At 46.8% G+C, this 144,179-nt stretch overlaps 1 protein-coding gene and 1 long non-coding RNA gene across 2 annotated transcripts; one reads left to right on the forward strand and one right to left on the reverse strand.

The window, feature by feature from the left end:
* Positions 1–8,744: 8,744 nt before the first annotated feature.
* On the reverse strand, positions 8,745–60,720 carry LOC116944114 (cysteine-rich secretory protein LCCL domain-containing 1-like). The gene is made up of 15 exons (XM_032957542.2): positions 60,576–60,720; positions 54,046–54,429; positions 50,157–50,275; positions 41,299–41,431; positions 33,434–33,549; positions 32,674–32,774; positions 30,396–30,542; positions 29,345–29,405; positions 28,140–28,206; positions 25,737–25,867; positions 24,789–24,832; positions 23,908–23,980; positions 19,068–19,134; positions 16,805–16,938; positions 8,745–10,685 (listed from the first exon to the last, which is right to left on the reverse strand). Exons 2-15 carry the CDS (start codon positions 54,328–54,330, stop codon positions 10,634–10,636), a joined length of 1,530 nt encoding a protein of 509 aa, XP_032813433.2. The 5' UTR covers positions 54,331–54,429; positions 60,576–60,720; the 3' UTR covers positions 8,745–10,633.
* Positions 55,613–92,729, forward strand: LOC142925376 (uncharacterized). The gene is made up of 2 exons (XR_012942358.1): positions 55,613–56,726; positions 91,351–92,729. It is a non-coding gene; the product is annotated as an uncharacterized LOC142925376 (long non-coding RNA).
* The last annotated feature ends 51,450 nt before the right edge of the window (positions 92,730–144,179 follow it).

Raw genomic sequence — 144,179 nt, forward strand, 5'->3', positions numbered from 1 at the left:
TTATTGACCTGAGTGAGTGTACTGGCAGTCTATAATGTAGACTTATTCTTGGTTCTTTCAGTAATAAAAATAAATAAAAACAAAAACCACGACGTTTCGATCGCAACACAAGCGGTCGTCATCAGGAAAAGGGGGATTAGCCTCCCAAGGCAAGCTGTTTATAAAGGTTTAGAGATGGGCGTAGCCCAAGTGTGTCAGCAGCATGGGCGGGGCAGCTAATGTTAATGTGGCCCAAGTGTGTCAGCAGCATGGGCGGGGCAGCTTATGTTAATGTCGGAGAAAACAACGCCAACGCAGCGGGTTTACACCAATCAAAGGGCCGCCAGGCAACCATTGCACCTCGCTCCACACACCCACTCTGCTGATGGTAGAGGTTGACAAGAAAACACAAATTAAGTCATGACCCAAAGTGGTTGGTGACATCTTTCCAATGATTGCTGAGTTTATCACCATCCTCTCGGTTGAAATTGTGTCTGTGTCTGTATATATGGATGACTTCATGAACGAATCTTTGTTGATAGCAAGTAGGCTTGCAAAGTACAATCGTCTTAGAGAAATCAATTTCGTGTGAGCCAGCTGCATTAAAATAATGATCAGCCATGGCAGAAGTATTGTTCCTGCCGTGTTTCAGATCTGCCTTATGTTCACGGACACGGTCCGAGACATGTCGCTTAGTTTCCCCAATGTAACTGCTGCCGCAGATACAGCTAAGTTTGTAGACGCCGGGATATTGCATGTCGTGAATCTTGTCCTTCACCGATGGGATCAGATCACTATTTTATGTTCTGTGTTCTGTGTTAAATCGGACCTGGATCTTTTTATGTTTTTTTTTTTAATTGTATTTTCATTACTGAAAGAACCAGAATAAGTCTACATTTTCGATTGCCAGTACTTTAACTCAGGTCAATAACCAGGCTGCAGTCTACATTATAGACTGCTAGTACACTCACCTAGGTTAAGAACCAGGCTACAGTCTACATTATAGACTGCCACTATGCTCACCGAGATTAAGAACCAGGCTACAGTCTACATTATAAACTGCCAGTACACTCACCAAACCGAATAACCAGGCTACAGTCTACATTATAGACTGTCAGTACAATCACGCCGATTAAGAACCAGGCTACAGTCTACATTAGTGTTTTTTTTATTTTTATTCACTTTATTTCTATGATAATTTTTCTTCTATCTACGTGACTTTACCGAAAGAACCAAAGAATAGGAATTACTGCAGTCACGAAAGTTTTAAGTAATTTTTTTTGCAAAAACATGTTTAAACACTTGTATTCTTGCCGGAAAAGCTAAAGCCTATCTTTTTTGTTATCATATTGATGTGGCAAAAAGTGTCCCATTCGTGCAGTGGTTCTTAACCTGGGGTGCACCCACTCTGTGGGGGTGCGAGATGCCCTTTCTGGCGGTGCGAGACATGGCCAATTTTTTTTAGAAGGTAAACAATTTAGCACGGGCACGTAAGTACAACTACTTTGGTTCATCAAACCTATGTATTAACATTACATAATGTTTAACCATTGAGAACCAAAACGGAGCAAGGCTGCAGTAAATGTTAAGAACCACTGCATTAGTGGTACAAGGGTTTGCACACTGCGCTCTAAAACCCTGGCAACGGCTAACATCAGTGACTGGTGAAATCTGAGAAGCCTTCACCATTCCCTACTGACCAGCGTGGTGGTGTCACAAAACCCACGACGTTGTCGTCATGGGAAGGTCTTCATTCAGCAGTCGATTGACACATGTCTGTAAACTATGGTTGTATTGAGATATATACGCCATATCATTTTAAATGAACACGTTCTAATATGCTGTGAATACATCGTGCTTCTTGGATGCAACAACGGGATTTCTGTTTGTTTAGGAACTCACAACTCGTACATTCTTGGCAATGCAGCGGTGTGTGTGTTGTGCTGGTAAGCACGCCCAATTTTTTAGTGCTCCGCTCGAGGTGCCTTACATCTCCCAGATGGTGATTCTCAGCCACGGGCACTGGCACAGAGTGACCAAGCCCAATTGGAGAGAGTGCCGTGTGAAGGCACAGGAACAATTCTTGATGGTGCTTATGTAGAATTTCATTACGGGGCCGATAAATCAGCAGTTCCATTAATCGTCACAATTCAGTGCCACAATTCGATTAAAGAAGCTATTGGGTTTAAAAAAAAATGTGATAAATGTATCAACCGCTCGTAGCTCATGATACTTGTTTTCTTTGGGTTAGATCGCGTAAATATATAAATGCGTCGTTTGACCAGATCATTACGTGGCCTAGCTTACGTAATATTGATTGATAAATATGCATTGTTACACAGCATTCTTACACAGCATTGTGTAACAATGCACCTCTGCTTTCTGCACCTCAGATTAGCACAGTTGGCTACGTACGGTGCAAAAAAAAGTTCACCGTGCATACATTGTTCTTATTGACAGCGGATGTTGTGAATCAACTGCGAGACGGACAATTGCCCTTTCCTCCACAACTTGTGCAGCCCTGATCCACTTTGCTTCTATGCATTCACCGATGCCACCGCTTCATCAGACGTGGGCCCTGCCCCTGTCTGAATTTGTGGGCGTGGTAGTGGTGGAGGAGGGGGTGGGTGTATCACACAAAGATGGAGCAATCAAGTGTTCGAGATACCCACTGGTAGGTAATGAGGCAGTCGAGAAAGTATATGTCAAATCTATTTGCGAAAGTTTTGGTTTTCTCTCCCCATAAGCCTGGGGGTTCTCTAGCTCAGGGGTTGGCAACTAAAATAACAAAAAGAGTAATCTTGTGTTGGAATTTGGGTGCAAAAAACTCAATGTTTCAAGATCCATTATGCACGTGAATATGAGACGGTGGCCCTTAATGAATGACCTCTCACGAAGCAGCAGTCCTTAAAGAGCCGCGGGCGACTCCGCGTATTTTAAAATAATGATTGGACAAACATAACAAAACAGGGCACTCTTCAAATTGAGTATTGCAAATCGATAATGCTTCTCTACATACAGAGAGAGCAATATATTGTTGTATATATTATTGCATTGTCACAGATCGCAACGTCTACCGATTGCAAACGTGAAGTTCAGATTTACAAAAGTGCTCTATTCCGCTTATGTCATGACACATTGTTCCCAATCACGGCCAGCTAACAAGGAAAACGGATCAACAGCTGAAAAGTGAACAAAGAATAGAGAAATACTTGTTTGGATTGGACTCAGAGACAGAAAGAAAAGAAAATTAGACGTGACATTTAAGAAACTTTGGCTTACGCAGGACATATCATTAGGAAAGGGTTATTTCTCAAGTTGTTTCTGATCCAATCCATGCTGTTCTGCTTTTGTTTTCTTTGCGCCAATTCTACTTTTAACGGGATGGTGCCAAGGCAATTCTGTGCGTCGAGTTTAGCTCGACAATGATGAATCCCATTAAAACGTTATCTGGTTCAACCTTGTGCTTGCTAAATGATCACACGTGGCAGGGAGAACATTACATATTTGACATAATAATAATAACGGTTAATACCTTGAAGGCCCAGGTTATTATTTGTAAAAATACACCCAACATACACCCCATGCTGAAATTGTGCTAGCTCAGTAAGAGCTGTTCCCTTCTTTAAAGTCTTAATTCATTTAATAGAAAATGATTCAGCTCCTTAAAAACACACTGCTGGATGCAGGCCACCCTCGCTGCGTCTGTCAAGGGGGTTGTTTGACCATACCTCACCATGCTGGTCAGTGCCGGTTGGTGAAGGCCATGAATAAGCTGTGGCCAGATATAAATCTCGGGTCAATGGGTTCATAGTGTGGTGTGCTAACCACTATGTCAGCACTCCTCCCAAGTTATAAACTCATCCTGGGTTAGATGTGCCTTTTTTTTCAATGAGAAATCTCCCACCCATTGCGTTGGGCTGCATGGAGCCCACACGGAGAGCCCAGGACTAACTCCAAACACGTAAATCCCTCCTGTTGCTTGTTCCGTGATACCTCACCAGGGTGTGCTCACCGATTCATCCCTCTCGCGAGCCGCAGGCCTCACTGACCTCGCCTTGCCTGCAGCGTGAGCAATGATAAATGACTCGAGGATCCCTAAGCCAACACTACAAAACATGTGATGCATTGCAGCGTATGCTCATTGTTTTAAGTTTCATTTGCAAAAAGTCATCTTCGGCATCGACAACAACAAAAGAAAGTTATTTTCACTGCCGGGTGGAAGACGTGAAAAATGCTACTTTGAATATGACACTGTTTATTATTTAATCGGCCTGGCAATGTCGTTAGTAGCATACTTACTCATCTACGCACAAAAGGAAGGTCGCCAATTCAAATTCCCTTCGTGGTTTATACAAATGTTTTTCTTCCTATTTAAATCAACAGTGATATATCATATTGATAGACTGGCTCTTGCTATTGGAATGTGGAATTCCCATCACTAGCTCAGGGCCACCAACACATTCAAACGTAAACACTTTGAATGTTTCGACTTATCTTTGGTATTTTACATGACCTTTAGGGGTATAATGGCAAGTCAATAGCTAGATATTAGGTTCGCATTGATGCCACTCTCAAGTTCTCTGCCCAAGATCAGGTACATAGCTCGAGATCCCTCCACACCATCTGGTCCCACTCCCTTTCTTCATCTCACAACATTGTTGAAGACCGAACTCAGAATTGTGACAATTCATCGAATCGCTGGTTGGTGGCAGCGGTGGGGGCGGGAAGGGAGTTTGGGTTAATTCTTATAATCCTGACTGGCATCACTATGATTGCCATCATTACAATCCCTGCCTCGCTCGGGTATAAATGCCCAGGGTAGTAATGTGCACCATCATCACAACCCCCGGTCGTCTGGAACGCTCTTCCTTTCGACATTAGGAAGCCATTGGGAGCTATGCACTTTAAATAATCGAGATTGAAAACTAATTTCTTTAGAATTGCTTTTGTGTTTAGTTGTCTTTCTCCCCGTACCTCCGATAAGCACGGTTAGCTACGTACGGTGCGTAAGAAGTTCAACATGTGTACAGCAGCACAGTCAGCATTAGAGTTCTTGAGCTATGTGTAAAAAAGAACGGTTGAAGAGGCTTCCCCTTGCCTACACAAACAGTGTTTCATAGACGGCACCATCACCAGATGCAGCTCAACATCATACCCAGATATTAAGGTTCGCATAGGTTAAGGTTCATTTATACTAGAGACTTGTACTATTTCTTGGTTACGCACCTTTGCCCATGGAAACGTGCAGTCACAATCCATTTTGACACCAAACGATGCAAATTAACTTGGCCAAAAATCTGTAACCATCCCCGAATTCCATCTGGGATGGTGGAGTTATAGTTTGCCTTTCGCGTAAGTCAGAACCCCTCCGCCCCCCCCCCCCCCCCCCAGTTTGTGTTAAAGATTAAGCAACTTGCCCCGTGGATTAACCTCAAACCAATATGGCATGTATGAGTAGCGAGCTCCTTTGAACATCACAGCAACATGCACACGCACAGAACGTGTGACGTTATTTGATACATTTGCGTGTGGTGCACAATCCGATGTCAAGCTCAGAGCTAAGCTCAGAGCAAGTGCAAGTTTAACCGGCAGTTGCCCACAACTGCCCTTTCCGCTGAAGGCGCTGACGCTAAGAGCACACGCTGAAGACGGCGGTCGACCAGAGCTTCAGCACGTGGGTCTGACATTGCAAAAATGTCTCTAAAGTGACATTCATCACTGCGCCGTGTTGATTCATCTCATGCTGAGGCACATAATGGAAACACATGAACGTGCTGAAAACCCTTTGTGCAAATGCAACTTTTTGTTCCTAAGTTCTCAAAATGTTGTAAGTTATTTTGGTGCGGTTGTTCTTTTAATAACGCTGTATTTCCATTGAAAACATGTCACTTGGTCCAGGTCACGTGTATATGCCCGGTCAATCAAAACACAGGATACTTTAGTAAGTGAATAAGTAAGTCTAAAACATTAGTTGTCGCACACTCTTATGAGTCCAGTCCATCGCGAAAGCTGATCGCACACAACAGAGTAAGCTCTTCGGGAATAACAACGCTGTCTCAAGCCTATCGCAAAACTGTCTCAGACTCGAGGATGGATCCCGAACATCTGCTGCCGGTGACTGGGTGCCGGTCTTGGGGCCGGAGGCCACTGTGGAACGGTGCCGGCTGCATTGCTGGCCAAGCTTCGCGCTGTGCGCTTAACAGCAAGAGGATCGCCATGGGATGTGCATCGTAGATGGCATTGATTGGGGACCGTTGAGGCTGATACCCACTTTAACTTTCATTTCATACATTTACGTTGCAAAATAATAAATTGCAGAAATAATTGCCCATATGTAACGTTGGTAAACCAAGTTTCCCCTCTGGAGAGATTATGAATCTCATTTGGGCCATTATTGCTTGGTTATATAAAGGAAAATTGATTTCATTGGCATTGTGAGGTTAAATAACACTGTAACAAAAAAAAGTTGTTCCTGGGTACTAAGTGTTATTTACTAATTTCTGAATGCCTCAAAAGTACAGAAAATGGCTATTATTCCTCACAAACTTTGCTTTTCTGGCCAGGACAGTGATATTTTGAAATTGACCTATTTTCAGTGAGAAAACGTATGCATTTGTGTCTTTCGTTCACATAACGTCCTGGTCATAAAATCAAAGTTTGTGGGGAATATTAGCCATTTTCTATACTTTTTAGGCATAAGCAATAACAAAAAATAACACTTAGTACCCATGAACAAATATTGTGTTACACAGTGTAATCCACATTGTATTCCAGATCCGAATATTTTAAAAGTTCGGCAAACACATCCTGAAATAACATTCACGCGTTTATAAAAATGCAAAACAAATATCCCAAAAGGTCTGAACGTTGCACAAGTCTCCCGTTGACACCATCAATAATAATAATAAAGTGGCAGTTAAGCTGGGGAGGAAGAAAAAAAACTGCCGACTGCTGACCCTCCTCCGGTCTGCCTGCAATGTGTCTTGGGTCACTGATTCTGGAGAAGTGATCGCGTGATCCCATCGAGTAATATTTCATCATCTTTCTCGGGGTGAGTGGCAGCTGCGGTTCACGGACATTTCCTACTCGTGTTGAGTGCCTGAGCGCAGCTGTGATCGATGCATGTGCCCGCATAATAATTATTATTGTTTTCTAGCCGTTATCTTAATGTTGTTCATTATCGCTGACTGATGGCACGCCTTACTTACTGTTCAAATGTTCTCATGTAGGGTTGTGAGAATGACGGAATTTTCATCGAGTTTATTTTGTTTAACCAGGTGAGAACTCTTGAGACCAATGATCTAGTCGCATTTTGCAAGATCGAGCTGGGACACCGAACTGACAACAATCAAAACAAACAAGTACAGCAATGAAGTAAAGCAATCGGAGCAAAATCAAAAAAATATTGCTAACGTAAATCAATGTTAAATCAAAGCCAAATATTAAATTCTGTGCAGTGCGCTGTGGTCAGAACACTCGGAGGAGAGTTTAAATCCTGGTCTGGTGGATAGATCCCCTCCCCCCATCATAGGAATGTGGAATTTCCACCACTTGCTCAGGGCCACCAATAGAAATGAGCCACTTAAACTTGACATGAACAAGTTCCTCACACACCATTCCGCATGCAAAATGTTATACTCTCAGTCCAAACTGTAATGTCCCAGCAGAAGGCTAGTTGTTCTCAACATCAAAATGCCTCCTCTTGAATTCTAAATTTAAGTTAATCGTTAATATAATTATTTAATTGAGTTACTATAATGTAAAATGTACACTATACAATCATTAATGGTGTCTTCAACCTCGATACGTCATCACGATAAGCAATGATGGCCAAACTATCAAAAATAATGACGCACAGGCACACAGATGATGATTATTTTACCAATCAGCACAGGGCTGTATATGTTCTGGTCTATAAAGCTCTGCATGGTCTTGGACCAATGTACCTACGGGCCCGACTGATCTCTCACACGACTGGGGTTTGCACGCCACGCTCTTCAGGGCAGGTCCTACGACAATCCCAGCCTCGGCTCTTGCGCTCGACGCTGGGTGGGGTCTGACCTTCTCGAGTGTTGCCCCAAGGATCTGGAATGCCTTGCCGGCAGTGATCCGGCACCCTGCGAGCCTCGGTGTGTTTAGGAGGGAGTGGAGAACTCACTATTTTCTCATGGCTTTTACTTAAACATTATTTCTCTATGGCTCTTACTTCAACATAATTTTATTGTTTTTGCATTTTATTTTAGTGTACAATGTTTTGATACCCCCTGGAGTGAAGGTGATATTACATTAAACATAAATACGATTTATATAGCCAGAAGCAATATCATCACTTAAAAATAAACTGCAACATATCAAGATGAAATAAGCTGTGAAGACACAGCAATTTTTATCTGAAAGCATTCATCACGAGGGTGATTGGCGGTCTCCTAGAATGGTAATTGGCCACTGTTTTACAGACTAGTAGGCTTTCGCGACCAATATCTAAAATAGAGGTTTTTGGGTGAGATCACGTAAACATGGATGTGTCATTAAACCCGCCACCACCTGACACAACCAATCAGTAAGGTTTGTCACGTAAAAAAACATGACAATTCCAGTACCGTGACGTTTCGCAAGTAATTACAACCAGCATCATCAGGCGGCAGCCAGAGTTGTTATAAGAGTTGCTTATTGCTTGCAAATAACCCCATCACTGACGTGATCTTTAGCACCCTAACGTTGCCATTGATGGGATCAGTGATACAACCACAAAACACTTTCCATTTCTTTTTCAATTTTAAAATTTGCATTCCTTTATTTTTCAAAAATATCATTAATATACATGCACGGTTTGTTAAATCCAATGGTTTACTTGAGACAGATGCTTACCAGTAAATCAAATGTCGTGGAGGTCCACGGTTTATATATTACAAACTTACAACAGAAACAAACAAAAAACATTCGGGTGGAGAAATGTTGTCTGACGATGTAACTGTACACTCGACAAAAGTTCTACGCTAAAAACTAAGCGAAAGCCAAGTCAAATACGTCTTGAGCATTCATCACAATAGCAGGAATATTGCATTAAAGAGCTTAACCCAGCACAGCTGTAAGTGATATAGTCATGTACATTCTGTTCCAGCATAAATATGATTCACTCGCGTGCATAAAGTATAAAATACAAAGTATAAAACACGTCGCTTGTTAAGCTCATGCTACCAACAACGTAATTTAAAACACAACCACTGTACAGTCAATCCAACGTGGGCACTTTAAATATAATTTTACAAAATGTTTCTAAAAAGGTACTCGGACCATGATAATGTATTATCATTTTACAGGGTGTCTTAAAAAAAATACCTTTGAACAAGGCAAGGCAAGCCATGGCATCAAAAAAAGGACAACACGTGTATATTCTGCAGGCTGTTTTACAAGCAGATGTTGCTTTGGGAACATTTAAAACCTAATGTTTACATAAAAAAAAAGCTGCTTTAGAATGCTGCACGCAACAGGCTCGCTCCGATCCAGGCTCTTCCAACTCTGGCCATCCATAACATTTGGACCCAGTCCGTGATGCGCGGAAGTGCGGGGTCGCGGGGGGGGGACAGCAGAGCCTCGTGTAGCGCAAAGCGGCACAGGCGACACACGCGCTGCGGCCATCGTGGTTGAATCCGAACACCGACGGGGGCCTCGGACAATAGACGGGAAATGTCGGGCAAGGGGTGTGCCACACCGATTACCGTGCACAGAAAGGAACTGCGCTTACCACCGTGGTGCTACCAACCGTTCGGGCCACGAGCGTCGGTAAAAAAAAAACTGGCCGGTCAAACGTGGGGTTCGTACGGGAGCGGTCAACACAAACCTTGCATGAGAATCAACACGCAGGGCTTCAAAAATACGCGGCAGCTAGACGTCACCACCAGGGCTATTCGACCGTGGAATTTAATAGCGTGATTAAATATTATGGCCGGATAGCCCGATGGCAAAATTAAAAGCGTTTAAATACAAACAAATGAAGTTTGACACTCAGATGTCCCTGTGTAGCTTGACGGTAAACCATATTGCAGCAAGACCACAGGGTTCGTGGTGGGAAGAGAAGAGCATTCTATTAAATGAGTTCATGAATGTTAAGGGTATTTTGTCAACAACGCTGTTCGTGTGCTGGACCACAGGTGAATGCGTGCTTGACTGTAGAGCCATGTGGCTTGGTAGCCATGTGGTTGAGTGGTTGTGCGTGTGGCTGTATGACTGGGTGCTTGTGTAGCTATGTGATTCGGTGACTGTACGGTTGTGTCTGTTTGGTTTAAATGAGTCGGTAGGTGGTTGTATAGCTATGCAGTTTGATATATCTATGGCTAAATTGCTGTGTGTGTGTGTGACGAGGTGGTTGTGTATCTACACGGTTTGTTATCTGTGTGGCTATGTGTCCGTGTGGCTGAATGATTGCTGTTGTGTAGCTAGGTAGTTTGGTAGCTGTATGGCTGGGTAGCTATATTGTTGTGTGGCTGGGTAAATGTGTGGCAGGATGGCTGTGCAGGTGTGTGACAGGGGCCCGCTCTCTGGCTTGACGTGGAGGCCCCGGGTCACATGATACTTTAGGCGCTCTCTTCGTCGTACCCTCAGCGGTCTGGAGGCCAGCCGATGATTTGGAATTGCACCTCCCGCTGAGCTCTCATCCGACCACAAATAGACGGAATGCCTTGCCTCCCGCAGGGTTCCGTGTCCTGAAATGGAAGGACACGTGGAAACGAGTCGATGTCATGTACAGAGTTTATCTCCCTTCCCCAGGGAACGATCGCTCTTTAGGTCGGCAATGAGTTATGGTTGCGTGGCTTGGTAGTACAAAATCTTAATAATAATCCCTCAAACCCAACACATTATAAAGTGCAAACAATTTGACACTTATTTTCGAGACAATTTCAGGCTGTGCAGGAAAATTGATTTATGGTGTTTAATAAACATGCATCCACGTTGCAATCGTAAACTATTGTCATAAACTTGTTGTAGATTCACTTTCTGGGTTAGTTATTAACTTGTTAATGTACTCAATAATCAATCTACATACTCTTTCATTTTTTACAAACTTATTGATTAATTTATTTTATTCGTTTTTAGATGTTTTTGGCAAAACTACTTATTTTATGCTTGTCTATTCATGTTCATATCCAACTGATTGGTGCAGTGGCTTGAGTCTCTAACTTGCAATCTTAAGATTGCAAGTTCAATTCCAGAAGGTGGCCAACTCAGCCTATCATTGCTCGCCCTCCCATGTCGACCATGGGGGTTGTTTGACCATACTTCACCACCCTGATCAGTGCAGGTTGGTGAAGGAGGGGCTCAGAGGGAACAAGACCGGTTCGGATATCACTCGCCACTGATGTTAACCCATGCCCGGGAATCAAACTTAGGTTGCTGGGCTCATCGTACAAAGGGCTAACCACTGCGCCACAGCTCCACCCATCATCACTCCTGGTGAGTATCACATTGTGGAAAGTCCATATAAATCGACCTCATAATTCTGGCGAATTGCCCGATGATGCTGGATGTAATTACCAGCGAAACGTCGTACTCAAACTGTAAATGTTGTGGATTCACTCTTCAACACACCGGTGGGCTAAAGTAGTGAACTAATTGTCTTTTGTCAACGTGACACTTTTTGCTGATTGGCCGTGTCGGGTGGTGGAGGGTTACGACACATTTATAAATAACGCGGTCTAACCCAAAAACCTTTATTATGAATAATATTGGTCGCGAAAGCCTACGTGTTAAACTGATAAATCGACCTATGTGGGGAACAGCCTTTGCCATTGAAATGTGGAGTTTCCACCACTAGCTGAGGGCCATGAGTAGAGATGAGTGCCGCCCTATGGTCATTAAAAAAAAAATATATGGCGCTGTCTTCGTTTGGCATCACACACGCATTCAGCCTTCGAGCCCTCGTGATGGCTAACCACGATTTCTGAATATTTCCACACAGATATCGCATTGCAAGAGAGTCACGCCCCGCCCAGCCTGGACCCCTAGACCGGGGGCTTTCCTTCATCAACCCCTCCTGCTGTGACAGAGTAAACACATCTCTGGTGTTTGGGCCACGTTTAAGAGCTTTTGGTTCTGAATATTGATCTTGCTGTGCTCTTCAGAGGATGGTGTAGATCAGGGGTCGGGAACCTTTTTGACTAAGAGAGCCATGAAAGCAAAAAATTTGGAAATTTATTTCAGTGAGAGCCATATAATATATTTTAAAAGTGAATTCAACTAAATGTCAGTATAATAAGCCTCTGAATTTATTCTTTTAAATAATGTTGTTATAACACTCACCATTAATGCGACTTCTGGTGCTGCATGGATTTGCTGATGTCTTTGTAGTCGGGTTGGTACTTGATGAGGTTAAGCTTCATGCAAGCGTTGAGGCTTTCATCCGTTAAACGTGATCGTAGGTTGGACTTGATGTTTTTAAGATGTGAGAATGACTGCTCACATGCATACGTAGATCCAAACATGGTCAATACAGCAATACTCACACGCTGCAGTGTGTGGTATGTGACAGGAAGCGCGTTCCAAGTTTTGAGAATCAGCTGGTCTTCGGGTTGGAGTTTTTTCATTTCTGTCCACATGTGCTTGCTCGCCAACTCCGCTTTCTGTCGTGTGATTCTTTCCAAATCTTCATTCAGTGACTTGAACTTATTCACCCACATGTCTGAGGCCTTCAGGTCAGCCACTTCTGCTTCAAAATCTCTGACGGAGACACCAGGGATGTAATTCAGGTCGGCTGTGTTCAGTGAACACTCGTTTGGATGGGTGATGGACTTAAAAAGACGAGTGTGCTCACGAAATTCTCCAAAGCATGCTTTGAAGGACTGTAGGAGACTGGATGTGCAGCCAGCTAGCTGGTGGAGATCAAGGTTTTGAATGGGCTCACTTGCTGTGCATGCATCTTTAAATTGGCTCAGTTTTTCAAAATGTAGTAAACGACCTGTTTCAAGATCCGTGATGAAAAGCTCCAGCTTGTTTTCAAAAGCAAATACAGCTTGTTGAAGGGATAACACTGTATTTCCAATGCCTTGCATTTTCACGTTGAGCTGGTTCAGATGTTCAGTCAGATCTACGAGATAGTAAAACTTGAGGAGCCACTCGGTGTCGGCTAGCTCAGGATGCCCGACGCCTTTCATTTCAAGGAAAGTCCGGATTTCGTTCAGGCAAGCCGCAAAACGGCTAAGCACCTTCCCTCTTGACAACCAACGCACATTGCTGTGCAAAAGCAGACCAGGATAGTTATTTACAACTTCATCCAGCAGTGTTTTAAACTGGCGATCATTTAAGGCTCGGGCAACAATAAAGTTGATCACACGAATGACCAGCGACATCACTTCGCCAAACTGCCTGTCACACATCTGAGCACAAAGTGCCTCCTGGTGTATAATGCAATGGAAACTTAGGATGGGTCTATTTTCATGTTCACGGAGAAGCGCCACAAATCCTTTGTTTTTCCCCACCATACACGGAGCACCATCAGTACACACTGAGAGAAGTTTATCCATAGGTAGACTTTTTTCTTGAGCAAACTCCATGAAAGACTTGAATAAATCCTCACCTCTTGTGGACCCTTTTAATGGCAGAACAGCAAGACTTTCTTCGCGCAGTGTGTCACCAACAGCATATCTTGCAATCACGCTGAACTGCGACAAATGGCTCACGTCTGTTGACTCATCCAAAGCCAGAGAAAAGAACGGCGCTGCATTTATGTCCTTCACTTGCGTTTCCTCCACTTTGTTTGCCATCACGATGGTACGATCATGAACAGTTCTTGCCGACAGAGGCATGTCTTGTATCCGTTTGATTATCTTGTCTTTGTTCGGAAGATCATCAAAAAGTTCATTGGCTACATCCAGCATGAACGTTTTAGCATACTCGCCATCTGTGAATGGTTTTCCGTTCCTCACTATTGCTAAAGAACCAGCAAAGCTAGCCGAATTATAGTCACCTTGCCGGGTCCATACGCGGAGTTGCTGCTGGCTAGCTTGCACCCTGCTCAGAAGCTCTTGGCACGCTTTCTTTCTGCTGTCTCCCGCAGGGTATTTTGATGCAAAGGCGCGTGTCGAAGTGCCGCTTTACATTCGACCGTTTCAACGATGTAATTTTGTCATTGCAAATTAGACACACCGCAGAACCCGCTCTCTCCACAAAGGCGAATTCTTCGGTCCATTCGTCCTGAAATGTACGATACTCGTCGTCTTTTTTTCTTTTCGCCATCTTCTTCGTCGAAGGGTTAGCTTTGAGCTAATGACCGAGCAGACACAGTCTCAGACTGATTCAAAAGGGGGCGTTTACCTGTTTTACCCAGCAACGGCAAACGTAGGCCAGTATCATCCAATTAAAATAATGGACAATTGCTCCTGCAGCCCTGAACAGGACATGCGCAGTGAAAAATCGATGGATGGATTAAAACAAGTGAGAATATTTTGTTTTATCTGCGAGCCATATGCAATCATCAAAAGAGCCACATCTGGCTCGCGAGCCATAGGTTCCCGACCCCTGGTGTAGATAAACTTTGTGGGCTGCATACGTCAGTTTACCGCACAGAGGGTGCGTGCTTCACCTAGCGCCCCGTTGCAGGACTCCAGCACGACAATCGAGGACATATGCAGCACAGGGCAACTTGGTGTAAACACTACGCGCGCGGTGGGGGAGGCTGGGTGGTGTCTGCACAGTCTAATGTGCCCAATCAAGGCATTGCTTGGCTGAGACTCCAAGTCACTGTCTGTTGATTATTGACCATTGTTTGTGCATTGGGGATTCTGCCATGGTGCACTGGTCACCGTGCCGAACTTCCAAGACAGAGGTCGCCGGCTCCGCTAGAGTGGCATTTGAAAGGACGGTGCAAGAGAATGTTAAATCCGCTGCCACCTCTGTCCAACTCATTGGTGCACATGGGCACGCAGCAGTTAGTCGATCGGCAGGTCGCGTGTGGTGGGGTAAAGTGTGGGTACTCCCACCTATTTCAAGGTGTAGGGCCCGCGTGGCGGAGTAGGCCTCGAGCTGCCTCTAGTGGAGCCTCGTCTGCCTGCAGTGCCGTGGCAACCCGAGGGCTGCCCCGTTCACACTTCCACCTTTTGTGCATCGAGGTGCCAGGCAGTGAGATTCATTTCCCTTTTCAAAAACAACCTTGGAGGAGCGCAGTTATGTAGCCAAAGAGTAAAACATTGTTTCCCACGCAAACAGGTGTAGAGTGGTGCCCGTCTCGATTTACAGTCCGAAACCATTGGTGGAAATTCCATGTCCCCATAGCGGGGATGAGTGCCTTCATAGGAAAACCACTGCTGACTTCCCATATAGTGACATTTACACTGCCATCAAGTGACATTTATAACGTGAAACTAATTTTTGTTCGATTTGAAGTGCTGCACTGAGAGAGATGAACTTGGTACGTTCCGACTGGCTGTGTGGGCAAGTGTCCTACTTTCCTGAGCATCTGCTTTAGAGCAAGTGAAACGACATGGTACGTTAATTCCGAATTGAAAATAACAACCGGCTGTGGGAATAAAGCCTTAGTAGACTCAATTCAAACTGGCTTGCTTGTAAACAGAGCATGCTAGCCACTGGGCTATGCTAGCCACTGTTTAACATTCACACTCTTCTGTGTGATATTGGACTCTAGTTTGAAATGTCACTGCCGCATTTGCCACTCCCTGAAAACAAAACTGCTCTTTAATACAAACGAGTTTCAAGTTAAGCTACTTTTTAAATGGTCAAATGAATGGATTACTGTAATGCCTGTAAAGCATGGTAGGTCTTCTGTTTAACTTTACTAATAAAGTACATTCATCAACTTTTCCTTGAACGTTGCACACAATTGCCACATTTCACTAACATGTATAAAGCCGACAAGGCTTTCCTGCAATTAAGCCGTATGAAGCGCTGAGGAACTCCACTCCTTAATTTTTTTTAAATGTAGCACCGTTTTGGATTTCATATTCATAAACAAAGTCAAAAAGTCAAAAGATCAACGTGCATTCCTGCTCCAATGAGGTTTGGGCACAGCTCAACGCCCTCGGCTTTGCTGAACCAGTGGTGGAAATTCCACATTCCTTTCGCAGAGAGGTGTCTCAGCCACTGCTGAATTTCCCAAAAGTGGTAATAATTTTATTGACCCCCAGGGGTACGATGTACAGAGTCGAATGCCAACTTGAATTAGATTTTCTGCTTGTGAGTCCGGCGATCTAAGCACAGCATAACTTTACCATATTCATGTTAGTAAGAATACAATAGTGCCCTTATTTACCCCGGAAAGCCTAACCGAGTCTCGAGTATTTTTCCCAACGGTCATATGAGCGGAAAACCTCCACACTGCCATCTCCTGGCCACCTTGCAGCCCCTTGTTTTACAACACTTGGCAAGCCTAGGCTATCACCCATCCAAGCTCAACCAAAATTAAAAATGCATTTCTTTATAACTGCTTTTATGTTTGATTGACCTTTCCCCAGAACCTCTGATTAGCACGGTTAGCTACGTACGGGTGCCAATGAAGTTCAACGTATGTACATACCACAATGCTTAACTTCTGAGATCCCCCGAAATCGAGCAAATTGGGGTGATTTGACCGGGGCTTAATTTCACCTGGGGTCTGTCCTGGTTGGTGACATTGGAAAATATTTTTGCACCCAGTCTACCACATCCAGAACATCTCTTCGTTACGGCTGCGGCTACCAGTTACTTGCCTGCTCCAGTCCATCAGCGATCCGAAAAAAACACATTCGATGAGAAATTGCTTTCTGGATTTTATCGTGGTCTGAACTAAAATGTCCACACCACCGGTGTCACCCGCCCACGTGCCCACCCCACATACCTCTTGGAGAGGATGCCGTTCTGGTGGGTGCTGCCGTAGTGATTCTTCTTATCGACGGGCATCACGTCCACGTAGCCGCCCTGCGCGTTGGTGATGACCCCGGCGTGGATGGCCGCTCGGCAAATGCTTGAATTCTGTGAAGATGTATATATTTTTATTCGTGTTGCAACACTCACTCAAGAGCTCGGATTAATCACGGGTTCCTCAAACCAGAAATTGAGCACAACATCGCAGCCGTGCCAGCTTGTTACTCTGATATGGTTAGTAGCTGGGTCTGAAAAAAATCCCCTTTCATGATTCTATGAATTGTGACAATTTGAGTTATATGTATGTACGTTGAACTTCTTTAGCGCAGTACATAGCCAACCGTGCTAATCGGAGGTGCGGGGAAAGGAGATCAAATAAAAAAAAATATATTTGTAGTGGCTACAGAGGTGATGTGACCAATATTACGTTGCATGCAATATATTTAACAGCATGCATCAAATCCCACGCTGTGGCAGCCAATGGGTTATTTGACCATATTTCACTACGCTGGTAACTGGATGGGTAAAGGCAAGCGGGTGGGGCCAGAACTGGTTCTAATAATCACTCGTTGAATTAGCTGTGCCCGGGAATCCAAATCCGGCCATGAAGTTCGTACGCACGATTCTATGTGTGACATAGGTGTTATACTCGGTTTTAATCGATTAGTTTTAGGCATCGTTATACCCCTATTCTTATACTGCTAAGCCACCAGATCACCTCATTTTTCCTCCCCGGTTAAAGCCATACCTGGCCACAACAAGGCAAACCGAGCAATCACATGGCCTTCATGCAGTGGTGAAAGTGGCACAACAGAGAGCTGAGGCTTATACCAAAAGGCTTGCTGCTGCTGCTGCACAGTCATTCAAGGCTTTTGCCCTCGCCCGGCCTTCAGCATTACGCGTAACTCTACCCCAGGCAGACTCGTGGAGAGATGTTTCCCAACAAAGGCAGCGGTGTATTAAAAAACTCACCCCATTTGAACAATCCCTTAATTGAACGTAAACAAATACTCGCGCGATAAGGCTCTTGGACTCGGGAAATAAGGGCTCAAACCCCCACACAGCACAAAACAGGCTCCTCATTCCAGCTGAGAAACAGGACCGTCCGTGCCGATAGCCCTCAGAATCACTTCCGTGCGTTTGTATTTTCATCCGAGCTGCATGACCCACAGGCCTTCTTCTGAGTATCGCCGCAGCCTCCCTTGGTGCTCGAGTTACGCTAATTACTGTAATGAGGGGGGAGGCATCGCCGCTGGCTTGGACAGGGCGGCCTTGCGATGGCGGTACGCCGCAGAAGCGTGCTTTCTTTCGGCGAGCCACGGAAAAGCGGAGAAATCGCAAGGGGCCTCATTAAGCCAGGCTGCACGGGGCACACAACGCTCCTCCTCCAGCAGCCACATTTCGCCAAGTTTGAGAGTCCTCCCGTAAACGTGTTTGTTGAGCTAAGTCAACAGTCGAGTCAACGTTTTCCTCTTTTCTCAAATAAGTTCCGGGCCAGTGATAATCTTCATTCGAGGCCCATAGCCAGTGGTCGAAATCCATTATTGCTTCTGTATCAAAAGTACAGAAAACGGCTATTATCATTCACCACAAACTTTGCTTTTGTGACCAGGACAAGTGATATTTTGAAATGTTCCTGTTTTCAATGAGAAAACGTGGTGTGCATTTGTGTCATTCCTTCACGTAAAGTCCTGGTCACAAAAGCAAAGTTTGTGGGGAATAATAATAGCCATGTTCTGTACTTTTGAGGCATAAACAATTAGAAAGTAACACTTACTACCCAGGAACAAAAATCGTGTTACATAGTGTTATTATCACCCTCGAGGCAAGTGTGCCCCTGAGTGCACAGTGGTACTCGTTTTATATAACTGGGAGAGGTTATTGGTTTGACTCCTCACCAGGAGCTGAACTCGCAAACCTCCCACTGTGAGCTGATCACTCTAACCACGCCGCAACTCCGGCGGCTGATTAAATGAACAGAGAAATAAAACATTTAACTTTTCATGGAGCGTGGACAACTGAGCTAGATGGTTGAGACCATAAGCCACAACTCAAGAATTAAGTTTAATCACAGGTGGCCGAAACCCACATTAAAATCCGTCTTCAGAGTCTACGGAACCCCGTCCATGCGAACTTCCCTCAGAATGTGAACTCCGGTGTTTTTATTCGTTGGCCCACGGCAGTTGACACCCCCTAAGGCTGGCGTCGAGTGCCCAGAGTGTCCGCGCGCGACTCACGTCAGCGTAGACCTTGGAGCCGTAGACGTCGCTATCCGCGTTCACGCAGCCGGGCCGGCAGTACATCCTGCCAGGCAGAAGGGGTCACGCACGGTCACCCTCTCGCGTGCCGTGCAGGCCAACATCATAGGCGCTCGCTAACAGCACTTGCCCCAACAGTCTGTTGAGGCTATAGATGGATATTTTTGTCCTTGTACTTGAATGTGGTGATTGTTTTTCTGAGCCACAATCATTAAATAAACTGCACAGCATGAGAGGCCTGAGGGCTAAATGGATTTGGTCCTCCAGCGCCCAGCCACTTCGTACATTGGGCAAAATACAGAAATGCGCACTATGCACTGAAATTAGCATTGTTAAAACATGTCTGTGGTTTTCTTGACCTAGGTCAAAGGTGATATAAATCGTACATAGTTCACCATGAATACCATACATTCGTGGTTCCTGTCCAAATGAGCTCTCTTGATGGCACAACAAAAAATTACTCAGGTATGTGCTGTCACTGACAAACGAAGTGTTTTTGTTTACATGCAACGATGGCTATATATATGTTTAAGGCGAACCAGGATTAAACAGTGAATTAAAGAGGCGAGCAAGAGAATTGGAAGAATCAGAAACAGAAGTGTGTTCCTGAGTGAGACTCGATGAGCCCCACAGCTCTTTGCCCAGAGTGACCTGGCCAGAAGACACGAGCAGCAGCCATAAGTGTCGTTATACATTGAGTTCGGAGTGTTTTCGCAAAACTTTATTTCGATAACGAATTAGCAACACCCTGAACATGCCTATAGAGGAAATCTTCCAATCAGTGCACATTACTTGAGAACCAGAATTAGAATATGTATTTATACTGGAGGAATCCAATGAGCTATACAATTATTTTTCTCAGATGTCAGGTTGAGACCATGGATTTGATACATTTGAAGTGACATGGAATGTGTCACCGTGGCGCGTAGCGCTGGTTGCTGGCACAGAAGGGGATCGGCAGTTGTAGTAGCCCTGTCTGCCAGCAGAATGTGATGAGCCGGAGAGAGGGACGTGAGGCAAGGGGGACGGAGGGGGTACGTGTGGTAAAGCCCGGGAACCTTCTAGTGGGTTCTAGAAGGGGGGCGTGGCCGAAGGCGGAGCTAAGCCACACTGGATGAATAAAAGGGGAACCCCAAGCGAGGGTTCGGGGCTGTTGTTGGAGTGGAACCGTCGTGCTGCTGGAGTCTTCGTCACCATCTTCACCTCCTCGGCGTTGTTGGTCAGGCAGCCTGTTAGTTGTCCTGACCATAGTGTAGTTATTCCTTGTACCTGTGTAGGCTATAATAAATATAGTGCCTCCTACTATTAGTGTATCTGAGTGACCTACTGCATTTGGTGTTAGAAGTGTTAAAGATTAAAAAAAAAATGTTAAATGATGTCAAAGTCGGCGAGGAAGAAGGCTCCTACTGTTGTGTCCTCGGGCGAAGTGATCCCCCAGACAGCCCCGGAATCCGGGACCCCGGAGACTGGTCCCGAAGAGGCGATCCCGGCGGAGCAGCGTGAGAGGGACGACGACTCCGTGCTGCCGCCGACCGGAGAAGGACGGCGTGCACGCAACGCACGCCTCGCGGACTTACTGTCCGCGGCGGTGGCGCTGGTTGCGCATCTTGAGGTGGACGACGACACCTTGGCGGCGTTCTATGCCATTCCCCCAGCGGACAGGGCGAAGCTGTCGCAAGCGTATGCCCAAATGGCGGAGATTTTCGATCCGCCATCCAATGTGCGCCAAAAGTTCGGGATGCGAAGACAGAGGGAGACCAAAACGCCCCTCGCGTTTCGCAGCGCGCTGCTGTCGCTGGCCCAAGCCGCATACCCAAAGATGGAGCAGGCGGGGCTGGACTCTCTGGTGCTGGAGAGGCTGTTGTCGCTGGCCCAGGAGATGAAGGTTTTTTTTGCCTGCCACGGAGGAAGACGACCTGACTTCATTCAAGAAAGCCTGATACATCCCGGCCCATTGTAACCTGCGACGGCTAGCCGAGGTGGCCGCCTGCGCAGGACTCTCGGGAAAAGAGGATGAACCGCTCAGGAGCCTCCTCAAGCCTGCGCTTCGCTCGCCTGGAGTCTGCGCGGGAGAGTTGACGCGGGACGGCGACGGGAGCGGGAACGACGGAGCGGGACCTCCCCTCCACTGTGGAGGGCCCCCGTAACTTGTTTTAAGAGCGGCCTGCGGGGCCACATCTCCAAGGGATGCCATGCTGACCCTGGACAGCGGCAATGTCCCTCGTGGTCCTCTGTGATGGGCTGCTGATGAGGTCGGACGAAGAGGTGCAGCGTTACTGCATTGTCGTGCCGACTGCTCCGCGGGGTAGAGTCACACGGGCTGTCCATGTGCGGTTGATGCACCTTGGGGTACAGAAAACCTTATCAACCCTAAAGCGTGACTTCTTTTGGCCCGGGATGTCGGAGGATGTCCATAATATGCTTAAGGGTTGTGTTGAGTGCACTTGCTGGAAGCCCCCGCCGAGACAGGCCCGGCTACCACTGCAGTCCATGGAGGTGCCCCGTGTTAACGAGCTCATTGCTCTCGACATCCGCGGACCATTTCCCACCACTCCGAGGGGAAACAAATTTTTGCTCGTTGGGGTGAAGTGCCTGTCCCGGTTGCCGGTGGCATGGCCTTTGCCAGATCAGTCGGCTGCGTCCATCACGGACGCATTCCTACATGGGTATGTTTTGGATAAGGGGGCCCCGGAACGTCTGCTTACGGACGAGGGTCAGAATTTTACTTCTAGATTATTAAAGGAGGTGTGCGACTCACTGGGTACTAAAAAGACCCGGACGTCGCCCTACCATCGCCAGATGGACGGGATGGTAGAGCACTTGCACAGGACTCTCACATCCATGCTGTGTCAACAGGTCAACGAGGCGCAGTTCGATTGGGATTTGCACGTTCCGGGTGTTCTCGCTGCATACAGAATGGCCCCTCATGCCTTAAACGGGTTCTCCCCCTTTTTCCTCATGTACGGGAGGGAAGGTGACCCCCCCATGGAGGCTCAGTTGAATATGGAGCCGGGCAAAAAGAAGGTCGCTGTGCCCATGCCCATGCACCTTACCCTCAAGCGACTGACGGAAGCACGGGAGGCTTCTCGGGGAAATTTGGACAAACGGCAACCCACCAATGAATGGCTTGTGGGGCTTCGGGGATCCAGAAACCCATGGAAACCTGGGGACAAGACATGGCTGCATTGCCCCCAGGTGCCTCTGGGCACGTCCGCTAAATTGCATAAGCCATGGCAGGGCCCGGTTGAGGTGATTGAGGTCAGGAGGCCACAGTGCATTTGAATCCATGTCGGTCGCAGACGTTGGTGTGTGCACCCGCCATGGCTGAAACCCTATTTCCCACCTTGCAAGGTCGTTTCATCCCTACTACCTGAAGGCCGGGTGTCTGATGTGTCTGACGAGCCCGGGCATACAGTCACGGAGGTTGCGCCTCAGCGGGATTCTATTCTTCCGCCCACAGGATCCCAGCGCCTGACACCCATGGAACCACCAGGGGTGCCGTCCACAGGCAGGCCAGGGAGAACGGAAGGACCACCACCCGCATCTTCTTCTTCTCGGGAGGGGCCGCGCACGTTTGGCCAATTACAAGTCATCCCTCGGGTCCCTAGGAAATCCATTCTTGTCCTGCCTGGGGGCCCGGCGATGAGAACCCATTCCAAAATTGTTCGGTTCAAATAACCCGCCCTTTCCCATTGTCCTATTTATTCCAACGCTGTCTGGCGGATAGTTGCAGAAGCGAGCCAGGCTGTGGCTGTTGGTCGAACTGAGGCCCTTCCTGTGCTCGTGCGCTGCGGCACGCTGACGGTCGTTGGGGGTTGTTATATTCCTGGGGGCCGGGTTTATTGCCGTGTGTTCGCGATTTTTTTTTAGTGTTCTGGTTATTTACTGTTCTTGTTATTTAGACTCACGAGTGGGATGACAGTTGCTATTGTTGTGTTCGTTGTCCCGCTATGTGAGGTATGGAGGTCAGCCAGGACGTCTGGTTTTTTTCACGGGGGGGGGGGGTCATGTAGTGACATCGAATGTTTCATTGTGGCGCATAGCACTGGTTGCTGGCACAGAAGCGGATTGACAGGTGTAGTAGCCCTGTCTGCCAGCAGGATGTGATGAGCCGGAGAGAGGGACGTGAGGCAAGGGGGACAGAGTGAGTACGTGTGGTAAAGCCCGGGAACCTTCTAGTGGGTTCTATAAGGGAGGCCTAGTGGGTTCTACAAGGGAGGCATGGCCGAAGGCGGAGCCAGGCCACACTGGATGAATAAAAGGGGAACCCCAAGCGAGGGTTCGGGGCTGTTGTTGGAGTGGAACCGTCGTGCTGCTGGAGTCTTCGTCACCATCTTCACCTCCTCGGCGTTGTTGGTCAGGCAGCCTGTTAGTTGTCCTGACCATAGTGTAGTTATTCCTTGTACCTGTGCATGCTATAATAAATATAGTGCCTCCTACGAGTAGTGTCTCTGAGTGACTCACTACACATTTACACTGACAAAAACATAACAGAAGCTGCAAAGAACAGAAAATGCATGATGGGAATTACAATGAGAGATAGGAAGACTAACAATTGGAACAGAGGGGAAACACATCAGAAACATGATGGCGACCGTTAGAAAACGCCGGTTTGGGCAGAGCACGTAGCTGGTATCATTCGCGACTGATGGACGAGACTGATGACAGGATGGCAGGCAGCCAAAGGAGGGAAATGCAGGAGCAAGATGGACGGTGGCATCAAGGGCTCATGAGGGATGGCAACAGTGTGGGGAGGCCTTCATCATGCAGTGGATAGAACATGGCTGTTGATGTGGCGATGGGAATAGGGAAGGCTTACCGTGGGCAGTGTGGGGAGGATTTCTTGTAAGGGCAGAGTTGAGCCACGGTGGCCGAACAATCTACGGATTTTACTGCACGCAACACGAGAGTGATAAGAACAACCACGCAACAGCTGTGAACTGCTGACCTATCGCCTCTGTAAAACATCACGGTATATATAATGAACGACAACCAATAAAATACAATGAGCAGTATGATGGTTGCTATATTGTCCTGGAAGTCATGTGATTGGCAAATAAAATATGATACGAAGGGCGATGGAAAAGTCCGTGGCTTCAGATAGACGGAGTGGTGCTACGATAAAGGGTGAATGTTCAGCTGGAATTTCATTAATTTTAAAGATTAACAACTTTAGTCGCAGTTGATTAACTCCGTCATTTTTTACAAGTGTTTGAAATATTCTTGTTGCTGTACCGACTGACAACTGTAGACTCATTAAATATGCAAAAGGATATGGAGAAAACCAGAAAATTATGAGAAAACCAGAGTAATCTGGTGAAAACCCCGTATTCGCCAGAGCTGGCTCCTAAAGACTGCGGCAACGCCTCCACAGTTAGAGAATCACGTGCAGGGAAACATGTATCCCATTGACAGCGATGCAATGTGTGCTTTGAAAGAGTGGTATGAAGGGCAAGACAAATAGTTATTCTGGACGGGGATTAAATCCTTGCAACAGCTGTGAATCAAGTGCATTGTGCTTGGGCACAGAAAAAATAACAGATTCTTCGCTTTCTTTGTCAGGCCACACACCTTTCCATCACCCTTGATATGAAACATGCACATATGCCGACCTATTTGACCTTGTTAGGGGTCATTTTGCTACCACGTCACATCTGCTCACATTGGATTGATGTACGATCAGCCGAGCTACGGTCTTACCGGAGACTGCGGAAAAGGAGAATGCGTTCGAAGCCTTGTGTTTGCTGGAAAGAGAAAAAAAAACACATTTTAAAGTCACGTTTTGCTTTTGCAATACCCACTTTGTGAATCCGGTCTCAGGTCCCTCTGCTAAAATAAACTGAGCTGTCACTAATACAAAAATACAAGTTATCAACATTGTAATGTATCATGCGGTTGCATTTACACATAAAATAGAAGACCAGATTGCATTATACTTATTCTTTGTTCATTATATGCATTGAAAATTTAGCAAGAATAATAGCATTCTTGACATTGAAGCAGGGAGGTAAAGAAGTGCTGCTGCTAGAATGACCCACAAACAGTAGGGGCCTGAGGGAAATTCCTGGAAGATGACGCCGCAGAACCATTTCTGAAGCCACTTCAAGTGGGTCTCTCTCACAAGACAGCGCTCCTTCACGATTGCAATGAGTGCGTGCCACGTGTCAGTCTTCTGGTACATCGGTAGACTTTAGCTTTCAGAGATGGGCCATGCCGAATTAAGTCAAAAGTCAAATGAATGAGTAACCGTGATGTTTTGCAATGCAGTCGTTGATCATCCGGCTGAGACAAACTCTGTACGTAGTAATCTCACATCGCCGCGACTTGTGAGATCAGTCTATCGGTCAAAGAAGAATAGTCCAATCCTGGATGTGCACGTATCTGTGCTGATAATATTTATTAAGCCGATTTAAACTCATGCGGCTGAGACGTGGATTCGAACCCAAGTTCTCAGAGGTTGTTAACATGATGTGTTTATGTTGAACTTCTTTTGCACCATACGTATCCAACCATGCTAATCGATGCTATGACACTGCCAACATGAGTTCCTTTTGAGACATCTGGCCACATACCCTCCGCAGGCCCAACACTCAAACTCACCCTCACGCTCACCCTCATGCTCACCCTCACGCTCACCCTCACCCCCACCTGAGCGCCTGCACGCCGTTGCGCTGGGACTTGATGAAGAAGGGCTTGCGGCCCTGGCGTGTGATGTCCACCCAGCCGCCCTCATCGTCCAGGATTCCATAGTGCAGTGCCGCTCGACAGATGCTTGAGCTCTGCGAGGGCCATTTCAAGCACAAAGAAAATCGCTCACTGAGGTGTCGGCATTGCAAACAGAATCGGCATCAGAATCTTTGTTTATTCTGGAGGAATCCAATGAGCTATGAAGCTCTTTTTCACAGATGTCCAGTAGGGGCGGGTCAGAAAGTTAAAACAACAACACTACCATAAAAAAGCGTATAGCAGTGCAAAGTATAGGATAGGTAAGAAAATCACTCAAATAAATAAATAAGCTGGCACTTAAGCTATTTTTATTTTACCAGGTAGAGCCTACTGAGCTATATCGTTATTTTTCAGAAGCGACCTGGCCACGTGATGAGCTCAACAAAGTGGCTTATCACGTGGAAATTGATCACAGCCAAATACTCTAAACACATGTTGATTCTAAGTGTGGAGGGAAAAACCAGAGGACCCATAGAAAAATCCATGCGAGCACGGGAGAACATGCAAACTCCAAATACACAGGTGTCAGAGTCCAGATATAACTTCACGACCTCTTGCATACCAGGCGAGGAAATTAACATCTCGCCATTGCGAGATGTTAAGTGGTACTCATTTAGTTGACCCTTGAGGGGACATAATGGGCTGAGTCAACTTTCGACCGGGATTTGAATTACAACCCTCCGACTGTGAGACGAGGCCTCTAACCACAGCATCACCCAGCCAGATCGTCGGGTAAACAAGCACGATATTATCATAGTCCAGAATTTAATACTATCCCACTGTGAATGAAATCAATTGCTCAACAGTGTTTTCCTGGTCAGCCCGAGAGTCCATTTCTGCAGCGGACTTCTATTAATGCATTACGGAGGGCGGCGGTTGTAGCAATGAAAGGAAAACTGTGCCCGAGATATAAATAGTGGGATCGTGGTGCTGCCAAACACATGATTTCATCTACAAACGTTATAGGAAAACTGTGTCGTCATCTCAGCCCGTCCAAATGCCATCGACAGCAGTCGCCTCACTTCCAACTTTGCGAACTTTCCTTTGTGCTCGCCACGTGTTAAAGAGTCTGGGGCCAAGCAATAAATGGAGCAGCCTCCCCGCTAGGCTGGTGTCTGTGTTGGAGGATCGCCACCTTTCATCATTGCCTAAATTATGTATATATAGGGTATAACCAAGGCATGAAGAGACATCAATGATGAAAACGTAATGGATTCCAAAAGCCTGACATTGTTTTGGAGGAAACTAATCCTAAAATAGACGGCATAGAATTACTAAAAGCATCTCTTCAATCGGCATCTTTAACTTCATTCACATGACAGTTCTTCTTCGCCTCTGGAGATGGTGGTTTTCTGTGTCTATCATCCTATACATACTGTATAAGTACTGTACTGTACATGTCTGGCCGGGAGCCATTTTGTGGCGCCATCTGCTACGCGGTTGATGTTACAGATCCCCTGACGGAATTCGCAAGACTAGGCCATTGTGTGCCAGTGGCAGGGTCTAAATTTGCCAAATTCTAAAATTACTGGCAAAATCCTCTACTTGGATTAGGCACAGCAATCAGTGCCCTCTACTAGCAGACTAAAACCTTAATAAAGATGGTCACTGCATCGCGTGCTTTCAGGTGCACTTCTGCGGCCGTTTGGAACACTCTTCCGATGAGCCACTGGAGCTATGCAATTTAAATCTATATTGAAAACTCAATTGTTTAGAACTGATAGGTGTGTTTAGTTTCTGACCAGATCATTACGTGGCCTAGCTCACGTACTATTGTTTGATAAATATGCATTGTTACACAGCACTGTGTAACAATGCACTTCTGATTCATGTACCTCTAATTAGCACGGTTGGCTACATACGGTGTGAAAGAAGTTCAACATATATATACACATAGGTCACTCTCGAAAATTACAATATCCTGGTCTCTTGAGTTATCATCTGGTTAAACAAATACACTTAAATGTACAGACACTCATATGCTTCGTGCTTCTCAACCAAACTTTTCTGTCTTGAGCGGTAATCCTAACGTTCATCAGTGTCTTATGCAAAACTACAATCTCAAATGCTTTGTTGTGTTATTTTTTGACGGTTCTGAGCCTGAGCCATGTGGATTTTTCGTTTTAATTAGGCCCCTGCTTGACAACGCTGTCAGCCACGGCTAACAAATCGAACTACAAATTATATAAACACTCATACCACGTAATGCACTTGCCTCTTGTTAAAACAAAAAAAAAGCACTGAGGGCATTGGGGCAGCTCAGCTGGAGGCAACGTTGACTTTCGCTGCCAACGGCTGGAAACGTGCACCAGGCGCACTACTTACCACCTCGTAAAACAGGGTCCCAAACACCTTGCCGCTGCCTTGCAGGCAGCTTGGAGGGCATTCGTACCTGGCAACAGAAAGGCAAAAATCCACCACAGTTTCTGGTGAACGCCTTTCAAGGTCACTCGGTGCCCATTCGATAAACACGAGGGGAGGGGGGTGGGTGGGGGAAATTCACACGAATGACTATTTCCATCTGTATCATCCACATCTTGGTGTACCAGGATCTTTCACATCAGTGTTCCAAAGTGCCTTTATATGTGAGCTGATTATGGCCTTTTTTAACGTGCTTTTAAATATCCTTTCGAATCCATCCTTATTCATGAGAATACTTTTCAACGTAGTTGACTTTCAAATTCTTCGATTAAAAGAGCTTGTGTCAAGAAGGCTGCGAAAACGCTTGTGTGGACTACAACTCCGCAGTCGAGACGTGCTGGGGAAAAGCCTTGAACATCTGACGCGGCTCCTCCTGTATATGTGTATGTATGTTGAAGTTTTTTCGCACTGTACGTAGCCAACCGTGCTAAATGAGGTGCATTATTGGCAGTTGATGTATTATTAACTGTTAAATTCATGTATTTACGTCTCGCTTGTATATGGCAATATGTTCAGGAGCTGAATGCCAATGTCAAGAATTGCTCACTACGAGAGAGGGCTTTAGGAGGGAGTTGTTGGAGTTTCACTCCTCCGTTGAAGGAGCGCAGACTTCAGTGGCTTACCATGTGGTCCACTGGTTTGGATTGCATGGCCACAGTCGCAGCATTGTGGCTTGTCTTTAATTAAAAAAAATATGAAAGAGATGTGCGCATTGGCCTGTTGATGTTCTGATGCGGTTGAATCAGAATGAAAAAGAGTATTTATACTGGAGGAATCTGATGAGCTATACCGTTTTTTTCCCACAGATGTCCAGTAGGGGCGAGTCAGTTATGTTACAACAATAAACAATACAAAAACACGATAGGAGTACGAGTCATTTGAAAGTTCTGCAAATCACAAAAAAAATATATACACGTAACACTAAACTATTTTATTTTACCAGGTAAAGCCCACCCGGTGTCTTGCAGTGTGCGACGGTGACGAAGCACTTTGGCCTTTGGTTGTGACGCACGGTCAAACGTGTGAGTCAGAGTGACCCCACGAAGCAGAAGGGGCCGCGAGGAGCTCTGCGCGTACGCGACGCTCGCCCTGCCATCGGTGGCACTCACCGGTTGCACGTGCTGCCCTTGCACTTGTCGCGGAACTTGGTGTCGCAGCTCACGAGCTGGGCTGCACGAGACACGGGGGGTCGTGCGGTGTTAATGAGCAGCTTCACCTTTACCCCTCCACCCGTTCCAGCTCAACATCGGCGTTAGCTTTCAATCAGTCGCAACGTGAAACTGTTTATTGCCACCGATGTGTTAAGCATCTTCAGGAAAAGACAAAGCCAATGTGTCTGCTGCTTAAAGGCCACACTGAGCAAAGATGATTTCCAGGGCTGGTCCCTGAGCAGCAGTGGAAATTACAGATTCCCATCGTGGGGCCACATTTGCGACTTCCCACAAAATGCTCCTCACATGATCAGTCCCAGAAGGATGATTGGTCTTGTTGACCCCTGACTGTGATATTAACTCACGGTTACAATCAAAGCTATTTACCAACGCTGGTATCATATATAATGTCATTACACCAGGCAATATTATAATATGGTCCAATGATGCTGTTACATGTGCTCAGCTAACGATCAAACTATAAACTAAAACTATAAACTATTTTTTATTTTACTAGGTAATGCTCACTGAGCTATGTAGCTCTTTTTCAGAAACGACCTGGCCACAAATGATAGCCCAACGAAGTGGCTTATCATGTGGAAATTTATAGCAGCCAAATACTCTAAACGCACGTTTCTAAATGTGGAGGGAAAAACCGGAGGACACGGATGAAAATCCACACGACCATGGGGAGAGATATATTTTATTGTTTCCCTTCTACGTAACTTTACCGAAAGAACCAATAATATGAATCCCTGCAGTCACGAAAGCATTAAATCAAAACATGGGGAGAGAGTCACGCAAAGTCCAAGTATACAGCAGGCATCAGGGTCGGATTCGAACCCACGAGCTCCTGCATACCAGGCGAGGTAGTTAACATCTCCTAGCCACCACGGCGCCCCAGAGGCCTGACGTCCAATCAACCCGCTATGCACTCCGGGTCGTTGTGGACATTGAGGCGGCCATGTGCCGGGACATTGCCCCTGGCGTGGGGCCCTGGGCGACTCACACATCTTGTCGTGGCTCGTGACCATGCGGCCGCGGCTGGGCGGGCGCGTGGGCCGGGGGCGTGGCCGCCGCCGTCGCTCGGGCCTCTGCACGTAGTCCACGCGGTTCGTCTCCTCCTCCTCGGGTTCCTCCGGGGAGTAGCTGCCGTCTGTGAACAGAAACGCGAGCGCGCGGCCGGCACAGAGCGGTGAGCGGGCGAGCGGGCGGGCGGGCGGGCGGGCACCGTGAGCATGCGCTCGCTGTTGCTCGCCGTCGCGGGTTATCGCCAAGCGGGGCACGGACTTTCCGGCGCGCTCACGCGTTGACGAATGGGCAGTTTTCCAAAAGTAGTCGGCGGATAAGCGGCCACATCGCTGTTATTTCAAACTGACTGAGCTGGGATAGCTGTCACCAAATATTGGTGGAGGCTGCCTTGCTGCTGACACTGTAAATTGGTCTCTCGGCAAAATGTCTCATTTGGTTTGAAGCTCAAGGGCAATCGTTTTTACTTGACAAAAACTAGTTTTTCCCTAAATTTAAAGTTGCACATTAGTTTTAACGAATGACGGGCCATCGCTTGAGCGAACGATACTTGGAATAGGAATAGGTTTTACCCTTTTAACTGGCACAAAAACTGACACCTTTATTCAAGGCATCATGTTTTTTTGTGCCAGTTAAAAGGGTAAAACCTATTCCTATATCTTGTTTCTGGCAAAGGAGGTCTCATAATGTTGATACTTGGAATGTTTTGTCATCGTCTTGTTGTGTTGTTTTTGATTATTTGTTTAAATAATGTTCAGTTGATCTGTTTTAACAATTTGGGTTACTTTTGCTGGAGAGAACGCCCGTCAGTGTGCCTTCACCTGAGTCTGCATTATGCATAAAGGAACTGAGTACATCCATTGCACTGATTAATTATCGACAGCTCTGTGAAGTGTGTGCGGTAGTGATAGTGTGGGAGATAGTCACTCCTCTGTGACCTGCGCATTTGTGACGGCATGGAGTAAATATAATCACAAGTTATTATTTTTACTTTTTATTTGCTGTAATATAAATCTTGTTTTTTGTGGCACAGCTTATTCGCTGTATCTGACAGCCCAAAAACCATTAGGTAAGCCGAACTCTCCCACCAACATTTGCCAACATCTATAATCGTTTCGGCCGTCAATGTTTTGACACTTGCAAAATTATTTCACAATTTATTAACTGTACAGCCGCGACCATTTTGCCTGACTCAACGCGGTAAGGTAAAACAAAAACACATAGAGACCTCGCCGAGGTCTGACTTTATTACTTATGTGAATGTGAGAAAAAAAGTGACGGGAGGTGCACAGTGTTTTTTGCGCACTTGTGTCCAATGTAGACATCGCTTAAATCCAGCACAAACAGTCGCACTTGTCAATTGAGCCTTGTGGCTAAAGGGGCCCAAGCTTTTACTGTGGGGTAGCTTCTGAGCGGTGATCTCCACTCGGCTGGCCCGCCTTGGCTCACTCGCACCAAAGCAACGTTGACTATAGGACGGGCGGGGGTGGGGAGTAGGAGGGTGGGGGCAGGTGGGGCAGTTTGCTTCAGGCCTCAAATCTGAGAGGGCCTAAACTCAGAAAGGGCTGGGGAAGGCCTCAGAGCAGGTCTCATCTGGTATTTTGCCCCGGACCTCCAAAAACCTTTCAGCAGCCCTGTTTGGCTATCATGAATATCATCACTTAACCCTTTCCCATTCTGAGACATCTGAAAGTTTCAGGGTGGGTCTGGTTCACCGCTGAATCTCAGGACACACAAGTGCTTCGCCTAAATTGTATTTAGAGAGGCATAGTGCCATTGTTTTTAAAGACATTGTACTCAGCGCAGAGAACCGTAGCGACATGACCGCCGCACTACTCTACGCATTGCCACGTGGGAGCCTCGGTACCGTTAAAGTTATTAAACATTTTCTTCCGGTTCCATTCCGATGACGTACATGTACGATTCCGGAACCGCAAGAAAAACTGATGGCATACACGCACGTCATCGGAATACGAAAGGGTTAATAGATAATAGATTTAAGATATGATAAGACACACTGTACCTGCCACACAGTATGTCTCAGTAGTATTCACAATTGTCGCGTCGAGTTTCTGCTGCGTCTTGTACAATGCTTTGAAATATTTGATGTTAAGGCGCTTTATAAACATAATTATCCCGAGTCTATGCTGGGGCCGGGTCAGGGGGCGGCCCGCTGCTGGGGCCAAGGATGAGGAGGGAAGGACTTTACGTATGTATATGTGTGTACGTAAGCCAACCGTGCCAATTTGGAAACTTGCCTCTGTAGCAGAGGTTGTTCCGGCAGCTGCCGCCGTAGCTGGGGGGGCACTCGGAGCAGGCTCGGCCGGACTTGTACGGAGAGAGCCCGATCCAGTTTCCCCTGCGAAGAAACGACGCGCACGCACGCGCGCGGGATTTTCAAGCCGATGCTTATTGTTTAAAGAAGACGCAGGCTTTCACCAACGCTGAGCAAGGCGGCGGTGTTATTTTGCACGCGCTGCCGAAGCAAAATTAGGAAAAGGATAACATTAACGACAACAACAAAAATATTCCGCTTTAAGAACGTTGACATTTGAAGAGAGAAAAACAACCATGGGCAGTGTAACCCAAAGAGTAAGGGACATCGTGCACAACACTTCTTAGTGGCACGTGCATAGAAGTACTGCACGTAGGTCATAAACATCTTTGTACGGAGGTAGCCAGGAGATTGATTCTTGAATCTACCCGTATGGAGCTTTGAGTGTTATTTCCTCACGTGCGTAGGTTTATTTCGGGGTATTACGGTTTCTCCAGAGATGCCAAACATCCAAATGCTGCACAAACCCTCTGAAGTGAGTATTCAGTAAGGTTGTTTTTTTCTAGGTCAAGAAAGAAACTTATTTAAGTCACTCCTGTCCTTGTCAAGTCTGCCTCTCCGAATTCATTACCGAATTAAGAAGTATCACTTTGGTTATGCCGAACAAACTTCCGGTGCAACAATTGTCCCCATGTCGCCCTGGACGTGTTGTGCGTGCGATGTGGGAGCGAGAGGCCACGCACTTGGGCGAGTAATTGCAGACCAGGTAGACTGCCTTCTCCCAGATCTGGCCCCACACGTTCATGTTGTAGCAGGTGTTGATGGCACAACCAACTCTGTTGGTCGTCGCCCAGACGAGCTGCACAGGGGTCGGGAATGGTCAGGAGCTCTCTCTCTCTCCAAAGAAAATATCCAGCAGTGCTTCTCAGTTTCATGGAGATATACAAACATGAACGGGTGTGTGTGTGTGTGGGTATACATACCCCTGCGTATGTATGTATATTGTGCAATTTTTTGGGGAAGCGGTAGTGGTTAGCGCGCTGCCCGACGAACCTGGTGACCCGTGTTCGATTTCCGCTCACGGCCAAAACCGGTGACGATTATCTGAGCCGGTCCTAGGCTTCCCCGAGGTTAACTCAGCCTCAAATTAGTACCTGGTGCGATGTGTAAATATCGCCACTAAGGAGACAAAGGCGGCCGGGCGTAGTGCTGGCCACCCACCCCCTTGTGTGCCATGCCAGCTTTTATAGGGGCTCGCTAACAGCACTTGCCCCAACAGTCTGTTAAGGCTATATGGGGGATCTTTGTGTATGTTTTGTGAGTATACATATCGCCGCGTATGTGTATATATTGTGCAATTTTGGGGGGCGGTGGCAGAGTGGTTAGCACGCTGCGCTACGAACCCGGCGACCCGAGTTCAATTCCCGCTCACGGCCAACACCGGTGACGATTATCTGAACCGGTCCATGGGCCACCCACCCCTTCGAGTGCCATACCTGTCTCAATAGGCGCTCGCTAAGAGCACTTTCTCCGACAGTCTGTTCTGGCTATACAGGGGATGTCTTTGTATTGTGCAAAGTACTTCGTGAGGGATTAAAAGCCCATCTCAAAAAGCCACAATACCTGGCTCTACCCCGTGTCCCATTGCCAGCGAGCATTTCGTTATTTCACATGAGCCTGGCACACGTGCCGTGATGACGTTCCCACCGCTGTGTGTGTGATTTTGGTTCGATTCCTGGCCACCACTAACATCAGTGGTGAGTGATGAGCACCTGCTGCCATGTGTAAACATGAACACCGAACGCGATGCTGGCCACACTACCCCACTTGTGCGCTATGCCAGCCTTAGTAGGTGCTCCCTAACAGCACTTTCCTCAGCAAATCTGTTCAGTCTTTGCAGGGATCTTTGCCTTTGTTTATATTTGTGAGGAGCCGTGGCGTAGCGGTTGAAATTTTTACACACACATGCCACGCACACATACAAACGCCTGGCACATACAACACACGTAATACTTATTTGATATAAATCTCGCATCTACGTATATATATATTTTTACATGCTTATGCACTGGCCTAATTTGTTTAGCTCCAGCAAAAAAGGACTCAACATCAGCGGGGCTGCAGTGGCGGCAGACGAAGCTGGCCTGGTGAAGACGAACACGACGGCTTTAAACGCACAGACCCGGTAATTGATTCAAACAGCAGACATTTGTCTGGAAACGCGCAGAACCTTTTCTCTGAGCCCCCCCCCAATCCCTCCCTCCGCCTTTGTAACTCGGAACTAAAAACCACAGAAATCTTAAAATCACCACCCTCTGTTCCCAATACCAACAGCCCGACGCTCGGAGGAAATCAGGAAAAAAAAAACGTGCATTCGCTTTTAATTACAGGAAACTTGACTACTCTTAAATAAGAGCCGTATTTTCATTAGCCTTGAGTTTATTTGTCTAAAACATTAAATGTACGTTGCACGCACCAAACACACCACGAACACACCACATTGCATAATATGCACGCGTGTAGACTTTATAATGTAAACATCGGTATTGTACACAGATTGCATGCATAAGTGCATTGGTTTACTTTTTGTAGCTGCCCAAGAGACATGGCATATGGAGGCACAATAATGCATGCATGCATGCATTCATGCACATGCAGATATGAATATTCAGTGATACATTCAACACGCACGAATTCCTCAAGACAACAATACATACGTAGATATTTCATAAGCATCCATTCATAACCGCACGTCTAATACGCACAGACGATGTAGTAACTGACGCAAATTCGAATGATTTTCTAGAAGAGAGCTGAATTCTGGCACGGATATAATCGAGTCTGTGCCTATAGCTGAAAGGAAAAAAACATTTTGGAAATTGGACCCTCAAATTTATGACCCTCTAATATTTTGAAAAATATTTAGTTTTTACTTTTTGTTGTTGTTTTTGAACCTAGGCCAATGGAAGTTTATACTTGGACGTTTTGAATGGTGGAGAATCCAAAATGTACAATTTTGAGAACTAACCTGTGTGAGGAGTACACGAGTGAAGAATGTGACGCTAAAGCCGATAGAACGAAGATCTACAAAGGTAGTGTACACACGAATACGGTAGAACGAAGACCCACCAAGGTAGTGTACACACGAATACGGTAGAACAAAGACCCACCAAGGCAGTGTACACACGAATAAGGTAGAACAAAGACCCACCAAGGTAGTGTACACACGAATACGGTAGAACAAAGACCCACCAAGGTAGTGTACACACGAATACGGTAGAACGAATTATTCCTATCATCTGCGATTAATTATCCACGGTTTTTTGTACATGCGCATAACATTGCGAATACGACGATCCACAATGTTTAAGCCCCCACAATACAATCTTCAAATTATACATACACGTACATACATTCATACACGTGCGCCACACGTGGTAAATGCGCACGTGCACGGGTACGCCTTTAACACGCGTGGCCTGCACGAGAGTGTGTTGTGTCGGCTTCCAGCTCAAGGGTTAATGTGGCAAAAAGACAAATAAAATATTTGAAGGGAGAAAAAGCACAGGGCATGTGTTTTCTTTGCAAACCCGTCTGCTGCTGACCCAGTTTTCTTTGCCTGGTCAAATGTTAGCCTGACTCTGAATGCTGTCTGAGGCCCCGCGGGCACGTTGCGTTGTGTTGTTCGGTGAGCTTAACGCTGCGAGACTTCGCTCTCAAATTCCCCAGATGCCAAAAAAAACGAACGAACGAGAGCGAAAACACGCACGCGCCCACGTACATGCACCGGGCTGTGGAGCGCTGCTGAATCTAGCGGGATTGTGTTTTTCGCGTGAACTTCCAGCCGTGGTTTGCTCTCCCTGGCACAGAACGGAAACCGAATTAGGGGGCTCTTCCAAGAACCCATTCCAGTTCGCACGCGCGGCCGCCTGTGGAACGCCGAGCGCACACGGCTAGACTGGTCGCTACGCTCTGCCCCAATTGCAATTACGCAATCGCACAAGTAGTGTCCGCTTGTGTCACCGATGCGTGCACACGGCCAGAGAAATGTCCACTTATATTACAAATTGTAGATTCGCTGTATTTGCTTTACACTCATTGTTCACCTTTGTGGAATAGTGTCGGTTACGCTGTTTCTGACTCAACTGTAATTGTTCCTGACATTTTTACTGTTTCTCATATTGTAATTCAAGCGTGCTTTTTATTTGCTGTCAGTTAAAGTAGCCTTGTGAAATACATTACTTGAAACTTCCCATACGGAAACTTTCTGAATAGTGCGTACAGAGCCCAAAAATAGCACAAAACCATATTTACACAGCCACCGATTTTAAAATTTTCACTCGCTAAAAGGCGCAGCCAAAGCTCACTTTAAACCGTAGCGAGCCCAATCCCATGCGAAGTTGAGACAGTTCAACTCAAACGCCTCCCTCATCTTAAAAAATAAGCCAGTCCTAGAGACACGGCAGCACTTGCGTAAAACAGCATCAATGCGGTGAAAGTTGCGGTCATCGGTGACCATGTTTAGCTTTAAATCTAGAATTCATGTTTAGATGGTGACGTGTGACAACTTTCGGAGTAAGAGCATGAGATTCAGACGTCGGCTGTCAGACTCCGACATAGTTATACAGTATTCTCAATCCTTCCGAGGCCATCGAGGCATCCGCATGACCTCATGTTAACGGAGTTTGACGCAAAGGTATAAATGTGTGCGTCCAATAATCAGGAGTCAGACGGCAAGGGCGGCATTTTTGTGGATGAAACGTGAACCTGAGACTTAAAGCAGCTCGCAAGCGCGCAAATTCGAGTTTAGGGTTGCGGCTTTTTCCTGGTGCGGATGTTTGTAAAAAAAAATCGTCACATTTTAAAAGAGAATCTGGCTGTTGCAGCTGCATCAATTGGTTCAGCTGCATCAAGACATGTGGCCTACCTTTGGAAAAACAGAAACCAGACGAAACGTTTTAAAGAGACGTAACACGGGACCCAGTACACTCCATGAAATCGCAGCGATCAACCGATTCCGCATCGCAGCGTGCACGCTGGAAATATCAGTTTGAGCCTCTTACATCTGTAGTGACATAGAATCGGTCACTCAGAAGCAAAGCGCTTGCTGCTGGCAGAGAAGGGGATCTGCAGTTGCAGCAGCCCTGGCTGACAGCAGGTCACGTGACAAGTCAGAGAGAGGGATGTAGGGGAAAGGTGACAGAAGGGGCACGTGAGGGAAGCCCGGGAACCCGCGGGGGGCGTGGCTGGGGCGGAGCGAGGCCACGCTGGGAGGATAAAAGGGGGCCCCAAGCGAAGGCTCGGGGCTGTCGTCTGGAGTGGGGTCCCCTCGTCATGCTGCTGGAGTCTTCGTCGCCGTCTTCACCATCTCGGCGTCGTCAGTCAGGCAGTCTGCCAGCTGTCCTGACTGGGAGCTTTAGTTACCAAGTGTTAACTGTTAAGGCCGTTAATAAATAGAGCGCCTCCTACTCTCAGTGTCTCTGAGGCAGTCACTACACATATTTAGCAGCTTTTTTTTCTTCCTCTCATCAGTAAAAAGTATTTTGAGTCAGCAGATGGTAAATGATTCAAAGAAAAAAATTAAATACCGATAACCCCCGCCTCTCCATGTTTTTATCCAGACTAATTCAAACAACATGCTGGAACCGTCATGCTCCATTTAAGTTTTTTAAACGCACATTGTTTTGCTTTGTTTTTTTTTTATGCAACACGTTGTGTTTTTGGTCTCAGTAAGCGTTTTTATAAATACTGTTGTTGTTTTAAGCAGCTTGGTGGCATTTTATTTGCAACCGCTGCCAAGCGTCTCTCCAGACTGGCTCTAAAGCTGAGGTCAAAGTGTATATCAACTCAAACGAACAGTCGCTTGGTTCTCATCACCGCTGGAAGTCCCGGTCCACTGATGGAAATTCATCATTCCTATGACGGGAGCTAATCGCTCCATAAGACAACCACCGTTTACTTAGGGAATTTAAAAAACCCTATCCATTCCGGGTGTCTCATATTTGAAAGGTTAAGAGTTAAAATGCTGGTTGGGGGTTGACTCAACCCATCATCCCCACATGGTAAATAAAATGACTACCACTTTGTAGGGAAATCAAGAGTTGGCTGTGCGATGGAAACGTCCCCTGTCATAGGAATGTCTACCACTGTCTTAGGGCTGAAAATAGGAGATGGGCACTACCTCAAAGCTCAATTGAGTAAAACAATAAAAAATAATTCACGAGGGGGGGGGGGGGCCTTGAACAATCGTGCCATCACATGAGGTGGCAATGCGTCTGGCATATCGCGCCGTTATTGTGCAGACACCGTTTATACGAGACACCTGTGTTTACGTTTGGCCAACGTCCAAGCCGACAGCAGCGGGCCTTGGGGCCGCTTTTTGTGCGCTGTTGAGGGAAACGCTGCGTCGGCAATTTTCGCAGGAGACGCAGGAAGCTGGAATCAAACCTGGCAGCGTTCGACAGGAAACGCGCTGGCCTCCCCGCAGCGAGCCCTTGCTTGAACAAAAAAAAAAACTTTGAAAATAATAATTTAAAGGTCTAAAAATATCTCGTAATCACATGCCTATAGGAATTCTTGGAACATTGTTTTTTGAAGCTTTAAAAGTTTCGACAGCTTCCTGGAATCTGCTTGTACATATATACTCCACAAGCAAGTACTGATTACATTTCTGGCGATGAGATTTAAGAATGGAAAGCAGGAGGGGAGGTTGCCACAGAGGGCAGTGATTCCTTCCTTTTGTTCTGGGTTAGATCAAGACTGTGCCGATGTGTGTATCACCTCACGGTCGACTCAGCCCAAAATACGCATAAAGAGCTGCGACCATTGGTTGCTAAGGATTGTAAGGGTGTTATTGGAGAAGCAGAAATGTAAGGTTCACAGGCAGTACTTACACATGAACCTTTGAAATACAAGAGCCCATTATACACAACACTGCAGGGGGGAAAAAATATTAAATTGAATGCGGGTGTAAAAGGGTAATTAATCTTGTGGCAACCGCTTTTATAAATAAACTATTCAAAGCATTGGCGCGAGAGTCCATGTCCACACCAGAGCACTTGTCCCGCTGAAAGTCCCTCCTTGAGGCAAAATTCTGGGCTCGAGAATATGGCGAGCTGGTTTGAATTACGCACAGATATACAAAATCCAACCACGTTCTCAATCATGCGCCGGGCGAGATCTGGCAGGGCGATCTGGCTGGCCGGGCATCAAAGCCGCAGCACCCACGGCTTTCTGGACGATTCACGTGAAACCGCGAAAGAATTCCAACCACGATGGGCAGGGATCCCCGCAATGGCATTCGTGATGCTGTTGTTCCCGTGCGTTATTAAGAGCAGTCATGCGCACTAATTACAGAAGTCAGATCGTGGCTTTGTATGGTTTGCTTTGTCGGTGACACTCTGGGTAGATACCAGAGCAGAAAGTATGGAAGTTGTGTGGTTTATCTATCATCCCTCCAGCCCGCTGTTCTCTGGGGTTTATCATTTTACTTTTAATTTATGGTCGACTACAGTTGTCCCATGGAGAGGCTGACCCCCACCATAGGACGTTTGAATTTCTGCTCGTGCCTCTGGGCTGCCCGATGGCGATGGGTCCTGCCACATGCTTGTTTGAGCAGAGACGACAGCGTCCTGTTTATTTAACGTTCATTTGACGAACAACAACAACGGCACTCGGCTGACATATTTGGACATAGCTCAAACTGCAACAATGCAAACTGTTCAGATCAGGGTGCACACCCACAGTCGCACTGTGATTAAAGGACCAAACCACAGCACCTTGGGGATATTCCCCATCCTTGGTCATCGAGACATCAGCGCTTTTGATTTCTCTCCATGACATTGGATGAAGAGGAGGTGCATTTGGCGACATATGAATCGGGCCTTTGAATAGTCATGTCCCAAACGGCTTACGCATAAATAGTTTGCATGTAACTTTGCTATGCTGACCACCGGTGTACTCTACTAGTAACGAATTGGCATGTTCTGTTTACGTGACAAACCTTACAAATTGGCTGTGTCGGGTGGTGGCGGGTTTAACGACACATGAATATTTCCACGATCTAACCCAAACAACCTATATTATGGATGATCAGTAGTGCTTTGCGTTTTTGGCTAAATGAACGTTCAATCCGTGCTACCTGATATCACGTATGGTTCAGAAACACGGTCATTCACGGAACATATAGAACAATGCCCGGAAGAGATGCACAGTTAGACTTACAATGAGAGACATAAATATGAACACACGGATTAGATAATATCAACAAATGTATGACATAATTCACACTGTTGGTTAAAGTAAGTGGGATAGGACAGGACATGTTAAGGCTGGAAGGGATTATGGCCGATGGTTCAAGAAAAAATGGAGTTGCAGCCAAAGCTTGGACCGCATTTGAGATCACATCCACAGAAGAGATGGAGCAATGAAAATCAATTCACGTGTAAGTGCCAGGTAGCTTATTACTTCGCAGGATCGTGTGAGATGGCAGCAGCAGCAGCAGCTCGGGAGCCACGGATTGACCATGGCTGAGGACGATGGACGAACGAAACGAGACGAACGAACGGACGAGCCAATGAGGCAGCAGGAGGGAGGGCGGTGCACTGACCTGCGTGTAGTGCGTGCAGACAGCCCCGTTGCAGCGGAAGGGGCACCAGGGGTTGCACTCCTGCTCGTAGGGGTACTGATAGTCCTTGGCCTCGTCGTACCAAGCCTGCACGTGGAACGACGGTGGCCGGTGGCTGCGGAAGAAGAGGTGAGGACAAATTAACAAAACAAACAGGGGAGAGTCGCGAGTGAATACGCCGCACCGTCCAACATTATCAGCACCTTGATAGATTCCACAAGTGACCATTTTACATCGCCCCCCCCACCACCGCCACCACCGCTAAGAGAAACAGGTTGAAGTATTGATGACGTAAATAAAGGTATTTGTACGAACATTTAAGTGCTCTAAAGAAATGCACGGAGGCATCACGCTCCATCCACCACGTATGCACACGAAAAGTTAAATGTTGCGGACTGTAATTCACAATCTTTATTTATCCTGGGGAAATCCGATGAGCTATGAAGCTCTTTTGCACAGACGTCCAGCAGACTGCTCGCGCCACTGCTGCGGGGAAAAGGCCTCCGCGAGAGGGAGCCCTGGATAATTCCTCTGGACGGCATTCGGCCTACTCCTCCATGCTGCCCGGACATCTCGGAAGAGGTGGGATTACTCACGCTTGACCAAAACCGCACGCGACCTGCCCTGCCGATGGGCGGCCGTCGGCGTACGAATTCAATCCGCTTGGTGGACAGCGGCGGGGGGTGGCTTCAGAAGCCAGCGCGCCGTTCGTCTCAAGTGTCGATCCGGGATGGCAAAGTCCTCGCGTGCGAAGCATCGCACCGCGGCAGCATCCACAATGCTCATGCACATGTCGATCTCGTTGGGCGATGGGCATTGCATGGCCACTGACACAGCATAGCGTTTCACGTCCATTCTGGTCTTTTTTTTTACGATTTAAAATCATTTGTGTTGTTAGCAAACACGCGACATTAATAGAAACAGCTCGTGCCAACTCTCTGAATAGCTTTCACAAAGTGTTAACGGGACCGTTTTCGCGGTCATGTACCACATTAATCATTAACACTGCCTTATAACTAAATGATGTAATGTGTACATCTAATTCTTGCTCTGAAGACGTGCCACTATATACAACATTTACCTTATATGCGTATGTCTGTTTTAAAATATAGTGTGAATGAAATAAAATACTTTGAAAATACAGTAATTAACACATCTCCAGTTTACTGGTTTATTCAATGCAACACTTTAAGATGCAGCCCTTTGTTAGTCCACTGCTTGATGAAGGCCTCCCCTATGCCTTATTGGTGATGGTGCTTGTTTAACCATACTTCACCAAGCTGATCACTACCGGTTGGTGAAGAGGAGGTGCTCAGGACAGTTTCAGGACGCTGCGGTGGTATACAGGAGATCGTGGCTTCAACCTCGACCCTGACGCTTATATATTTGGAGTTTGCATGTTCTCCCCGTGTCTTTTTTTAAAACATGCGTTGTATTTCTACTATAAAATTCCACATGGTAAGCCACTTCGTTGAGCTATCATTTGTGGGCAGGTCGCTCCTGAAAAATGGCTATATAGCTCAGTGGGCCTTACCTGGTAAAATAACAAAAATAGGAGTAAATAGTAATAGATGTCACTCGCCGCTGATGTTAGCCACAGACAGGAATCAAACTCGGGTCGCCAGGCTCACAGGACAGTGCGCCAATCAATACATCATCGGTGCTCCCTCCCGTTTTTCCAGACACCGCGCGCGTTGTAAAAATGCGCTCTCAAAACGATAATTCAGTTTGAATGGTCTGATTGCTCTCTCTGTCCGCTCTGAAGAAGAGCCATTGTCCCAACTGCGTCAGCCTACTGTGTTCTCTTTATTACAACTGCGGTGTTTAAGGAAGGAGAGTGGTGACATTTGTTTGATCTGTGCCAACACAGCACATTCAGATCTCCTCTATCTATCCTGCAGACGCACACACACACACACCAAGTCACTAGCAGAGGTGGGGGCGATGGGGGGGGGTGCAAGGCGTCTATGTAAACCAGCCGCGTGGAGTTGAATTGAGCTGTAGCTTAACACTGCACGTGACAGAGTGCGGCAAGCGCTGACCGCAGCTGCGCGCTCTACTCGCCTGCCACGATGCTGCAAGATCACGTCCTGGTGCTCGGCTTAGCCCATCATCGCTCCGGGGTGAATACAACGACGACCGCTTTGTAGAAAGTCAGCCAAAGGATTCCACTGAGATACTGCTCGAGAAACACAGAATTGGGCCACACTAGGGCCATGATGGATTCTGCCTATTTGTTACCGGCAAAGGCATTTACCCTGAGCAACGATGGCGACTTGGTACGGCAACGGTATGCTTTTATACAGCAATGGCAAAATGGAATTCTGTTCGCGATATTAAAAACAGAGTTTGTTGAAGAGTGTATTTGTTGAACAATTGTTGGTCTATAGTGTGGGGAGAGGAGGCCAGGATACTCGACTCGAGGGCCTCTCAAGAGCTCGTTAGAGGCACTTCTGCCAGCGGTGACGTGAGCGAGGCATTGCAGGGCTGCGCCTTGACCTTGACCATTGTCCTACAAAGCACTCAACCTTAGGGAGTTACGTGACCTGATTGGACATTGCCATCGCAGTTGCAGACATCATATTTGTCCAGGATTGGGTAACTACACTTTTTTAATGTGTGTATGTTGAACTTCTTTTGCGCCATACATAGCCAACCGTGCTAATCGGAGGTGCGATTTTTTTTTTACAATAAAACATTGTTGCGGCAACCATTGCCAAGTGTAAATGTCTGGCAACAATTGTCATACAAAAAAAAACATTGCCCGAGTACATCTTGGGACTTTAACGAGTGGATAGCGACCCAAAGCTCAATAATAAGTGAGATAATGACTTTGAGATGAGATGTTTCTTGATGTGAGTCAGCTGTATCTCTGGAACACTGAAATTCTCCAGTTCACTCTGCTTTCAGCAATGCACCCCACTCCTTTACTCCTCCCCATGGTCCCGTGCTCAATGTGAAGAACATGAAGCCAGCAATCGACTCTGGCCAGCACTAGACACTCATGTGGTTTAATTAAAAAAAAACAGGAATTAAATTCTTCGACCCCTACCCTAAACTATGGGAGCCTACTTTCTGTGCTGCCTGCTCTGGACACCTCATGGACCAGCCGATGGGCATCTCACTTACATTCTGTCTACACGATCCATCAGTCCCGACTGGTTCACAGCAATTGTCCCCAATACCCTGCCAGCGTTATGAGCTATGCAAATGAGTTTCTAATTAGGGGATAACTCTCTGCAGAAATTAAAATAAAGTACCACTTTGTGGGAAATCATCCGCGGTTGGGTGTGGATGTGCTATGGATATACTGGACCCCGCGATGCGTCTGTGCAAAATTCTGCCCAACTGCTCAGGGCTGCAAATAAACATGGGCTTCAACCCACCACAAACTTGGTTTGAGCACGGGGAGGTAGATAAAAATTTTTACGAAGAGCCGCCAATTATTTTGTCACCTTGCGCCACGTGCAGGAGGAGTGAAAGATTGCGCGGTGGTGCGAACAGAGGGGGCGCGCTTTGATTCGACGGATTTGTGACACAGCAACGAGAGCCCACCGCTGTCACTTGGGGACAGATGGATGTAGGGCCGGACAGAGTCGCAGCCAAGGCATCGGCTTTCTCACGCGCTCACGGAAAATCAAATTAATCAGGGGTTCTGAACGTTTTCACTGCCGTGGTTCCATTCGTGTGGTCTCTGGCTGGTATGCAGGGTCCCTCAGCGGCAAACTGTCTCGTGTTATGCAGGAGTCAATCTGGCGGACGCACTCAGTTGCATTACTGTGTGCCGACTGGGTGGGTCAGCGATAAGAGCGGGCGGCTCCCAGTCAGAAGGTTGCGAGTTCACATCCTGGTTGGTTCGATTGACTCGGCGCATCATGCCTCTAGAGTCGATCAAATGAGCACTTCTCTTTGAGGAAGACAACAGAAGGTTGTTCTATGTATTGACTTGCCCCTGCCATAGGAATGTTGAATTTCCACCACTTGCTCAGTGCTTTAAATAGATGAGCACCGCCTCAATGTTCATTTCAGCTGGAATTTACTTTGACCTTTTATATTTTAAGAGAGATTATCGCACTGGTTCAATGTATTGGCAGCTGTATATTAATTTGATAAAACGATTATCAATGTAAAAAATACTCGTTCGTAATTTCAGCTAGTATTGCCCCTGCGAGTATTTCAAAAGAGACAAAAGTGTCCACTGATTTTATGTATACTCTATGTTGCAGGTAAAACGAGTCACCCATCCCGATAATTTAATAAATTGCCATTATTCAGGGTCTTGTTAAAGTAGCGTCACTCGTGACTGCAGTGGCAACGTGAACCTATTACGGACAATACTATTCAATGAACATTGATTTTAAGGCCTTGTTAGACCATGCAGCACAACATAAAAATGGCCACAGGCAACATTTTGCCAGTGACATCACTTCCCGCATGGTGCATTCGGTACAAGAGAAGTTGTTTGCAACTGCATGCAGCACACATAGTGGGTTGCACCGATGACGATCCACATAGCAAGGTTGCATGGAACTTGATCGCAAGATCATTTCAACGATCCATCTGTTCAAGACCGCAGCTTATCACTCCTCAGCCAATGTGGTTGTCCTAGGAAGTGTATCATCGCCATTGGTTGCCACTTTTAAAAAATCTAAATCGGAAACCTGTTTCTTTCGAACTGCTTTTTTGTGTTTAGTTTGTTGTCCTTTCCCTGCACCTCGATTAGCACGGTGCGAAAAATATTCAACATACATACTCTGTCATCAGTCTCAAACATCGGCCAGGATACCTTCCAGGGATTTGTCCTGGCAAAGCCCACTTACTTTTATAAGCAGACAACGCGATGATGTCCAGAATTTGTGATCGCTATGCCATGTGTTCCTCCTCCATCTCTCAGTGTAATTCCAAAGATGCAACTCTCTATGCGTATTTGTCCACTTTTCAGCTTCATGTGTTTTGCCAATGTACAAGTTTCGAATCAACATATCTGCGCAGGTAATGAGCATCGATTGAAAACTTCTTTCGGCACAATGGTTCATTGTTTTTCATCATCATGGTCAGTTTTCCAAGAAATACTTTGACCTAATTTCTTTCTTGCATCATTTCGATTACAATCCACCTTCAATCATTGCCCTGGGTGTACAGCACATGATGCATTTCTCGTTTGTGTCCCTCCAACACGTATCTTGTTTGTCTTTAATAGCGAACTTGGTATGACAACTGTGCTTCCTCGTAATGAAGTATAACCTTGCAGCCTCCTTTATTAACTTCTTCAATACCTTTCTTATCTTTGCACTCCTATCGTTTTTTTTTATTTGCATTATTTGCTGTTGTAACTTTCTGACCCGGCCCTACTGTACATCTGTGAAAAAAGAGCTTCACAGTTCGTCGGATTTCTCCAGGATCAATTAATATTGTAATTCTGATTCAATGATATCCCGCAGTTAATTTCTCCCTTCATGCTCTATTCCTTCATATGTTCAATACAATTTTGAGAATACCTTTGTGACGAACTCTGGCAAGATCCTCGCTTTGAATGGTTTGTTTGTTTTTGAATCCACGCATTTACATGTATGCCATGATTTGTGAGCGCTAAGATGACCGCGTCACATTTCCACAGAACCTCCTGTCGTTTGCGCGTCTACGCAGGCTCAGAATAATGACGTGTTTCATATTTACTTGTCTTTCCCAAAATCCCGATTTACATTTCTGCATTGTGTGCTCGGTGGCATAAACATCTTCGTGAACACTTTATATCTATGTGCAATATGAGGCTAATGGTTCTCTGTATTTCTTCAAAAGTATATTTTTTTATCAGCCGTTTTGAGCAGGACAATGATTGAGGCACCATTGCATGATTGCATTGTTCATCTTGTATGCAAGCGTTCAGTGAACAAGTCTGCAAATGTTCTTCCAACAATAGGTTCCCACCTTCGGTGATGATGGCCACACTTATACGATCTGGGTCAGGAGAAAATGGCCCTGTCTAGTTCTTCAAGGGTGAAATCTAGAACTTGCTCCTCTTCAATCTTTAAAACGGTTTGATTCTACGTTTATTACTGGACTCGGGGTGAGCATCTACCAACAGGACCTTTTATAAATACTCTGATAGTGCGTTGTCTTTGTGTTGTTCGCCTTTTGGCATTGTCTCGTCTAATACTGGTTGAGACTAGGCCCTAAAGGAAGCTGTCTCTGGTGTAGGCCAATCAATTTCAAAGACAATGCATATATTATTTTTTATCAGAGCATGTGTGTTTGCATGGTAACCACAAGTACGTGTGGTCAATGTAGACATGATTCCTTGCAAAAGGTTTATATTTGGTGTTTGAACATCTTAACACCTGTTTTATTGCCAGAAAGGGTAAAACCTATTCTTATTTTTTCAAACAATATTATTACTATTTGCACTCGAGAGCTCTACCTAGAATCAGCAAGCTGTTAATTCCATAAATTCTCAAATGCTGTATCGAGTTTGATGTAAATGTAAACAAAGTCTGTGTTTAAGGTAGTATATTTTACATGCAGTGTAAACTATTTAGATTCAGTTATATAGACTACCGTTATCATTAGCCAATACAAAGCCTTGACCCTGGGACCATGTGACTCGGTCCTCCGCTTGTGATTGGCTGTTGCACGGTGCTGCAGTGCAGCATCGTTCCTTGCACGTGGGTTACAGGAAGCGGCGTCACACGCAGCACGTTGCATGGAACTGTTACTGCACCGTGCAACAATTCCCTTACACGTGCCATTCAGTGCAGGTACTGTGAGTTTAAGAATAAATATGAATCAATGCATCCTTCCCGCTTCTACTCCACCATGCACTCTTAACTTTACTTTACATACATTTTAAAATGTATATATATACATAATTTTCGCTTCAGTGAATACAAATTCTTATTCAGCAATGCCCACACACATGCATGCACACACGCACAGCTACGCACGAACACTCGCGCACAGAGACGTGGTGATTATGTCACTCCACATTATGGCACTGTGAGTTCCTTTCACACAGAAAGTATGTGTGGCCTTGGACGTGAGCCAATGTTTAATTCTGCTTGAAAGTGGACTGTCCTTACCGGTTAATGTGTGTGAGATTACACGTGCATGACAGCGAGCAGGATCACCCAATGTAAACAACCCAGTGCAATGCATATTTGCTGTGCGTGTACCGATGTGGAGGTACTGTGTGAATGTGTACAATGTACTGTACGGTATCTGTATAGCGGCGACACAATGTTTCATGCATTATACTACAATCGCCTGCGAACTCGGTTCAACTCGTGGTCTTGATGCGCGCCACCAGGGTCACAGCTGTTGCTGCTTCTTAACCTGGTTCGGGCCTCCTCCACGTCACAGCAGTGGTGTTTGTTTGGGGGACTCGCATCGATGGGAGGGGTGATTGAAGATGTTGTGACCTAACAAGGAGTGGGTGCTACAGCAGACGGAGGACGGCTTAAGAGTACGTACAGTACCTACGTTATTTTGAACGATGACAAAACTCATGAGCAACAGATGACCTACGGCTTTTTTCACCCCCCCCCTTCCCCGCAGGTGTTTGAAATCCGGTTTGTGTGGCATCCGCAAAATAAAGAAATCTGAAGAAGAAAAAAACCGAGAGAAATCTGGAGAAAATTCAGAGAGAAAATAAAAAATATATTGGAAATAATCCACCCCAGGGCATGATGGTTCACGATCCTTTCCACATGTTGCAACAGTTTAAAGAAGCACTCGCAGCAACAGAAGTCTTTAAGTGCCAATAAATATATAAACGTTGTGAACGGGCGGTTTTGATGGAGCAAGACAAAGAGTTTCTCTGAGGTATTAATGCCCCGTGGAACATGACCAGACAAAGTTAATTGCACTCTCAAGGATACCGTACACAAAACAAGTGCATAACAACAAAATGCCATCAAAATCGATCATGACTTCTTGCCACAGCACGGACATGTTTGACCACGGCTGGCGCAAGCGTTATGCTGAGCCACAGAGGAAGCAGGTGGGCTGGGAAGAGGTGGGACATGCGGGGCAAATTTACCCCAAGCATCAAGTCTTAAAGGGGCCTCAGCTCACGAAGGGCCTCATCTGGAATGTTTGCCCCGGGCCTCCAAAAACCTTGCAGAAGCTCTTGCGTTTTTTGTACATTAAAGGTTAAATATGAAGTTGTGCTGCTGGGGTAAGAGGCGGGGTACCCACACTTTACCCCACCACACGCAACTTCAGTGCACCCATACATTCCCCTGACTAGATAGGGGTGGGGGGTGGAAGTTAAGAAATATTCTAATTATTTCAATTGCTTCGTCAGAAGATCTAACCAACGACCTCTGGATTGCAAGTCCAGTGTGGTAACCAATACACCACGGCAACATTCTGTGTATGTGTTTACTGTTATGGTACCAACGGTGTCAAGATCGGCGGCTCTGGAGAAGGCTCATGAAGTCCGCTACTGGGCAGTAGGAGGCAGCCACCCTTCAGCGACAGTGGAGGAGTGATGCTCACAACAAGTGGAGCGCCGGGCGGATAAAGCGCAGGGAGTTTGGCACAGTGGCGAGCACAGGTCGTGCAGCTGCAGGTCATCTCAGTCGGTCAACCCACGGCACCTGGGTCTGTCACGTGACCTCCTACAAGCAAGCCTTCGACACGCCAAGTGTGGTAACAGTGCACCTAGCCGGGCACGAGCGCCGTGGTGACATCATCGCCACTTGGTGCCGGTTATTGTCGTCGTCGTCGTTATTATGTGGGTTGCATACCGACATGGGAGTTGGCGCACCTCTGTCAGTCGTCCGTTCGCCCCGTGGTACCCCCCCCTCCCCTACCCCCCGTGTGTTCCGTGCGAGTCTCACCGGCCCCAGTGCACAGCCAGGTTCTGCCCGATGGACGGCAGGAGGTGGCTGGGGCCGTGGTCCCAGTTGCACTGCGCCGCCCAGGACGTGGCCGAGCGCGCCAGCTCCTCGTCCCACGTCTGCCACGCAGCGCCGACCGAGCAAACGCGCGCACGTGAGCGGAGAGACGACACACACCACAAACCACGCCAGCGCTGCTCCGAACGACAAAGGGGTCTGGCAAGCCGCTCTTACAAATGTCTGCCTAAGCTTGTTTTTTTTTTGCGACAAAAACAAGAGCCAAGTATAAGGCACGGACCAAAATAAGAGGTGGGAGATGAGGGTGGGGGGGGGGGGAGTTACTCCCTCCGTGGACTGACGGTGTGGCCTCAATATTCCTGGATCCATAGATCTAAAGGAAATTGGGCTCACTGCCCCACACACATGGGGACTGCAAGAAGGGAGCGTCGCTGATTATGTAAGGGTGGGTGGGGGGAGATAACGGGCAATAGTAGGTCTGCCTTAGCTTGTTAACACTTCCAAACAAACTGATTAATGCAGTACGTGTCATTGGCTCTGCCGGTCCATCCATCTGTCTCTCAAAGTCCGTAACACGGGGGCATTCTATCTCTCGGAAAAATGATCGAATAGGAACCAACATGTAGTGTAGAGTTGAATTGCAATTAGGGACATTCCCTATTGAAAACTGGGCAAATCTATTAAAGGGTAACCAGAAAGGTTACAGACACAAACCGGATGAGGATCACAGTATTTGCGAGTATTACAGAAGCACAGAAGATTGCTGGCCAATATGTAATTTTAAGCGATGTCTCCTCACATGCATGACTCTTTAATCTTGGGACTCAATCTTCCTCCCCCCTGTATGAAATACTGAAAAAGAATTGAATGACCCTGGCAATGTAAGTCTCAGTGAGGCTTTACTGCATAAAGTACAGCGTGATTGAATATAATCTGCACAGGTGGCAATCAGAAGTTCACATATTAAAATCCTAGTAAGGCATTAGCTTGACTTATTGTAGCTACAAGGTCAATCCACTTCCATTCTATGCAAAATTAACAGGTTGTCCTATGAATAAACTGGTCACTGCCATAGGAATGTGGAATTTCCTCCTCTGATTCAGGGCCACCAACAGAGTTGAGCTCCAGTTACTGCTCGTTTGAGCAGAAAGGAACGTCGAAATTTCCGTATTGGGGAACACCTGCATCTAATTGATCAACCTTGATTGACTTTGCAATGACGTACTTTTGAACATTTAAAATGCATCACTTTGCTTTCCTACTTCAGCAGCAACCAGACAGATAATAAAAAAAGAGTCATGCTGCTTGGCTAACTTCAAAAATATTGGCCTCTTCAGAGGAACACTCCTGACGTAGCGGCTGACACATTTGCACGCTCCACCTCCCCCACAAACGTTACCCAGGATCCCAGCTTGCCACGCGTAACTTGGCAACTTTAACAGTTTTGCGTGAAGCACTTATATCTTTGCGCAAATGCGTCTTGCCTTCGAGGGGAGACAGAGAGAGGGAAAGCCGGGGGGGGGGGGGGGGGGGTGGGAGGGTGACTCACTGGCTCGCCTTAAGAGCGCAACGAGTGCGTGTTCGCAATAACTTGCTGTAAAGATTACCACTACGAATCTGGGTGTGCGCCCAAAACCACTGGAGATAACTTTTGAGGAGCTAAAAGTTGTCCAATAAACATTATAGATGCAACAACTTCTTCAATAACAGACCAAAGACAAAGGACATGCGGGTAAAGTTTGCGTAGAGAGAGCACAGTGTAAGTTTGAGCCACTTGCTCGAATGACACACCGCTCTATTTATCCAGGAGGGTCTTGTTTTGGTAAGTTTTTTTGAGTATTTTCTTTAGTGTTTATTTTAATGCAATGTATTTGGCACTTGAATAGAATCGGCAATTGTGTTGGGGGGAAACCCAAACAAATGTGGGGATAACTCAAAACTTCATATGTCTAGGTCCTGCAACCGCCATGCACATTTCGCTCAAAACGAACACAAATTTGATGGACCTTCTGTTGGCCAAGCAGATGTTAGTGGAGCCGCAAGGTACTGACGGCTGCATCCCGTGTGACACATATTTCACAAGACCAGCCTTCGGCTCTCAGACCCTAGCCTGGCCCTTAATCTATCTCCCCTCTTTGCCCTTTCCTCTCTCTGGTTCCTTCAAAGCTCCCACTCTCTCTCTCTTTTTCGCCGTGTTCGTCCTTTCTCTGCCCAGGGCAAGGCCACAGGCTGTGTGCTATTAGCCTCCTCACGACAGAGTGCAGTGGATGGAGACGCATACTTGCCTTCGACCTCCAGCTGTCAAAACAACAGAAAGAAAAAGACCTGTGCAGAGACGCGGGGAAGTCTGGCTGCTCGTGCACTCAGAGCAAACACGCTCCTCTTGTGGATGAGAGAGAGAGAGATGTTTGAGACTGATCTATGGTTATATAAAGGACAGCTGCCTCAAGCCACGAAGATTGTCCATTGCTATTCAGAATAAATAAAAAAAAATTGAAACAATTTATTATCATCTATATCCAATCAGCTGGCACGGTGGTTAGAGCATTCAACTCAGAATCAGGCGGTTGTGAGTTAAATTCCCAGTCAAGAGATGACTTAGGCCTTCACACTGCCAGGGGCAATTGTGGGAAGTCAACAGTAGTGGTTCCCTGGCAAGACTGACCCATGTTATTAAAATGAGGAATTTCCATCACTGGATCACGGCCACCAGTGCAGAAGAAACTTATTTTTTTCACGTACAACCGTAAAGGAGAGATACACTGAAATTATTTTTGTTCTTATATTCTATTCGCGGGCCACGAGCATACACATAAAATTCACACCAACCGCAAATGGCCAAGTAGCGATTATGGAATTCCAAGGCCAGCAAAAAGTTTTAGGCTATCCTCTGCTAACACGACGCAAAGCTACGTTCTTTTCACATCCCTCATGAAAGTCACACCTTTGGTGTGAGGATAGAGCTGTTGCACATTGTGACAAACAGTTGCTTTTATTGTAAAGCGCACATTTTGGTGACCTACATATGCCAAAGTGAGAATTCTGCAGGATTTATGAATTCCAGCATTGAGCCACAGCAAGCTGTGCTGCTCTCACTGCTGTGTGAAGCACTGCGCACGGCAAGCCCTCAGCACGCATGCCAAATTCATCAAAACTCCCCACAGAAGGTAAATTAATTTGCAGTTCTACACCCCCCCCCCCACACACTACGATTTCACACGTGTGCATGGCCTCTCTGTGTCACCCTGCCCCATGTAATTACACGAACCCGCTGTCGAAATCCGACGAAAATTTAATTTTTTTATATATATAATACTGTAACATCTGCAATAAGTACATAAATAAGTACTAGCCATTCTCAATCCACAATTGGATGAAGGCCTCTCCATGCCGTGTCAGTCATGGGTATGTTTTATATCATACATCACCACGATGGTTAACGTGGGCTGGTGCAGGAGGTGGAGGCAATGACCGGTTCTGATATTACTTGCCAATGATGTTGGCCATGGCTGAGAATTGAACTCAGGTTTCAAGGTTCATAGCGCAGCATGCTAATAATTAAAAATATCATTTGAATGTGTAAGGAGCAATTCATCTGGAGGTCCAATGCGACCCACTCCTCCGCCCCAATGCATCACTGCTCCAGCCCGGTGCCTGCTATGTTCATAAAAAAAAAACTGTAATAATGTGTTTACTCGAAAAAAAATCCATACAATGTCCCAAGACTCTTTGTGGTACGGGGAATGTTGGACTGTTTTCAATTTTTGCGTGTTATTCACTACTCACAATCCACCCGCCCACTAATTCCTCCACTCACTCACCCACCCAACCACGCATCCCCCCCCCCCCCCCCAACTCTGTGTGCACGCACCATGTACTCCATGTTGGAGGAGGGTGGGTGCACCTCCCCTCTCAGCTTGTTGTGGAGCTCCAGGATGGACGCCTTGTCCGCATCGTCGATGGCGCGGCGGACGCGGCGCTGGCCCGCCTCTGCCTCCGGACCCGCCGGCCCATCCGACTCCAGATGTCGCGAGAGCAGCGCGCTCAGCTGCGTGTCGTTTGTGGACGGGAAGGCCGACGCTCCGGGCGCGCCGCTCAGGGCCAGCAGAGACATCGTCACTGCCGCCATAACGCTCCTCGCCAGGGCGCTCTGCATGCTGACCGGCCGGGCGGCACCGCTCGCTGCGCTGCCGGTTTGCTTGTCGCGCGCTTGGGCAGGGGCACCAGCCGGGGTTCGTCGCTCTGCGCGGTTGGGCTGAACGGAAAAAAAAAACGGCTGCAGGGAAGGAAGGACATCGGACGGTTCACGTTTGCGTTTTGGACAAGAAACGGGGTGATCGTGAAGTCTGCGGCCTGGCTTAGGCCGACTTTCGTCGACTGAGGGTGACGCACTTTTTGATGACCCTTCGTAGCACCATGATTGTGGCACTAAGAACAATAAAGCTGTTGCTGGTGATGTACGGTAGGTGCAAGGCCAATGGGGCTAAGAGGTCATCGTGGTCATTGTAGAGGATGTCATTGCACCTCGCCTTGATTTTTCTACCTTCTGCTGCAACTTGAAACTGCCGTATAGTCGATACTCTACCTGTAAGGTGGGCCCTCACTGTCTCCCAACTACCACCACCATCTGGCTGTAAGTTTTCCCCTCAGTCATTGATCTCTGGATATCACTTCGCTGTCTCAGTAACTTGAAAACAAATTACTCCGGTGTGCAGTAACAACGCGCTATGTTTACGGATTAAGCTACAAATTATTTGGAACCAGTACTGCTGCCGTCTTGCCACGAACCCTTGGAATGTAAATCTCATGGGTTTACCATGGTTAAATAGAGTATATTTTATTCATACCTAAGTGTAAGCTGAAAATATGGTACCTCCGCACTGTCGTCCTTCAAAAACACTTCCTTCGAGATTGAAAAACATGCAGCGAGAGTGTGTTTTGAGCAATGAATGTGTTAAGAGTCGAGGAAGAAAGTGGAAAAAAGATTCAATATGTTGAAAACAACGTGATGAATCTGAGGTCTTTTAATATAGTGAGAATTTGAAAAACAGACTTCGAAAAATTATCATAACTATACGGGAGGAAATGTTTTCATTGTGGCTGGTGTTGGCTTACAAACATGTCAAGGCGTCTGGCTGCTCCAACAGCAATGGGGCAGTGCTTTTCTACATTAGTGGCGCCAAGCCAGATAATTCCACATTCCTGTCTAAAAGACAACCGCTAATTACTTCCCGCAAGGTAGTACTAATTTTACCAGCCCTGGAGGGATGATTGACTTCGTCAACTTCCAAACAGGGATTTCAACTTGCGACCTTCACTGTGATTGTTGAGCGTATGAACAACGCTACCACCACCACCCCCGCCGCAACTTAGCCAGGCAGGAAGAGACCTGCATAAATAATAATCATAACAATAAATCAATAGCCACACTTTAAGACTGAATGACTGCCACTTGGGCGAGGAATGCTTTTCAAATGACTGCGCAGGCAACGGGTCAGGAGTGAGAAGGAAACGGGTGAGGGCGGTGAGACAAAGGTCTAGGGAAGAGACCCTGGAGACGAGCCAAGGGGCTTGGATTTGAAAGTCATTGGCAGCTTTGATGCATTCGATCACACACATGGACTCTTTGATGCGTCCTCGCCGAGCCTTTGTTTATTTGTGCCAGATCTGCCAATGAGGTGAGGCTTCTTTTTTTTCTCTCACTTCGTGTGCATAAATCCCTTTCATATCCCTGACCATGATTGACGTACACGAACGTTTATTGATCTTAAGCAGGACCGGCCAGCTTGTGAGAAAGGGAAATTTGGTCTGGTGGTTTCTCTTGCAATCGTAAAGCGAAAACTTTCATTTGTGTGTGTCTGCGTGTGCGTACAGCACCGTGCGTATACACGTGGTGTACATATGCACGTGCGTTTAAGTCTCTTTGCTCAAATAAAAAAAGAATAATGGGGCAAGCACTTCTCATATCCATTTGTGGCACCAAGACAGAGGTGGAAATTGGACATTCCCATTGAGGGGTCCATGTCTCTCCACTGGGTGACCACTGCTGCCTTTGCAATGCTGAGCTGATTCTAACCCCCCCCCTCCCCCGTTGGGGGTTGAACTGGCGTCTCTCCAACTGTGAGCCCTTTAACCACACCACCACCTGATCGGATGCAATTATTAATGTGGGTAATAATATATATTGTATTACATAATACACTACATATGCCAATATTCTGGAATAATTGTATACATAGCAGTGGTTGTTTTAAACCGGGGAGAAAAAAATACAAATCTCGTGCCAAACGGGCCTCCGTGCGCCTTCTTTGCACTTGGCATGAGAAACCGACAACTGTCTTAAAAAGTCACGAGTTTTCCACAACGGCGAGGGCGAGAGGGGAGCCGAGGAGAGCGAGAGACGGAGTAAAACTGCAATTAATCACCGCTAAGTGAAGCAACGTGTGCCCTTTGCATAGGCAGCAGCTGGAGCGTTTGCATCGACTCCTTTCAAGCGGCTCATCCGACAGACTCGAAAGGAGACGGGCTGGCTTCAAACCTCTTCTCTTGCACGTGAGTGGGAAAACGTTCGCCCAGGGCCCGTCTCATGCATGTGCGCATTGTTTTCCGCGTGCCCGTTTGCGCGTGTGTGTTTTCGTGTGTTGACTTTTGACTTTCTATTTTTTACGCATTAAATAGCCGCGCGCCTGAAAGGGAACGGCTTTTTGGGCACCGTTCACACGCCATGCCGGTGGTCGGTGGGCAAGTTGTTTCTTTGTGACACTGACGGCAAAGGGTGTGCATGTGTGAGTGTGTGTGTCTTTGTGCGCGTGAGCGTGGTGCTGGCCAACCACCCCCCTCGTGTCCCGCCTTCATAGGTGCCACTTGCTAAGAGCACTTAGTCCCCAAAAGTTTGTTAAGGCTACACAGGGGATCGTTGTCAGTGTGTGAGCGTCTCAACAAAACATCGTCACTGGGGAGACAAAGGCGGCCGGGCGTGGTGCTGGTCACCCACCTCCACGTGTGCCGTGCCGGTCATCCTACGTTCTCACGAACAGCCCCTACTACAGTCTGTTAAGGCTGTACGCGTGATCGTCGTCTTTGCGTGTGTAGACAGTGGTGTCTTCATTATTCAGAGGCTGCACTACAAGTCCGGAAATCTGAGTTCAATCTCTGGCCATGATGCCAGGGAATATGAATGCGCCCAGACTGTCCCTCTAGGTTGACTCTGCCTTTGGTTAGTACCTGGAGCAGCATGTGAGTACTAGCACCGGGGAGACAAAGGTGGCTGCGAATGGTGTGGGTGTCAGTCTCACGTAACAGTATTTGCCCCGTCGCCTTGTATGGCCATATGGCGGATTTTTTCTTCTTCGCACTTATGTGTGTGTGCGTGTGTCAAACAGCATTAGGCCCAGACCTCTGATTTATTTTTTTAATACAGTATTGCCATTATTTTCCTTCTACGGTGCTTGCCTGCAAAGTGCTACACTGGGCGCCCAAATTTCCGCACGCGTTTGCCGCATTCCAAAAAAAATAAAGTATTAACTTTTTTTTTCTTACGTCGCTGGGGGCAATGTCCACCAAACTAAAATTTAAATAATGCCAGATTGAGATTTGAAACATAGAGCCAATATTACCAAACATATCCCATGCTTCTCGCTTCATTTTGAAATATCACATCCAGAAATCATCTGCGGGGTATGTGTTGAATAAGATTTGTGTTATTTTTTTTTGTTTAATGAGCGGATCGCTCGCATTGTAAGGGTCAAACGAACCCGTTGCACGTATTGCCATTGTTTTCACATTACAGCTCTATCCAGGAAAACCTCAATTCGTCTCAGTGATCATTTTCAAGAGCGGATGATGCTTGGAATGTTTGTGCAACTTCTTTGTGACTACTGCTTGTGTGAACTAGGAAACGCGAGTGATTTGACATAGTCTACACTGCGCACAATATGAGAGCATAACATTTGAAATGTCATATACAGATAGACTTGTCATGAACCTACTTACTGTGCTGTCTCATGCAAGTACAACATAATTTGCCCCGTGGGTTGGTGTCTCACGTAATATCATCATGGGTCTCATCTTTATGTGATCCACCAAACTCTTCTACATTTTTTTGTAAAGTTGGTAGGTATGCATCACACGATGTTGATGAATTTCATTGTGTGTTTTGTTTTACATGTTTCCTGTATTTTTGTTATCCCTGAAATATGTTTTTACTTTTTTTCAAAGTAAAAAAATATATCAACAAGTCTTGAGTTGTTTATTTTTAAATGAACACTGAGGCAGCACCCACCTCGACTGGTGGCTCTGAGCCAGTTGTGGAAATTCCACATTCCCGTGGTGGGGAGCAGTGTCTCCATGGGATGACCACTGTTGACTTCCTAAAAAGTGGTATCTATATTTTATCATCCCATATAGATCTTGAGATGAGTCAAGCCCTACCATGGGATTTGAACTCACCACCTTGTGATTGCGAGTCCATGGCGTGCTCTTAACTGCAGCGCCATTCTGCAGGATATTTATTTGACTGCCCATTAACTGTACATACAGAATTACGGTTTTTTTGAATGAGACCCCTTATTCAGACTTTTCTGGTCAAAATACACGTGCTACTGAAATATATTGGTGACATTTGCAATTCCAATTACAGACCAAATATTTTTCCCCCCAGAAAGTTCTAACGTTTTCTATAGTGCAGTTTTGTTTCAGAAATAATTTAAACTTATTATTGTTTTCCACTCTTCCAAAAGAGAAAATCTGAGCGTTTTAGCCCTCGAAACTTTTTTTGGGGTCCATGTTATCACGTGACATTGAATCATTCACACACGAACTCAACTCGCACACAAGCACATGCCACATATACTGTAATGTATCACGCACGTCAAAACTCATGAATGTACAAAGTGACGTGACTTGTGCATTGCGCTTAGCCCCCTAGCCCTCGACTATACAAAGGGAACATTATTTGTGCATATTCCCTACAGTGTTTTACTACTTCTTTTCAAGAGCAACTGTGAAGGTCTGTGTGACACACGCTGAGAGGTGGTGTAGCCAGAACCACGCACGCCTCGCGACCTTTGTTTCCCCATTTCTGAAGTTCATCACCACAGCATTGCAGTAGGAAATCAGCTTAGGCTGAGTTAACCCAGGTCAAGGCTTTGGCCAGATTCATACATTAATTATCAACGGCGGACATGGCCGGGAATTGAACCCAGGTGAACGAGATTTGTAGTGATACGTGCCAACCACTGCAACAACACAAATATAAGACAAATATCCACGAATAAACTTTATATATACACACGGTATATACTTTTGGAGGCATGTTCAGATCGCAAACACCTATTTTAATAATATGTACTACAGTATATAGGCAAACAATGCAATATGTTTAGGCGTTATCATTCAACGTCATGTGCACCAACGTCGTTGCACTGTGAGCGTGTCACGTAGGTGACATACAGAGAGAGACATACAGAGAGAGACATACAGAGAGAGAGACATACAGAGAGAGACATACAGAGAGAGACATACAGAGAGAGACATACAGAGAGAGAGACATACAGAGAGAGAGACATACAGAGAGAGACATACAGAGAGAGACATACAGAGAGAGAGACATACAGAGAGAGACATACAGAGAGAGACATACAGAGAGAGACATACAGAGAGAGACATACAGAGAGAGACATACAGAGAGAGACATACAGAGAGAGACATACAGAGAGAGACATACAGAGAGAGACATACAGAGAGAGACATACAGAGAGAGACATACAGAGAGAGAGACATACAGAGAGAGACATACAGAGAGAGACATACAGAGAGAGACATACAGAGAGAGACATACAGAGAGAGACGTACAGAGAGAGAGACATACAGAGAGAGACATACAGAGAGAGACATACAGAGAGAGACATACAGAGAGAGACATACAGAGAGAGACATACAGAGAGAGAGACATACAGAGAGAGACATACAGAGAGAGACATACAGAGAGAGACATACAGAGAGAGACATACAGAGAGAGAGACATACAGAGAGAGACATACAGAGAGAGACATACAGAGAGAGACATACAGAGAGAGACATACAGAGAGAGAGACATACAGAGAGAGACATACAGAGAGAGACATACAGAGAGAGACATACAGAGAGAGACATACAGAGAGAGACATACAGAGAGAGACATACAGAGAGAGACATACAGAGAGAGACATACAGAGAGAGACATACAGAGAGAGACATACAGAGAGAGACATACAGAGAGAGACATACAGAGAGAGACATACAGAGAGAGACATACAGAGAGAGAGACATACATAGACGACCCCCGTGTGGTGCGTGGCTCGTCCCCGCTCTGTCACGCGCGCGCCCGTGTCACGCGCGCGCGTGAACAACTCTCCCACTCACGTGGCACGGCTTCTCTCGTCGTTTGTTCTCGTGATGGAGCTGCTGCTGCTGCGGCGGTGGCGAGCGAATGTCTTGAGCGTGCGGCCACCGCCAACTTATAAACGTTGCGGCGCGGGTGATGTCACAGCCGTGAATCAGTGGAGGGGGGGGGGAATTTGTTATTTTTTTCTTGGATGTTGCTCTTCGAATGGTGGGGGTGGGGGGGGGTTGGAGGCGTTGGGGAGATGTAGGGGAGTGGGGTGTGGGGAGGGAGAGGAGGGTATGTTGAGTGGAGGTGGAGTCGTGTTTTGAGGGTGGAGGTGGCTGTTATTCGTTAGGGAGTGCAGTGTCTTAACTCCCAGCGTTCATTCCTTGCGAGTGTTCTTGCCGGAGCCAGTTAGCATGAGCCAGCAGCTCGGACGGGCCGAGAAGGCGCGCTCTGTGCACAAGCAAGGGACGCGTTCTGCGTTGCATTTGTAGCAAAGCCTTTGCGTGCGTCCTGCGTCCGACGGTGTACGGGTGACATCGTTAATCCACAGCTTCTTAAGTCTTCACCAATGTTAACAACAAAAAATCTACCGATGGATGTCACCTTTGGCAGCGTCTATATCTGGGTATTAGCTCGTACGGAGAGCGAAACACACATGGAAGGTGTTTCAGCCAAAATATATAACAGATTCATGAGCCAGAGCCTAAGTCATCATTGACACTGTGACAGTGAATAACGGTGATTTACGTGATAACCTTTTTTCAGATAAGTGGATTATTCGTGTTATTTTTAAACTGTGTTGCGCTGTATTTCTAAACAAAACGAATTGAATGTTGCCTCCTTTGATTGCATTCATCAGTGGCAAAAACGACACTTGACCTGAACCCAGTACCAAATATAGTCAAAATGTACCGTTTGGCTTTTAATTCATGTAATTGTGAGCAGCATTATTTGTAACCTGCATCCACTTTATAGCAAGGCGTCACATTTCACTTTTAACTACTGTACGGGGCTACCCAAGGTCACTTATCCGAAAAGTGATAGTCAATCCCTATTGGGCTCTCGCATGGGTTAAATAAAGGACGTTGATTTATTGAGTGATTGGGCTCCTTGTTTTGTTTTGTCAGGAGGCATCTGCGCTTTGCCGGTGACACCCAACAGGTTAAAGACGTATTTATAGGGTTAAGCTTTTAGCTCGGTGTGTGTGTGTTAAGCAGATGGAATGTGACACATAGCAACTAAACATGATAGTACGTGTCTTTTTTTTAAGAGACACAAATATAAAGGTTGGTAAAGGTGCAGCGCTGAAATTGCTTGCTCACAACAATGCTGGTGGAAGGGCCTCCTCCAGAGGGGATTTTTGGCTGCGACTCTTCCAGGCCTGTGAGTATGTACGTTCAACTTCTTTCGCACCGTACGTAGCGAACCGTGCTAATCGGCGGTGCGGAGGAGTGCCCACAATTGACCCCACCCATCTGTCCCGCTGGGTGTACAAAGAGCAGGGTGGTTACGGAGACTTGCACCGTCGTTTCAGTTGCCGAGCCGGGAGATAAAAAGCAGTGACTTCTGGATTGCAAGTCCAGTTTGTTATAAATTTACACCACCGACGGTATCCACATGTAAAGCTTAATGATCACGTTTTTAATGCAGGAAAGGTTCGCAGAGTCCAAAGTCCCTCTTCAGCCTGAGATATTTGATCAATTCCTCATTGAGTGTATTTGCTTCTCATTGGAAGCATTACAAAACTCCTGCACGTGAGCAGATAACTCTCAGATTTCTCACAGGAACCTCCTTCCTGCACATGAGCGAATGGGTGTCTTGCAGGCATGATCTTTGTGTGGTCCACCAACCCTTCTTCGAAATTGCAGATGCACTTTTACTGCCGCAATAAAGTCAAAACACAGGAATCAAGACAAGGACAAAGCTCCCCAGCCTCTAGCCTTATAACACCACGGGGTAAATGCTGTTAGCGAGCACCTATTATGACTTGCGCAACACACGGAGGGGTGGTGTTGCGATCGCCGTGGCTAGTCGTCTTTGATTGTTAAAACATCATACATTGACACAGCACACCAAGTATGCTTTTTTAAGGCCTAGCTGACCTAGGGGAGGCCCAGAACAGATCCATTACATCTTACTTCGAATGCTATGTATTGTTGATATTTGAACTCAGGTCACTGGCACCGTACGCTACGCTATAAACACAAACACACAAACACACACACACACAAACACGGTTGGACGTGGTCAGCACAAGAAGCTGGAATGTAAATGTTGTGGGTAAGGAGAGCCTTGGCTGTTGAGATTGAATGTTGCGGTTGTTGGAGAGGCTGCCTGCGCTGTGTGTGTGTGTGCTACCCGCCGGGGCATGAATCTCAGTGCTGTGTGGGTGTGTGTGCTACCCGCCGGGGCATGAATCCCAGTGGTGTGTGTGTGTGCTACCCACCGGGGCATGAATCCCAGTGCTGTATGTGTGTGTGTGCTACCCACCGGGGCATGAATCCCAGTGCTGTGTGTGTGTGGGTGCTACCCACCGGGGCATGAATCCCAGTGGTGTGTGTGTGTGGGTGCTACCCGCCGGGGCATGAATCTCAGTGCTGTGTGGGTGTGTGTGCTACCCGCCGGGGCATGAATCTCAGTGCTGTGTGTGTGTGTGCTACCCGCCGGGGCATGAATCTCAGTGCTGTGTGTGTGTGTGTGCTACCCGCCGGGGCATGAATCTCAGTGGTGTGTGTGTGTGGGTGCTACCCACCGGGGAATGAATCTCAGTGCTGTGTGGGTGTGTGTGCTACCCGCCGGGGCATGAATCTCAGTGCTGTGTGTGTGTGTGCTACCCGCCGGGGCATGAATCTCAGTGCTGTGTGTGTGTGTGTGCTACCCGCCGGAGCATGAATCTCAGTGCTGTGTGTGTGTGTGCTACCCACCGGGGCATGAATCTCAGTGGTGTGTGTGTGTGGGTGCTACCCACCGGGGAATGAATCTCAGTGCTGTGTGGGTGTGTGTGCTACCCGCCGGGGCATGAATCTCAGTGCTGTGTGTGTGTGTGTGTGCTACCCACCGGGGCATGAATCACAGTGCTGTGTGTGTGTGTGCTACCCACCGGGGCATGAATCTCAGTGGTGTGTGTGTGTGGGTGCTACCCACCGGGGCATGAATCCCAGTGCTGTGTGTGTGTGTGTGCTACCCACCGGGGCATGAATCTCAGTGCTGTGTGTGTGTGTGTGCTACCCACCGGGGCATGAATCTCAGTGCTGTGTGTGTGTGTGCTACCCACCGGGGCATGAATCCCAGTGCTGTGTGTGTGTGTGCTACCCACCGGGGCATGAATCCCAGTGGTATGTGTGTGTGTGTGCTACCCACCGGGGCATGAATCTCAGTGCTGTGTGTGTGTGGGTGCTACCCACCGGGGCATGAATCCCAGTGCTGTGTGTGTGTGTGCTACCCACCGGGGCATGAATCTCAGTGCTGTGTGTGTGTGTGTGCTACCCGCCGGGGCATGAATCCCAGTGCTGTGTGTGTGTCTGGGTGCTACCCGCCGGGGCATGAATCCCAGTGCTGTGTGTGTGTGTGGGTGCTACCCGCCGGGGCATGAATCCCAGTGCTGTGTGTGTGTGTGGGTGCTACCCACCGGGGCATGAATCCCAGTGCTGTGTGTGTGCTACCCGCTGGGGCATGAACCCCAGTGCTGTGTGTGTGTGTGCTACCCACCGGGGCATGAATCTCAGTGCTGTGTGTGTGTGGGTGCTACCCACCGGGGCATGAATCCCAGTGCTGTGTGTGTGTGTGTGTGCTACCCACCGGGGCATGGATTCCAGTGGTGTGTGTGTGTGCTACCCACCGGGGCATGAATTCCAGTGGTGTGTCTGTGTGTGTGCTACCCACCGGGGCATGAATCCCAGTGCTGTGTGGGTGTGGGTGCTACCCGCCGGGCGACGGGGCTTGCACAATTGTCAAGGGGCATGAATCCCAGTGCTGTGTTATCGACGCACGGGGCAGTCCCGGGGTTTCTAATCGGCTTCTCTCTGCAGCCGACGCAGTCTTCACATTGGAACAAACACACAGACTGCCCTATAGTGTACGGTAAACACACAACTCGCATGTAAACACACAGACTGCCCTATATATAGTGTACGGTAGATACACAACTCGCATATAAACACACAGACTGCCCTATATATAGTGTACGGTAAACACACAACTCGCATGTAAACACACAGACTGCCCTATATATGGTGTACGGTAAACACACAACTCGCATGTAAACACACAGACTGCCCTATATATAGTGTACGGTAAACACACAACTCGCATGTAAACACACAGACTGCCCTATATATGGTGTACGGTAGATACACAACTCGCATGTAAACACACAGACTGCCCTATAGTGTACGGTAAACACACAACTCGCATGTAAACACACAGACTGCCCTATATATAGTGTACGGTAGATACACAACTCGCATATAAACACACAGACTGCCCTATATATAGTGTACGGTAAACACACAACTCGCATGTAAACACACAGACTGCCCTATATATAGTGTACGGTAGACACACAACTCGCATGTAAACACACAGACTGCCCTATAGTGTACGGTAAACACACAACTCGCATGTAAACACACAGACTGCCCTATATATGGTGTACGGTAAACACACAACTCGCATGTAAACACACAGACTGCCCTATAGTGTACGGTAAACACACAACTCGCATGTAAACACACAGACTGCCCTATATATAGTGTACGGTAGATACACAACTCGCATATAAACACACAGACTGCCCTATATATAGTGTACGGTAAACACACAACTCGCATGTAAACACACAGACTGCCCTATATATAGTGTACGGTAGACACACAACTCGCATGTAAACACACAGACTGCCCTATATATAGTGTACGGTAAACACACAACTCGCATGTAAACACACAGACTGCCCTATATATAGTGTACGGTAGACACACAACTCGCATGTAAACACACAGACTGCCCTATATATAGTGTACGGTAAACACACAACTCGCATGTAAACACACAGACTGCCCTATATATAGTGTACGGTAGACACACAACTCGCATGTAAACACACAGACTGCCCTATATATAGTGTACGGTAGACACACAACTCGCATGTAAACACATACCGTATGGCTTGGCATACGCAACCACACGCTAAGTACCGCGTATAGATGAAAAACAAAGTGCGTGTGCCATTTCCCCCAAAATATTACTTGCTAAACATGGAAACTTATAAAGTATGTCAATGTGTGAGATCGAACTCCTAGAGATAGCGTGAGGATTGCCAAACGTGACAACGCTCCACGGAAGGAAGATTGACCGTCAGAAAGTTCGAGCGTCATGACATCAGTTGACTTTAGCCCTGTCACTCGCGCACTGAACCGCGCACAGCCTTTTGCTGTAGCGTCTATGTCCCACATTCACCGGTCTGAGGCACAAGTCCATGCATTGGCGACCGGCATCCCAGTGTCCGGCTTGACCTCGCCCGACCAGGTGGCACGCTGGAGCACTGCGTGCCCTCCTCCGTGCCCTCCTCCGTCCCCGGACGAATTTCGCTCGGCTCAGACTGAAATCGCGACGCAGCTTCAGCAACGTGTGCGCGCGTGCCGGCGTAGCAGGAGCCAGCCGTGCCCTGTGACCCAAACGCGCTAATTACGAATGCCGTCCAGCGGCATTGTTTTTGCCAAATCCTCCTTGCCCACATGGTCACTGATCGGTGCAAGCGCGACCGCAGGTAAAACCGCCGATGCGTCGCACCGCTCCTCCAAGCCTTTGGCAACGGTTATCTGCATTGGCCGTCCTGACCTGCCAGTGGTGAAAATTCCGCGTTCCCATGGCAGGGACCGGTTCAACAATGGCTGTTGATGTGTTGCATATAGCCCCTGCAAGACACGTGTGGTAATTGAAGACAGACGTATATCGTGTGTCTGCAAGCTATTCACGCATCGACTGCATTGCTCACGGCCCACAGCCTCGCTTCTGCTGATGGCAACGGCGTTGCATTCCGCGAGAGATTTATGGAAACATTCCATTCATCCGCGATCTGGCCTTCCTTCTCCTAGGAGGGACATTAAAGTGCAGCAGCACAGAGCTTCCCCATCACTGGCCCAATACCATGGAGCATTAAACAAAAAAAATGGCTGCGTGCCTTGTAAAGTTCTTGGGCCCTTTCCTTTCTAAGAAAGGGGCCGAACCTGGCAACAGCTTGAATCAATTGGACTCCTGTGCGTAGGCACAGCAGGCCGGAACACGGTAGTTTAGCTAAGGGGAGATAAGAATGTATTTACAGAAACCTCGTAAGGTGATACTTGTGACCAAAGCACCCAGAAGGTGCCCATTGTCATCGGATACTGGAAACTTAGCAGGATTATACCTGCATGGTGCTTGCACGGGCGATGGCCATGCGTGCAGGTGCTACAGGCTGCTGCGGGGCTACTTGGTGGGTAGCAGAGGGCAGCGCCGCACAATGCAACGTACCTGCTGTGTGCTTCATGCTGCATTGTTAATCCGCACTGACAAGTGCGGTGAAGTATGGCCAAATAATTCCCACGGTGCCCGCACGTGGGAGGCCCTCATCCAGCAGTGGATTTTCAAAAGAGCTGTGCATGTACATATGGTGGCAAAGGCAGCCCAATTTGCTTCGCAAGCTTCTGCCTGGGCAGGTTTATTACACACTTGTGACACTCACGCGCTGGGAAATGTGTCCTGCATATTTGACAGCGGTAATCCAGGAGGGGCTTAAGTGTGATTCTCTTCTGCTACTGTTAGCAACAGCAGCAGTAGGAGCAGTGGCAACAACAGCAGCAGTCGCAGCAGTGACGACAATTTGCATTCGACCAAATCATCCTGAATGTTGTGGATGACGTCTGTTCTCAGAAACGAGGCAGTGAGGCTGGGAGTCGGGGAATATCAAATTTTGTCGGCTAGGGCTACGAGGTGCCCAGGAGATAGCAGTACAGCAATGGATTCTTAAAAAGCCTGCCCCTTGCGAAGATTTGAGCGTTACCCCTTGGATTCGTGGTGTTTCTCCGGGTACTCCGTTTTTCTGCTATGTCCCAACATTCACAAATAGAACTGGCATTCCAATGCAGGCACCTCCTGAGAATCCTCAGACGCAGTTCGGCTTTTCATGGTTCAATGGCGTTTGCTTATCATTTGTAAAACTAGGCCATCTGTTAAAATTACAAACCTTCCATTTGTAGTATATAATAGGCAAATAAGATGAAAGCTTTAAAGAAAATAAGGATAGGTTTTATCTTTTCTGGCAATGAAACAGGTGTTAAGATGTTCAAACACCAAATAGATAAATTTTTCAAGGACTCGTCCGCATTAACCACACACACAGCAATTGTGGTGAACATGCTAACTAACATGCTCTGACAATGCATACACCTATTCTTATTTTTCATCCTTTTAAGACTGGCAAAAAGGTGTCATTAAGATGAAAGCGTGTCTGATAGACTTATTGATTTCTGATTGTAGTTTCGCACCAAGGTCTACTTTAAAATCAAAGTGCCTCGCTGCATTTGTCGTGCTCAGCTCTCCTGATGACTCTAAGCCCAGCAGTTCAGATTTCACATTCCCATGTCAGGCACCAAGTGTCTCTATTAGACCCACCACTGTTGACTGCCCAAAAAGTGGTAGTAATTTTGGTAGCCCCGGAAGGTATGATGGCCTGAGTTGACCCTTATAAACTCATAGGCGTAGCTCAGTAGGAGGCGTCATGTAATCACCACCGCAGAGTGATGTCCTCCTATATCGACACACAATAGTAGTCTATTGTGTAAGATATGAGCGTTACTCACAATTTAATATTTGCGACTGTACTTGCAAAATAACGTTATTCAGGAAAGCCTCACCGGGTCTTAAGACTCTTCTGAAGGTCGGTCCTAGTATGGAATGTTTTGATCAATCATTCCATTGTGTTTGAGGCCTATGGAAGGAAAATCCGTGCCTAAGACGGGATGACACTGAAATACATGGTCTCAAAAATCCACCTGTTGTACAGTCATCTCCGGGCCACCGGCCCTTTGCTTGTTTCCCTGGACCTTGCTTCTCAATTGCTAGGCGACAAGAAGTGTGCACCGCTACCAACATTGTACAAGAAGCTTGGAGATAAAACATGAAATGTGTGTGCCTGATGCCTGGGAATTTGTGCATACTGAATAAGACTGCGTACAATGTTTACACTTGTGCTGTATAGCTCTCCAGTGTTTTTTTCAGGTTGAACCGATTCAGTATCTGAAGAAGCTCCCAGCATGAGGAGTGAAATGTCGGATATCACGCTGAAAAACACCCTAAAAACACATCGGAGAGCTACACTCAATAACAGTTTGTCATGTAATAATGAAAACATGTTTTTACTTATTGATCCTGGAGAGCCACACTGAATCGTGAGACTTTTTTTTTCAGGAGGGTCCTGCATTGGGTTTTTAAAATTTTAATCCTTTCCCATTCCAATGATGTACGTGTATTTATGTGTACGTCATCAGTACACGTACATCATCGGAACGGAATCGTAAGAAAGTCAAATAGCTTTATAAGTGCCGAGGCTCTCACAAGGCCATGTGGGAGGGCGTGTGGCACAATTTGGCACCAGCTAAAATAGTATGGTTGTGTCGCTACAGTTCTGTTTGGTGAGAACATTGTCTTTAAAAACAGCGGCGCTACGCCTCTCAGAATATAATGTACGCTGTGCCGCATGCGCCTTCTGAGATTCAGCGGCGAGCGGCGAGCGGTGAGCGGCGAGCGGCGAGCGGCGAGCGGCGAGCGGTGAGCGGTGAATGGTGAGCGGTGAGCGGCGAGCGGCGAGCGGTGAGCGGCGAGCGGTGAGCGGCGAGCGGCGAGCGGCGAGCGGTGAATGGTGAGCGGTGAGCGGCGAGCGGTGAGCGGTGAGCGGCGAGCGGCGAGCGGCGAGCGGCGAGCGGCGAGCGGCGAACGGCGAGCGGCGAGCGGCGAGCGGCGAACGGCGAACGGCGAGCGGTGAGCGGCGAGCGGTGAGCGGCGAGCGGCGAGCGGCGAGCGGCGAACGGTGAGCGGTGAGCGGCGAGCGGCGAACGGCGAGCGGTGAGCGGCGAGCGGCGAACGGCGAGCGGTGAGCGGCGAGCGGTGAGCGGCGAGCGGCGAGCGGCGAGCGGCGAACGGTGAGCGGTGAGCGGTGAACGGTGAGCGGTGAACGGGACCCACCCTGCAACTCGCAGACTTCTCGGAACGGCAAAGGGTTAAGATATTTTCAGCCCATTAATGATTAGTTGTGTTTATACGTGTGGGAGGAAACCAGAGCACCTGGAGGAAACCCCATGTGTGCGAGGAGGCAACACACTTATTCTCGTACCGATGGAAACCGGTGGCGATTAGTCCACTTGCTGGACTGCCTTCTGGCGAGCCATGGTATGTCACCTCGATAACCAAGGGAAGGGAGTTCCACAACATTTGTGCGATCCACCAACCCTTGCCTCCACAGTGCTGGATTACAGGCGTAGCGCACATTATTCACCGCCCCGCTGAATAATGTGCTCCCAGGAATTCAGATCGTGTCACAGTGTGTCGATGCGTAACTGTTTCAAGAGTGCGCCGAGATAAACTTGTTGCGTCTGACGTAGGGGGGCTAATGTTGTGTCTAGGAGAGCGATAACAGGGCTCAAGTGTGTGAGTAAGAGCGCAGGCTTCACGGTCAGTGGCTGTTTCGCTTCTAGGAACGGGGCACCATCTAATGAATGACTACCTTGAGCGAGACTCCTCCCGGTCTAGTTCCTGCTGTGGCGGTTGTTGTCATTCTGAGAACTCGACTTGTGGTGCGGCATCGACGTTTCTCGCGGCGACACTTGGCGTGAGGATAGAGCCTGCGCCCGCACTCGTTTAGCAAAACGATGGGGAATGTGCGGAGACTCGTGAAGGACCCTCGCTGCTTGTTGACTTTGTTGCCTTGCTGTGCGCGTGCGCGGGATTCATCACGGGGTGCTTAGTATGTGCTAATGGGGGGGGGGGGGGCAGTGTGTCCTTTTAAGAAAACACTTTCAATTGCCAGCGACTCACATGTACCTCTTCATATACACTGCGTATATACACGTGCTGTGTATGAACAGTGGCAGAGCGCCGGCACAGTGGTTACTACAGTAGATGGTGGGGTTAGATCGTGTAAATGTGTTGTTAAACCCGCCACCACACGACACAGCCACATGGCAAACCTTACTAATTGGCTGTGTCGTCCGGTGACGGGTTTAACGACACGTTTTGTATTTTCGCGATCTAACCAAAAAACCTCGATCATGGATAATATTGGTCGCGGAAGCCTACGACTACGTGTTAAACTGACAGCGGTTACTGTCGTGAAGCACGGATCCGGCGTATGCATGTCCAGCACGTAGAACTCTTTTCTCACCGTACGTAGCCAACCACGCTAATCGGGGGTGCGGTGCCCTCAGTTCGAGTCCAGGCCACGACTAACGTCAAGTGGCGAGCGATTCCTGAACAAGCCCTGGGGCTCCCCCTTCCTTATGCAGCCCATATTAACCGTGTTGGTGAAGTATGGTGAACCCACCTCAACGACTGACATGGCACACACACATATGCAAAAAAAAACATCTCAAATAATTATTAAATTCGGTGAGGGTTCAAGACATGTCCTTCAACAAACTTTCATCCACCTCCGTTTAGAAAGGTTGTGTGCGTATGGTGTGAACAAGTTCAACATACATACGTACGTATACATGTGTAGTGACATCGAATTGGTCACTACATAGCATAGCACTGGCTGCTGGCAGGGAAGGGAATCTGCAGCTTGAAGCAGCCCTGACTGACAGCAGGCCACGTGATAGACCCGAGAGGGATCTAGGGGAAAGGTTACAGAAGGGACACATCGAGAGCCCGCTAGTAGGTTCTAGAAAGAAGGCGTGGCCGGGGCGGAGCGAGGCCACGCTGGGAGGATAAAAGGGGACCCCGAGCGGGAGCTCGGGGCTGTCGTTTGGAGTGGGATCTCCGTTGTCGTCGTTGCTGCTGAAGATCGTCGCCATCGCCGCTGTCGTCTCGTGCCTTTGTCGCTGTCATCTCCACTTGATAATTGCGCTGCTAGACGTAGTTGGCTGTCTCGGTTCAGCACCGTCAGTGTCAGACGGCTAGCATTGTGTGTAAGCTAGCAACCAGTGTAGAGTTGTGTATAAGCGAGAGATAGAGAGTGTGTAACAGTGTAGTGTTTGTATAAAGTGTACAAAGTGTGCTCTTCGTTTAATTAAAGAAACGCCTCCAAGAAGTTACGTCTCCAAGTCAGTCGCTACACATACACTCCTTTCCGAACTCGCTAAAGTCACCCTCGTACCGCCGTGCACAGTAACCGATTATCGATGACTAATAGATTACTATCGATGACCACTCGATTATTATCGATTACTAATCGGCAATCGCGACAAGCGTACTCAAAGCACGCACGGTGCATCGCCCACCCCAAAGTTCGCAGTCGCTCCAGTGCCACTGCCACCGCTTGCCACCTAACTTCGGCCTCTGCGACCCTGGCCCTCACCCCAATGTCCACTCGGGCCCTCCGTGTTTTCCCATGCGTTCTTGCGTCTCGGGGGAGAGGAGGGGAGGGGGGGGGCGCTTCTTCCCCTCCGCAAATTGTCTCGGGCTTTCTTCCTTGAGATGCTTTGCGGTCCTCAGTCCTGTGATGGTCGCAACTCTTGAGTAGCATCAACAACACGCATCCCTCATCGCCCACGCCTCTCGATGCCCGCCAACTCGCTTCACTCTCCAGCCATCAATCGGTTCCCCTTCTTCGTTTTCTTTCGAAAGGCATTTTTGGGGACTGCAACAGATTACAAATTGATGTTGATTCGGTTCCCCCGAGATCCCCCCATTCTCCGCCAGTCGTATGTACTGTATGTTGAAATTCTTTCACACGGAAATTAGAGCCAGCAATCACCGATGCAGATCCTAGGTGTAGGCCAATCAGTTTCAATAACAATGCGAGCATAGAGCACGCTTTGTTTACTGTGTGTGTGGTTAATGCGGACTTTATTCCTTGCAAAAGGTATCTATTTGGTCTTTGAACATCTTAACGCCTCCTGTTTTATTGTCATAAAGGGTAAAACCTATTCTTATTTTTCACACTTTGATACTGGCAGAAAATGTCCCATGATATCTCGGTGTTTTACCTGCTCCTGTGCTCCCCACTGCGGTCAACTTTTTCCCCTAGCCCATTGCATGCGGGGGGTCTCCCCGACCGCCCCGAGAGCCCACGAAACCCACTACGATCAGCACCACGTGGTTACAGCCGCACATCATTCCCCTTGTTCACAGTCATCTCCCCTTCATGACCCCCGTCATCCTTTTCACATCATCATCATCGTAATTGGGATTTCCAACCTCATTACATTCAGTGTGTACAATTCAGTCGTAACAGTTACACTGCGCCAGGTACTTATTTAAGGCTGAGTTGACCAAGGGAAAGCGTAGAACCGACGAATTCTTACAGCCCTATTCTTGGTTCTCTCGGTAAAGTCACGTAGAAGGGAAATAATAAAAAATAAAACAAAATAAAATTCTCACGACGTTTTGGCCGCTTGCGCTGTGGCTGAAACGTCGTGATAATTTTATTTCATTATGTTTTATTTTTATTACTTTATTATTTCCCTTCTACGTGACTTTACCGAAAGAACCAAGAATATGAATCCCTGCAGTCACGAAAGCTTTAAATCGAAATCTTACAGCCCGAATAATCACGCATCAAAACAGTGCAGTGTGTTGGTGACTGCCACTGAGGTTTGGAAGAGTGGGTGGGTGACTAATGTGTGTCTTGGTTTAATAATGAAGGATTCCTCGGCTGTATTATCAACATGGGGTGGAAGGGAATTTACTATTATCCTTGACAAAACACCGTGGCGTGCACTTCATTAGCTCGCAGACAATGAAGGATTCCAGCTCAGTCCATCACCTGGATACACTGCTGGGTGTAGCAGCGAGCAATTTGGAAAATATTCTCTCATAGAACCCCTCTCATGTGTAAATGCAATAATAACCAAATATAATCACTATCACAACATTCAAAATGGAAAGCTCTAAACCAATGTGGTGTCCGCTGCTCAAGCCAAGTCAAAGTGTCCCTAAGGTCGGCAGTGCGACGAGACGCTTTATCTTCCTAGGCGATTCTGAGCTGAGCCAGCGATGGGACTTCCATATTGCTGTGGCAGTCACCAGCTGCTGACTTAGCACGAAGTGATGCTTATTTAATTGATTCGGGAGGAAGACGAGCTGAGCGTTACTCTCCTCGTGATTTTAAGTCGCGACGTTGTGATTGTGAGCCAGGTCTTTTTACTACAGCTCCACCCGATCAGGTTTTGTGAGAGAAAAACGTATACTGCAAGGTGGTCAGAATATGGAATTATAGTAATGTATTCCTGACCCTGTGCGCAGCTTTAATGATTTACCCCCTTGATTTGTATGAGTTTTCTCCAGATGCTCTGGTTTCCTACCATATGCTACTCAATCAAATTGCACAACCCTATAGAATGTGATTGTTGAAGCTCTTTCAGGTAAAATGGGTTTACATATATGCACTACAGGAACTCCTCTATTTACGAGCATTTGATTTTACGAACTTTCGGAGATACGAACAAACCTGTCCGTATGTTCAGTTGCCTATTAGGACCGAGAGTCAACCGCTGTGCAATAGATGGCGGTGGTGACATCTACATCTGCAGAACATGGAGAACCAGTGGTATCTACATCTACAGAACATGAAGAACCAGTGACATCTACATCTGCAGAACATGAAAAACCAGTGACATCTACATCTGCAGAACATAAAGAACCAGTGACATCTACATCTGCAGAACATAAAGAACCAGTGGCATCTACATTTACAGAACATGAAGAACCAGTGGCATCTACATCTACAGAACATGAAGAAACAGTGACATCTATATCTGCAGAACATGAAGAACCAGTGACATTTACATCTGCGGAACACGAAGAACCGGTTGCATCTACATCAAGTGAACATGAAGAACCAGTGACATCTACATCTGCAGAACATGAAGAACCAGTGACATCTACATCTGCAGAACATGAAGAACCAGTGGCAGCTACATCTAGAGAACATGAAGAACTAGTGACATCTGCAGAACATGAATAACCAGTGACATCTACATCTGCAAACCATGAAGAACCAGTGACATCTGCAGAACATTAAGAACCAGTGGCATTTCCATCTACAGGAGATTATACAACTTTTAAAGCCATTCCCCGTGTTTAGTGTACATGCCATATAACATGTTTGGAATCGACAGGAGTAAAGTTGGACTTACGAACAAATCGACTTATGAATAGACCTCTGGAACCTAAGTCGTTGGTAAGTAGAGGAGTCCCTGTACTATTAAAATAATATTTACCTCATGCCTCCTTGCTGGCTGCTGGCTGGGCTCCTCTCCACCCTAACGATAGCTCCGTTGTTAGTGGCTGCGGGCTGTTGCCACCTAAACTAGCTGGGTAAGTGGCTACATGGGATTTTCGATGTAGCAAATAAAAGTTTCATTGAAACGCCGAAAGAACTTCAGAAGACAATAGCGACACGGGTAATAAAACAAACTCTAACTTTCCAATTTGTGCTGCTATTAATGCACGTTTCCACCAAACTATTATTTAAATGCTAAAGATACAATATTTTAGCATTTTTTTACATAAAAAGGCAGATTAATTTGAGTCCCCTTGAGTACAGGATTGCGAGACGTGTAGGAAAATAACAGCTGTCTCTACTAGTTATAAATGTTGATAGTTTCCATAACACCTTAACATTCACAATGGAAAATTCACAATGGAATAAGAATTAATTAACATTGTTAGAATTGGTCAACACATTGTTATGGTATTTTTTCAGGGAGTTACCAAAGCCCTAAAGTGAATTTTAAAAGACCTTGTGATATAATTTATAAAAGTAGTCCATTGTATCAGTGTCCTAGTCCAAATCTCACACTCAGGCACTTAATAGCTTGCGGTCCTTACCAATCCACTGCTGGATATAGGCCTCCCCACACCATATCAGTCATAAGGTTAGTTTGACCATACTTAATCATGCAGGTCAGTGCGGGTTGGTGAAAAAGAGGCCCAGAACTGGTTTGAATATCACTCGCCACTGATGTTAGCCATGCTCGGGAAATAAAATTCAGGTTACCGGGTTCATAACGCAGTATGCGTTATGCCTACCCTCCCTCAAAACTAATACTCGGTGACATGTATTCATTTCCTTGAAATTATCATAATTTCCCAGAGCTCTCTGGCAATATTTTGCAATAACTTTCGTCCACAGCCACCATCCGTCAAAAGCATTCGGGTCTGCATTCTCTCAAAAAATTATGAACCGTTCCTTCACAAGCCATTCCATCCGCTAAGTGTCTCCTAATATGAGGACGTTTAAGTGTTCACCATGGCTGTTGAACATTTACCACGCTGCTCGGCGGTCATATGTACAGTATGTGCCAATAGGGACTTTGCCTGTACGTCACAGGGCCCTCTTACTTGACTTGTTACTTGGCGCTGGTCTGTGATAGCAGAAGGCATAGCCAGGTCTTTCCCTGCGCTTATCGTGGGAAAATGTTACATTTTTTAAAAAAGGCATCGGCAGGCAATGTCCGAATACCTCCCGAAGCTCTCGCTTCTGAGAGGTCAGATTGGCTATCCGGTTGGCAGCGATATGTTTATTATTATTTTATTTCCATTCTACGTGACTTTACCAAAAGAACCAAGAAGAGACAGTTCACTGTTATACCCCCCTTCATCCGCTCATGTTGGGGGGGGGCTTCAAAATGTTTACACCGAGCCTGGATGGTGGGCGTGACGTTGGGATTTTAAGGTAGTATTCATTCACGTTGACACATTGGTAAGCGCACTACGCTATGAACCCTGAGACCTCAAGTTAACTCTTCGCCGTGGTTAACATCGGCGGTAATATTTGAACCGGTCCCTCTAGGCCCCGGCGTCACCAACTCACACTGACTAGCGTGGTGAAGTATGGTTAAACAAAAAACCCATGACCGGCATGGTGTGAGACGACTTTCATCCAGCAGTGGATGGAAATAGGACCGTGCATTGTTATTGATGTTATCATTGTGACATATGCAGCACTTTATGTCACAAGTTCGTTTTCGTTTCCGGTACTAATGCAAATTTACACTACAGTTTAATTTATGGTGCCGATTGCACATTAGGATGTAAACTGTTTGAGAAAAAAAGACCGCTTAAGTGGTGTGACGCTAATGCACACTGCATGGTTGGTGCAAAGTGTGGATTATGTCTAAGAAGGGCTGAGGTTGAGTGAGTTTGAGTAGACTCCTTGGAAATCCTTTTAAAACAACGTTGTGTTTTTTGCTGAAGAGGCTTGCATAAGGAAGCATGCTCATGCTGTGTTCATGGTTTAATCCGGCAGTGGGTGGAGAATGGCCAGTGATGATGACGACGATGATAATAACAATGTAATCATCATCGTTTTAGCAGGGTTCTGATACACTGTAGTGTGAGACTAATGTCTTTGTGAGCGTTTGGCATGTGAGAGGAAGCTGGCGAACCTGCGGAGTATAATACACAACACAGCCATCTCCTGGCCAACTTGCGGCGTCACACCTACAACACCTGGCAAGCCCTTGTGGTTAAATAAGTACTCAACAGGCCCCCAATCTGCTTAGCTTCACGAGATTGGATTGGGACCCCCGATTAGCACGGTTGGCTATGTACGGTGCGAAAGAAGTTCAACATGCATTCGTATACAATGACAATCGAATGAAAACTTTCTTTAGCTTTTATTGTTGCAGGATAAAGCCTCCACCCCCCCCCCCTCCCTCATGCTTTGTCAGCCATGGGAGTTGTTTGACCATTCTTTCCCGCACTCGTAAACATGGGTTGGTGATGGGGATCCCAATACCGGTTCAGATATCACTCGCCACTGATGTTATTTGCGCCTGAGAATCGAACTCGTGTCGCCAGACTCATAGCAAAGTGCGCTAACCACTGCTCTGCCACTCCCCACCCCCCCACCGAAAACATTTCAATGGAGAGACCATGATTGCGATCCATTGGTCATGCAGTGGGAAATTGTGCGCACGCAATTGGACCTGTGAGTGCCTTGTTTTAGCACCAGGCTGCAGTAAAACAATTTGGCTGTTCATTCAGGAGTAAGACATCAACTTGCCACCAGCAATAGCTCCCTGCATACACGCACTGTGTTTTACTGGGACCCAAACCAATGAAAATGTTGAAACGTCACGTTAAAAAAAACATGCAATGTTTCCATGTAGGGCAGAGTTTTAATTTAATAGTGTTTTCATTATTATTCTTTTTAAAAATCTACTTTAACATGGGAAACTGGGGGGAAAGCTTATAGCGTTTAAAAGGTAAATGTTTTGCGGATTACATTTCTGAGGTTCAGACAAAATCTGCAGACGCAACCTTTCCCCAGTTTTCTCAGCCACGGAGCCTTGCAGTTAATATCAGAAAATGTAGGCGTATATTGCTACTAACACTGTCATTGAAAAGCCTGTGGGTCATTCTGTTGGAGATGAGGTCCATGAATTCGCGCAAGGTTCATTGTGAGTATGAGACACTCACCAAGGAAGCCCGGTGGCAACTAGGGAAGTAAGGCAGTTCAGCAAGTACGTTGTTCCAATCTGCGCATATGTTTAAGGCGTTATCCCCTCATTTGGATGGGGTTTCTCCAGAAACACCCGAGTCAACTTGCGACATACAAGTACACTCACTGAGATTTATCCAAATGCCCCGATCATAACTAAGACTCGCTATCATTCATCCAGGTGAAGGCCCAATGACAGTTTTTTTTGTTTTTTTTTATTGGAGCCCTGGATAGTTTACATTATATCAAGCGAGTGTATTCTATTTTTCGAAGCATTTAATTTTGGGTAATCTTCAATGGTAAATTACGGGGCGTGACACTGGCAATACAAAGAGACCTGCTCTTGTGAATGATGTCTGGCATAAGCTTGTTAAAAAAAACATCTGCCTTCCAGCTGAGGGCAAGGCATCACGAACTCCCCGCATGAATCCCCGGGTGGCTGCAGGAATCAAACCCGGTCAAATCCTCGCAAACTGGTCCTGCGGCGATCACGGTGACAACCACACTACTCGGCCGCTCAACGTCAATGAAGAATACGTCCATTAAAAAGCTATGTAAACACATTTGGTGGATAACTTTGAAATATTTACGCTCACTAAAATGTTTTAGAAAGAGTACTTATTTTTTACATCCAGCCCAGATGGCACCGTGGTTAGAGTGCTTCACCTACGGTCAGGTCACAGCGTACAAATCCCACGCAGCGACAGATTTAGCTCATTATCATCCCTCCAGGGTGGATAAAATACATACCACTTTATGAGAGCTCCTATGCAGAAAATCAACTCTCCACAGTAAGGTGGATTATCATATTCTTTGGTTCTTTCGGTAAAGTCACGTCGATAGAAAAAATAGCAATAAATATAATATGAATATAAAAACCACAGATAAAGTAAGGTGGAATTTTCTTCACATTGCCAGGAGCTTGTTTCAAAGCTGAGACGTTAAAAATACAATTTTAGAGACACCTTTTTAAAGTCTATTCACTCCATCATTTCTTGTTTGAGCGCGGCGGGGGCATGCACGTCAGTGGAGAAGTCAGATTCCCTCTGTGGGCAATAAACGTCGCTTCCAAGCTGAAGTGGACGTCACTCGAAGAAATTGACTCACGGATGACACCCACGGCTCGTTACCGATCGTGGAAGCGCCTCCCCCCCCCCCCACCCACGTGCTGACGCACGCCGACCCAGCGGGCCGCTACGAGCGGACAATCACAAAGAGCTTTGGCCCACGCGACGTGAATCGCCGTGTTCCGTGCCACCGTCGTAAATATTTGCGGTAGGATTCGTGAACTTTTTTTATGGGAAACTGCTGAAGCGTGCCAGCTTTAAAGTGCCCACACTCTTAATAGCTGCAGAGCTGAGCCATCATTAGCTCACGGTCACAGTCAGGTCATGTGAGGGTGTCACCCTGCTTTAAACGAGCATCGTTCGATGCACATTTGCATTAGTAAATGACGCTCATCCCCCTGATTCAATGGTGCTAAGTCCACATTATTAGGCTGGGGCCAGTTTGTTTATCGAAAATCACCGAACACATTCATAGGCTTAGCTCAAGGGTCGGAGTTGGTGGTTCACACATACAGGAAATCTTGTGCATGACACCCCTACTGTTGCCTGCATAAGGTAGAACAGCAAGTGGGTTGCTGAGCCGTGCGTTTGTCATTTGCGTGAACCCTTCGTATGTGTAGGTTTTCTCCCGATACCACAGTTTCCTGCCACATGCGTGTGTATTCAAAAAAGTAAAAGTTCGCCAAACGTCCCGAAGCAACCATGCAAACGAGCGCCGAGGCTCAGGAGAGGCTTTTTCTTGGCAAATAAAGAACCCTTGCTGCTGTTCATCGAGACGTACCGAGGTGGTGGAAATAATTTGTGGAAGGAGACCACCAACTGTTTAAAATATACAGCATACCTTAACATTATGATTAATTTAATACAAACGCACCTTTTTGTATTAAGTCAAAGACGAGACTAAATCAGAGGTTGTCAACAGAATAATTTATTCCCACCTTGCCGTGTATTTTTTTTGTTAGCATCTGGTGGCATTTTCCAGAGAAAACTCTAAATAAACCCCTTGGCTGAGTCAGTCGGCCCCTGCCACAATTAAAACCTACATGTGTGCATGGCAGGCCACCGCAAGATCCATTACAAAAATTACGACCTGCTGGGTTTTGGAGCCGGAGGCTCAGGACTGGGGCACCCCCATGTCTATATCATAGGACCACTGCTGTGACATGTCTATATCATAGGACCACTGCTGTGACATGTCTATATCATAGGACCACTGCTGTGACATGTCTATATCATAGGACCACTGCTGTGACATGTCTATATCATAGGACCACTGCTGTGACATGTCTATATCATAGGACCACTGCTGTGACATGTCTATATCATACCACTGCTGTGACATGTCTATAACATAGGACCACTGCTGTGACATGTCTATATCATAGGACCACCGCTGTGACATGTCTATATCATACTATTACTGTGACATGTCTATATCATAGGACCACTGCTGTGACATGTCTATAACATAGGACCACTGCTGTGACATGTCTATAACATAGGACCACTGGTGTGACATGTCTATATCATAGGACCCCTGCTGTGACATGTCTATATCATAGGACCCCTGCTGTGACATGTCTATAAGATAGGACCACTGCTGTGACATGTCTATATCATACCACTGCTGTGACATGTCTATATCATAGGACCACTGCTGTGATATGTCTATATCATAGGACCACTGCTGTGACATGTCTATATCATACCACTGCTGTGACATGTCTATATCATACCACTGCTGTGACATGTCTATAACATAGGACCACTGCTGTGACATGTCTATAACATAGGACCACTGCTGTGACATGTCTATAACATAGGACCACTGCTGTGACATGTCTATATCATACCACTGCTGTGACATGTCTGTAACATAGGATCACTGCTGTGACATGTCTGCAACATAGGACCACTGCTGTGACATGTCTATATCATACCACTGCTGTGACATGTCTATATCATAGGACCACTGCTGTGACATGTCTATATCATACCACTGCTGTGACATGTCTATATCATAGGACCACTGCTGTGACATGTCTATATCATACCACTGCTGTGACATGTCTATATCATAGGACCACTGCTGTGACATGTCTATATCATACCACTGCTGTGACATGTCTATATCATAGGAGCACTGCTGTGACATGTCTATATCATACCACTGCTGTGACATGTCTGTAACATAGGACCACTGCTGTGACATGTCTGCAACATAGGACCACTGCTGTGACATGTCTATATCATACCACTGCTGTGACATGTCTATATCATAGGACCACTGCTGTGACATGTCAATATCATACCACTGCTGTGACATGTCTATATCATAGGACCACTGCTGTGACATGTCTATATCATACCACTGCTGTGACATGTCTATATCATAGGACCACTGCTGTGACATGTCTATATCATAGGACCACTGCTGTGACATGTCTATATCATACCACTGCTGTGACATGTCTATAACATAGGACCACTGCTGTGACATGTCTATATCATAGGACCACTGCTGTGACATGTCTATAACATACCACTGCTGTGACATGTCTATATCATAGGACCACTGCTGTGACATGCCTATATCATAGGACCACTGCTGTGACATGTCTATATCATACCACTGCTGTGACATGTCTATAACATAGGACCACTGCTGTGACATGTCTATAACATAGGACCACTGCTGTGACATGTCTATAACATAGGACCACTGCTGTGACATGTCTATATCATACCACTGCTGTGACATGTCTACATCATACCACTGCTGTGACATGTCTATATCATACCACTGCTGTGACATGTCTATGTCATAGGACCACTGCTGTGACATGTCTATATCATAGGACCACTGCTGTGACATGTCTATATCATACCACTGCTGTGACATGTCTATATCATACTACTGCTGTGACATGTCTATATCATACTACTGCTGTGACATGTCTATATCATAGGACCACTGCTGTGACATGTCTATATCATACTACTGCTGTGACATGTCTATATCATAGGACCACTGCTGTGACATGTCTATATCATACTACTGCTGTGACATGTCTATAACATAGGACCACTGCTGTGACATGTCTATATCATAGGACCACTGCTGTGACATGTCTATATCATACCACTGCTGTGACATGTCTATAACATAGGACCACTGCTGTGACATGTCTATATCATAGGACCACTGCTGTGACATGTCTATATCATAGGGCCACTGCCAAGTTTCATTTTTGAATAAGGACTCTGAATATTTTTGATATCATTATTTTGTCCACTGTGGTCCTGTTGCTCTTGCAACTGCCTCGCTGAACCTCGGACGCTAACACTGAACCTAGTAGTATCTGTAAGCCTGGAGGTCATCATCCCTTCAGGGTTGATAAAACAACAAGTACCACTTTGTGGGAGGTCAACAATGACTCGGGCCTCGTAATGTAGATGAAAACCAACCCATGCTAAATTTGAGCAACGGGACACTGACTTTTAAAATGTATTTGATAATAGCAAAAATTAATTCAAAGGGAAATTCAATAACACTGCTGCCTTGGCAAGTGGCACCAGGATGATGAACTCCACGTGGTTTGCAGAGACATTCTGCCAGCGGTAAATTCCAGTTACACGACATCATCATCATCACGCACAAAAGATGCCTCCTCCCAAGTGACTTCGCTCTGTAGGTCTCTTTGTTTCTTGAACCTGACGAAATACGGAGTCACCCTTCGGCCCGCAATGTCATTCCATTCGGCCACCATCAGTCTTGAGGTCACTGAATGAGCACAACAGGAAGATTTTGGCGTTGCCAGTGTGGCCCCTGAGAAATGATTCAACTTTACAGTTAATGTCTGTGGAGCATGTGGAGGAAAGTTCGAAAAATAGCTCACAGTTACTGAAACAATCGTCTGCCTTGTGTTGAAGCATTTGGGTTTGCTTCCTTATACCCACCGACTTAGTCATCCACTTATGCTATTTCAACAACGTTTGACCAATGTCTAACTTTAGTTTACCAAAAATAAAAGAATCTCATTAGATCTCAGAAGCTAAGTAGGGTTGAGTCTGGTTCGTACTTTGTTGGGAGACTGCCATGGAATCCAAGGTATGCATGTTGAATTTCTTTCGCACCGTGCGTAGCCGACCGTGCTAATCAGAGGCGCAATTAGCATGGTTAGGCTACGTACGGAGGTGTTGTGAGCTTGGGCTGTGACGTAGTCAGGAGATGGTTGCACAGGAATGTATTCTTGAATCATATCAGTTCGGAGCTTTGACTGTTTCCTCCGGGTTATCGTGGTGAGTTTTCTATGGGGACTGCGGTTTGCTCTCAAATGCGAAATACCTTATAATAGCATTGGGCAAACATTCCAATGCAGGACCTTCTTGAAAGGGAAACTGGATACTGACTGAAGCTTTCCTGGGTACATCATTATAAATATTATTATTATTAAAACTGCCCAAACTTATTTTAGAAAACTACATTCAATTTGTGCCCGCTATATAAGTCGTGAAAGTTCGCCATTGGACACCAATAAGCATCACTCCATGCTCATAGGAACAGGGACACACTTGAACCATTTGACAAAAAGCAAGCATACATTAAAAAAAGGCCATCGAACAATGTTTGACCCGATGTGGCAGAGGGTGTTTGTTTTACGTTTCTTTCTCACAGAAAGCCTCTTTGATCGCAAGACTCTTGTTCAGAAGCTTCCTGCCAAATGCTCACAGTAAGGGGATGAAGTTCGTAACGTGTAATCCCAAATGAATAATTTGCAGGTAATTTTTCAGTATTAGAAATATTTTGGCCAATAGTAGTTTCATTGTATGGGGGGGGGGGAGGGGGGGTTCTTTTAACTATGGGAGGAAAGCGGAGATCCGTAAGAAAACATCCCCGCTCCACCCAAGTCGGGAATCGAACCCAGGTCCGTCTTGCTGTTGGGCACAAGTATCACCACTGTGATGCCCTGCTGCCCGACTATAAGCAGTATTCATGCAAAAGCAGTGGGGGTTATGCTTTCATCAAAGTTTGTTGTTCACTCGTTTAACCTCGGTTCTCAAGTGTAAGGAATGTTGTGGTCTCAACCGGGTCACAAATGAATGCACTAAAACATCCCTTCGTTTAAGTTTGCTATATTTGATTTTCCACTTAGTTCGGTCAAAACGGGGGGAGGGGGGGGGGGTGTTGGGGCTAAAATGCTGAACGATTTGTGCTGCACCAGTTTAATAGAGCGAGGAGGAGGCCAGGATTTAATAGAGAAGGCCTGTTCCTGTTGATATGCGGTGTTATCTTCTTTGGCCAGGTGGTGGTAGCGATGCACGCCCGTAATTCCTCACTGTGGAAGCAAGGGTTGGTGGATCGCACAAATGTTGCAAAACTCCCTTCCCTTGGGCTTCGAGGTAGGATACGCTGGCTTTCCGAGAGAAGGCGGTACAGGAAAAAATGTGGACTCCACCTGTTCCACCTGTATGGGATAGAGTGTTTCGCCCTTTCACACGTGTTTTTTTTCCCAGGTGCTCTGGTTTCCTCCAACATGTAAACACTCGTTAATTGGACTATAACACTTTACTATGTATAGGACCACAAAGCTTGGGAAATTGTTGGTGCCTGCTCACCATGTAGCCAAGAGGTGGCAGTATAGCAAGTGGGTTAATTGTTTTTTATCTGTGCGGACATGTGAGTGTTCTCCCCTTATATGCGTGGGTTTCTGTGGGATTCTTCGGGTACAACCCAAATGCCCATCGCTCAAAAAGTGAAATTAACCATACTTCGCAATGCATAACCCTCCCGAGAAGGTCTTCAGATGTATTAAAGCTTTTCTGGTTCAGCAAAGGGAATGATTATTATTGTTACTATAAATACATTAAAACCCTTAACGACGGTAATTGGTTCCACGAAACCGGTCGTTAAGCAAGTCTAGGAAATACACGTTAAATACACGTTAAAGGCTTAATTCGTTCCGATAGCATCAAAAGTTAACCCTTTTCACCCAAAAAACTTAATTCATAATATTTAAACAATGGATATTAACACGTAAAAATGCTAACAACATAAACACATAATATTAAAAGAAACGTGATTAATCAATGCACTAATTAATATTTACTGTACCCACAACAGTCCGTCGTTAGCAGGGGAATGGTCGGTAAGCGAACACATTGGGCTCTATGGAGGCACTACACTACACTATAGACTACTCTATACACTACACTACTATACACTACACTACTATACACTACACTACTATACACTACACTATACACTACACTACTATACATTACACTATACACTACTATACACTACACTACTAAACACTACACTACTATACACTACACTACTATACACTACACTACTATACACTACACTATACACTACACTGTACACTACACATTTGGGTCTTTGAAGGCCCGTCGTTAATTGATTAGTCCTTAACAGGGGTGGTCGTTAAGAGGGGTTTTACTCTACACTACTAAACAATATACACTACACTACTATACACTACTATATACTACACTATACACTACTATACACTACACTATACACTACACTATACACTACTATACACTACACTACTATACACTACACTATACACTACACTACTATACACTACACTACTATACACTACACTATACACTACACTACTATACACTACACTATACACTACTATACACTACACTATACACTACACTACTATACACTACACTACTATACACTACACTATGCACTACACTACTATACACTACACTATACACTACACATTGGGGTCTATGGAGAACCGTCGATAAGCCATTAGTCATCGTCGTTAAGTTGATGATTAAACCTTACACAAATAATCTGAAAACTTCAGGAACCATTTGTCAGTTCAACATGTTTGCATCTTAAAGGACAAGCACAACAGTAATTACGCCATTGGATGCGTCCTGTCATGGTAATGTGGAATTTCCACAACTAGCTCAGTGCCACCAATGAAGATGAATGCCACCGCCACATCTCTTGTTTGAGATTATAGACACTTAGACTTGGTGTAACAAACCACCAAGTGACACTGCAACAACGCTAAGCAGTGGCGAACAGTGGCTATCGAACTACGCCATGAAACTTACGACGTGAGTTTGAATCCTCGCTAAATGGCTCACATCGGTGCAATATGGGTACCTGAACCGCTCCTGGACCACATCGTCACCATCCCGCTTTGCCCGGGGTGGTTCACCACCCCTGTACAAAAAAAACTTCCCGTAACAATCATTTCAACTTGTAACACGCCGCGCAGAGGGACAGACTCCGAGGCGCGTCCAACACACGGAGCAAGTGGAAAGGCAGCCAGGCGGTGAGCCGGCGCCAACAATGCCCCAAGCTCTGCGGTCCCCTACACAGCCAGTGATTGAGTACTCACATGTGGAAAGAAACCAGAGCGCCCGGAGAAAGCCCACGGGTGCGAGGGAGTAACACTGCCCCGATACAGACGGAACCGGTGGAGTTCGCACGTTCACCGTATCGCGTTCTCGTGGCGAGCGGTGAAGGGACTTTCACGGCGTTTGTGCGGCGATCTACCAACCATCGCTGCTTCCACGGCGCCGGATTTAGAGACATGCACCACAGTCGAACCATGACTACTGACACGGTGTGAGGATGCGTTCATACATCGTTATTATTCTCATTGCGTAGTACTGTAGTAGTATTCTTATTATTATTAAGCGGTGTATGGCAGCACTGCTATGTTTTAGCTTAGTTGATGTATTGTGGTATAGCCCTGTGAGCCATTCGGCTCTTGAATCGGGTGCAACCACAACAAACAAAAAACCAAAAACACGAACAAGAAAAACATCTTAAAGTGACTATGTGACTGTGCAAACAGAAAATCCATGGAAAAAATAGCAAAAATATTCCTGAAAAAAAGCACCGTACACCAACGCCGTGTTAAAAAAATCCCAGTGGGATGCAAGTCAAACAAAAACAACAACCACAAGAAAACTTAGATTAAGGCCATCAGTCTAACTCCGTACTACAACAAAACAAACATGTCCAAACCAAAAAACTTTTCGAAAATCACCAAAAAATAAAGCCATAATTGCAACGCAACAGTGATCACAGGAACTGTGACCGAATTTTTACAATAAACTACATAAATAACATGTAACACCATAAATAACATGTAACACCAAATCCTAGAGCCATAGCTGGCTGCATGAGTTACTCCACAACAACAGAAGCATCAGTTGGAGTATCAAATTTTTCAATGCACCTTTAAGATCAGCACGCTAAATCAAAATACAGATAATACTTTGCAGCGTCATCCGGAGCGAAACATTTTATTTTATTTTACGCCAATGAATAGCAGTGGCAGCTAGGGGTGTACAACTCCTCTAGAGCAGTTTTGAGAGAAGATCTCATTGGTAGCGATTCAAGTTGCAGTTTATTGCCAATAGCATTCCAAACTCTGGGGGTATCAATAGCAAAGGCCCTTCCTCCAGTTTTTGTACAGCAATAGGAAATGTGAAGCTGGTAAATGAGCGAAGACCTGAGGTCAAATTTGTTCTTTGAAACAGAGAGGAGATCCAGCAGGTAGTCTGCGGATTTTTTTGAAGTACATCGTGAATAAATAAGATCTGGTGCACAAGCCGTCGAACATTAAGAGATGTTAAGTTTGACCCAATGTAGAGATCACAGTGGTGAGTCCTATATGGGCAGTTCAATGTAAATCTTAAGGCCAAGTGATAGATGGAATCAAGCTTCTTCAGTATAGTACTTGGGGCTGATTCATACACGATGTCACAGTAGTCAAATAGAGGCAGTATGGTAGCTTTTATCAATTCCAAACGGAACATTGGGGGGAAGCAGTGCTTGTGTCGATACAGAAAACCAATTTTTATTTTTGTCTTTTTACCAATATAATCAATGTGATCTTCAAAATTCAGTTTTGAATCCAGTGTGTCCGGTGTACCTGCGTGTGTTCAGAAGCGGAGTGCGTTTGCTCAAAGCCAATTCCACACAGGGCCCTTTCCGCTCAGCCCGCTGTCAGCATCGTCCACTGTACACCCAACAAGGACCAATTCACTCCACGCTGCAGCAGCAGCAGCTTTCAAAGCAAACTGTCGAAAAATCCACTCCGTACCCTGCCAACCTGGATTTGTAAAATAAAAGTGATTTTTTTTGTGTGTCTGCGCGTTTAATTCGTTGCCCGTGAACATCACAGCCGCGGAGAAATTGCGCATTGGCTTTCGCTTGCTCTTGCGTTTTACTGCACCAAGATCAACCTTTGCTGTAAACGCTGAGGCCGCGCTGTTTATTTTCAGAGCCTCGGATGTTCCACCGGCGCTGTGCCGTGTGGTTTACAGCTTGAATCACAGTTGCATTGTAATTGTGCGACCCATTTTTAGTTAACCCACTGCTGTTGGACGAGGACTCCGCCCCCCCCACCCACCACCACCACTTGTGTGGAAGTCGTGGGGGTTGTTGGATGGAGGCAAGGGAAGCATAGCCTTGGAAGCGTAGAACTATAGGACAACATTGGGTGTTCCTGCTCTGCTGCCAACGCCGGGGCTCCACAGCCCCATGGCGACTTGTTTGTGTCCGGCAGTGGCCCATTGAAGCATTGTGAAGGCATAATCCCGACAGGATTCGGGGCATTTCAGGCGATGTGGCCAAGAGGCCACAGGTGCATTATACTCAAGAGGAATTAGTGCGAGACGAGGTGGTCAACTTCGTGAGTGGACAATTTATCTATTTTAATGTAATCTTTGAGCAAGATGACAATGCACACTTCGTGGTTTACAAAAGGAAAAGCCCACATACAAGGGTGTGCACCTGCTCAAAGGAGCGTTCGGGGCCGTCCATAAATGACGTCACGCGATTTTGGACGATTTTTGACCCCCCCTCCCCCCATCGTCACACGGCGTCAAAAAAAGTCAGACCCCCCCTCAAATATGACGTCACAAAGCTCTGCCCCCCCCCCCCAAAAAAAACACATGCTTCAAATCGCTTTAAACTATTGTCATTGTAGTGCGTATTTAATGTGCCGCTGCATTCTGATGTTGTAGGAGAAAACATTTATTTAAAAAGTCTATTTAATTAAGTAGAACGTGTTGTCTGTATTTAAAGTTGCGCATTTTGATGTGACGTCACATTTCTCACCCCCCCCCCCCTCGTCACACATCGTCACAAATGTCTGACCCCGCCCCCTCCTAAGTGCGTGACGTCATTTATGGACGGCCCCTTAGGCTGACGATCATCTCCTTTGCCGGTTCTGAGTCACGGTGAAAATCCCACAATCCGACTGCGGGGACCCTAAGCAATTTAATTTATGTGAAAGGAAACTGGTAACCCAGGTAAAAACGTGGATGAAGGCGATGATAAAGAGCTGCAAAAACAATTTCAACATGTGTCAACAAATCAAAAGACAATCGGTAGCCATGCACGTGAGTAGCAGCTTCTAAGTCACGTGGTGAATTTGATGCTTTCAGTGAGATATTGCTGCATTGTATATAAACGTTCCTCATTAATAAGCATTGTGTTTAATAAGTCTTCATAATTACAATAATTTACCGACCTCCCAATGCTGGATAAAAGCTCTGCCATGCAATGTCAGTCATGGAAGTTTGTGAGCAGCTCTATTTTACCGCACTGGTGAGTGGATATTTAGTGGGGTGGGGGGCAGTGGGACGGGGTTGACAGTACTGGTTCGTATATTCACATATAGTACCACTCGCCGCTCAAGTTCACTCAGGTCACCGTGTTCATTGCACGGCATTAAAACACTGCACCACTGCCTCACCAATTAGCCGTATCCAGAATTCATTGTACATAATCTGGTGCTGATAGGATCCAGTTGCTAACAAAACTAAACTAACAAAAATATGCACTTAAATAAGAAATTAACCGTGCGCAATTGCACGTTAATCCTGCAACGGGAATGTTTTGTGGTTTAATGATGGAACTTGGTAATACCTGAACACAATATCATAAGACACCGGTCGCTAGGCAATAATCCGAGCAGTGATCGATCTGTAAGTGTTTATGTAGAGGCATGTTACACTGTTTGTCTTTTGTGGTTTTTCAGCCGTTAGCGTGATTTGTGACAGTGACCGGTCATGCACGTGCCAACATTTTAACTTCTCTCTGAAAAAAAAAACTCTTGCCAATTCAAACACAGATGTCTCCCACACTTTATACACATGTACAAACAACACAAAGATCCCCTGTATAGCCTTTACAGACTTTTGGGGCAAGTGCGAGGGAGTGGGTGGCCAGCACCACGCCCGGCCGCCTTTGTCCCCTCGTGGCAATGTTTACACATCGTAACAGGTACTCATTTGAGGCTGCGTCGGCCTACGGGAGGCCCAGGACCGGTTCAGATAATCGTCACTGATGTTCGCCGTGAGCGGGAATCGAACTGAGGTTGCCAGGTTTGTAGGGCAGCGCGCTGACCACTGCCCCCCCCCCCACACACACACACACATGCAAGCATACACTCGAACGCACACGTGGCGAGTGTCACAGCCATTTCATTTGACCTTGCAGGCTATTGGGTCAGGTAATATTAGCGAGCACCTATTAGGCACGGTATGGCAGACAAGGCGCCCGTTGGTCTGGTCAGCACCACAAATGCCTGGCTACTTTTATCTCCACAGTTGCTGATATTGACATCATGTACCAAGTAGTAAATGTATACTGAGTAGACCTTGGAGAAATCAAAGCCAGGTGCAGATGTTCATCGCCAGGAATCCCAACCAGGTGGACGGCATTGTGATACAGCACGTTAACTTCTGCGCATACTAAAACACGCACCCACACACACACAGGACGTGCATTTCAAAACACATTGCTTTGGCTTTAATTTCGATTCCGCTCACTCTAATGAAGTGTTACTCGCAGATAACGGAATTCCTGGCCGCTGAGCAAAGCAAGATTAATAAATTAGGCGTTGACAACAGCGAGCACACTCGAGAACATACCGTGTGCGTAATTATTACAACATAACACGCAAGCCCGTGCAGTGCCCGGGGGACCGAATTGTCCACAGGTGTTCTGCACAGCACGTCTCTTCTTCGGAAGATCTCGACAATTAGTGGTCTGCTTTTTTTTCCCTCCTCTTTCAGCCAGCCGGATGTTCACAGAGACCCACCCGATCGATGCACAGCGTCATCCTACTTGGCGAGCCATCGTGAGCCACGATGTCCCGTGTCTGCGTGTCGGCGCCCCGTGCCAAAGTGTCATCAGCGAGCCGCTGTTCGCAAGACAGTCCCGCACCCTGTCAAGAGGGCTGCGAATTCAGGACGCCTGATAATTCGTCCCACGGCGCTCTGCGTGCCCTGCTGACGTGCGGGGTGGTCAAGTGTGAAGAACAAAGTACAATTAGTACAGACCGCTCAGGATTTACAGTAACCGGTAATTACGTCCGCGGATATGCTCAGTAGAATGCAGCAAAAAAAATGCAGGGCTGGGTGGAGGACCTCATGCCAAATAAAGTCATTGTTAGCGCGTCTGCTGGTTCACTCTCATCCCAGCGACATCGATACCATTGACTCCCCTGGCCTCTGCTGGGTTCACTCGGTCTCAAATGAGCATCTATAGGGCGCTGTGGACACATCGGCACTGGGGATACAAAGGCGGGAACGCACGGCGCCACAGCCATTGTAATTCCTCACGTGTTGTCGCAGATTTTAAAGGTGTACGTGTGTTGAATTTCTTTCGCACCCTACGTAGCCAACCGTGTTAATCGGAGGTGCTGTGGGGGCAAGAACAACAAACTTGACTCAAAAAGCAGTTGGAAGGAAATGAGTTTGCAATCGAGATTTAACCGGTGCGCGTGCGTGTGAGCCCCATGTGTTGTTTGTGTGAGAACGTGTGGCCAGATGAGACCAAAACAATTCATCACTTCAAAACACAAGAGAGACGTCAATTCTACTCACCCACCAAGCCAGGCCTTTCCCGCACCCAGAGGAGTCTCGACGGCTGCCCAGATGAATTGCATCATGTGCTCATGAATGTGTTTGTGGGGAGCAGTGATGCAGTGTGTGTTCAGTGCACTGCGCCGTGAACCCAGCTACCCAAGTTCGATCCCACCTCATGGCTAATAACAGTGGGGAAATATACGAAGCAGTCCCGGGCCTCCCCGATGTCGCGTTGGCCTCAAATGAGTGTCCGGTGCGATGTGTAAACTTCAGCATTGGGGAAGACGGGCGTGGTGTTGGCCAATCCACCCCCTCGTGTGCCGTGCCGACCTTCATCGTAGTCGATCGCTCAGAGCACTTGCCCCAACAGTCTGTTAAGGCTACACGGGGGATCTTTGTCTTTGTTGCCGGTATATCTGGAGTATATGTTCTGATAGAAATAGACCGGTGCACGTTTCGTTACCTCAGCAATCATGTAAAAACCTTTTTTTAATTTGCCTTGTTCACATTGTACCGAGTCAATTTGCAGTATTGTTAACTTTAATCGACACAGTGTTTCTTAATTAAAACGTTAAGGAAATATATTCTGTGTCGTTGAATTGTTCTTCACGTAACCCAGGACGCCAGAGCAACAGAGGCGATGCGGCTTCATGCGTCTCACTGGATTTATGTCATCTACCGAATTAATAAAGAATACAAACGAAGGACCACCCCTGTCTGAATCCACAAAGGGGCTCTGCAAGCTTCAATGCAGTGTGCTTGGCAATTTGATGTTGAATAACCCTTGCGGGGACCTTTCCCAGCAGATTGAAGAGGAAATTTGCCCTGACAGTTGTTACAATCAGCATGGGCGCCGCCAGTAGCATCCTTCCAATCTCGTGGGACCTATCCTGTCGCCCAAGTGGTTGTGATAATGTTGTGTAGGGCGGCCTGTACACGACCGCCACCCTCCCTCAAAAGGTCGACTTTGAGGATGTCACCTCTGCCTGACACGTTATCCATTATCTTTGACAGGTGGGACATCGGTCATCCACCCACAGGCACCACTTCCTCGAATGCAGTCACCACCCCACCCCCCTCCTTGTGCCTTGATGTTGGTTGGACTGAGGGATTTTCCCTGCCTCGAGAGCTCACAACAAAGTTCAGTAAGTTTGCATATCTACCCCTGGGATTTCAGATTGGACCACCACTCTTTGCCTCATGGATGGTAATGGGGATGGAGTTGCGGATTCCTTTATCGAAGAACGATTTGCGGTCGGGGGCTGCTGAATATGATGATTGGGGGCATCATTCCCGTAACATTGTGCATACTATATTATTGGTTCTACGTGACTTTACCGAAAGAACTAAGAATATGAATCCCTGCAGTCACGAAAGATTTAAATCAAAATTGTGCATACTGTACATTTAGTCAGCAGTACTGTTCAATTTCATCCAACAGTTTCTTCCGATCCGTTGATGTCCACAATTCATTATATTTTATATGGCTGCGCTCACCTTTTTATTTCAAATTGCAAAGATCAGCGATTACGTCTACATGTGACAAATCATAATGGTCATATGCAAAATTACTTTTCTACGGTGGTATAGAATTGTCTTGCTAAAATCATTCAGCATGAAACTCCTCCGTGCGTGACTTTACCGAAAGAACCAAAGAGTATGGATCCCTGCAGTCGCGAAAACTTCAAATCAAGATCCTCCACTACTTTTATAATTCCATCATTATCTTGCATTATGTTTCCACCTTGTTCTGCAAGGCTACCAATCCCACCAATGTGATTTTTTTGCGAATTTATTCCTACCATTTTCTTTTCATGACATCTTCAACCATTTTTTTCCGTTACATTCCCTGAACAGTTCTAAGCCTCAACTTGAAGGTGTTCTTTTAGCAGAGACTCAAGTTACGAAGATTTTCGTTTTGTCATAATCCCCTCGCGTGCCAACGCGCTCGTATCGGCAGCATCGCAGTGCTTGGTCCACTTTGATCAAAGGAAATGTCCTTCCAGTATTGCAGTGACAATTATTAATGCAGGTTGGGTGGAGCGGTGGCGCGGCAGTTAGCACACTGCGCTCTGAACCTGGCAACCTGAGTTCAATTCCCAGCCAGTGGCGAGTAATATCCGAATCGACCCTGCATTGACCAGCGTGGTGAAGTATGGTCAAACAACCCCAATAACCCACACAGTATTGCGGAGGCCTTCAGCCAGTCATGTATTGACACCGTGCTATCAACGAAACAAATTATTATCGTGAACATAGTTCATTATTCCACGAGCATAACTGCTGGTTTCCACGAATATATAATGTTTCAATTCTTTATTTGAGGTCAGAATCATATCCTAAAATTGACAAAAGAGAATGGGCCAATTGAAATGAGATCGCTCTAAATTCGTATCCGAGAAAAGTTTATAATTTGTGATCACGACGACTTTAGTCCCTGCTCGCCCGTGAGGCTATGGGAGCGCATAGGAGGTGCTCTGTTTATTTTGGTGCTTGTGTGCAAGCGTGGTGGTGGTGTTGTGTGTCCCAAATTTCCCTCGGGCGCTCACGTGAACTATCTGTGGCCCCGGCAACGCGTTCTGTTTGTGTGCCTTGGGGCTTATGGCTGGCTCGGTTACATTCAATTGATCGGGAATTTATTTTCATTCGTGGTATGCATTCACTTCTGAACGTGTGTACTATCGTTTGTTTTCTCGGGTGCTACTGTGCACTGTGGACCCATGACTTGTTTTTGCCGATCTAAAATAGGGTTGCCGCCTCTGAGGTGCAAATAAACCGAGACATGCCATGCCAAGACGAATGTCTCACAACGCAGGAATACCAGAGAACCTCATGTAAAGACATTGTATTGCGTGGTGTATTATCGAACGTCGAGGAGCCATACCTTGGCTCGCCAGAAGAAGGCAGTACAGAAAATAATGTGGACTCCACCTGTTCCGTCTGTATGGGATAGAGTCTAACCCCTTCGTCGCGTGTGTTTTCTCTGGGTGCTCCGTTTCCCCCCCACACGTGAGCACTGATCAATTGGCTGAAAACATATTAATATATAGGGGACTGCAGAGCTTGGGCAATTGTTGGCGTCAGCTCACCGCACGGCTGTCCTCCCGCTTGTGTGACGTTTCTCGTGTCTCCGAGGCGGATCTTTGAGAATGACCAAATACTGTGCAACGCGTTGCAAGCTGAATTATTAGGCAACTGGCATACACATGAGCTTTTAATGTTTGCAGGACAGATTGGCTCAAAAAGAGGATTGATCCTGGGTAAACTGGGATATGCCGCAATGGCGATATGTTAACTACCTCGCTTGGTATGCAGGAGGTCGTGGGTTCGATCTCGAGCCTGATGCCTGCTGCTGCTGTATATTTGGCGTTTGCGTGTCTCTCTCTCCCCGTGGTTGCGTGGAGTTTTCTCCGGGTCCTCCGGTTTCTCCCTCCACATTCGTATTTGGCTGCAATACATTTCCACGTGAAATGTCTCCTCGTTGAGGCAATCATTTGTGGCCAGGTCGCTGCTGAAAAAGAGCTATGTAGCTCAGTGGGCCTTACCGACTAGTTTATCGTTGAAAACTAGGACAGGTGACAACCATAGTGTAAACAAATGGCATTGCTCTGCATATGTGGAATAACCTCAATGTGGTCTTGCTCCGTGTGTTTCTTAAACAGGAGCAAACGAATCGCCTTTTTTTCTGAAACGTTCACTGGTTCAAGTGAACGTTTATAGAACTTCCCTCTGGCAAAAAAAAAACAGAATGGGAAAGATAAAGCGAAAAAGCTGCTTTGTCGCTTGATTTTGGAGCCCGACGTGGAATCACCCGCAGTGAGGAGCTCGCGTCTGTCTTCAATGTCAAATGGCTCACATGGTGAAGCCGAAACAGACCGAGAGTGGGTCTCGGCAGATGCAACTCTCTCGTAAAATCATCGGATCATCGGTGGGGGGTGGGGGGGCTTCTACACAACTGAGCAATCTCCTTGTCATTAGAAACAAACCACATGGATCATCTCCTGAGATGCTCTGCAGCACCACAATGCACTCCTCAACATTTGGCAATGCCAACACCAGAAGCGGTGGCCTGTACACAATATTGGAAAAAAAGGCTACATCGGTTGGACAGGAGACACGAAGAAGAATAGCTCGTTGAAGCGCTCGTGTCAAAAGAGAGAATGCATCGGCACACACCATTTGACTTGTGGCTGACATGGCTTTTCTGCAGGAAACACATCCTGCCAGATCGGAGGCTGTGAAGTCGTGTAGATCACGGGTCGGACAGGTGTTTCATTCTTGAATCTACACCAGCAGCCGAATGAGTTTGCTGCATAATTGGGCTGATTTTAAACTGTTTTGGTGAAAGCCCCACAAGGCCTTTTTTGTTTCCTGGGGGGTTCAAATAAGCGAGATTAAGTTTCATCCTAACCAGCTATGCTGCCTACCATCCTGCACGCTCCCACAATACTAACAGATCCGTCGAACTCCTTTGCACGCAAGCTGATCCTATCGCTCAGTCTCCGTCGGGTTCTGGCCATTTCGGCCGTGTTCGTTGAACAAAAGAGAGTAAGATAATTGTCAATTCGTGAGGTTTTTTGTTGGAGGGAGAAAATAAGCGACTTCCCACCAAGCAAAGGTTGATTTGCAGCTCATTTGGATCGTCTCTTTTGCACTGTATGTTTTTTTGCCTCGTTCATTAATTTTGCTCCACTAACCCAAATGCAACATTGGCATAACATTTGCATCTACTTTACGCACATTTACAGGTACAAATGCTTACATATTCGTACTAATCAATATTAAACTATGAATTAGTGCTGTTAAATTTCTAATGCCTTTGATGACACAATAAGAATAGGTTTTGCCCTTTTCGTTTGCACGTTTTGCCACAAGTACGTGTGGTTAATGCAGCCTTGATGCCTTGCAAAAAGCACCCATTCGGTGTTTTAACATCTTAACACCTGTTTTATTGACAGAAAGGGCGAAATTTATGATGATTTTTTCATAATTTTGACACTGGCAAAAAGGTCCCATAGATATCGAATGCCAGTGTGGTGCCAACGAGATTGGCACCACGCTGTACTTCACTCTCAGCGGCGCAAAACGCATATCCACCCCTTGAACGGGGAGCTCAGAGGTAGAGGTGTAACGGTGAGTCCATAAATCGATTCGTTATCATTTTTCACGCTCATGATGCACACTCGGAATCACTCTCCACGCATGTGACTCGCGAATATTACATTCTGCCCGGTGGAGTGAACAAAAGTGCGCAAAAGGGACAGGACAAGAGAGACCCAATATAAACAAGGTGGGGAAAAATAACCAAGACAAAACTTATATTCTTAGTTCTTTCGGTAAAGTCACGTTGAAGAGAAACAAAATAATAAAATATATATAAAACAATACAAATTTTCACGACGTTTCGACCATAACACAAACGGTCGACCGTTTGTGTTATGGTCGAAACGTCGTGAGAATTTTTATTGTTTTATATTTATTTTATTATTTTATTGTTTCCCTTCAACGTGACTTTACCGAAAGAACTAAGAATATGAATTACTGCAGTCACGAAAGCTTTAAATCAAAAGAGACTAAACTTTTTGGACGCAGACGGCAGACCGAACCGTGCGTTGCATTGCCGGGCGGGGAGTCTGAGATGAGCAGATTCACCCCGTCGCCGTTCCCCCTCCTTCGCACTGCGCGACAGTGGAAAAACCCCGAGCGGCATGGAGGAGAAGCGAGGTTTTCTCTTGAATCAGCTCGGGGTTTGCCATGCGCTCTTCATTGGCGAGACGTCGTAAAAAAAAAAAACAGCCGATCTGTTTTCACACGAAATATTTTCATACGGAGAGGGTGGGCTCGCTCGGCCACTGGCTTTTGGACGTCGCAAAGTAGCACGTTGCCGTTCTGGTTTTTTTTAACGAGGCTCTTTTTCATTATTCCACGAACTAGCGAGGCACTGAGCACCCACCTGCCCCCTTTCTGTATGCTTCGAGCTCACTGCCTTCTCTTCTTCAAGTTGTCAAAGTGTGCTATTGTTGTTATTGACGATCGTCCAATATCTCCCGTCCAAAGAAGGGACCTGTGGTTAAGTGCATCCAATTCACAGTGAAAGGGTCGCAGGTTCCAATCGCAGTTGGGAATTAATTCAGCCCATCATAATCATCATCCCTCTGGGGTCAATAATAACAGTACTACTCTTTTTATTTGACCGGGTACGGCCCACTGAGCTTTTTTTTATCTCTTTTTCAGAAGCGACCTGGCCACAAATAATAGCCCAACGAAGTGGCTAATCATGTGCAAATTTAAATCAGCCAAATACTCTAAACGCATATTTCTAAATGTGGAGAGAAACCCCCCTCGGAGAAAAATCCACACAACCACGGGGAAAACATGCAAACTCCAATTATACAGCAGGCGTCAGGGTTGGGATGGAACCCACGAACTCCTGTATGCCGGGCGAGGTAGTTAACGTCTAGCCACCACGGCGACCTATCTGGGACATCAGCCGCGATGGCTCTGTGGACAGGCTGCTTCCTATCAGTGTAATGTGGAATTTCCTCCACTGGTTCAGGACTGGCAAAAAGAAGCAAGACTGCCCATCAACGTGTTTGAGTGAGGCAATATTCTGACCTATCATTAAACACTGCTACAGGCTCCGATGTTCCCTTCCAGCGGGTGGTGCCGTGGCAAGAACTCGGCGACCTGAATTTCGTTCCTAGCCAAAGTGAGTGACGTCTCAACTGGTCCTAGATGCTCCTTAAAACCGACACGGGTCAGTGTGGGGAAATATGGTCAAACTTTCAGCAGTGGATTCACAAAGATCCGTTTTTTTAAGCACATTTCTTCATTCGCTATTATTTCATTGAAGTACTTACTGGGCAGCAGTGAGATTTAACCAACAACTGCTGTGTATACTGGCTCAGTGCAGGCAGCGAGGCTGTTATTGTTTATAAATAAATCACCGATTGTCCCCCCGTTGTGCTTATCAGAATCATGCCATGGACAAATAAACTACTACAATTTCCAGAATAATACGTCGCCGGAGAGAAACAGCTTGTTCGTTTGTGGCCTCTTGATATGTTTGGTGTTCGAGCCTGTGTTCAGCGTGTATGTATATATACATATGAAACCCACACAACTGCAAGACTTCTAGAGTCACTTCAATAGGCCTCTCGAACAACTAAACGATGCTCCTTCATGCATTTTCATGGGAGGTTCGTTTTGTCAGTCATTTGCTTTATTTACGACATTTGCCACCCGCTGAGCTTCGCGAAAACCCAAATGACCAAGTAAATTGCATAACTAGGCTGAGATCATCAAATGTGCTACTGTTGAGAAACCAGGTTTCATAAAGCGTGGCAAGAATCCACAGCGGAGCTGGCTCGGTGCTCCGAATCTCTGGCACAGCCATTTCTACTGTCTTTGCCGGTAACTTCCCACTTGTGGGCAAAGAGCACGAACGGAATTCCACTCTTCCAGATATCTTGCCACCTCCCATCCAGAGCGCTTCGCTATATCTTCCAAACTTGTCCCGCTCTCTCCTTTTCCATCTCTCTCTTGCTTTCTTCTTCCCTCCATTAGTCTCCATGCCGTGGGTAAAAAAAAAATGTAGGCCCCCTCTTCTCATCTGATACACTGGTTTAGATGTGCTGCCAGCTCTATTTAAGTTTTTTTATATATGTATTACATCTGCTATGAGCTCCCCGATCAATTTGGCCACGAAAACCCATCAACTTCTGTAGCCGGCCGGTTAGAAAGTGAGCTAGCAAAATTAGAAAATCGAGTGTTGCGTTTAAAAGGATACAACAACAACAACAAAAAACCCGCCCAGCATTACTGTAACGCGTTAATTTAACGAACTGCCAAATCTGAGGGCAGCTGAGCGTGAATGGAAATTAAAGAGCGCTATGTCAGAGCGAGCGCTGTTGACTGCTGAAGTCGCCGCGATCGCGTTCAGGCGCGCACGGAACGCTGCGACAGAGACGCCTCTGTAGGGCGGTGGAGGGCACCGCCAGAAGGCTTGCGCGGCTAATTTCGTACCAGTTCTGCAAAATTCTACTGGAATTTGCAATAACAATTTCTTAAAAGTGTTTCATTTCTGCGTTATTCAAAACTCAATCTCGAAGATACCCTGCACAAACCCGACATTAAATAGGCAATCTGTGCAAATGATGTAATCTATCTAATTGCTGGCGAGAGTCGATGTGGTGTTTTTTTCACCGAGAGGAGAAGTGGGCAGGGCCATAATGGCAGCATTCACTCGGTCAGCCCCTGGCAACACATAAAGGCCTTAAGCTAATTCTGTATACTTCATTGAAACCCTTTCTCAATACCTTTTTTTAATCAGGGGGGTCCTACTTGGGAGGTTTGGCCTTTTTTTTGTACATTATATGCAGTTCACATTATTGGTGTGCAGGCGAGAAAGCGAATTGCTTGGTTAAAACACAGACATGAGCGGAGATAGATGTGATGACGTCACTTGTGAGCCCTTCATGTGCGAGGGGGTGGGGGGATTAATGAATGCACATAAATTACAAATGGTATCCATTAACGGGTGGGTTATTCACATGGTAATCAACGAACCTTATGCATGCACATTATGCATGTCGTTTTCGTGCAATAAAAATAAATACACGTAATCCCCATTTATGTATGGTGGGTGACCTGCATAGGCATGCATTTAAACAATGTATTAATTGATTATTTGCTTCCAAGCAGCACTACGCCTGTAGCTATCGAACGGTTAAAATTATTTTGTATTTCTCTCAATTTCGATAGATTCTCGAATTAGTCTTGGCCATTAGTAACTAGTTGTGCACAGAATTTCAACGTGATCATAATTAATTGAGTGTCCTTGTTGGCACACGTGTTCTGCCACTGCCGACATTTGTATTTGTGAGTATTTAATCTTTCTTTGGTGTTCTTTTAATCTCGTGCTGATCATTCGTCCTGTCTGCCCAACATAGCATTTGCTGCAAGTGCAATGAATCCGGTACACACCGTCTGTTGATAGCTTCGGCAATGCAAGTGACATCATCACATATATCACTCTATTTAAGGAACGAAACAGGAGCATTTCTACACAAATCTGGCTGTCGCCTGATTAAGCGAGTTGTAATTACTCGTGAAACGTCGTACTCAGATTGTAACTGTTGTGGATTTGCTCTCCAACATACTGGTGTGCTGGACTCGTAACGAATTGGCATGTTCTGTTTACGTGAGAACCCTTACTAATTGGCTGTGTCAGGTGGTGGTCGGTTTAACGACACCACATTTATATTTACACGATCTTACAAAAAAACTAAATTATAGATGATATTGGTCGCAAAAGCCTACGTGTTAAACATACGAGTGGACAGTATGCAAAGCTCATGCAAATTATTTAGGTAAACACTGCATATACCTCAACATTTAGAATAATTTTTGTTGCATTAAAGTTGCTAAATGATTCAATAATAGTCACAGAATTTGCAAACATCTCTCAACTAATACCGATTTATATATATTTTGCTGTAAAAAAAACACTTAGATCCAATCTGGAACAGAACAGGCCTGAACCGAATGTATAACCCGAGCTAATAGGTCATCTAACTTTCGCTAATGACATTCAACGTTGTACCATCTGGTTCAGAAACTTTGCCTTCAAGCAAGGCCGTAGCCATGGCGTCAACATTGGAGGGGGGACCAAATCTTCCAGGGGGTCTGGGGGTCCCTTCCCAGAAAAAAAATTTTGCAAACGAATTTCCTGCCTAAAATATTAAACAATTCACTAACCACACAGGATGGACTTTTATTTATTTTACAATAATGTCTAATAGTGTATTGGATTACATTGCTCTGTTTTTTCTTTACCTTTTCTTGTTTCATTGTATGTAATGGCAGAGATCAGGGATTAATAAAGTACAACCATAACCACAATCGTATACACAGAAATCTATTTTATAGCAATATATTGGGGGGGGGGGGGGGGGTGGATGTCCCCTTGCCTTCAAGTGTGACATCTACGACTGGGTTTAATAACCAATTTGCTCGACTTGGCATATCCTGGCCACCACGTTGCAGCCCAGATGTTCCTTTCACTGCAGTGCAAATTCATCAATTCCGCTTAACTTAAATAGCGGTCTTCTCTGTTAAAATTGGGAGGAGTCTTTACACTTTCTATTGCAACCAGGATGACATGCTCACAAAATTGTGTTAGTCTTGCCTGAAGTACTTTGGCCTCGTTGAAGCTGATGCCACGATCAGTCCCCCCCCCCACCCACCGGTATCAACGTCTCCGTCTTCGAGCCCGACAACACGCAGTACAACCTAACAACTCATCCAAGAGCTGTACGTCAGCACAACCCTCGGGAACCTGTGCACAACTGTGGTGGCTAGGGTTGCCGCCTGTCACAAATCGGGCCTGGACAGTCGAGGAATTGCCGTCTGTATTCGGGTGGCAGGGATTGGAATTGTACCGAGATCTGGTACCGATATTGTGTTAAACTTTATTGCAGTATACTGCGCAGTGGGCCTAGGCCGGGGTTGGGCAACCAAAGTAACAAGAGGAGCCATTTTTTGGGAATTATATATATTTCAAGTCCTGCAATGCACATGAATAGGAGACGGTTGTCCTTACATTTTTTTTAAGTCACGAAGCAGCCCTTAAAGAGCCGCATGCTCGCTCAAGAGTCGCAGGTTACCGACATGTGCTCCAGCTACGCCAGTACCCAGACTGACTTGAGAAAAGGTGATACATTTAAATAGAAGCACTCATCTGCTTTGGGTGACCCTGACCTATTAATCGAAATTCCACATTCCCATGGTGGGAGGCAGCAAGACAACCACTGTTAATTCCGAACGAAATTTGTATTTTAGTTACCCCAAGGTGAAAATAGGCTGAGTTAACGCTGACCAGGGTTGAACTCGAAAGCTTCGGATTACTCGCTGAATTCTTTGAGCGCAGTGCCACCTGGCTGAATCATTCAATCGGCAGTTATACGTGCCGTGGAACTGTTGACATCACATGCCGATCCCATGACTTCCCTCATAAAAACAAGCAATAATCTTAGGGAACTAGATAAGAACGATGTGCATCACTCCGCTAATTTACAGTGCCTCCGAGACAAGGTTGCGTGCTTGCGAGCTGTTTGAAGCTGCCTCTCCCAAAAGAGCAACCGCGACCCTCGCTAAAGCAACGCATGCCACACTCGAAGAGCCAGGGAACATATATATAATTCCACAAGGCCGGCGAGAGACAAGGCTGTCCAAAGTTCAGTGTTTGTCTTTATTAATGGCGAGGTCATCTTGACACACAACATATGCTGCGACTCTTGGCATGTTTAGCCGTTGGATGACACGTTTTTTTGTGTATACGATGGATGAATACAGGAGCAGGTGGACAATACGGTGTGTAAATGCGTCTGCCGTTGTCTGACAATTCCCACGAGACAACATTCTGATTCTTCAGGATGGAGACCGTGAGGTTATTGGTGTTTTGTGTGGTCTTCTTAATGGAGATGAGGCTTTTTCAACCCCGCGGCTCCGAAATGCGCCGTGCTGCTGCGTTGAGATGAACATCATTGGCCATGCTGCTGTGCTCACATGAACATCGGTGGCCATGCTGCCGTGTTCATATGAACATTGGTGGCCATGCTGCTGTGTTCACATGAACATCGGTGGCCATGCTACCATGTTCATATGAACATTGGTGGCCATGCTACCATGTTCATATGAACATCAGTGGACGCGCTGCTGTGTTCACATGAACATTGGTGGCCATGCTGCAGTGTTCATATGAACATCGGTGGCCATACTGCCGTGTTCACATGAACATCGGTGGATGTGCTGCTGTGTTCACATGAACATCGGTGGCCATGCTGCCGTGTTCACATGAACATCGGTGGACGTGCTGCTGTGTTCACATGAACATCAGTGGCCATGCTGCAGTGTTCATATGAACATCGGTGGCCATGCTGCCGTGTTCACATGAACATCGGTGGCCATGCTGCCGTGTTCACATGAACATCAGTGGACGTGCTACCGTGTTCATATGAACATCGGTGGCCATGCTGCCGTGTTCATATGAACATCGGGGGCCATGCTGCCGTGTTCATATGAACATCAGTGGACGCGCTGCTGTGATCTGCAGCTGGTCTAGAACTGAATATTGTGGAACTCCGAATAGACCACTCTCTGGGATTCTAACTGATCATCGACGTCCAAATGTTAGTGGAGTGCTCTAATAACCGCAATGCTTTTGATATCACTTTCTTAAAAACAAAAAAATATATAATTCGGAGATATTGAGCACAATCCCCGCTTGGCATTGGATGAAAGTGTCGGTACAAATTCATCTCTCTCCAGGGTTTTGAAAAGTAAACGTCAAAGTGTGACATCGACCCTGCCCCCTCCCCCATGCAAGTTTATTTTCCACTTTTTCTCATGAAAAAAAACCCATTTAAAATTCTCAAAGGCACGATGGCTACTTTGCTAACATATTTCCCACAAGGAAAAGATAAACAAAAACAAATGTCGGGTTTTTTTAACTTATAACAACAACAAAAAAAACACGCAAAGTCCACAAGTAGGCAATAATTTGCAGCTGGCTCGAAAGCGGCGCCTAAAAATATTCGTTGCTGAGATGAAAGATGTTAAGGCTGCAAAGCTGCATGGGAAACACCCACAATGCCGTGCAAGAGGCATGCCAGAGTGCAACACACACACACGCCATTTGAAACTCAACGTTGCAATCCGATAAGGTGTTGAGAATTGTACACTATGCATCCTCTTACTTGCGTAAGTGTTTGTAGTTGTGCGGTACAGCCCTCCGATGTGTTACCCAGGTCGTGTTTGGCATCATGTCCGACGTTTCGCTGCACGTGCTGAGAGTTTCTGAAGCTCCCCAACACGTGGAACGAAAGGTGTACAATCCGAAAATACAGTGCAGAGCTATAATTGCTCTGAGTTTTTTTTTTCCCAGGGCAGCATCACTAAGAGACTCTTGTATTTGTATGTTTGGCCAATCGCATTAATTATAATTGAGCATTTCGGGACAAAACGAGTTCACCCAGAAAAATCAACACTTACATGAGGGGATAACCTCATAGAGATAATACAGTGGTAGCGTATATCACTGCCATTATTAGACACGTAAAAAAACAACGTTTCGGGCATTGACCCTGCTTTATAGCAGTACTTGGGTGCCGTGTACGTTCTTCGAGTGCAAGTGCATTAGCCCAGTTATTCCAGTAGGGGGCACTGATTCACAACAGATGCAGTTGTGTGCCTTCGCCTCCACTTTTATCTACTCGTACGGTCATGGACAGATGTCCATTTGTTCTCTGTATTCTAAAACAACCACTTCAACAACCTAGGCATAAGTGAACATTATTGTATGGCTACCTTCAAAAAATTCTGGTAGCCTCTCTGGCTTATGACAAATACTGGATTACTGGAGTCTGACTTCGAGGAATTGTGCCGTATAACACATTCCTGCGGAGGGAGCTGGTAGGAACGTTGGGCTGCTCGGTCAATGGCCAGGGTCAACGGCGGCACCACGTGGTGTATTCCGCAAATATGCCCGACTGTGAGGGCGGGCACAAGCCAGCGTGAGTAGGTTAAACGTTGAGTTTTATAAGGGCACCACGGGATGACCAGCCCCTCCCCACCCAGCCCCACCCCTCCCACCCCCCACCCAGCCCTCACCCTCCCCACCCAGCCCCTCCCCACCCTCCCCTCCCCACCCAGCCCCTCCCCACCCTCCCCACCCTCCCCACCCAGCCCCTCCCCACCGTCCCCTCCCCACCCAGCCCCTCCCTCCCCACCCAGCCCCTCCCCACCCTCCCCTCCCCACCCAGCCCCACCCCTCCCATTTTTGGATGCACGACGGACGGACGGACACAATAATCCCCTGTGGGCTGGTGGTGTAACCAGGAGGTTCCGACCAGTATAATTATTGTCGGTATGCGAGACATATCCCCCATAACCGGAAAAGCTCTCCCCCAATTAACCCGGCTTTTCAGAGATGGTACTGTCGATAGGAATCCTCTTGGCCAGTGGTTCCAAATTTGTATGGACCTGCAGATCACCGGCAACCTCATTTTGCCCAGACCAACCATGCAGTAAAACGTACTGTGTTACTCACTTTTAGTTTTTCATATTTCTCAGCCTCACGAATGCTGGGTAGTTAAATTCCTATTTATTGAAATGATGATTGGGTCCAGGAATGCAATTCAAAGTAACTTGTGTTCACAAGAACAAACTTTTCCACAATGCAATGTACCAGCAGCATTTATTTTATTTTATATTTTATATAAATTAGTTTATTTTTAGTTTTTCAAGGGGTTGTCAGTTACTCAATAACTAATAATAAGTAACTGTGCAAATGTAAACAAAGAAACAAACACTGGTTATCAGAACATGTTTTTTTAATGGAATGCCCATCAGGCCCCATGGTGTAAAGAGCAGTCTCCAACTATTATTATCCATGCTCTCCTTCTCTGGCCCCTTTATTTACGTGCTATGAAGAACATCCAATGCCAAAAACTTCGCCCATTGTGTATTTCCTCCTTTGTGGCTGCGTTATTGACACTTGTGCTTGTGCGCCACTGCAAACTCAGTAGCAACATCACCAAATTAATTAGCAAGTAAAAAAATGTGGCTTTTTGTAAATGAAAAATGCTATCTTCAACAGTTCTGCAGCCGACTTCCCATGGCCTTGCGGGCACAGGCTGGGATTCACTGGTCTACACGTAACTCGTTGCCCTAGGTCAACGACCCTTAGCAATGAGTAACTAAACAATTAGCGGACAGAACACCTCCTTCCCACATCGTTCTCCCCACATATATATTCATTTATTTAAACTAGCGGGAAGTACCTGGCATTGCCCGGGTGAAAAAGACACACATACACATCAACTTACACACACACAGACATCGACCCACACACATACAGACATCGACCCACACACATATAAACACATCGACTTACACACACACACAATCACACATATAACAACAACAACCGCCATTCGCCACTAAGTGGCGGTGACGTCACCACGACGCTTGTGCCAGGCTATGTGCACCCTGGACTCACACACACAGACATGGACATACACACACATATCGACTAAGACACACACACATGGACTTACACACACACACACATGGACCCACGCACACACATCGATGTACACACACACATAGACTGACACACAGACTCACACACAAACACACACAGATGGACTGACACACACACATGGACTTACACACATCTACTCACACACACACACATGGACCTACACACACACGAAGAAATGGTCTGACACTGACTCACATGGAGCCACACACACACAATGACTAACACACACACACGTCGACTGACACACACATATCGACTCACGCACACACACATCGAGTCACGCACACACATATCGACTTATGCACACACACACGGACGTACACACACACTAACATCGTCACAGACACAACAACAGCAACAATAACAACAACCGCCATTCGCCACTAAGTGGCGGTGAGGTCACCGCGACGCTTGTGCCAGGCCATGTGCACCTTGAGGCCACGTGAAGTGTCGAACGCCCACTGGTAGGAGGTCACGGGGCAGACCCAGGTACCACAGGTCGACTGACTGAGATGACTGAGATGACAGGCTGATGCACCACCTGTGCCCCCTACTGTGCCAACTTGCTGTGCTTTAGCCACCCGGCGCTCCGCTCGTTGTTGTGAGCGTCGCTCCTCCGCCCTCTGTTGTTGTTGGAGGGCGACTGTCTCCAACTGCCCAGTAGCGTCCTTCACGAGTCTCCTCCACAGAGGCCGATCTTGACACCGCTGGTACCGGTCATCGGCAAGTCCACTCAGCTCCACGTCCTCCTGTACCACATCACTCCATCTCTTCTCTAGCCCGTGCCGCGCCCGTTCAGCCCCCTTTATCCGGCCGAACAATAGCTGTTTAGGCATGCGGTGGCTGGGCATGCGGGTTACATGACTCAGCCAATGCAGCCTTGCCTGCCGGAGGAGCTCACCGATGGGACTTTGCCCAGATCTTTCAAGGATTTGTGAGCTCCTCACACAATTCAGCCTGGTTAAACCCAGGATGGATCGTAGGCAGGCCAGCCTAAATGTTTCTAACCGGCGAAGATGCTCCATTAGGGGGGTCCACGTCTCGCAAGCGTAGAGAAGGGAGGGAATGACCGTGACCGAGAAGACCTGAAGCTTCGTGTGGAGCGACAGACCAGGTAGCTTTCACACAGTGTTACGCAACCGATAAAAAGATATTGCTTCTCGACCGATTCAGAGTGAGACCTCTGCTATTAAACCGGAGCCTGTAATGAGCATACTGCCCAGGTATGGGAAACTCTCCACTTTCTCCACAACTGCCCCATCAACGATTGGGAGTTGTGGGGGTGGAGTGTCCGATGGTACAAAATACCCAGGCAGGTGCCTTGTTTTGGTGGGGCTGATGGTAAGGCCCCACCTCTTAGTGGCACGCTCCAGTTTCAGCAGCAGCATCTCCAACTCCTCCTCTGAATGAGCAGCAATTACCAAATAATCGGCATACATAATGTGGTTGACCAATAGTGAGCCATCCCTTGACCGCACCCAGGCATCAATCAGCCTCCCATTATATCTGTACCAAATGGAAATTCCCCCGGTACAGCTATTGAAGGCTTCACGAACTACGTGGTCAAAATAGATGTTAAATAATGTGGGAGCCAGAGGACATCACTGTCGCACCCCAAGGTATACAGGGAATTGCTCTGACTCCCGGCCACGTAGTTTTACCTGGGCCCGCTCACCATCATGAAGGTCCTTAATGATCGTGAGCAGAGGGTCAGGGACTCCGAAAGCACGAAGAAAAACCCAGAGCCCAGGCCTACTGATGGTATCATAGGCCTTGACCAGGTCAATTAAGCAGAGATGTAGGGCTTGTTGGAATTCCCTACACCTCTGCTGTACCAGACGGACAGAAAATATAGCATCTGTGCAGGACCGCCCTTTCCTGTAACCGCATTGGGGCTCCGCAAGCCTCTCCTCAGCGTGCCTAGCAAGGCAATGTTGAATAATCCTTGCCAGGACCTTTCCCGGCACACTGAGGAGTGAGATGCCCCTGTAGTTGTTACAGTCTGTGCGGTCCTTCTTCTTAAAGAGGGGGACCGCCAGGGCATCCTTCCAATCCTGCGGAACCCGTACAGTGGCCCAGACTGTTGTTATGATGTCATGTAGGGCAGTCTGTGCACAAATGCCACCCTCCCTCAGCATTTCGCTTGGGAGATCATTTCTGCCCGGTGCCTTTCCTGGTCTCAGACTCTGGATCACCTTCAGTACTTCTTCAACGGATGGAACCTCAGCCAGCCACTCACAGGGGGTGACTTCCTCCTCCAATATTTGAGGCACCGCAGCCTCAGCAGGCTCACCCCCACTTTGTCCCATGATGTTTTCCAGGCTGAGGGATTCTCCTTCCCCCAGGATCTCACAGAAATGCTCAGCAAATCTGCAAACCTATTCCTGGGGGTCGGAGATTGGATCACCGTTCTTTTCCCTAATGATGGTCATAGACAGGCCACTGAGGCAAACGCCATCTGCTCAGCAACCAGCAACCACCACCCATCCTTGCAGCGCCTCACGGCTCTCCGAACCTCCGAGCCTCCTCATTCTCTGACGTGGGATGCTGTAGCCGATGAGAGTGGGCCTGTCGCTTTTTCTCAACCATCCTGAACACCTCCTCTGTCAGCCAGGGTCTCTGGGGAGGTCTTGACCGCGTACTCAAAGCAGCCATTGCAGCTGCATTAGTCACAGTACTAAACCTCGCCCATTTACCCTCGACATCAGGAGGAGTGGGGGACGATGCCAACCCCAGCTGCAAGCGATGATGAAATTCTTGCTTGCAACTTCCATCAGCTAGCTGAGACCAGGCCACCTTAGGTTGGAATGGGGTCCTGGGTGTACACCCACCACCGGAGTGGAAGAATGGCAGGCGCACCTTACAGATGACAGGCGATGGTCAGAGGGCAGATCAGCTCCACGGTAGGTCCTGGTGTCAAGGACATGGGCTCGCATCCGCTGGTCTGTCACTATGTAGTCCAGAAGATATTCTTGTTTGGACCCGGCATGCATCCATGATGTTGTGTGGATGCGCCGATGCCGGAACAGCGTGTTGGTAATTACAAGCCCATGGGCTGCACAAAAATCTAGCAGCCTCCTATTGTTGTTATTTAGCTGATCTAGCCCATGCCTTCCAATCACTTCAGACCAGGTGCCAGCATCATGACTAACTCGGGAATTGAAGACACCCAACAAGATGACTCTATCCCGAGGGGCCACTTTAACCAGCACCTGTGACAGGAGGTCAAAGAAGGCATCTGACTCATCAGCCTTGCCTGCATCCCTCCACGGATGTTCGTCTTCGGTGGGGGCATAAGTAACCATGACCACCACTCCTCGCCTTCGGTTGATGGGAAGGCGAGTCCAAAGTAGCCTGGGACTTACAGCTTCCCACACCTCACCGCCACGCTCCCACGTCCCCTTCATTCTTTTGTTCAGAAGAAGAGCCACACCCTGTTGTTTGGCAGTCTCCTGAATACCACAGAGATCCAGGCGGTACCGGTCCAGCTCCTGACAGAAGAGTGGCAGCCTCTCCTCCGCAGTGAGCGTTCGAACATTCCATGTGGCCACACGTAATGGCTTTTTGTTGTTTCTGGAGGAGCCCTGAGGGTAAAAATTCAATCTCCTGGCTCCGTCAGGTGGGGTTTGGCCAGTTGACGTCATAGACGCCTGTCCCCCGGGAGCCTCTGGCACAAGCTTATTAATTAGATATTTTTCAGAGACACTCAAATGGACTCACACGCACACAAGGACTTAGACGCAATCATAATTATATTAATATTGACCAAGTAAATTTTGAAATATTAGTTGTGAGCACGCAAACATTCATATTTTAATATTTACAAGGTGATGATTAAAATAATAGGTTTCTATGCACTTAGTTTAGCGAAAAAAGCAAGAAATAGAAATATTAGTTGTCTGCACACATACATTATTATTTGAATATTTGCAAGGTGATTATTTAAATAATATTGGGTTTCTATCTATGTGAGTTAAGCGAAAGAAGCAAGAAAATAGTACTTAACATTGACGTGGTGAGGCCTAGTCCCATGCAGAGCCCCCGGCCTCGCCTAGATTGCGCAGCCGGCCGAGGTGGCACCTTGGCAGGCTGGGGCTGGGCTGCTATCTGCCCCCCCCACCCCAGCCACGATCCCCCCGCCTGCTCTGCAGTAATATCTACGGCCTATAGTGGTAGCATCTACCAACTGTAAAATTGTAACTGCACGCATCGGGGTGGGGGGGGGAAGAGGACATCACAGTGAAGAATTTACCTCAGCATTTTGTATATTTTTATTGCATTTTTAACGTGAAAGAAAATGTCACCCTCACCCCCACCAAACGCCTGTGAGTTGGTATGGTCGAGCGCGTGCTATGTAACAAATAATTAAATGAAAACAGCACTAAATCGCTAATTAAACTACTTTAAAGTTGACGGACGCAAAATCAGAATAGCGCTGGCCTAGCACGGGACTTGTGGCGTGGTACCTGGTTACTTTTTTTACGTAAACCCCACGGTACGCGAGTCAAATCCTTCGCAAGTTTTGGGTCGCACACAGACAGACACACAGACAAACAATGACATTTATGGGTTAGACACATTCCATCGGCCACAGAGCCTTCTGGAAATGTTTTTTTCAGCAGCATTGGTTCAATACAAGCAAACACTACATTCAGTGTCTCATCAGCAGGTGAATTGCTCCTTATTATTTACACGAGAGGACCGATTGCTCCTCAACGTAAAATAAGAGCCCTGTAATTATCATGCTCTTCTCACAATCCTGTACTCGGAGCAACTAACAGTAATTACATTTTTAAAGTAATATTAAATGGAAATATAATGTATTGTGATTTTTTTAATACTCTCTAGGATTTAAAGAATATTCTGGTGAGAGGGTAAAATTAATAGGAGAACACATTGTAAGGTTCGGGACATTCTAAATTAACCGTGTCAGTCTTCAATATCCCATGCTCGCACCCCTTCGGTGTCGCTCTCTTTTGTCTTCCAAACTCCCGAGTAGCCAGTTGCCCAGCTAGTTTCGGTGGCAACAGCCTGCAGCAATTAACGATATAGTTATTGCTTACCAGGAAAGGCCCACTAGCTATTTTTCACAAGCGACCTGGCCACAAATGGTAGCTCAACGAAGTGACTTGGTAATCTAAATGCGTGCTTCTAAATGTGGAGGGAAAAACCGGTGGAGCCCCGAGAAAAGTCCACGCGACCACGAAGAGAACACGCAAGCCACAAATACACAGCAGGCGTCAGGGACGGAGTCGAATCCACAACCTCCTGTATACCAGGCGAGGTAGTTAACATCTTGCCACCGTTGTGGGGGTGGCGAGGAGCCCAGCCAGCAGCCAGCCAGGAAACTCGAGGCAGAGTATATACATTTTCTGTAAGCTTCTTTTTGTTAAGAGGTAGAGATGACCTTTAACTGTTGTACGACCCTCCAGTATGACGCTTATTGTTTTGATAGCAATGAGTGGTGTGCCTCCCGCTGGGCTCATCGCGACATTGCACTGCGTCCCAATGAAACTTATCGACACGTACGCTTCCGCGACCAATATTATCCATGATACAGAGCACTCAGATTGTAAATGTTGTGGCTTTGCTCTCCAACATACCGGTGTGCTGTACTAGTAACGATTTGGCACGTTCTGTTTACGTGACAAACCTTACTAATTGGTTGTGTCGGGTGGTGGTGGGTTTAACGACACTTTTATATATTTACGCGATTTGACCCAAACAAACCTTGTCGACGTTGCCGCCACACCAGCTCAGATAAAGATCGGTCAGCCTGGATGCGCGTTTACATCGCAGTCGAACTGGAGTCGGCAGCTCCAAGTCAACACGGGGCTTACCCTAACCACCCAACCACTCACCAAACTCATCTACTCACCCACCCACTTATCACTCGCTCACCTACTCACCCACCCACTCATCACCCACTCACCTACTCACCCACCCACTCATCACCCACTCACCTACTCACCCACCCACTCATCACCCACTCACCTCCTCACCTACTCACCCACCCACTCATCTACTCACTCATCTACTCATCACCTACTCACCTACTCACCCACCCACTCAGCTACTCACCCACCCACTCATCACCTACTCACCTACTCACCTACCCACTCAGCTACCCACCCACTTACCACCCGCTCACCTACTCACTCACCCACTCATCACCCACTCACCTACTCACCCACCCACTCATCTACTCACTCATCTACTCATCACCTACTCACCTACTCACCCACCCACTCACCTACTCACCCACCCACTCACCCACCCACTCACCTACTCACCCACCCACTCATCTACTCACTCAACCACTCATCCCCCTTGCAGCCTTAACAGACTGTTGGGGCAAGTGTCGTCAGCGAGCACATGTGAAGGCCGGCACGGCACACGATGGGGGTGGATGGCCAGCACCACGCCCGACCTCCTTTGTCTCCCCAGTGGCGATGGTCACACACCGCACCACGTATTCATTTGAGGCTGAGTCGACCTAGGGGAGGGCGAGGACCAGGTTGAGATGATCGTCTGTGTTGGCCGTGAAACTCGGGTCTCCGAGATCGTAGCGCGCTGGAGCTAACCCACGGCGCTACCGATCCCCGTCACCCACTGAAAACCGGAGTCGGCACGTCCACAGTCATCGTGCAGGAATTGGCCTCCCTCGCGACCCCGAGGCACGCGTGACTGCGGGGAGGAGACACAGACCATGGATCGCCGATTGGTCTGCCGGCTCCTCCAGGAGGCAATTGACGTGGGAAGGACCTTCACCAGGGCGACAGACCGGGCCACATCATCATCCGTCATGTGGCCGATACTGGATACACGTGGCTGAGGTGTGTGAACAAGTCTGATGCCTGGCGTCATGTGAGTAGTGGATGTCTTATGTCTAATTAGTGCCTACTAAGCGATATGTCAGACGAGTATCTTAGTGTGTGAGTGGCGTCTGGTTTGATGTGTCAAGAGAGTGTCTAGTGTTGTCACAGGTGGGGTGGTGTAGCGGTTAGCGCGCTGCGCTACGAACCCGACGACCCGAGTTCGATTCCCACTCACGGCCAACACCAGTGACGATGAATTATCTGACCCGGCCCTGTGCCTACCCTAGGTCGACTCAAATTGATTACCTGGTGCGGTGTGTGGTAAGCATCGCCACTGCGGAGACAAAGGCGGTCGGGCGTGGTGCTGGCCACCCACCCCCTCGTGTGCCGTTCCGGCCTTCATAGGTGCTCGTTAACAGCACTTGCCCCAACAGTCTGTTAATACTGTACGGTGGATATTTGTCTTCGTCACAGGAGGGGTGAGTGGCGGGTGTCAGCTGAGTGGTGAGTGTTGAGTGAGTCCAACAGGGGAGAGCAAAGCCCACGAAGCAGGGAATAACCTTTGTCAATCCACTGCTGGATTAAGGCCTCCTCAAACCGCATTAGCCATGGGGTGACTTGATCAGGGTTATTTTTTTTTACTACACTGGTCAGTTGACAAAGGTGGAAAAGATGGGAGGTGGTGCCAGGACCAGTCCAGATATCACTCCCCACTGATGTGAGTCATGGCCTGAAATCAAACTCAGCTAGGTCGGGTTCCCATCTTATGTTATATAGGGTCTCGATCAAAGTGCTGAACAAATAATTCGCTATTTGTACAGCAGAATAGTGCGATGAGATGAGTTGAGGATCGTAGCGCATGAATGACGATAAGTGAATATGATGGAATAAATGATGAAAGTGCAAATTAATGGTTCATGATGAGCGAGTGTGATGGATGGGTAGGGGAGTTGGGAATAGAGATGTAGTTAATGATTGGGAAGGGAGGCTTGAAAAGGAGTTTGGGTGAGCGAGAGAAAATAAGGGAGTGTTTTAAGGCAAGAACGATTAATGGATAGTGAAGCGGATATTTTGACATGGGTTTATAGCACAGTGAGCAAGCCACAAGCATTAATTATCTTCTCTACCCTGCCTCCTTCGTAAGAGTTGAGCAAACGCCCCTTGGCAGATGTTAGGCCATTCGCGCATGAGCAGATCACAGCCTGGTCTCACGAATGTAACTTCACAGCTCGCTGATAACACGGCTTGCTGAACACTGCTCGTGCAGAACACTCTCTTGTGACCCCACGGCTGGGCCGTGGGATAAGGGGAGGAAGAACGCTGGCTGCAGTCTTATCACTGGCACAACGACACCTCGTGGATTCCACCGAGGAATGCCTGCAGTTCACCATCAACATTTTGTAAGTGGGTTCGAGTAACCAGATTGAGTTGAAGGTTCCTTTTTAAGCAGGTGAAAAACTACTCATATTCATTGTCTTTTGCAATGTTGCCTTGTCTTATTACATTATTATACAAGTTGTTCATATCTACCTAAGTCAACTCAAGTCTCTTTTAAATCATGTGACCTCTGTGTGGCCACCTCCAATATGAATCCTCTCTCCGTCCCCTCCCCCTGTGAAAACAATCGCTGCTGTGCAGCGCCAAATGTATGTACAAGTATTTATGTATGAATGTTGAATTTATTTCGCACCATGCGAATCCAACCGTGCTAATCGGAGGTGCGGGAGGAAGAGCGTTCCAGACGGCCGCAGAAGCGCATCTGAAAGTGCGCACAATGTGGTGACCTTTTTGTTCGATGGTTAACCCTTACGTTAGCCTCTTCCTCCCAATAATCTCTCCTGATGTTTTATTCCAACGTGGGAACAACAACAAAAAACTTCCGAGACATCTAGGAGGCCGCTCTCCTTGCTCACTTTTACATGCTAATTTCTCACATTGACATCATGCTAATCCCTCACATTAACATAGCCACTTTCGTGCCCTCGTTTAGGAGGCTGCTCTCCTATCTTACAGTTACACGCTAATTTCTCACATTAACATCACTAGCCCCGGCCACTTCTTTATGACCCTGGAGCTACAGCCATTTAAAACTTTTTTTAAAGCAGTCTGCCTCAGCAGCAGACCATGCTTTCCCACCTGATGATGGACGCTTGTGTTGCGCCCGAAACGTCGTGATTTATTTTATTTTATACCTACGTGACTTTACCGAAAGAATCAAAGAGTATGGATTCCTGCAGTCACGAAAGCTTCAAATTAACATACATTAATCTTAACATTCATTTTTACACATGAAATATGAAACATATATAGTAAGCGTCATCGATATTATTATATTAATGCACGCCCCACATCTAGTACACCAGCGTCAGTGAGTGCTCTCCGTGGTGCTAACGTTAAAAAACCGCCACTTTTTTCAAAATTTCTTGCTGTGGTTTTCACACCTGATGATGATTGCTTGTGTTGCAGTCGAAACGTCGTGATAATTGTATTGTTTTATATTTTTATCATTTTATTGTTTCCCTTCTACGTAACTTTACCGAAAGAACCAAGAATATGAATCCCTGCAGTCACGAAAGCTTTAAAGCAAAGCATTTATCAGGCAACGTAGATGAAATCATCACCCAAACATTTCCATAGCTGCTTTGTGTTGTTTAAATTCCCCATTGCACTTCCGATTAGCACAGTTGGCTGCGTATGGTGTGATAGACGTTTAACGTACATAAAGCACGCCTGCTGTTTTTGTAAAAAAAATTGTGGAACGGTAACAAAATTCACAGGGGATAGATATCTGAATTTAAATAGGTTGCCCTTTAATTGAGTTACTTTATGAAACTAGATTCCATTTATTTTACAACAACACGGTTTTTCTCCTGTCCGACCACAATGTACTGCGTATGTTACAGACACGACATAAAAGCCAATAGAATAGAAACTTGCCATCATTTTTCATGAGTCTTAAAGCCGAGTAACGAGTTGTCCTTAAACAAAAATCCATGTTTTCTCTCAAATAAACTCGGTCAAGTAAATAGTGTCCTGTTTAACATTGTTTAAAAAAGGAAACATTCCTTTAATAATGCTAAAATAAGAAAGAACCTCAGGGACGCATTGTTATATTCACATGTGCGTAGTCAGCTTGGCCCAGTCTCATAAAGACCCGCCACGTGCTCGGGTGGCCAGGCCTGACCCTTTGGCTCGGCCATGTGCTCGGCCGACTACGTCTGATTCAGGCTCCTCCATACGCGAGATTAACTCGGCCCCAACAGCCATCCACACAATTATCATTCAACCGCACGAATATATAAAATTAAAAAAGTTAATGAATATATACATATGTCTGCCCTAAGCCCATCGTAACCCAGTGCTCTACATGCCTCTATTATACGTTTGTGTCCTCATTTGTGTTTAGATGCACAAAATAATATTTTGCAATCCATGTGTTGGCCATCACTGCTCTAGAGGGCATTTGGTTATTCTTCCACTCTGGCCAGATGTTTTGGAAGGGATGTTTTCTGGCGAGATGTTGCCTGCCTCGCCTGGTATGAATGAGATTATGGGTTCGATCCCGACCCTGACGCCTCCTGTATATTTGGAGCTTGCATGTTCTTCCCGTGGTTGCATGCATTTTTCTCCAGATATTTTGGTTGTTCTCTCCACATTTAGAAACATGCATTGAGAGTATTTGCCTGCTATGCATTTCCACATGATAAGCCACTTCGTTGAGTTATCATTTGTGGCCAGGTCGCTTCTGAAAAAAGCTACATAGCTCAGTGGTCAAATAAATAATTTAGTTTAGTGTTTTTTAGCCCACCACACGCAACCTGCTGATGAACTGGTGCAACCCATTTTACTGCTGATTCGACATAGGCGACGGGGAGGATTAGAAAACTTGCGCAACTGTTTTAACGACCACACTGGGAAATTGAATCGGTGATTTATGTGTTGCGGGCACTCTCCTCATCAACACACCGAGAAAGGTAAGGGTACCTGTCCGTGTATTCCACCTCAGACACAACTCCCTCCTTCATCCACAGCTCTCTCCCATCTCTCATCCGACATGCCCAATCATACCCACAGTCCCCTCTCCCATTCCCACCGCCCACCCTCATCCCTATCACTACATTCCCAGCTATCAATCTCTCATCGTCACATCTCGGGCCATCATGTCTCCTCATCTACAGCCACCAAATCACATATCGTCATACTGTGGGGTTACTCGCGGTCAAGTAGACCTGGATTGCAATATCAGTGTGGTAACCACTACTGTAGATGGTACTACAGCATCATCCCGAAAATAAGTGTCCTTTAAGCAGGCAAGAGTTTTATTCAGATTCATATTATCTCCACATGGATCCTGTAAATCCTTACGTTCTAGAGGCATAGATATTTTATATTAAAATATATAACTTACATTAGTGAGTTGGTTGGGAAGGAGTGATGATTTCGTGAATGACATAATATTGATTAAGATCGGGATAGAACCCTTCAAATCGTGCTCGGTAAGGATCAATGTCATTCATTAATCAGCACCTTTCGATTCGTATATGTTGTAGATAATGTATCCAAGTAACCCCTGCTGCCATTCACCGCAATGGACAAAACATAATCCATTCATAAATAGAATGGCGACTTGCAATCACAATTCAATGGATGTTTTGGGGTAAGAGTGAATTGTTTAACCCCTTCATGACGAAACCAGCAAACCGACTGGATGCATTCTGCATGGATTGCTCTTTGCTGTAGCGGTAGGAACTGTTTATGCCATTTCAGTCACGTGTTCTGCATCTCGCGTAGTTTCATTCTATGCCACAGTTGCTAAGCAAACACACGATGCACCTCTCCAGGAGCTGCTGATGGGGTTTTTTACATAATAGACAAAAAGGCTGCGTGCTTCACGCATTTTTTTAGTAGTGTCGTTTGAAAGTCATGCTTTTTTCCAACCGACACAATTATTATGTTTGTGGTGGAGTTGTCTCATCATCTACAGAGCTGCTTATTGTTGGCATTAGCCGAGCTAATGGGTCCTTTAATGTGGCAGCGGGGACTCCACATATACTACAATTGGTTTCCAGAGGCAGACTTTGCAGCAATGGGAATTGGTGAGGAGTCCTGAGATGAGATCATTGCACAGCTCTCTATCTCTGCTGATCTCAGTCTCACATTGGCTGAAATGCATCTTGGTGGCGGCTCCTTGACAAAATGAGCACAATGCACTTCTTCAGAAATTTGCTGGTGGCGTTTTGAACAGTGCCCACAAGGCTGTGCGCTTATTGCACGTTTTTTTTGTGTTGTTTGCAACGCTTCCATCTGCGATTGCGGACGTTCGTTGTCTATATGTCCATTATCTATTTCCAGGTCTCTGCTGCGTTCTCTCTCCGTGCTTCAAGTCCCCTCTTTGTTATTCGAGGGGCTGAGCAGGAGACATTAACGACGTCTGACTCATGGAGCTTCGAGTGAGTGAGCGTGGTCGCCACCTCATTACGGGGCACCGCAGTGGCGAGATGTTAACTCCCTCGTCCGGTATGCAGGAGGTCGTGGGTTCGATCACGACTCTGACGCCTGTACACTTGGAGTTTGCATGTTCTCGCGGTGATTTTTCTCTGGGTCCTCCGTCTTTTCCCTGCACATTTATAAACATGCGATTAGAGTATTTGGCTGCTATAAATTTGCACCTATAAAGCTATCATTTGTGGCCAGGTCGCTTCTGAAAAAAAGCTATATAGCTCCTGTTGTCAGTGGCCCTTACCTGGTAAAATAAAATCAATTGTTTTAATTTAACGCAATGCAATGCTAGGGTAATGGCGATGCAGTCTTTACGATTGAGATTTTAAAGACGCACGTACTTAATGACTAGCTATTCCTTTACAGACACATTTATGCCATGCCACTTATGACTGGAAAACCAATATGAGTGCATAGGAGAGCAGTATAATAAAAAAAGAAATAAATTTCAAACACCATTTCCAACTTATTTGTTTTTTTAGAGGGCGTGACCTGAGCCGGAGAGTGGACAAAAATGTATCATTGAGTGACTGGTTGGTTGTGATTGCTCGCTTAAGACATATATTGAGAGACAGCTGAATTAACAATTTTTCTTCTTCTCATCATCACACTGCTACTGGATCGAACGATCTTTGCGCTTTTAAGCCGAAATAGCAAAATAAGCACAAGGGTGAACCTCTGTTCGCATGGTTGTTGTCCTTGTAAAGCACGGCTGTGGTGGTGAATCAACACCAGATACTGCAGACGTCTGACAGACCAGGGACGAATCGTCGATTAAGTTCTTTGTTTAACTAAACATGGTAATCAACTACTTTTTTGTGGTCGATTATTCGTGCCCTTATTAAAGTGGCGCACCTGCCTATGACATCCTGCCTTCTGAAGTAGAGAATCCCCCTACAAGACACACCCATAACCTCCCGTCCAGTGGCAACACTTGGGAACAGAGGCAAGACTTTGATTTTTCCAACCTTTTTCGTGTTACGTGATTGGTCAAGTTAGCGCACGACCGGGAAGAGATATCCTAGCTCTCCTCCTTATAATAAAGGGTTTAAATGTGCTTCAGAGACCAAAAGAGCATTTGGTGGTACGTACTCATCTCCATTGGCGACTCCAATCCAGTGGAATAAATTCCACATCGTTCTGGCAATGGTCAATTTATCAACGGGACATTTACGGTTAATTTTCTACAAAGTTGTACTTGTTATATATTATCAACCGGGGATGGATGATGATGGCCAAGTTGAGCCCTAACCGGGAAATGAACTCACAGCCCTCTGTGGTATGAGCGCTCCAACCGGAGCGCCAGACATTCTTCAGCTCATGTAGCATTTTGTACCATCGAGACAAAGTAACAAAAAATACATGCGGAGTGCGTAGCCCATGGGACAATGACAACAAGGTCAATACCCATTGACGTTCACTGTCTACACAAATCGTTGCACAGCGCATTGAGGTGGATTTTCGGGGTGTTATAGATGTGTACACATTGGAAAGCGTGCAGTGTTTGCGGTGGTTAGCGCACCACGCTTGCACCCGATGACCTGGCTTCTCTCCAAAGCCATGGCTAATATCGGTGGCATATGATATCCGAACCGAATATGGGCCTCTCCTTGGTCGACTCCTGGTGTGTAAACATCAACACTGCGGAAACAAAGGCGCCTGGGACTGACGGTGGCCACAACACCAACCCCCACATGCACTGTGACAATGTTAATAGGTGCTCGCAAACAGCACTTGACCTAACAACAGTCTCTGTAGGCTATATGGGGCAACTTTTGTCATCGGAGTAGTGGAGTGATTCGTTCACTATTCTACAGTTCCAGTGACATAAGTTGCGTTCCCAGCCATGGACAATATCAGTGTCACGTGGCATCTGGGCCTATCTAGTGCCTCTGTTTCGTCTGGCCACAACCACCCCGTCATGTGTTGTCCTGTCCTTAATCTTATTTTATTACTTAATATTTGTGTAATAGGCGCCTCACAAAACAGCGCTTGCCCAAGCTCCCTCGGAGATTCAATGGGGGGATCTTGTCACTTGCAAGAAAGAAGCTCAACACACATACAAACGTCAGCCATTGTGCGTACAACCCACGTCCTACATTGCATCTCACCCCCTCCCCCACTCTCTGCTCTCCCTGCCAACACCACCCACGCACCGAACAACTCGCTCATGCAAGTCGCCAACCTCCCACCTCATAATTCCATCGAGGGTGCCACTTAAAAGTGCGTATTGTTATTAAAAACAATTTAATCAAGAAGATCATCCTGGAAACTTTTTTTTCCCTCTTCTCCTTCAGATTCATTTTAGCAGCCACCGTCCAAGGACATGCGACATTTGCTTCATACATCATATACACATCCCCCTGGACGATGGATTCACTGCACTGTTGTCTGCACATGAGCTGATCTCCTAACTCCATCTCCGCAGTGGTCACCCTCTTGATCAATGCCCTCTCTTTTTTTTCGCTGTCATTCTGTCACCCATCTCGTCCATCAAGCCAGCGTTGATGGTCTGGGCGAAGATGAAATCAGCGCAACGACCGGAATTGAAACGCTACGAACCCCTCATTGCGGAGAGGACTCCATCCCGACACTGCTGCCACCCCCAACAACCATCTCGTGTGGAATTGACAGTGGGTTGTCTTGCTGCCTCCTACCATGGGAATGTGGAAACTCCATTCATAGGTCAGGGTCACCCAAAGGAGACGAGTGCTTCGACTTCCATTTGTCACCTCTCAGGTCAGCCTAGGTCAGGGGTCGGAATCCTGCGGCTCCGGAGTCGCATGCGGCTCTTAAAAGGATCGTTTTATGACGTTAAGTATTAAGGGCCACCCTCTCAATTCACCGCGTGCATTGCTGCTCTTGTAATATTGAGGGGTTGTTTTTTTACCGAATTGGAGAAAAAAAATGTTCTTGTTATTTTGGTTGCTGTATATTTGGAGTTCTCCCCGTGGTCGCGTGGATTTTTCTCCGGGACATCCAGTTTTTCCCTCCACATTTAGAAACATGCATTTGGAGTATTTTGGGTGCTCTAAATTTCCACACGATAAGCCACTTGGGTTGAGTTACCATTTGTGATGGCCAGGTCGCTTCTGAAAAAAAAACTACATAGCTCAGTGGGCCTTACCTGGTAAAAAAATAATAGTTTATATTTTAGTTTTAGACTTTTTCTTTGCTTTCTGGCAGCTCTGGTAGTTCATGTCTCACAAGGTGACTGGCAGTGGCAGAGCGATTGCTGCTGGACTCCAATTGTCAATGTACTGACAGTCAGATCTGGGCTTTCATTAACACAAACAATAAATATCCTGATTTGTAATAATGAGTCCAAAATGAACTTTCATATAAATTATTAAAGGATGACCAAAACTCATTTATTCAACCAGGTATCTTTGTGTCTTAAACGTAAACTGTTTGTTTTCACTTGATCATGTAAGTAATGCAGCTTGAATGGCATTGATGTTATTATTAAACTTGGTCAAGAGAGATGTGCAGCATCAGTCCTGAGGGACAGTTCCACAGCCCTGTGCCCCCCCCCACTCCAATGCCCCCCACTCCTGTGCCCCCCACTCCTGTGCCCCCCCCCACTCCTGTGCCCCCCCACTCCTGTGCCCCCCCACTCCTGTGCCCCCCCCCACTCCTGTGCCCCCCTCCCCCTCATTGTCCTTGCTTCCCCCACCCAGACCAGGCTCAACCCACGCTGCTGACCCCAAATGCAACCTTCACTCCTGCCCAACCCTCCACAACACCTATGGGGCTCCGACTGATGCCCCTAACATGCACACACATCGACTTGCACACACACACACCTGCGACTTGCACACACACACACACACCTGCGACTTGCACACACACACACACCTGCGACTTGCACACACACACACATCGACTTGCACACACACACCTGCGACTTGCACACACACACATCGACTTGCACACATACACACACATCGACTTGCACACATACACACACCTGCGACTTGCACACATACACACATCGACTTGCACACACACACACATCGACTTGCACACACACACAAACACATCGACTTGCACACACACACACATCGACTTGCACACACACACACACATCGACTTGCACACACACACACACATCGACTTGCGCACACACATCGACTTGCACACACACACACATCGACTTGCACACACACACACACACACCTGCGACTTGCACACACAAACACATCGACTTGCGCACACACACACACATCGACTTGCACACAAACACATCGACTTGCACACATACACACACATCGACTTGCACACACACACATCGACTTGCACACATACACACACATCGACTTGCACACATACACACACACATCGACTTGCACACATACACACACATCGACTTGCACACATACACACACATCGACTTACACACACACATCGACTTGCACACACACACACACATCGACTTGCACACATACACACCTGCGACCGTGCACACACACACACATCGACTTGCACACACACACACATCGACTTGCACACACACACACACCTGCGACCGTGCACACACGTACACCCTTGCATACGTGCAAAGGTAAAGCTCCCCCGTATAGCCTGTAACATATTATTGCGGCAAGTGCTGTCAGCGAGCACCTATTAAGGACGACACGGCACACGAGTGGGTGGTTGGTCAGCACCACGCCTGCTGATTTTTACACACCACATGAGTTACTCATTTCGGCTAAGTCGACCAAAGAGCGGTTGAGATATTCGTCACCGATGTTGGCTGTGAGCAGGAATCGAACTCGGGTCACTGGGTTCATTGAACAGTGCGTTGACCACTCCACCACCGCTTTCCCCACAGGAACATACTGGATACACATACACACACACATTAATACAAAAAACAAATATCTCCCGTATAGCCTTAACGGACTGTAGGGGCAAGTGCTATTCGCGAGCACCTATGAAGGCCAGAACGGCACACGAGGGAGTGGGTGGCCAGCACCACGCCCGGCCGCCTTTGTCTCCCTAGCGGCCATGTATACACACCTCACCGGGTACTAATTTGTGGCTGAGTCGACCTAGGGGAGGCCCGGGACCCGTTCAGATATTCGTCACTGGTGTTGGCCGTGAGCAGGAATCGAACTCGCCAGCTTCGTAGCGCAGCTCGCTAACCACTACACTACCGCTCTCCACAACACACATACCACACACATTCGCATGCGCAAACACACGTAGCACTAACCACAACAACAACAACTGCCATTTTCTACTTAGTGCCGGTGATGTCAGTATTCTGAATCGTGGGCATTCATCAACTGTGAGGGGAGGGGGGAGTTCATCAACCCAGCCAGAACATTAAACCATAGCAATGTGGATACTCCACCGCTGAGCTCTGCTAATGCTCGGTTTACTTCCCAGGCGAACCTAAACGTGTCGTCTCAACGTGCTATATTGCAACGCGAAATACATGCTACTTAATACGTCCTGTATTTAACCAAGTGGGAGCCCAATGAGATTCATTTACCTCTGTTGCAAAGGGGCACTTGGATATCGTTGCGGGCAACTAATTTGAGATGTGGGTTATGACAACAACCGCCACACAATGGCCCGCATTTAGAAATGATATCACAATTTATGAATTGGAGATCCACATCTTAATGGTCATCGTCAGCCACGGTCAATCCACTGTTGGATGAAGGCCTCCCAAGCCACCACCACCCTCTCGCGATCCTTGCGACGTGAATAATCCACCCAACGCCCGGTTCTATTCGACCCAAGATCCACCGTGAAGTCGGAGTGAAACGTGCGTGGAGCGAGCGACGGCTGAAGGTCCCTTTGACCCGACCTCTCCGCGTAGTCCAAGAGCAGCGATCAGGGGCGGCCCAAGACTCCCTGCCAGAAACTGGCAGCGCGCCCTCCGGCGAACCACGAAAACGGCGCCCCCATCCACAAACCCCAAGGGCAGATCTCGGCAGAGGTATTTTGGTAAACTGGGAAACGTTTTGCTCCTGTTTTCCGTTCAATGTGTGTGTGGTTTTTTTTAAAGCGTACTTTTTAAACAGATGATATAATTGTTCGGTGCGCCCGTCCGTTTGTCCAACCAACACATTCTCAGAAATTGTTGAGAAATTCATTAAAATTTATATTCCCTCTGTACGCGCATGGGATTTGAATTCGTGACAATCTTCGTTATTTAATTTGTAATTCGTTCCCTCCAATTTGGCGCCCCACTGAACTTGGCGCCCGAGGCGACCGCGTTCGTTCGCCTGCACGGAGGGGCCACCAACTGGCAACGATTCCCTTATAAGTCCCTCCCACGGCACGGGCGGGCTCGATGTATTATCGCGCGTTGCAGGGGGTGGCGTTGATCATTCCTTTTGTCCTCGTCCTGTTGCTCCGCTCCCACAGAGCCAATACGGCACATGCCGCTGCTGCGGCTGCGGGCAGAGGGGTGGAATGTTGTTGCTGTTGCTGGGGCAAGGGCAAGGGCACAATCTCGTGTTGTGAGTTTAGTATTCAAGGGCAAAGTGGCGGCTTGTTGTGGAAATTAATGCCGTGTTTGCAGAAGTATCTTTGTGTGTATGTTAGTTGAATTTCTTTCGCACCGTACGTAGCCAACCGTGCAAATCAGAGGTTGCGGGGAAGGACAACAATCTAAACATAACAGATCAGTTCTAAAGAAATGAGTTTTCAATCTAGATTAAAAGTGCATAGGCTCCCAGTGGTTTCCTAATATGTGAAGGAAGAGCGTTCCAGACGGCCGCAGAAGCGCATCTGAAAGCGTGCGATGCGGTAACCGTTTTTGTTCGATGGTCAACCAAAAGCCGCTTCGAGGATGACCGGAGTACACGTGATGGTTCATGCTCCTTGACGAGATCAGCAAGATATTGTGATTCCTTTGTGGCAACTGCTTTGTATGTCATGAGAGCCCACCTTGTAGCATATTCGTTCGGCGACCGGTATCGCCTTGTGCGCAGGAAAGAGGACAACCCGCAGCACTTCTCCGTGCGTTTTCGTCTATAAAAAAGCGCCGTGTTCACCGTCAGTTCTGCCTTAAGCGGAAACATGTGTGATAAACTCACGTGTTGGGCAGTTGCCCTGACGATGAACGTGTGCCAAGTCCCTTAATTTTTGCATGCGTGTTTTTTTCCATGGCCCCGTAACTGAAAGTATTTCCGCTCGTGTATCACTGCAGTTAAAGAAGTCGACTCACGTTGACCAGGTTACAGATTAAAATCCCTTTTGGTGGTCAACCCAGCCAAATAAAAAAATCAAGTTCTACTTGGTGGAACGTCCACAGTTGTTCTCGATGGGGAGACAATCCACTGCCATAGGAATGTGGAATTTCAACCAGTGGATCAGAAAGGCCCAACCCAGTGCTCGTTTGACATGTGGAATCACGCGATACGCCGATCTGGTTGGCACCATACTAGTCTTACAAAGGTGGCATTGGAATTTGTCGCAGCAGACCTCCTTAAGGTGTATTTTATACAAGTTTCACACTTGCGAAAATACAACCACTTGTAAGAACTCAACATTCTCAGGTATAAGTTTGCGTACAGTAAATTCTGTATTGAGTGGACATTACTTCAACTCGGCAGTGACGGCTGTCATGGCTTGAATATATCATAATCACCATCATCATTGGAACCTGACGGCAGCCTACGTGACAAAATCACCGACTCGCTCTGCCCCACACAATAAACAGTGGGGACAACAGACAGAGCTGACACATTTTCAGGAGCTCAGCCCCGAACAGCTCCGAGTAAAATCGAGCACCCGGTTACACCGACCTACACCAACAATAATCATCCGCTGGGATTCGCTCACGATCGGAACGACTTCCAGGGTGGCTGAGACCGCTTCTGTCCCCGAGGATTTGCCTCACCACCTCGCCCTCCTCCTCCCCCCCCCCCTCACAGCTTCCTCACGAGGGTGGGGGTGGTGGGGGTTGTTTATTTTTGGCCGAGGTTAAAAGCGACATCTCCACGGTCCCGGCGGGCGGGGCCATTGAGGCGGGCGGATGGCGGCGGTGGCAGCGGCGCTTAAAGGGACTCGAGGTGCGAGGCGGAGATGGGAGCGAGCGCGCGCGCTGCGCCGTGGTGATGGCTCCCCCCCCTCCCCCCTCCCCGAGGGAACTCGCTGACGGATTCTGACAGCTCGGGAGCGGCCTGCGAGCGTCTGGCGGCGCTCGAGGGCCCAGACCCCCCCCCCCCCACCACGACCCCCCCCTCCCCCCCACCACGTCCCGGCGCACGGCGCGCGTCGTCTCCCCAGGACTCGAACAGCCGCTCCGACGTCAGCTGTGTTCACGTTACCACACACACACATACACACATACACACACCCTACACACACACCACACACACACCACACACACACACACACCCCACACACACCACACACACACACACACCCCACACACACCACACACACACACACACCCCACACACACACACCACACACACACACCACACACACACCACACACACACACCACACACACACACACACCCCACACACACACACCACACATACATACACACATACACACACCCTACACACACACCACACACACACACACCCCACACACACCACACACACACACCACACACACACACACACACCCCACACACCACACACACACACACCCCACACACACACCACACACACACACCACACACACACACACACCCCACACACACACACCACACATACATACACACATACACACACCCTACACACACACACCACACACACACATACACATACATACACACACACCACACACACACCACACACACACACACCCCACACACACCACACACACACCCCACACACACACACCACACACACACACCCCACACACACACATACACACACATACACCCTACACACACACACCCCACACACACACACACACACCCCACACACACACCACACACACACACACCACACACACACACACACCCCACACACACACACCACACATACATACACATACACACATACACACACCCTACACACACACCACACACACACACACACACACCCCACACACACACACCACACACACACACCCCACACACACACATACACACACATACACCCTACACACACACACCCCACACACACACACACACGCCCCACACACACACCACACACACACACATACACACACACCCACATACACACCCAACACACACACACATACACACCCCACACACACACATACACACACCCTACACACACACACATACACACACCACACACACACCACACACACCACACACACATACCCACACACACACCACACACCCCACACACACACACACCCCACACACACACCCCACACACACACCACACACACACCCACACACACCGCACACACACCACACAGCCTCCCACACACCCCACACCCCTCACACACAAAGACAAAGATCCCCCGTAGAGCCTTAACAGACTGTTGGGGCAAGTGCCGTTAGAATCAGAATATTGAATTATGCTGGAGCATAATTCAGGTCGCCGGATTCGTAATGCAGCTCGCTAACCGTTGCACCACCGCCCCCCCCACTCCCCCCATCCTCTGCTAAAACATACGGCAGCCGAACGAGATTGACTTCACATGTTAATTAAAACTAATTTAATTTTCGAAAGTGTCAATGTGTGTGGGAAGGTGCAAGTGTATATGCATGTGCACGCTATGATGGTGTTGGGGAACAACGAGATACTACAGGTCACGCGTTCCTCGTAGTAGGATCACTGAAGTTTGGTATCAGCAATTGCGTGTTATCCCTTCCTTCTCGCATTGTCACCTGGCGGGGAGCGGTGGCATAGTGGTTTGCACGCTGCGCTGTGACCCTGGCCACCTGGGTTTGATTCACAGCTAAGATCAATGGTGAGCGACATCTCCCCACGATGTTAAAACTGATATTTAAATAAAAAAAACATTCCTACAAACATTGTTTGATTAATCAAAATTGACATATCTTCCAATGGCATTTGTCACCAATGTGTAAAAGAAAATATACATTTTAGTTTTCATTCAAATTTGGTGGAAAAGATTGCTCTCTGCCAAAAAACATGAATCATGCCCCTTTTATTTTTAAATGAAGCCTCTGATTTTTTTTTCATTTTTTCAAGAAAAATTATTGTAAATTGCGTGACAGGGAGTGGACTGTGCGACATTTTTCAAACAGGCATACAGGGCTATTGCACAACATTTCAAAAGCACTTTATGTGCATCAATCACGCACATTCATCAGCACTGTGGGACCACACAGCGCGCTGAGATTTTGCAAAATTGAAAGTTGTTACAAAAAGGTGAATGTTTCACACGGTTGGAATAATTTATTCCATTTATTTCCTTACTTTAGCGAGGTCTGCACAAACAGTGACAACCAATTACACGTACGCTGCTTACATATATATTTAAAATCACCTTTTCATGTTATTCGTTGCCTTCGTGTCTCACTTTTTGTTTGCCCAATACGCAAACACTAACAGCACGGTTGGAACGAATTGGAAGGCGCTAAACCCCCAAGAGCCGTTATCATTCTGCTGCAATTGGTTCGAGTTGTATCAGCTGGACATCTGGTTATCAGGTCGTTGATGAGCATGGCACAACCACGACCAAAGTGGCGTTTCAAAGACACTTCACCTCCGTCAATAACGTGGCCTTATTACAAAAAACGAATAAATAAATAAATATTTGGATTTGGCTAATGTGAACGGGGATATCCCTGCATTTTGCTCTAAGTAAAACCGTCGCCCAAGACATTCGCCTTCTGCTATATTGCCAGGGTAATTATGATGATGTGAGATACATATTGCCTTGCCCAAGCTTGACAATTGATGTACTTATGCAATTTGAACTTATGTAGCCATAATGAAGCTTTTAGGGTTAGATCGTGTGAATGTAAACATGAATGTGTCGTTAAAACCACCACCAGACACAGTCAATTAGTAAGCTTTGTGACGTAAACAAAACGAATTAGTGTATACTTTATTTATTAGCATTTTTATTGCTAATCAATTTCTGACCCACCCCGATTGGACATTTGTGAGAAAAAGTTTCATAGCTCATTGCATTTCTCCTGGATAAATAAGGATTATGATTCCCATATCATGGCGCATTTGGAATCTACCTATACAATGCACCTTATACATGTAAATCATCATTATTATTTGGTAGGCATATAACGATACCACTCTGGTGGAGGTCCTGCTGCCAGAAGGGATGTGAGAAAGAAATCTCAGCGCCATATCTTTACCATTCATAATTATGCTTCACTTCATCGATGAACTCTATTCTAACACTCATAATACACGTGTCAAACCGTGCAGGTGAAAATCTGTTTTACTACTGCGCAAGTGATATGCTATTACACTTAGGCTGAAGAAGTGAAAATGGCACACGCAGGACAGTAAAAACGAGAGAAACAACACAAGACAGTTAAAATACAAATATATTGTGTCCCCGAATTCGTGACAAATTCATTGAATTGCTGCAGCGGGGACGAGGGAATTGTATCATATTGTGATTTAGTCTCTGCTTAGAAATACACCACTGGCAATCTACTACCTCGCATTTAGCTTGACCGGTTTGTGTCTTCAGCAGAAACAAAGGTGGCAGGAGAATTAAAGCATTTTACTTTACATATCAATAATTCACGTGTGACTTTTTGGAGATTAGTTCTATTCATAGCTCGAGTGTGGTCGTGTTCTCTGTGTTTATAGGATTTTTCTTAGTTTGCTGCACAACAGGCAAAAACACGGTTCTGGCTGCAATTACCACGACCACAAGCCTCCCACTCTTCTCTGGCCTGAACAAAGGCGTACCATAGTGGCACACTGTTGCATGCTGCCACATCCAAATTCTACCCGAGGGCTTCAAAGATCTCGCAACAATTCAAACTCCACAGCAGGAGAGCATTACGGCAGGACTGGCATGTAGCTATGACGTAAGTTTCGTGCTGGTGAGGTCCCGGTGGTCAGCGCATTTCACGGTGCGTTCCGACAAAAGTGAACGATTAATGATGATACTCACGGCCTCCTACCATTAACGGCATTGTCCCGTGATCAACAAGCTCTATCTAAATAAAAAAATATAGCTCCAGAGCAGGGCGATTAAAAGGGCTCTGCTGAATTTTTTTTTATAAACTCCGCTCTTTAACAACCGAGTGCTGTCGTGGGTGCAGAACGCATTTGTGGTTGCGGCACACAACAGTTGAAAGGTCACCGGTATAATCCCAGCTAGGGGGTAAACGCAGCAAATGATCGCTCGGTGGGAAGTCTCCAGTCGTCGTCGTCTTATAGAGAAATCGGCCCATGGCAGACAAATGGGGCAGGCACAGTGGTGGCAAGATTTTTTAACTACCTCGCGTGGCGTACGGGAGCTCGCGGGTTCGATCCCGACCCTGGTGCCCGTATATTTGACGTTTGTATGTTCTCCCCGTGATCGCGTGGATTTTTCTCCAGGCCCTCCGGTTTTTCCCTCAACATTTAGAAACTTGCGTCCCTGTACCTAGAATCCACAGTGAGTGGCGGCCGGGCAAGGTAAGAGTGGGGGTGGTGGGGGGACTAGGGCCTCGTCACAGCACTGCCGCACGTCACTGCTGAGGATCTGGGTCTTAAATCCGCGATTCAGACGCCTGTGGTTAAACCGGGTCTCTCAAGTGCAGGCGAGTCGACTCTTTTTAGCCATCGTTGGGAGTGTTTGGCGGCTGTAAAATGTCCACACGTGATGAGCCACTTCGTTGAGCTCTCATTTGTGGCCAGGTCACTTCTGAGAAAGAGCTACAGAGCTCCGTGGGCCTTGCCTGGTAAAAAAAGAGAAACATTTAAATAAAGAATGTGGAATTACTGTGACTCGTTTAGAGCCTCCCATGCTTGGAGACACTTTAATAAAAAAAAAACATATATGTGTCTCGCAATGCGATGTGTATTCTGATGAAACTGTAATTACAATGGAAGGGAAGAGGGAGGACACGAATTCGTCTGTGGGACACGAGCAATCAGACTGAAATCCCCATGATTCTGAATATCGCAAAAGAAGGAAAGCATCTGCCACGGACATCAACCCCCTGTTATGAGGATGACGCTGGAGAGGCAGGCAAAGGTGTTGAACATATGAGCAGCAACAACAAGCAACATCGATGTCTTTCATGTTTTTACCAAAGTCACTTAATTGCACAAATGGGGGATTTCTGCCAACGTCACCGCTTTGTCAGCACCACTATTGGCATGGGGCAGTGCTAATGTATTTATGTTGCCGCATTCCTTTCGCACCGTAAGTAGCCAGACATGTTACTCGGAGGTGTGGGAGAAGGACAACAACCTAAACACAAAAAGCACTTATAAAGAAATTAGTTTCCAATCTAGATTATTTAAAAGTGCATAACTCAAGTGGCTTCCTCGTATCGGAAGGAAGAGCGCTCCAGATGACCACAGAAGCGCATCTAAAAGCGCCTGATGCAGTGACCGTCTCAGTTTCAATGGTCAGCCAAAAAGCTGCTGCCAGGATGACCGCAGCTTGCGTAATTGTTTGTGCTCCTTGATGAAATCAGTGAGGTGCTGTGCTTCATTTGTAGAGAGTGAATGTTGGTTCTCTGCCATGGAAATGAGGAATTTCCACAACGTGACGAGGGTCATAAACCAGTGGAGGGGGGGGGCATCACCGCCATGCTCACGTGAGCATGGCGGTCACAACTTTGACGTCGTTTGACTTTGTGCATTAAATAAATTAATACCCTCCTGTGTAGGGCGCAGATGGACCAGAGCGAGAAAGGGCGGCGACCTTCGGCAGCCTCTAACAACGATCATGAGCCGCGTTAGCGAGGCGAGACGTGACCTTTGTTGTGCCGCCATCGGGCGCTGGCCAGGAATAGCGCCCCTCAACAGAAATTACCGCTAAAAATAGAAACGGTTTCCATCGCAAATTCGCTCTCGGTCCTTGGCTGACGTAACCTGAAATGGGATCTGGCCACCTATCAGGCACCGTACGTGGCTAAAGTAGCTCTCGACAATTTTATCCCTCGTCTCCGCACTCTTCGTCCCTGGCTTTTTTTTTAAATATATAAATGCATCAAACATTACGGCTGACGGCAATGCCTTTGACTCTATTTATATATTCCATGAGAGTAAGATTCTGCGCCTGCTCATGCAGTGTGCACTCGTTCCATGCGAGTCGTGTTCTTAATGTTCCTGGCTCAGAATAAGGTGCTGTCTCGCAATTCACTCTTTCTGGTTATCAGAGGCCAGCCAATGGGCCCTCACCGTCGGAGCCTGCGATTTCCAAACACTCAATCAGGTGCCACCAATGGAGGTGACCACCACTGCATTCGCGAGCGTGCAGGAACACGCGATGGGTTTTAACTATTTTTGAGTCAACGATTGTGCGACCGGCGTTAACTATTTTAGGATTTATTATCCCCCAACCCCCCCCCCCCCCCAATTACATTGGAACTCTTTATATGGGTTTACAATTTTTCCAGCAACTTTATGGACGACTAGAATGAGCGATAACGTCAGAATGATCTTTTATATCCATTGCGTGAAAGACGGATGTGCTCTGGCAACTCCCTGTAGAAGTAGCCATTGACGGGCTCTGTGTGAAGAGTCGAACCGCTGACTCCGTGCCAGCTGGCTCGTCGCGTAACGCTCTGACCATTAGGCCACGTGGCTACGTTGCACAACCCTAATGGGCCTGGAAAACGGCAAAAGTCCCATGACCGTACAGCCGCCGATGCACGCGGTTAGTTCTTCTAATATTATAACGGTGGCATTGTGCTCCATTTCCTTGGCAGAGGACGTACGCCCTATAGGTGATGAAATCCGCTGGGCGTTCATGAAATTCTCACGCGCAAATGCAGTCACGTGATGCAGGGGTTTTTTTTTGTTTGTACTCACTATTCAACTATTTTTATTTTAACAGGTAAGCTACATATAGCTCTTTTTTCAGAAGCGACCTAGCCACAAATGATAGCTTAACGAAGTGGCTTAATTACCTGACTTTATAGCAGTGAGATACTCGAAACGCATTTTCGAAATGTGGAGGGGAAAAAACCTGGAGGACCCGGAGAAAAATCCACACGACCACGGGGAGAGAGAGACATGCGAACTCCAAATATACAGCAGGCGTCAGAGTTGATATCGAACCCACGACCTCCTGCCTACCAGGCGAGGTAGTTAACATCTCGCGTCACATCACTCTACGCCGCGGCCCACGATACAATTAATGCAAACGATTTGGCCCAAGGCCAATGTCCAATCTTCTTTATCAGACAAACGAACGGTTGAACAAATTGGACACACGCACGAAAACAAGCCTCTCTCCCTCCCCCCCCCCCCCCCCCCCCCCCGTTATTTGATCAGATCCACCCTGTGGGTCAACTTTGGAGTTCAGCCAAATTTGCGTCCTTGAGCCGTTGACGTTACGCAGGCGCGGGGCGCGGGGCGCGGGGCGCGGGGCGCGCGCGTCACGCGTCACGCCGTTGCCTTGACGCAGAGGGCGCGAGCGAGCGTGGCCCCGAGCCACGGATGTCGGACGAGCACCGCAACCCAGAGGAGACGCTCCCGCGTCAAAATTCATCTTTTTTTGTTTGAGCGGCGCGGCTCTCGCTGGCAACCCAATCCCCCGGACGCTTTGTGAGCTGCGAATGCAGAGCACGGTAGCCATCCCCGCGGGCACGGCTCATTATTTCGACAAGAGCGCGGGAATTGCTTTCGTAGCTTTTTGGGGTCTGTTACCTGGATTGTCGTGGCTTTTGAGGCATTCAACCCCAGCTTGGACATTCACCGAATCGTAACCCTGATTCCGTGAATTATCACAAATCTGAGTCGTGATTTGATTCAGTTGCAGATTTCGTGTTAGTACAATGTTCGGCATCTCGACTGTACAGTTTCCAATATCGCGTGTGCAGTTTTGGCGTGCACCGCCAGCCTTAGTCTAACATTCACGTGAAGTAAACGTGTTTATTTATTTACATTGTAAATAACCAAGCCCCGCTCGCATACAATTTTGAGGGAATGCGTCTTTAAATAAAGAATTGAGTTTAACCGATGAGTTTGACGCATCGATATCTTTGCCTAAAGGGGCGCGTGCATTTTAGTGAGGGCCATTAGGTTTCACACATCGCGGGTGAGAGCTGATGTAGGAAATGTGTCTGATAATAATCCTCACCACCACAAGTAGCAGGAAGAAATGTAGACATAGGTCCCTTCAATGTCATGGGATCTTTTTGCCAGTATCGAAGGTGTTAAGATTTTGATTTAAAGCTTTCGTGACTGCAGGGATTCATATTCTTGGTTCTTTCGGTAAAGTCGCGTAGAAGGGAAACAATAAAATAATAAAAATATAAAACAATAAAATTCTCACGACGTTTCGACTGCAACACAAGCAATCGTCATCAGGTGTGAAAACCACAGCAAGAAATTTTGAAAAAAGTGGCGGGTTTTTTTATTGTTTCCCTTCTACGTGACTTTACCGAAAGAACCAAGAATATGGTGAAGGTGTTAAGATGTTCAAACACCAAATAGAAACATTTTGCAATGAATCAAGCCTGTAGTAACCACACGTACTTGTGGTGAACATGCAAACAAATTCACCTAAGTGCGACTTTTCTTCTGTACTTGATGTTGGGTATTTTCTCTCTCTCCAATTGCATGAGCAATGTCTTGGCGCACGCAGAATAAACACTTGTGCACTGCAGATCTACCGATGCGAAGCAGAGACGCATCATAGGGAAGAACGAAGCAGAATGGATATCAAAGGCATGATAATCTTTAAGGGTCTCCCCTACATGGCCACTAGACTTGCACCGTCTTTGCCTGTGCCTTGACATGTTAATTACTCACTCGGTCCTCTTCTGCATAAGATATACAAAGCATTCTTCTGAGATAAACCAGACCGAGGGAAATTCATCCATACTTTATATGATGTTTATTTTTCAGTCGTCATTGGTGACTGCCAACGACCCAATCACCCGGAATGCACCCAATGTTGTCACTTCTCAGGAGCTAAGCAGGTGTGAAGCCTGGATAGCTGCGGGTCTACATTGTCAATAGTGTCGAGGGGAGGGCAATGCAACACAAGTCATTGTTGTACTGTACTATTCTGCGACACATATCCTCCACGCCTTGAAACTCATCTGTACTGTGGAGATAAAGAATGGTCAAACAAGCCCCAACGACCCGGACGGCATGGGGACGCCCTCATCCAGCAATGGATCGTAGCGAGACCCACATCTTGCTACATTGAAAAAATAGTTTAGCCTCAGGCAGCCACATTCCAAATTAAAACTCAGGATCTCAGCAGTGCCGGCTCAATTACTTGACAATTAATTGACAATTAATTGACAATTAATTGAGATGCGAGTCCCCTGCCTGATAAATCTCAACCCCACCACTTTGACTGTAACTGCATCAACGTCTGGTTAAAGTGTGCGTTGAGTACAGTATTGCATTCTGTTAATCCGTTTCATCGAGGGACTAGCCAACACCTTCCAGTTATTCAACTCGCCAAGGAAAATTACAGTTTCCCCATGGTCAATCAAGGTTTCGTGGTGGCGAGAAGCTAACTCCCTCACCTGGTATGCAGGAGGTCGTGGTGTTCGATTCCAACCCTGACGTCCTGCATATTTGGAGTTTGCATGTCTCTCTCCCCGTGGTCGCGTGGGGTTTTCTCCGAGTCCTCCAGTTTTTTCCTCCACATTTAGAAACTTGCATTAAAAGTATTTGGCGACTATAAATTTCCACATAAGCCACTTCGTTGAGATTTGTGGCCAGGTCGCTTCTGAAAAAGAGCTATTTCACTTCCATGGGCTTTACCTGGTAAAATAAAAATAGTTTAATCGTTTGTAATAGTTTTAGTAGCTTTCATTGGCAGCCTTGATCCAGAGATGGAAATTCCATATTACTATGCTAGGGGGATAGTCTGTCTATTAGATGAGCACTATTAACAACCCCAAAGGGAAAATGGAGTGAGTCCACCACCAACCGAAATTTAAACTCGCAACCTTCAGATTGTAAACCGAACTCCCCCCTAACCACAGACATCCAGCCGGATACCACTCCGCTGTCAGATTCGCAACTGGTATCTGCGTGGTAATGTATTTAATTGCTTCAGTGCAAACCTTCCTGAAGCTTGGAACATCCGCTGAGACGCGTGCAGCTCCTTTACAGGGAAATCCATCGCCGACGGGGGCATCGCCGCCGTGTTTCGTGATCCGGCACAGGCTTAGGGAATTACGCTGAAGGCGGGTTATTATTTAACCGCGGTGAGATTTCGTCCCGGAGAGTGGGATTAACACCCCTGCTCTCTGTCATGGTGCGCCGGGATCTTTGGACTATGGAGGCGGAAGGCACAGAGAGCATTGCAACTTAATTATACTTGGATGGCGATATTCTTTTGACTGAGCGGTGCCCGCGACAATCTGTTGGAACGATGGGCCCTCTCCGGTGCAGGGTCAGCATTGCCACGTGGGGCACCCATAATCCACCATCCACACACTCGTTGTGGGGCGATCCTTTTGTGTGAGTGCACAGGGATAATCGCCCCCCCCCCCACCCCCTTGCCAATCCTCTCCGGAAAACTCTGAGTGTCCTTGCAAGCGAATGGTTCCCAGTGGTTATTGGTTGCATTACAGAGGTGCAGTGACCCGGTATTGGCTAACGCCGTCATTGCTTAATGTTGCCACACTATATTTAGTACTGACAAACCCGATCTAATACAAGTTTAACTAAACTGAATTACAGTATTGTACTTGGCTGAATTTAACCCTGCTCGTGTGCTACCATGGATTTGAAGGATCCGCCATCAGCACGATCGGTGTCAATGCCACCTTATTGAAGGAAGACAAACGCGGACTCAATAATACCGGGGGATGTGTCTGAAGTCTCAGGGGCATCCAGACACCCATTGGCCGCGCCTCTGCTCAGGTGACGATGGCTTGCCGCGTATATGCAGCCTGCTACGTAGCGGCTAACGTCCACTTAAGCAGTCGCCACTCGGGACCACAATGTGCCATTTGTCAAAGATAACTTGGCCTTGTAATTCCAGACCAAGACTCCATGAATCTTGACTTAAAGCTTTCGTGACTGCAGGAATTCACGCTCTTTGAGTCTTTCGGTAAGACTCCATACTTCCCTCTGCAACAGCTCGGGCTGCTATCCAAAGCACAAGACAAGCTCCGACTATGGCCAAATAACCATAAATGCGCCCCATTGTGTCAGATCGCATAACATTACCAGGCTCGATCCTGGTTAGCATTTAAAAGAAAATGGAAAAACTAAAATTTAAAGTAATAGGTGTGTAACGCGCACATATTTCCATGTATACGGGGGCGCTGGTAATCACAGACGAGCTGGAAGGCAGCCAGACCCAGCGACAACAATTGCCCCAGCTCTGTTGCCCTACATTTGGATGTTTGGTCAACTCCATTGAGTGTGGAAATCGGATGGTAGACTGCCTGGGAGTACCAGGCGATGTAGGTGCTGCACTGGGAGGCTACCACATGATGGCAGTCCGGTCATAGATTTTCGAATTCATCTGTGCGGACAGTCTGGGTGTGACGCCGTCGTGCACAATTTCCTCTGAGTTCGCCAGTCTCTTGCCACATTCCATTGGTCAAACATCCCAATCAAGGACGCTCCTTGAAGATGGTCATGGAACTCAGTCAGGCTCTCCAACACACAACCGGTGTGCTGAAGTAGCAACCAATTATCACGTTTTGTTTACGTGGCAAACCTTACAAATTGGCTGTGTCGGGTGGTGGCGGGTTTAACGACGGATTTATATTTATGCGATCTTACCCCAAAAAACCTTTATTTTTGATATTGGTCGCGAAAGCATCCTTCTACTACGTGTTAAACTCTTAGCCATCTCCCCTCCTCCGTGCCACGTGCAATGCCCTCACTGCGAAAGGGGGAATTCCTCCTCCTCCGCTCCTCGGGCAACGCGGCTCTTAAACTGCCTTCTTTGCTCATCCGTCTCGCCAACCTCATGTAACCTGAGTGGACTCCAAGGAGCTTGCCAGCACTCGTCTACTTTAGCTCTCCCTGTCGCTGTCCGCGTTGCGTAAAGGACTTACGGACCGTGCTTAGCAACTGCGCCTTAAAGACAACAATCCGCAGCGCTAAGCTCAGCCAAGCCAATGCCGACAGTCTACCGGGGCGGGCCAAGCGTCGCTGTCGATCCACTCTGAAGCTCTATAAGGGTCCTGAGGTCTTTCTCCAAAAAGTACAGGGTTGAACTATCTATAGACACCCTAATATGATGATGATGATGATGATAGGGAGACGTTATGGAGAAAACAACATTTGATTTCAAAAGCCTCTGGACGTCTCCCAGGAAATCCACTACAGCGATTAATCCATTGACTCTCTCCTCTGGAAAATACAGAGCCATTGCTTTGTGCAATGTTGAATTGCCTGTTGAGAAGTAACGAGGGTAACTGGAAGTCAGCAGGGTATCTATAACTGAACCACCCTGTATTTCTACTCAAGGTCAATTGGTTCATCCTAAGCTCCATCGACACTTGCAAGAGTCGCGTAGGGTAAGAATCAACGCTTTTATGTTGATTCGTGCAAAGGGAGTTGCACGTGACCATGGCAGCAGCTATATTCACCAACCACCATTTGAAAATATAATCGATCGTTGGATGGAATCACGACTCTCAAATACAACAATGCATTGCGGGCATGGAGAGTGAGCGGGTGGCTCGTTCCACGGTAAAATTTCCACCGTCGTGGCCAACCCCCCCCCCCCCGCGAGTTCTCCCCCAAGGACAAAAAAAGCATTCCCTTCTACATTTAGTGACAATCTCGTAAACAAGCATGAGGCTATATGTGGCGTAATTGAGCCGACCACATGAATATCATCCAACGAACAGAGTCGGTATGTCTTGGAAGGGGGGTTTATTTGACTTGATTTATTAAATCATATAAATATAAGATTTCATTCCGGTCGGTTCACAACAGGCTCCACGTTAGAGCTTAATAAGGCTCGTGCTTTGGCGGAACATGTGCTTCATTTTATTTACATAACAGTTGAAGAGGCGATTTTTGGGTGGCTCATGGGGCTCATAATGAATGTGCCGGAGCAATGATCAGCCAGCACAGCTGACACCCTGGGTCGTTAACCACCTCGCTTGGTATACAGAAGGTCGTGGGTTCGATCCCGACACGGACGCCTGCAAATTTGGAATTTGCGTGTCTCTGTCTGAGCGGTCGCGTGGATTTTTCTTATTCCCTCCACGTTCATAAACATGCGTTTTAGAGTATTTGGCAACCTTCAATTTCCACGTGATGAGCAATCATTTGCGGCCAAGTCGCATTTAAAAAGAGATTTATAGCTCAGTCAGCCTTACCACGTTAAATAAAATAAACATATTGAAAATAGTTCAAATTTCGATTTAAAGCTTTCGTGACTGCAGGGATTCATATTCTTGGTTCTTTCGGTAAAGTCACGTAGAAGGGGAATAATAAAATAATGAAAATCAAATAATAAAATCATAGCAAGAAAAGTTTTCTTGCTGTGATTTTCACACCTGATAATGATTGCTTGTGTTGCAATCGAAACGTCGTGAGCATTTTATTGTTTTATTTGAAAATAGTTTAGTTTAACGCGTAGGCTTTCGCGACGAATATCATCCATAATAGGGTACTGGGTTAGATCGCGTAAATATATAAATGTGTCGTTAAAACCCGCCACCACCCGACACAGCCAATTAGTAAGGGTTGTCACGTAAACAGAACGTGGCCAATTCGTCACTAGTGCAGCACACCGGTGTGTTGGAGAGCCAAGCCACAACATTTACAATCTGAGTACGACGTTTCGGCAGTAATTACAACTAGCTTCATCAGGCGACAGCCAGATTTGTGGAGAAGTCTGTTTCCTTTCTTACATAGAGGCGTGGATGTGGTGACCACGCTTTTGTTCTCGTGTGCCACGTGGTGGGGGGGGGGGATTACTGAGTCAACGCACATTATGCATGTGCATTATGCGAGCCCTTTGAACTTGTTACTCCTGTCTATTGTATGTATTAAATTCGCTGTACCAACGGTAATCCGTATTGAAGTATGGTCCAGATTTCGCACGGTACATAAAATACAGAAATTAATATTTGGTACGAAAGATGTATTACCGAAACTATCAACAGAAGGTGTGTACAGGATTAACTGCACGTGTGGAAAATGTTATGTTGGGCAAACAGGACGAATGATCAGCACGTGACTAAAAGAACATCAGATAAATATGAAATACTCCCAAATGCAACTGTCAGCAGTAGCAGAACACGCGTGCCAACAAGGACACTCAATTGATTTTGATAATGTTGAAGTTCTGTGCAAAACTAGCTACTACTGGCCAAGGCTAATTAGAGAATCTATCGAAATTGAAAAAAAAATGTTTTACCTTTCGGATAGTTACCGCCTTAGAGCTGCGTGGAAGCGAATCATAAAATAATACAAAGTTTAAATGAATGCCTATGAAGGGCACCATACTTCAATAGGGATTACCGTTGGTACGGCAATATTAATCCACACAATAGACAGGAAGGACAAGATCAAAGGGCTCGCATAATGCACATGCATAATCACTGGCGGAGCCAGTGGAGGGTGGGGTGACACGTGCCCCCTCAACGATCCGATCGAAATCCCTAATTTCGATCGGATCATTGGGGTTTATTAGCAATAAATCGACATTTGGCGACCCCCACTGCCACTGTGTTGCATATTATTACGTGCCAGTGACTCTATGAGATGATAGGACAATAGTCCGAGTCCATAACTGGCAATAAGTAACGGAAAAGCGGTTATAAGTGACTCACAGAATTGTGCGTAGTTGCGTATACAGTACACGACTTCCCTGAAAACATTCACCTTCAGCGAGCGTGATGCCGATCACACAACGCGGTTCGAATTCGACCCTCGATCGATGGCTGCACTATTGCCGCACACGCGTCAAATAAAAAGCAAGGGACAACTCCTTACTTACTAACAACTCCTCTATCATTTTTCATTGCTGGAGGGGTTGCCCCCCTACCTGAAAATCCTGTCTTCGCCATTGTGCATAATGTACGTTGCGCAAGAGCGCACAAGTGATGTCATCACATCTACGCCTCTATATAAGGAACGAAACAGTTAGACTTCTCCACAAATCTGGCTGTCGCCTGATGAAGCTAGTTGTAATTACTGGCGAAACGTCGTACTCAGATTGTAAATGATGTGGCTTGGCTCTCCAACACACCGGTGTGCTGTACTAGTGACGAATTTGCCACGTTCTGTTTATGTGACAACCCTTACTAGTTGGCCGTGTCGGGTGGTGGCGGGTTTTAACGACACGTTTATATATTTATGCGATCTAACCCAAAAAAACACTCTATTGTGAAAATAGTTTCGTTTGAAAGAGTTTAAAAACAGTTGAAAATAGTTTAAATCCAGGCAAGCCCACTTTTATTATATCATGCCAACAAGTGGAATGAGTGTAAGTGTGGTCACCCAAAGGCTGCACATAAAAAAAGCACATCCCACTAAAATTGGTTCTTCACTTAATCCAGGATGTTGCTTTGATTGTCACGACAGGGCACTTGCCAAGTGCTGTATTGTAGAGGTGTTAACGATCAAACTCCCCGGTGATTCGATTCAATAATTGATTTTCTTTTTTTAAACATGGTGAATGCAGCAGCTATTGTTGGCTGCAGTGGGGTCACTGCCATGAACACAACACGTGCACATGTACAGACCTTTGCCATTCCACCATTGGATGAGGGTCCCACCCTGCACCGTGGCAGTTCACGGGGGTTATTTGACCGTACTTCATGAAGCTGGTCAGTATTGGTCGGTAAAAGCTGGGGAGCATAGAAGTACTCTTCCACATAGGGTTTTGCTGCACTGCCTAATGTTTCCTCCCAACATAGCCTCATAGTCTATAAGGCCTGTTTGTGATACACGATGATCTCCCATCCGAGCAGATCCAGGCTCAAGCCTGCTTAGCGTCTGCGATCTGCCAAGAAAGGGCACATGCCGGGTTATTTTGTCACGTGTGTACGTACAACATACTCGAATAGAAAAAAAATATCGGGTTTTACTTAGTACACATGCGATTCTATAAACAGGGCATCGCGAAACCTGAGAATCAATATACATGAATGCATACCGGTGCAGTTTGTGTACCCCGATTGTCCCGCGTTGCATAAGGGGCTTCTCGATATTCTGAAGTAGGTCTATGACATCATCTTGTTCCGAGAGCCGTTCCGTAACACAGGGCGCCGATGCTATTGACACAGCGGGCACGTGACGGTCTTGCGCGCTATGTCATTACATTTCACGATATGACCGATTATCGTGATACAAGTTTCCCTTAAATATATAAATTATATTTCATATTTTGATCGTAATGTTTTAATTTGCTTTGGTGAACTTAATGGGTAATAGCTGGGGTTTCTTTTAGATCTTCAGTTACTGTATCGGCACTCCATCAAATTTTCTGTCAGGAAATAACGCGTATCAATACTCTTTGGTTATTTCGGTAAAGTCACGTATTTTTTTCTACCTACGTGATGACTTTACCGAAAGAACCAAAGAGTATGGATTCTTGCATGTCACGAAAGCTTCAAATCAACCCGTATCAAGTAA

The sequence above is a fragment of the Petromyzon marinus genome, chromosome 20 (genome assembly GCF_048934315.1).
Source record: "Petromyzon marinus isolate PM22_M1 ecotype Great Lakes invasive population chromosome 20, UKy_Petmar_22M1.pri1.0, whole genome shotgun sequence".
NCBI classification, from domain to species: domain Eukaryota; kingdom Metazoa; phylum Chordata; class Hyperoartia; order Petromyzontiformes; family Petromyzontidae; genus Petromyzon; species Petromyzon marinus.

Excerpts from the sequence above, each read along its gene's own strand:
- LOC116944114 (XM_032957542.2), bottom strand. The coding sequence starts at position 54,330 with ATGCAGAGCGCCCTGGCGAGGAGCGTTATGGCGGCAGTGACGATGTCT. Across the intron at positions 33,550-41,298 it reads TCTGCACGCACTACACGCAG|CTCGTCTGGGCGACGACCAA; the intron begins GTCAGTGCACCG and ends ACCCCTGTGCAG. Across the intron at positions 16,939-19,067 it reads GCTCCAAGGTCTACGCTGAC|AATTCAAGCATTTGCCGAGC; the intron begins GTGAGTCGCGCG and ends ACATCTTCACAG.